This window comes from Aedes albopictus, chromosome 3 (genome assembly GCF_035046485.1).
Source record: "Aedes albopictus strain Foshan chromosome 3, AalbF5, whole genome shotgun sequence".
NCBI lineage: Eukaryota > Metazoa > Arthropoda > Insecta > Diptera > Culicidae > Aedes > Aedes albopictus.
The window spans coordinates 34,583,476-34,685,425 of NC_085138.1; the positions used below are offsets into that span (position 1 = coordinate 34,583,476).

At 40.5% G+C, this 101,950-nt stretch overlaps 1 protein-coding gene across 2 annotated transcripts; it reads left to right on the forward strand.

Moving 5' to 3' along the window:
* The first annotated feature begins 488 nt into the window (after positions 1-488).
* LOC109407473 (probable pseudouridine-5'-phosphatase) lies at positions 489-94,303 on the forward strand. Of its 2 annotated transcripts, none has more exons than XM_062856018.1 (5): positions 489-669; positions 73,627-73,750; positions 93,234-93,452; positions 93,588-93,820; positions 93,920-94,303. In XM_062856018.1, the coding sequence occupies exons 2-5, from the start codon at positions 73,639-73,641 to the stop codon at positions 94,094-94,096; spliced, it is 741 nt and encodes a 246-aa protein (XP_062712002.1). In that variant the 5' UTR covers positions 489-669; positions 73,627-73,638; the 3' UTR covers positions 94,097-94,303. The 2 variants fall into 2 exon arrangements, with proteins under 2 accessions (XP_062712002.1, XP_062712001.1); XM_062856017.1 differs by lacking the exon at positions 93,234-93,452 and adding an exon at positions 92,939-93,157 and having other exon boundaries at positions 492-669.
* Positions 94,304-101,950: the final 7,647 nt, after the last annotated feature.

Sequence of the window (101,950 nt, forward strand, 5' to 3'; positions counted from 1 at the left end):
GGAAAATCTAAAATGACGTTTCAAAATTTTATGACACTTGTTTGGTTTGAGTTTTGGATCGTTGTCTTATATTTTCTGAATATTGGATGTTATGCTAATATAAAATGTATCCATATTGAGTAGATTTAGCAAGCAGTTTTCATTTTGTATTTATGTCAATGTCATCAAAATGTCGCTCGAGTTTTGTTGAAAGGATATTTTAAAGCACGAGAAAGGCACCATCACCGCCAGGTGAATTAATTAGGGTTTTTTTTTCTCTCTCAATGCAGAACCACCCTGAAACACATAGAAAATTCAATGACATCATCTCCTGGAACGTCAGAGTTTTGACAATACTGTCAGCTATACAGTTGTTGCCTTTGCTGTTTCAATTTCCCTGTCATTTTGCCCGGCATTTCTCACACAAATGCCACCAGCACATGCTGAGATCGCCGAACACATTCAGCCTTCCGGCGTCTTAAATTCGAGCGTGTCTGAGTTTCCCTCCCATACACAAACACAATTTCGGTGGTTTCGAACGAGGTGTGGTGTGGTGTACCTAGCTAATAGGTACGACGATCTCCTGTGGTGTTATCAGCGTGCAGTGTGTTGCTTTACCAACCGATTCCGGTCTTATCGCAAAAATTAGCACTTTTGGCGCTATATTTGGGAAGAAATCACCGAAAAGAGGTAATTATCCGCGACGAGATGAGTGTGAAAATCTGCTCCTATCCCCAATGGCGCTCTCTGTGTGATAGGTACATATTATATAAGCATTCGCGTCTCGTGTTTGTTGCTGCGAATTCTTCCTTGTTTCGTAGATGCTGATGGTTCGTTGATTAATTGGATCGAGTATGGGTTGATGCGACTTTTATGAACCCAGCCGCGTATCTGGCTTTTGATGAAAGCGGAGGGCAAGGATGTTCTTTATTATCATGAAGTGCTGTGGTATGCAAAATTGTAAGCGAACAAAAACATCGTTTTTGTTATCTGTTTACAAGGTTCGTCTTTATACTGAGGGTTGTTGTCATTCCAATGCAAAATTCGCAATAATACCTCATTCAGTGCGCTATACCCAGAGGGTAAGGGTTGCCAGAATGAGGGTTTTTAGAAAAGATCAAAAATCTAGTTATCGGTATCATAGTTGTCTTCATAGATGCAAAAGAAGTTTTTCTTCTACGATGAAAGCAAATTTAATGTATTCAATTCTTAATCAAAAAGAAAGTGGATAGATGTTAATCGAAAAACACTTAATGTTGAACAAACATCTTGTTTGATTTTTTTTATGATGGCGATAAGTTCTAGAGAATGATTTTGAATGGATCACTAAAATAACTAAAACGACTGCTATGAAATGAACAGATGGCGCTACCGTAGCCTTGTGAGTTTGACATACACTCCCGATCAAAAGTTTGGGGTCACCCCCTCAAAAACATGTAATTTTTTTAAGCCAATATCAAGCATAATTTTTCAAATCGACGTATCTAACTTTTTCACTGTTCTGGGTAAATTCACGGTCAATGTTGACGACCATTTCATTAAAATAGTTTTTATATAAAAATACTTTTCATAAGTTTTTTCGTGCTTTACATCACCAGGGATATAGCATGCACTAGGTAAGAAACAAAACCTAATCATTCCATATCATTTTCTCAATGAATTTTGACAAAAAATCAGTAACAAATTTTGAAAACGACGTATAATCAATGCTACACCATTGATTATACGTCTGTTTTCAAAATTTGTTACTGAATTCACATACACCGGGTTGGTTACAGATACGTCATGCCAGATACGTCGCTTTTGTATGGTGCCAGTTTGGTGTATCTGTTACTGTGGATTTTGGCTAGATACGTCGTTTGCTTTTCTCATATATCAAAACGGTGTATCTATCAGCACAGTTGTAAACATCAAAAAAGTTAGATACGTCGTTTCGAAAAATATATTTAGTTAAACAAATTAAGAAATAAAAAATTAAAAATTGATGTGCATTCTTTAATTTGCCGGATTTGTTTATATTTGCGAGTTACGTCGGATTGAAAAGTTATGCTTGATATCTCCGCCAATTTGCGTCCGATTTCAAAACCCTAGATCTCATTCAAAAGATAATTAGTCAAAGAAACCTTGAACATGATTTAAATGAAACTTTTTCAAAAATGTTTGTATTGTATTTTTTACGAATAATCAGACTTTGGCGACGAAATTTAACTCGCCCTAATATTGCGATTTTTTTTTCGACTTAGACTTTGATGCGATAAATTTCGTCGTACTCATATTTCGCTTTCGATTTCGCTGTCAATCTCAGTCGCAGGGTTTTTGCAACTCGCCCGATAATGTGACAGTTTTTGCCGGCCGTCTCAATGTTTATCATTAAGGTCTTTTGTTCTCGGTCCACCAGCTGGTCATGTTTACACAACAAAACCAGCTGGTTCACCGATGTTTACATTCATCCTTATTGTTCTCGGCTACCAGCTATTTATGTTTTCATAACAAAATCAGCTGGTTTCGCCTGAATCGGGGAAAGAAGGCGAAAATGTGTCATAAATGCTAGGTTAGTACCATATTAGGGCGAGTTAAATTTCGTCGCCAAAGTCTGATTATTCGTAAAAAATACAATATGGTACTAACCTAGCATTTATGACACATTTTCGCCTTCTTTCCCCGATTCAGGCGAAACCAGCTGATTTTGTTATGAAAACATAAATAGCTGGTAGCCGAGAACAATAAGGATGAATGTAAACATCGGTGAACCAGCTGGTTTTGTTGTGTAAACATGACCAGCTGGTGGACCGAGAACAAAAGACCTTAATGATAAACATTGAGACGGCCGGCAAAAACTGTCACATTATCGGGCGAGTTGCAAAAACCCTGCGACTGAGATTGACAGCGAAATCGAAAGCGAAATATGAGTACGACGAAATTTATCGCATCAAAGTCTAAGTCGAAAAAAAAATCGCAATACAGATACACCTCGATTTAGTGGACCCGTGATTTTATGTACTTCGATTTTATGTACATTTTACCTGGATTTTATATACATTTTTTTCAATGGTAAAATTATTAATATCCAATCAGTTTAAAACTTGCAGTTTGTGTTATAATGCAGGGGCTTTCAGCCTTTTGACACGCGGAGCACTTCATATCAATAAATTGTTTTGTGGAGCACCCATAATAGTGCCAAGGCATACCCCATGACATACTTAGTTTTATATAAAAGCTCAACGAATATGTTTCGTAAAACCAGTTTTCGTAAATTGTAAGCAATTTGCGTATAATTTACGGTCCATTCGTACCACCATGCTGAAACAGTACAAATGGAGTTGTGACATGTACGAAATCACGAATCCGACAGACGGTGAACCTGCTCATTCGTAGATTTTAGCTCCTGCTTTGTGGAATGAAACAAAATAAACAACTGTCAAACGTATTTTACTAACCATGATTGATAGGATCGCAGAGAAAACAAAGCAACCTGTTTTCATGTGCATATGACGGTGCTTGTGCGAGAAGAGAAAAGGAAGTATGCTCTCAATTGAAAGTAATAGTTATTTATAAACAGAAACAGGGTGGAAAGCGTTCTGGTTGTTTCTGAATTCAACAAGCGCCTACAGATGGGTGACTATTACACATTACAAATCTTTTCTTTGCAGAAAACAACGAATGGCAAGTAAAAAGAAAATCGGTTCATCATCATCAACGAATGGCATTTGTAAACCGAACGAGCGATTTCGTACAATGAAACGATACATTTTCAGTGCATACTTCCCTTTCTGATTTCATTTTTCATAAATATCTCTCGCTTTGTCGATAATCACGATGAGCGGAGTATATGAGGTGATTCTCTGGCGATATTTTTATACTGATCCCTTAGCAATGACAACCATTTTGGCTGGTGCATGTAAACGGCCCTTTCGTCAGACTTTTCCTCAAAGCTTTCTATCACACTTCTTTCAAGATTTCTTATGACTTCCTCACCGAAAATTGTAATATACACTCGATATTTTCATTGGTGTAGCTAGGTTTTTTTTTCTGGAGGGGGCCCAGGAGGGGCCTGACTTGAGAGGTTTTCAAGCGGCATGGTCGCCCGATACGTGAATATGCAAATCTGGATTGCAGTTTTGAGGAATCAAAATGACTGGATTCCCCCAGAGATTCCTTCAAGAATGCATCTAGGGATTCCATCAGACATTTCTTTGGGGATTTGTCCTTTAGAGGGAATTTAGATATTTTTAGAAGTTCCTTCAGTCATTGTTCCAGTGCTGTTTTCGCGGTTTCCTTCGAGAATTTCACCAGAGATCCTTTAAGGTATTTCTGCAGTTATTCCTTCCAGAATTTCACTAAGAATTGCTCCAATTATTCCATCTGAAATACGAAGTATTTCTGCTGGAATGTCTTGCAGAATTTTTTTAGAATGTTTAGTAATAATAATAACTAGTAAGTTACTATTCAAAAAATAATCCAAAAATTGCTTACAAATTTTGTACAAAAAATCCTTTACGAGTCCATCCAATTGTTCCTTCAATAACACAAGTTTACAAAATAAAACGAAAGTCGTGAACTTTAGTCAACGAACAAAATTTTTGAAGCACAATTTAGTGCTGATTTCGAAACCGACCTTCAAAAAATTTAAAGTAGAACAGTTTTTGAGTTTTAGCTCAATATCGAGTTTTGTAACTTTTCAAAATATGTAATTTAATAAAATTCAAATATATTGCGTTTTGTTCAACCAATTTTAAATCTTTTTCCATAAATTAAAAGCTGAATACAATACCATTCGATTATCTGAATACAGGATTTGCGTCAGATTGATGAAATTCAAGATATTGGCGAGTTTTAGGGACGATCTTCTTAAATTTTAGCAAAATTCCCAAAATTTTTTGAAGAAATGTATTTTTTTCAATAAGTAAAAACCAACTGAAAAATTCTTTCTCGACGTTTATTTGACATATCATATGTGGGCGAGTTACAGTAAAAATTTCAGCTTAATCGGAGCATTGATTACGGAGAATGAGATGTTTGAAGTGAGCGACTTTGCTTAAAAATAGAACAAAAATCGATTTCAAATCATCAACCTTGTATGGAAAGTCGAAAAAATTTCCGCTCTACTGTATTTTTTTTCCTTCGCGTTTTCGAACTCAGGGCATGATTCTACACCAAAAATGATCATCAGCTTACCGAGTTCAAAAATGCTGTAAACTAGTGTAATTCGTCTAGAAATTATTGATTTCTTCAGATTTTTTATCCAGGGATTTCAACAGAAATTCTTCCAGATATTCGCTAAGAAAACTCTCCTGTGATTCCCTAAGGAATTTCTCATGGGGTTTCTTCAGAAATTCACCCGGGAATTCCTTCTGTGATTTTTTCAGGAACAACTTCCGGGATTATGTTAAAAATGCCTCCAAGCACTCTTCTTGGGATTCCTCCAGAAATTCCTTCAGGGATTCGTCTAAAAAATCCTACACGGATTCGTCCAGGAATACCTCTAAAAAGTCCTCAAGCAATTCCTCTAGAGATTCTACCAGGGATTCATTCAGGAACTCCTCCAGGATTTTTTTCAGGAATTTGTCCAAGAATTCTTCCAGGGATTCTTTCAGAAAGTTCTCCGGTGATTCCTCTAGGAATTCCTCTAGGAATTCCTCCAGGTATTTCTCTAGAGATACCTCAAGGATTTCCTGTAGAGATTACAGAGGAATTCCTCCAGGATTTATTTAAAGGATTCCTGCAGTTCTCCAGCGATTCTTCAAGAAAATCCTCTAGAAATTCCTCCAGGGATTTCTCTAGAGATTCCTCCAGGAGTTCCTTAGAAGATTTCTCAATGAATTTCTCTAGAGATTTCTCTAGAAATTCTCTCAGGTATGTCATCAGGCATTCCTTCAGTAGCTCCTCCTGGCATTCCTTCAGGAGTTCCTCTTGAAATTCCTCCACGAATTCTTCTAGGAATTTCTTCAGGAATTCCTCCAGGGATTTCTATAGGGATTCCTCCAGAGATTCGTCCAGGCATTCCTTCAGGATTTAATTCTGGGACTCCTCCAAGAATACCTTTAAGAATCCCACCAGGAATTACCCCAGGGAATTCCTGCAGAAATTAACTCAGGAATTCCTGCAGAAATTATCTCAGGAATTCCTGCAGGAATTCCTCAAGGAATTTAGCCAGGAATTCCTCCAGAAATTGAGCCATTACTATGGCCATTTCTCCAGGAATTTCTCTAGCAAATCATCCTCCCAGAGTTTATACAGGAATTATTCCAAGAAGTCCTCCAAAGATTCCTGCATAAATTCCTCTCGACATTCCGCTAGGAATTCCTTCAAGGATTTCTTCAAGAATTCTCCAGGAAATCTTCCAGGGACTCCTTCAGAAATTCCCCCAGGAATTATTCCAGGAATTCATCCAGGCATTTTCCCAGCATTTGCCACCATGAATACCTCCAGAAATTACCCCAAGAATTTCTCCAGGAATCGATCCAGAAATTCCTTTAGAAATTCCTTCAGAAATTCCTACAGCAATTCCTCTAGGAATTTCTCCAGTAAATTCTCCAGGAAATTCTCCTGGGATTCTTTTTTGAAATTCTTTCAAAAATTTCTTCAGTAATTCCTCCAGGAGTTTTTCCGAGGATTCCTGCGAGAATTCTTCTAGGGTTTCCTTGAGGAATTTTTCCAGAAATTTCTCATCCAGGTATTCCTCCGAGGATTCCTCCAGAAATTTCTCCAGGAATTGGCTCAAGGGATCCCTCCAGTAATCTCACCAGGAATTCCTACAGTAATTCCTTTAGGAATTGGTCCAGGATTTTACCAGAAATTCCTTCAGGGATTTCTCTTAAGATTCTTCCAGAGATTCCTCCAGGAATTCCTCTGATGATTCCTCCAATAATTCATCCAGATATTCCTCCAAGAATTTTTTTCTGGAATATCTCCTAAAATTCCTCTGGGAATTCCTAATGGAATTTATGCAGGGATTCCTCCAGGAGTTGTTCTGGAGATTTCTCAAGGATTCCTTTAGGAATTCCTCCAGGTATTTCTCAATAGATACCTCAAGAAATTCCTGTAGAAATTCCACCAGGGATTCCTCGAGGAATTCCTCCAGGAATTCTTTAAAGGATTTAAAGTTCTCCAGCGATTCTTCAAGAAAATCCTCCAGCAATTCCTCCAGGGATTTCTCTAGGGATTCCTCCAGGACTTCCTCTGAAGAATTCTCAAGGAATTTCGCTACAGATTCCTCCAGGAATTCTCACAGGCATGTCTCCAGACATTCCTTCAGGAGTTCCTCTAGGGATTGCTCTAGGAATTCCTCCAGGAATTCTTTTAGGAATACCTCCAGGCATTCCTCCAGGAGTTCCCCAGGTCCCCCTCTAGCTACGCCAATGAATATTTTAGGTAGATGCCTTATTCTGAAATCTTGGCGTGTATTCAGCTAATTAAATTCCAAAATTTGTTGTAAATTCCATAAAATGGTCATTGTAATGCTTCGGCAGATTGCTGATAAGATGTGTGATAAAGAACTTCCAGTGCTGTGACGGTAAAATCAGTGTTAGTCAAGGTTCCCCGATTTCAGCGTCCCTTCACTGGTACATTCCTATGGATGCATTCCTGGAGGAATCTCTGAAGGAACCACTTGACCAATTTCTGAAGGAACTGCTGGTACAACTTCCGAAAAAAAATCCGTGGAACAACTTTTGAAGACATCCCTGCTGAAATATCTGAAGTAGTTCTAGGAATATTGAAGAAGTCTCCAAGGATATTTCCGAAAGTAAGGTACCCCGGGGCAAGTGGGGCCTATAAAAGACTAAGGCTTTTTCGTTCTTGTTTTACAATAAAAAAAGGAATCATTTCTGTTTTACATTTAAATATGTTTGCCGTTTTAGGATGATGGAGAATTACAGGGTAACGTTACGACTTCAGCCACGGACTTAATAGGAACAGTTATTTCCATGAAACCTGCAGCAGAAAAGTGAGGAATTTTTAGTTACAAGGGTCATTAGATCAATAAGAGCCGAATACCTACCTTTCAGATCCAGAATCTCCTGATTTCGTGAGAATTCAGGGACAACTGGTGCACAAAAAAGATGTGGGGACAAGTCGGTTCTTACTAGTCGTAGTGTTTAAAGACAATTCCTCGTGGAAGGCCCCATAATTATGTTCGATGTGTTCCAAGACGTGTTCCCTACTTTTGTGAGCCATATTCCTTTTATTTAACTTTTTATTTTCGTGAATCTTTGCTAATTCTTCACACGCGCCATATTTACTACAACTGGCCCTACACTCAATTTGTGTACAATTGTGGCTTCTGCTACGCCCTAGCATTCACTTTACTCCACCGAAATGTCTCGGTCGTCATTCGTCGTATGTAAGATAGCCGAGATATTTTGCTGGACATGAACTGAGTGGTAGAGCGTAGTAGGAGTTCATATGCATTAACGCTTTCTGTGAACCTTCTCTAATGGATGTGATTTTTATGACCCTGAATCTCGGATTGGACAAACCCCAATCGAACCTGGCATAACCCACTCACCCAATAGCACATTAGTAATGTATGGTACAATTCGTAAAGTACATATATTCTTACATTCCAGGCGTTTTTATAAATGTGCAAATGTGTACATTCTTATGCCGTGCAGTTTTTATCTCTGACAAATATCCCAGTCATTAATAATGGAAAACCAGTGAAGAGAATTGTCAGACAAAAGAGGCACAAAACAAGCAACAAAGAAAGTGCGACGATTACTCTTTATCCCTATTGGTAACAGATAATGACATGATCTCGAAATTTTTTGTTGCAGACAAAACGGAAGCTGAATTTGTTGCGTACTTTTCAACTCGTGAATAATCAATTATTGCTAACCCAAAGTCGAAACTGTTTAATGATAGAGCTTCACCAGAGTTGCAGTGTTTATCGACTCGAGGTTACCGTTCGAAAATCGCAATGCAAGGCTTAAAAATCTCTAAACTCGTCGTGTACGATGTTAATCCCATTATTTTCAAGTTGGGACAAACTTATGTCGCATGGGTTTGTTTGTCGCAACAAATACAGGTTGCGACATTGTCATTATTGTTGCGCGATGGTTGAATTTTGATTCACTGTGGAAAACGGATAAAATCATGTATTTGCTTGCATCGGAACTTCCACAAAACACGTCGGATGGTTTAGTAATTCCCAGGCACCTAAAATAAAACAAAATGAAGTTAAATTTGATTAATACTAATATTATAAAATTAAATAGCAGAAAACGCAGGAAACCGCAGATGCAAACCGTTCGTTGAAATTTTTTAAAAGAACGGCTTACTAAGATGAACACATAAATTTTGGAAGCAAGAAAAGTCACAATCGAATCACCCCTCGTCGTTTTATGGCTAGCGTAAAAAGCTGGATTCATTGCACAGGTTGAGGAAAACTGACCATCATAATTTTATCTTTTTTAATTACAACGAACGGAGCGAAATTTCAATAAGATCTTTTGGATATTTGGCCACCCCATACCATCAATGTGCGATTTTCAGTTTGGTTTGCGGTGACAGTTTGTAACAGGTCGTCCTTGACATTAACCTTCCGTTACTCGCGTGGTTGTCCACCACCGTCAGCACCACGCTAATGCTGAGTACAAAAAGCAATATTTTTTCAACGTGTTGTACAAAATACAACAGCGCGAGCGCTCGTGGGTTAAGCAGCACGCTGTTCGAGCCCGTATGAAGTTGATCATCAATATAAACTTATTTTCTCGATCAGCCTAGATAGCTGTGTAGTGTCGGTAGTGACTAGTGATTGTCTCAATTGGCTAAGAATAACACTACGGCTTTATGCTTACCGTGCCTAGGAATGAATGGCTAGGGGGGTCTAATGAAAACCTAACCGCAAACGGAGCCTGTGGAGTACCAGGGCGCCCTCCACAGTATGTTGCCCTTACTACGCTAACCGGAGCAATGGTGCAGTGGACCATGTGTTTCTCCGAGACAATCGGCTGCCCTTCTTTAGTCTCACTTGAGGCTGAATAAAAGCGGGATTATGAAGATGTTGTTAATTAGATTAAATTTTCACCTATATGGTTTCGCATTATGCGATTTACACAGTGTATTCTGTGTATCCTCGCCTTTGGCGTTTTTCAATCGATACCGATCTGGTTTTGTTGCTGCTGTTCTTTGTTGTGCTGTTGTTGCGAAGAGTTTAATCTTGCCTAGTTTGGGTAGTGGCTACGGTTAGGATAGCTCAGATCAATCTTCAGCATAAAAGAACAGCAACAATCAATCTTTGCAGACTTATGCAAAATAGTTCAGCCCAAGTGGCCTTGGTCCAAGAACCTTACTCCCGTAAGGGGAATTTCTATCTAGGAAACCTTGTGAACCCAGTGTTTGCTACTTTCAGAAAACATGAAATGGCAAACTCGCGTGTCATGCCTCGAGCCTGTGTGCTTGTCAACAGCGCAATAGTTGCTACACTCATCTCTGAACTAACCACCAGAGATGTATGTGCTATCACAATTGATGTATCTGTTGGAAACCTCAACAGGAAATACGTCTATTGTTCGGTTTATTTACCGCATGATGAACCATCCCCTACGGATGCTTTCAAACAAGTCATCGCATACTGTACTTCAAAAGGCCTTCCGCTAATTGTTGGCAGTGATGCTAATGCTCACCATATCATCTGGGGCAGCTCAGACATTAACTTGAGAGGCTCCAGTTTTTTTTTTTATAGAATGAGGAAATCTGTTGGTTAGCAACACCGTAGAAAAACCTCATTCTGCACTACCTGACCTTGCTCCGCGGTACGCCCGTAAGGGATTACTTCGTAAAGGGGGGGCGTACTTTCGCCTTCTCACTATCAAACGTCAGCCATCACATACAGCCAGGGTTGAAAAAATCACATTCAATTGAATGACATTTTGCTGAACTGATTGCTTTAGGCATTCATTTTCAGTTCCGCTGTGAGATACTTGAAAGTGAACACAGAAAAAACTCAACTACTTTGTGGACGTAATGACTCCACCATCATCAACGCACGCTCTGCGCTGATGGATGTTTCATATCAACAACGGCCGCATGAATGCGACTGGCCCATAAGCAAGCGTGGTGAATTTTCTCTTTTGTTGTTATTGAATCTCGCCGTCGCCACGATGTGAGCGACGAGAGAATTTTTATTCTCTTCTCACCCGCCTCCGTGAAGGAAAGAGGCTTTAAGGAGAAACTTCAGAGAGTACAAGCATGGCTGCCACAAAGGCCGACTTGGTCCCCTACTCACGTTTTCAAGAGCACCGATCTTGAAAATTCGTAAACAAATGCTCTCGATTTTTAAAAGCTGCCTCTTTATGTAAGTGAGCAAAGCCAGGAAAAACAAGTGCGGCTTGGCTCGATGGTTTGTTCGTCAGATTTGTGCCTCTACAGTTTGTATGAAAAATTGCAATGGGATTTCTTGATGTTTCACCTTAACGTCAGAAGCGGTGCACAGTGGCCGGAAGCCGGACAAAACCTCAAAAATCGACTTCAATATTTTATTTTTCTAATATTTTTCTTCCACTATAGGTACTTCAACTAAGAAAACCCCAAATTTTCAAGTCATTTGGTCAAAAATTGAGTCTTGTAGATTTTTTCAAAGTTGAGGTTTTGTATGGTACTTTACTCGTGTTTATTGTCTTTATTTTATGAGCTTTTTTATGAGTTCGTTGTAAAACTTAGGAAGATTTGGATAATGTGACAATATTATTGGTGTTTTTGAGCATGAATAACCATGCCATTTCAGGGTTTGTTTGGAATCCGATCACAAAATTATCATATTTTTACAACATTCATAAATATTGTCTTTCATGAAATTTTGGAGAAAAACCTCATAGTAAAAAGATCCATTACTTGTTTAGGAAACATCAGAAAACAATGCCGTATCCCGGATCTGACGTGCAATTTTGTCTAGTTTCTGGCAATATAGGTCACTGTTTGCGCATTTTTGCGATAAGTGCGAAAAATTTGTTTTTTCTATCATGCCACAATGGAGCCACATGGTTGTGGATGTGGAGGAAGTTATATTGAAGTTTATATTTAATCTTAACATAATTTAAATCCACTTCAGAATACTAACAATTTAGTGTCCTTCACTAAGTCACATGGACATAACGGGGGGAGGGTGTTGATAACAATTCACACAATTCTAACATTTTTTTTAAATTTATTTTATTTATTTATTTTTATATTATTTTATTATTTGGCAGAAAAATACAAGAAGGTGGGTGCTCCAGTTAAAAAGAGTGAGCTGGAGAGGAGGGAAGTGAGGGGCCATCCATAGATCACGTAGTCATTTGGAGGGAAGGGAGGTTTCGGGCAAAGACCACGGTCCACACAAATTTAAAAAATTAAATATTTTGTATGAACGAAAGAATGATTAAGCCTTAATTTACTTAGACACTACCTACATACCGCATTATTAAAGACCACCAAATACAACTAACGTTTAGCCATAAAAATGAAATAAAGGCGAATAACAACCGTGAAAAACATGTAACAATAACTACAAATCATTGCTCATTGGCTTTCTTAAACTGATCGTGTTTTCGATTAATTTTAATCGTTAGAATTGCTCAAAAAGTTTGTAAGCAATCTCTTCACAAACTTTTATTGTAGTTTCAATGAAGTGTCACAAATTCGTCGACATCTGCGCGCTTCTTTTTTTAAACGCACATCGCTACAGTTCAAAGCAGCAGTCATCTTTAAAATATAAAAAGAATTCACTAAACGGCGTAAAACGCTACGTTAAATATTTTTCTGTGTAAACGTCGCGATCACCAAGGCAATTTTTGATTATTTCTGGAACTCGATTTGAATAGGTCGTATGTACATTTGTCGATATAAAATTCGACCAGTTTATTTTAGTTATTGTAGCAATATGGAAGATATTTTGGAGACTTTTAATGATGGAACGGAAAGCCTGTTTTGTGACGATTCTGCTGTATGTATCAACTTAGTTCAATTTCAACGGTTTTTGCTATAATAAGCGAATCCAACTGATCGAATTTTTAATCGACAAAAGCACATACGACCTTTTCAAATCGAGTTCCAGATTTTAATCGCAATTTTATGAAACGATCATTTTACGCTCTTTAGTGAAACCAATTATATTTTTTTTTCAAAAACTTGAAGTTTTATTGTATGTTATATGTGTTTTCTTAGAATACATTTCTACTGAACGACACACAGAGTGATATAAATTTTGAAAATATTTGCTGGAGCTCTACTGTTTATCAATATGATTACCGATCTCTGACGATCGTTTATCAACAACTCCCTTCAATACTGCGAAAATGTATTGCCAATTCTTTATATATAGGGTTATTTTGATTGCTTCGACAAGTGATAACAGAGATAAATGTACATTACAATCTAAGCTCGGACGAGCATATATGAAGCCGTTGAAACGAGATTGATAAAAAGCATTTCAAATTTTACGCAGTTCACTATATAAGACTATCTAAACCCCATTTTAAATAGTTAATTCACCTCCGTGTACCCCCTGTAAAACGTCACGTGGTCTATGGAGGGTCCCTAAGAATAAACCAGTCTTGTCAGCCAACATTGTGTGTATCTGAATTGATTCATTGAAAAAAAAACGTAGGTAATCGAATTTTTCTTATGATTTATGTAGTTTTAAAGATTTTAGACCACCCTAAAAACAACAAATACACAATTAAAGATGATTTCAACGCCAATACATGATATAAGAACCCTTAAATCAAAAGGTTATTCAAAATCTACGTTAAAAAACACATCGTGTTAGCTTATCATCGATAACTTTTTACATGCTTCTCCTAATCAGCAGATTTCATAATTTTGAACCATCCTAATACAGTAAAATCAAAATATATGAAAAGTTCCATATCAGAAATAGATTTAGGGCACTAAAACCATCATAACCTGTGAATTTTAACCATTTCGGTTAACATTTGAGGTTTTGTCCGACCTTTGTATGGAGGCCCGCCACTGTGCGGTGTGGTGAAAAGACAAAAACAAAAACTCAAGTTCGTTGCATGCTTTAATTTTTTTTGCAACCCTGCATACAGCTGTTCTCTAGGGGGCCAACTCGACTAAATCTGGAGCTCGGTTTGAATAGGTCGTATGTGCTTTTGTCGATTAAAAATTCGATCAGTTGGATTCGCTTATTATAGCGAAAACCGTTGAAATTAAGCAAAGCTGATACATACATCAGAATCCTCAAAAAACAGGCTTTCTGTTCCATCATTAAAAGTTTGCAAAATATCTACCATATTGATACAATGACTAAAATAAACTGATCGAATTTTTAATCGACAAAAGCACATACGACCTATTCAAATCGAGCTCCAGAAATGTTGGTCGGCCAGCCATTTCCTCTGGAGGTGAAGCACAATTGTGGATACCGTGGTCGACACGGCGTTCCACTCCGTCCACCCCCGTACACATCCTCTCTATTATGTTATCGGGAGTAAAGACTGGACTCGAAAAAAATGAGACACAAAGAATAATGTATAACTTTTGATTGCGTGTACAAAAATAGCTGATTTTTTGACCAGGAATAGTACATTATGTGTAGCTAATACCATAAAAATTTCATCAAAATCGGTTAAGTGTTGGCTGAGATATCGTCGAAACAAGAGACTTACCATTTGAGAATCTTGGGCCAAATAAACACTTTAAAAAATATCACATTTTTTACTTAAAACTGTAGAGCCAAAAATACTGAACCGATTTCAATGTATATTTTCCTGTACAAAAAGTATGTATGTAGATGTATTGTGTCAAAATTTCATTCAATTTGATTTGACCTTTAAAAAGTTATAGCCATATATGTAGCACTATGTCACAATAAGCAGATGTGGTTTTCAAAATGGCTGAAATTTTCACTGAGAACAGATTAACACAACGATATACGGCTGTTCGGGTCCGTATGAAGTTGATCATCAATATTAACTTCTTTTCCCGATCAGCCTAGATAGCTGTGTAGTGTCGGTAGCGGTTGTCTCAATTGGCTAAGAATAACACTACGGACCACCTGTTCCGGGGGTAAAAGTCCACTAAACAGGAAACTCCAATCCAAGGTGTCAGGCGACCCGTAGTATGGACACCGCTACTGACGCGAGCAGGTTTTGCTTACTCGAGACAACTACCGAACTGTTTGACATCAACCTAGATAATGCCGTAACCGCTACACTCGCCCTCTTACAAGCATACTCGAACTGACTACTGAAGCTTAACTTGTCGTCGACCATGACTCTAAGAAGCTTCAGTGAGCGACAAGACTCGATCGAGCACCCGCCCGTGGTAACCACTGCCTGTTGTGCAGACTTACGGTTGTGCACCACCACCACCTCCGTCTTGTGGTGTGCGAGTGTCAGTTGCCTCGACCTCATCCAGCCTTCCACTATGTCAATCGCATGCGCTGCCGTCAATTCCACCTCTTCGACCGACTCACCGTATACCACCAGGGTAATGTCATCAGCAAAGCTAACCAACTTTACTCCCGGTGGTAGTGCTAGCCTCAATACGCCGTCGTATGCCGCGTTCCACAGTACCGGGCCCAAGATGGATCCTCGCGGTACCCCCGCGGTGACATTGTACTGTTTTTGGCCTTCCTCGGTGTCGTAAATCAGCACCCTGTTCTGGAAGTAGCTTCCCAGAATACGCCTTAGGCTAGCCGGGACACCTAAGCGAGTTATGGCGCTCTCTATGGCGGCCCAGCTTACACTATTGAAGGCGTTTCTAACGTCTAGCGTGACGATCGCGCAGTACCGTACGCCTCTTCTCTTTTTCTGCAGCGCAACTTCGGCCAATCCAGTCACTGACCTAATGGCCCAGACAACCAGTAATCGTATAAGATGTGGCATAAGATGATAAAGTGGAGGCCATATACGTGCATGCCTCCATTTAGGCGCATGTAAAATGTACGCATATCGCCTCCACTTTAACATCTTATGCAACATCTTATACGATCACTGGTTGACTGGGGGCATCCACTGTCGATCTACCTTTGCGAAACCCAAACTGGCTGTCTGATAGCCCCGTGTTGTCCGTCCTCTCGGTATAGACCATTAACCTAGACAGAATGATCCGCTCTAGGAGTTTCCCGGCCGTGTCTAATAGGCAAATTGGTCTATATACCGACGGGTCGCCTGGTGGCTTCCCGTGCTTGGGCAATAGAACCAATTTTTGCCTTTTCCACCTATCCAGAAACTCGCCTCTATCCAGGCATCTCTGCATAGCCAATCTGACCATGTCAGGGCTAGTTTCGATGGCTGCTTTGATAGCCACCGTCGGAATGCCATCCGGGCCCGGGGCCTTGTTCAGCTTAAGTGATTTCGCAATTGCGACTAACTCGTCATTCGTCACTGGGGGAACCTCACTCGGACCGGGATGATCTTGCAGTGTGGGTGTCCATGGTCTTACCTCGTGGTGCGGGAACAACGTTTCCACAATCCCCTGCAGCATCGCGGGAGAGCGTTCCGGTGGTGCAGATGTGCCTTTCGTTTTGCACATGACTACCCGGTATGCATCTCCCCAGGGGGTTGTGTTGGCCGTCTGACAGAGATCATTGAAGCACGCCCGCTTACGCGCCTTGATCTCTTTTGTTCAGTGCCAACTTTGCCGCCCTGTATGCCACCTCTCGCTCCGCTCTCAACTCATCGGTCCGGGCTCTTTGCATCCTTCTCCTTGCCCTGTGGCAAGATGCGCGGAACTCCGCGATTTCTTGACACCACCAGTATACCGGTCTTCGTCCATTCCTGGGTATGGATCGTCTCGGCATTGCCGCATCACACGCTCGTCTCAGGGTACCAGCTAGACCGTCGCTAGACAGGTAGTCGGTGTTCTGCTCCATGAGCAGTCGCTCCTTAAATGCCGGCTTATCGAAACTCGAGGTTAGCCATCCTCGGTGAGTGTCGGTTATCCTCGACTGCTGCCGTCTACCGCCATGTTCGATATTGTATCGAATCGCCAGGTGATCACTATGCGTGTACCCGTTATCAACTCTCCAGTCTGAGCTAGGGTTAAGCCCTGGGCTCCAGAAGGTCACACCAATGATGGACTCCGCACCGTTTCTGCCTTATGTGCTTGCACTGCCGACATTCGCGATCTCAACTTTCAATCCCGCCATAGCTTCGAGTAGAGCCCAACCTCTCTCGTTCGTAGAGCAACTGCCCCACTCGACCGCCCACACATTAAAGTCCCCACCGATGACCAAGGGGCTCAGTCCTACTAGTGCGCTTGCCAGCGAGTCTTGCATGGACGAGAACTTCTGCATCTTCTGCAGAGTTTGCTCCTATCGGGACCTTTGCATGCCCACGACTTGTGGCCTCGCCCGAAGCACCTGAAGCACCTGAAGCACACTTCCGGCGGCTCACAGATACTAAGCGGACGCTTCGACCAGCCGACTTCAACCATGTCCTTAGCAGCCGCTTTCTTCGCTTCCCCGACTGGAAGCTTGATCGTTGCGATCTGCGTACCTGCTGGGCCCCGCCTGATGTGGATCGATGCGCTTGGCGCGACGGGCGCGACCACATTACACTGCTGTTTAAGGACAACAGAGAGCTCCTCCGCGGTGGTGATCTTGTGCTAGTGCCGTATAAGAGGAGCCCTTGTTGACGGCATCCTTCTTGAGCACTAGCATCATATGTCCTAGTGCGCCGGATGCTTTTAACATCCGCGCCTAGTTCCGAGAGACGATTCTCACTCCGCATAGCCCGCAGGTCCCTCTGTTTTGAGGACCAGTGCGTCGCGAAAGGTTTTACTCAAAACCTTCTCTTTCTCCCTACGCTTCTTCTTACCAACCGTAATCCAAGGGTTCTCCTTCCCTTGGACCGGTTGGTCGCCGCTACCGCTCTTAACAGCCTCACCTCGGGGTTTCGGTCCTTTGCCCCGAGCTCGTTTCGCGACCGGCTTGGGGTTACTCGCACTACGCGGGCATTTACCACTCACCGGCCGCTCCTCGTTGACTGATCTCGACCGTTTGGTTTGGGCCGAGATTTTCTCTCTTTCTGCAGCCCCACCTGGCTGCACCTTATTCGCGCTCTCTGTAGAGGAGCGGTTCGTTTGCGTGGACCTCTCTTCTCTACCCGCGCCAGTTGCGTTGCCCCGCTCGACCAGGAGATCATACTCCTTCTTGGCCTGGGCCACCGAATCGCGGAGCCTCAGCAGACCTTTTTTAAGGTCTTTGCTGATGTTGTTCCGCCCACTAGTGTATCCGATCAGCTCGTTGAGCTGTTCAGGGACCACCACCAGCTTCGGAAGCCCATCTCTATTGCGGGTCAGCGCACGCGTGAGTTCCGCTCCACTCATCTGCGTGTCCTCGATCGCTGACTCTGACACTTGAGGGGATTCCACCCTCGCCGCTTGCGTTGGTGATCTGACCAGTACGCTTCTCGCGAACGGGTTGACCACCTCACCCTCCGTATTATCGGTCTCCTTGATTAAATATGAATTCATCTCTGTTGTAAGGGTCCCCCTTAGAGCCGCTATCCCTCACTGCCACTGAAGTAGTCGTCCAAGGATCCCGGTGGTTATCTATGCAAGCAGGGAGGCCACCCACGGGTTGGCACAGGCCCTTATGGGACCTGAGCGCAGAGCCAGGATCAGCGCTAATCAGGATACTTCAACTGAACCTACCTCCACCCAGTTTGATTCCTAAGCTGGGTACAGATCGGGAACGTACTCTAAGGCCTTGCCAAGGTTTTATGGGATGGAAGGCAGCTCCGACATTAGCCCATCCGTCGTTTCAGGTCAGTGTCACCCGGCCCTACTAAGAGGATAGAATGCCGTCGCCACCAGCACACCTATATTCCTCGGTCATCTAAGAGTGTACCGTCTCATTGACCAGTATCATCGCGCGCGCCAGTATGCCGTAATCAGGAACTTACTGGCATTGCTCCTGATGTGCCCGAGGCACCCCTGACCAGGCTAGGGCACTTTGGAAGCGGTGCCGATTCGCTTGTACAGAGTTGATGCTTCCGGAAGTGTGGTATTTCTGAAGAAGCCCAGCAGAGCCCACTGCTGAACCCCCCCCACGCCTAGGCAAACTCCGCTTGACCACTTGAGTCCTCACTGGTGTCAGAACATGCTTCGCCTAAGAAGAGCCGTCTTAAGCTCCCACCGTCAGAGGCTCCAGTTTGATGGAGTACTTAAGTAGTACAGATCTTGCATTACTTAACATAGGCAACCGCCCAACCTTCATGGTATCTGCTAGAGAGGAAGTGTTAGACATAACGCTTTGCTCTAGTAGAATTAGTCACGAGCTGACCAATTGGCATGTGTCAGATGAAGAATCTTTATCTGACCATCGCTACATCTTTTTTGAACATTAAAGATGTTACTTCGCAAACATTGCGTTTCAGGAATCCCCGGTCAACAAACTGGGATCTTTTTACTGATTTGGTTGCAGCCAAATTTCATGGATATTCACCATCCATTGACACTCCAAGTGATTTAGATGATGCCGTTGATACTACAACGACCTTCATCATGGAAGCTTTTGAAGAAGCCTGTCCTCTACGGTCTGTGAAGATCACAAGAGGAACCCCTTGGTGGAACTCTGATCTGGCGAAACTCAGGAAACAATGTAGACAGAGTTGGAACAGACGACTTTCGGCTGGTTCGGAGGCTTTCAGGTCGACTCGCAAGGCCTACAGGAAAGCTCTCCGGTCTGCTGAACGATCCGGCTGTTTCCAGCTTGAGTGAAGTCAGTCGGTTAAACAAAATCCTTGCGAAATCTAAGGATTTCCGGGTGAACGAACTTCGTTTGCCAAATGGCGATCTGACTTCCTCTGATGAGGAAGTTCTGGAATGCTTATTCAGCATACACTTCCCTGGATGTGTTAATATCCACACACATCTTCGGATGAACCTGATGTCTTTTCTTGTAGTTATGATTCCCTGGCCTCGGCTCGGAGTATTGTAACTATAGAATCGATTGAGTGGGCACTTAATAGCTTTGCTCCTTTCAAATCTCCTGGGGCAGATGGGATTTATCCTATTTTGCTTCAGAAGGGATTTGATTATTTCAAACATATTTAAAAAAAATACTTGTTTGCAGTTTTGCTACAGGGTATATCCCTAAATCTTGGCGGGATATTACTGTGAAGTTCATTCCGAAACTGGGTCGTGCGTCGTATGAAGAAGCAAAGAGTTTCAGACCTATCAGTTTGACCTCTTTTCATCTGAAATGCTTAGAACGCATTGTGGATCATCACATACGTGATGTTCATCTGGCCAACGTGCCTCTTCATGTGAACCAACATGCCTACCAATCTGGTAATTCCACTGTGACTCTTTTACACAAGGTTGTTTACGATATCGAGAAAGCATTCACTCAAAAGCAATCCTGCTTGAAACACTAAGAAAACACTTAGATATCGAGGGTACCTTTGACAACGTGCCTTTCGATGCCATATTGGAAGCCGCACGGGGTCATGGTATATCTCCAATGATTTCCAATTGGATTCATCAAATGCTCAAAAACCGACATCTCTGCTCGACATTGCGTCAAGCGGTGATTAGGAAATTGAGTGTTTGTGGATGCCCCCAAGGAGGAGTCTTATCACCACTTTTGTGGAATCTCGAAGCAGATACGCTATTGAGGCAACTCAATAATAGCGGTTTTCCTACTTATGGTTTTGCCGACGACTATCTAACATTGTTAGTCGGTATGTTTTAGACCTGATGCAAAGCGCCCTTCAGGTAGTTGAGGGTTGGTGTCGCCAATATGGCCTTTCGGTTAATCCGAGTAAAACATCTATTGTTCTTTTTACGGAAAGGCGAAACCGTGATGGTGTTCGACCTTTGCGTCTCTTTGATTCTGAAATCGATGTGACTGAACAGGTAAAGTACGTTGGAGTTATTCTTGATTCCAAGCTTTCCTGGACACCTCACATTGAGTTCAGAATCAAGAAAGCTTGTATGGCCTTCGGGCAATGCAGGCGAACCTTCGGTACAACTTGGGGTCTAAAACCCAAGTATATCAAACGGATTTACACAACTGTGATTCGGCCAATATTGGCTTATGGATGTCTTGTGTGGTGGCAAAAGGGTGAAGTGAGAACGGTCCAATCAAAGTTAGGCCATCTCCAAAGGATGTGCTTAATGGCGATGTCTGGAGCGTTCTCTTCAACTCCCACGGCAGCGCTCGAAGTTCTCTTTGACGTTGCTCCACTACACATTCATCTCGAACAAGAAGCACTTCCTTGCACTTACCGTCTACGGGTAATCGGTCTACTAGAGGAAACTCCTTTGAACCGCACATCAACACACACCTCGTTGTTTCCACTTTTGGTGAATTGGGACAAAATTGTCCTTGCTCCAAGTGATCTTACAATTGCTTGTAATTTTCCATATAGGACATTTTCCACGAAATTCCCTTCCCGGGAAGAGTGGACGTCTGGTTATCTGGAAAGAAGTATTTCAGACGGCATCGTATGTTACACTGATGGCTCCCTTCTCGAAGGTCGAGCAGGTGCTGGTGTATATTCTCGTGAGCTAAGGCTGTATCAGTCTTACTCACTTGATGGACACTGCACCGTTTTTCAGGCCGAAATCTTAGCTCTTATGTGCGGAGTGCAATCAACACTTCAGCAGCACGTAATGGGCAAAGTAATATACTTCTGTTCAGATAGCCAGGCTGCTATTAAAGCACTTGCTTCGGCCAACTCCAGGTCGAAGGTAGTTATCGCTTGTCGAACTCAAATCGAGGAGTTGAATTCAGCAAACGCTGTTCACCTTGTATGGGTGCCTGGCCATTCTTCCATCGCTGGAAATGAATTGGCTGATGAGTTAGCTTGCACTGGAGCATTACATGACTTCATGGGCCCTGAGCCAGCTATTCCGATATCGAAGTGTTGGGTAAAGCTTCAAATTCACACCTGGGCTGCCACTCAGCACAGACAATACTGGAATAGTTTGGAGTCATGTCGTCAAACAAAATTGTATTGTACTGAGCTATCTCCAAGGGTGGCGAAGTATCTTACAAATCTGTCAAAGCAGAATTGCAGCATTCTGGTGAAAGCATTGACTGGCCACTGCCGACTCAACTATCACATGGCGAATGTTCAGCAAGCTGATTCATTTGCATGTGATAGCTGTGAATCCGATAATGGAACTTCGTATCATTTGATATGTAACTGTCCAGTTTTTGCGCAACTGCGATTCCGAGTATTCGGTCAACACTTATTAAGTGAAACTGACTTCAGAAACCTGAATCTTCAGGATATTCTGTTGTTCTTAACCCGCTGTGGTAAAGAGCTATAGGCTCTCTTTCGCTTTATGCGTTATTACAGCGCCCTTTTCAGGGCGCTGTTTGAACCCTTTGTGGTACGCTTATGCGTTAGTACCCTCTTCCAGGGTATTTTTTTCCCCTATTTCCCTACCTGTCCTTATCATCATCCTTATCCTTATTTCCTTCCTTTTCCCTCAGGTAGATGATGAAATAGGCTATTATTTTGGCGATGGCACAAATGTCCCAAATGGAGGATAACGTGCCTCTGGAGCCGGCCTTCTGATACCTGATACCCCATATTGCGCATTGCGCAGTTAAAAGTGCGACGAGGAAGTGCGGAATCTCAAATAAAAGTGCGATTTGGTGTCAGATCGTTTCGGTGTCTTCACCGCACTTATTCATTAGCTCATGATGAATAAGTGCGGTGAAGACACCGAAACGATTTGATGCAATATCGCACTTTTATTTAAGATTCCGCACTCTGTCGCAGTCCAGTTAGCAATGCAATAAACTATACCATCAATATGCGATTTTCAGTTCGGTTTGCGGTGACAGTTTGCAACAGGTCCTCCTTGACATTAAGTATTTAGCACGCAATCGAAGCCAGCTGTCTCCTCTCTCTCAAGTTTTCCCGTTTTCCCTACACGGAGAAATCAAACTACCTTATTTTTGGGTCGATTTTACTCAAAGCTGAGTATATCGAATAAACTAGTTACCCAAAATTAGGTTGTTTTCCCTCTTTCCCCCACCGATGTTGTCAAAAACAAACAGAGATGCGTCTACCCAATGGGGGTCCTTGAGCCCAATAAGCCAATTTTGAGTAAATGTAGGTATACTCAAATTTGGGTTGAATGAGGGGGGGGGGGTCTTGGGTTGAATTTACCTGCTCTTAAGTATATTTTTTTGCTGGAGGTAAAGGCAATTTACCTAGTGTGAGTTTAATCGATTTACTCAAATTTGGCTTATTGGGCGGAACTATGGGATTGCGTCAAAAGAACTCAATTTTGGGTAGTTTGGTGGTTCCGTGTATGCATAGTTTAATGTTGCCCTATACCCTAAAAATGTCAGGAAAATTTCCAAACTACCTCGATCATACGAGCCTGCAGTCTGTCTTTGTGTCAGAACTTCTACGCCACCTAGGTATCTATAGATAGAACATAATTTCGTAAATTAGCAGTTCGATTCAATGCGATCACAGCAAGCTGTGTGTGTACGCAGATGCTTGGCTTTGTTTTTTTTTCTGTCACGGTTTGCCTGTTGCTTCCGCGTGATTTTCCATTTGGTCGGTGACATCGGTTTATTAGCAATATTTCTGTTTCACTATCGTTCGATTTGCAGAGCCCGTGATTCCAGTTGATTTTTGGTAACAGTTTGATCAAGGTGGTAAATATTAATTTTCGCAATGTTCGTATTTACATCGTTGATGATCGCGTCGCAAAACTACTTGTCGCACTCACTGGTTTTCCAAATGGAAATTTGCGACAAGTGCTCATCATTTTGTCTCAACAGGCAACATTGCTGCATGAGGCGTGAAAAGTAGCACGTGTGCCTTGCGACAAAGTAGCCAGAGCCACGATTTGTATACACACAGATCGCGACTACTATGTTCTACTAGTAACGTTCGCTGAGCAGTTTAATTATTGTATGAGAAATTTTTTAGTTCTTAAAATAGTCAGTGACGGGATCATGGATGAGTTTGATTTGAGACTGTGGGGCCTCCGTTAGTTTGGATGGAGATCAGCAATGCAGGGCCGTAAGGTACCCTTGAAAAAAAAGTTATCCTCTACGTTAGGTGAGGCGTAATATCAAGATTTCGTTATTGTTGTTTTTCTTTCGTTTACATGCGAATAACAATAATAATGAAGTGGGGTTTTATCTAATTCCCGTCTAGCTAAGCACCAACCAGTAATGATCGAGTATATTCTTGCACCTCGCCTAATGTCTGATGGCCCATTTGGTATCAATTACTAATTACTAATAACTAATAAATTAGTTTCTATATAATGTAAAACAATATCGTGGATGAACTATAATTTCATTAAAATAATAAGATTGAATGATTGTCCTCCGATTTCTATTTCCGTCTATTCCACGTCTATTTCGGGCACAACCTGCATCCAATTCCCGGCACACCTTCTACGTGACAGTAGCAAGGGCGTAGCCAGCTTTTCGGTCAGGGGGTGGCAAGCACCCTTAGCAAATATGTATCTACTAGTAATCCTACATTATAGAGATGTGCGGAGTCGGCCATTGTGAGCCAATCGAGCAGAGAGAACTCAGGCCAAACATGTCTAAAGGTCCTATCTGCAGAAGAGAGGCTCTCTTTGGTTTCCCTCTCTTTCGTTAATATCTCAGTTGTGTATTTGTATTATGATTGTCTCCTTGCATTGAACGATGGTCAAAACAATCGTGTTTCGATTTGTACTGCAAAAATAGTTAAAAAGTGTATCATTACATTGCAATAATTGAAAGAGAAAGTGAACAAAGAGAGCCTCTCAAATGCAGATAGGACCTATTGAAATGTTTGGCCTGAACTGTCAAAGTGTGAGCCAAATGAACATGTTTATCGTTTGTAGGAAGGCGTTGTTTGAACGGTATTGCAATCGACAATAAAAATATTACAAATATTTATTTTTATAGGCCTTTTCATGTGACAGATCCGTGCATGCATTTGTTTACAAAGCTTGAACAACAGCTGCTAACAAGAACGTGTCATCTTCATAGAAGAACTGTCAAACGCCCGAACAATCAGCTGATTTAAGACGTCAAATGAAAAGGCCCATTATCGTGAATTTGATGGCATATGCAAATTTAGTAAGAAGATAATATTTAATTAATTCTGCTTTCAAAAGCTTATGCTCATGAAGAAACTTTTATCGCTGCTCTTCTCGAAAAAACTTTCATTGCTGCTGCTTGATTCACTACTGCCGATTTAATTCGCGCTATTCTTTGCAATGCATTTCAGATTTCTTCGATTGCGCTGTTATCTTTTTCAAAATTTGTGGAAAAAAGAATATAATTTGCAAACGTAAACAAAACAACTTTCACCACAACAAAGTCACGCAAAAAGTTTGAACATCTAGCTTTGTGGCAAGTGTTGGAAGCTGTTGTAGACAAAACAAACAGCGTTGCCGAATCGACACATGTAACTTCCGCTCATCTCTATGTAGAGGATTTCTAGTATCTACTAGCTTTTATAACTAAACGCAATACGATGAAATTGAATACAATAACATTATATTCTAAAAGCTTTATTTAACCCTTCAGCAGTCACAATGTTGTATTGTGTACAATACGTTAAAAAAAGCTCGCCTGATCTACACAAATCAACGTGGTGCTGATAGCGGTGACCAATTTCTGGAAGATTAAGGATTTTTATTAACTCGTGCATTATTTTGCTCTGATTTTTTTGTTAGTCTACAAAACATTTATATGAAATTAGAGCTGAACTCTTTTGAGAACTAACCTTCCTGTGAGAATTTCCCACGAAATGAGGATTTTGCATGATATCCTGTAAGGATTTCTCACGAAATCCTGTGAGGATTTCTCACGAAATCCTTTGAGGATTACTCACGAAATCCTGTGAGGATTTCTCACGAAATCCGGTGAGGATTTCTCACGAAATCCGGTGAGGATTTCTCACGAAATCCGGTGAGGATTTCTCACGAAATCCTGTGAGGATTTCTCACGAAATCCTGTGAGGATTTCTCACGAAATCCTGTGAGGATTTCTCACGAAATCCTGTGAGGATTTCTCACGAAATCCTGTGAGGATTTCTCACGAAATCCTGTGAGGATTTCTCACGAAATCCTGTGAGGATTTCTCACGAAATCCTGTGAGGATTTCTCACGAAATCCTGTGAGGATTTCTCACGAAATCCTGAGAGGATTTCTCACGAAATCCTGAGGATTTCTCACGAAATCCTGTGAGGATTTCTCACGAAATCCTGTGAGGATTTCTCACGAAATCCTGTGAGGATTTCTCACGAAATCCTGTGAGGATTTCTCACGAAATCCTGTGAGGATTTCTCACGAAATCCTGTGAGGATTTCTCACGAAATCCTGTGAGGATTTCTCACGAAATCCTGTGAGGATTTCTCACGAAATCCTGTGAGGATTTCTCACGAAATCCTGTGAGGATTTCTCACGAAATCCTGTGAGGATTTCTCACGAAATCCTGTGAGGATTTCTCACGAAATCCTGTGAGGATTTCTCACGAAATCCTGTGAGGATTTCTCACGAAATCCTGTGAGGATTTCTCACGAAATCCTGTGAGGATTTCTCACGAAATCCTGTGAGGATTTCTCACGAAATCCTGTGAGGATTTCTCACGAAATCCTGTGAGGATTTCTCACGAAATCCTGTGAGGATTTCTCACGAAATCCTGTGAGGATTTCTCACGAAATCCTGTGAGGATTTCTCACGAAATCCTGTGAGGATTTCTCACGAAATCCTGTGAGGATTTCTCACGAAATCCTGTGAGGATTTCTCACGAAATCCTGTGAGGATTTCTCACGAAATCCTGTGAGGATTTCTCACGAAATCCTGTGAGGATTTCTCACGAAATCCTGTGAGGATTTCTCACGAAATCCTGTGAGGATTTCTCACGAAATCCTGTGAGGATTTCTCACGAAATCCTGTGAGGATTTCTCACGAAATCCTGTGAGGATTTCTCACGAAATCCTGTGAGGATTTCTCACGAAATCCTGTGAGGATTTCTCACGAAATCCTGTGAGGATTTCTCACGAAATCCTGTGAGGATTTCTCACGAAATCCTGTGAGGATTTCTCACGAAATTCTGAGAGGATTTCTCACGAAATCCTGTGAGGATTGCTCACGAAATCCTGTGAGGATTTCTCACGAAATCCTGTGAGGATTTCTCACGAAATCCTGTGAGGATTTCTCACGAAATCCTGTGAGGATTTCTCACGAAATCCTGTGAGGATTTCTCACGAAATCCTGTGAGGATTTCTCACGAAATCCTGTGAGGATTTCTCACGAAATCCTGTGAGGATTTCTCACGAAATCCTGTGAAGATTTCTCACGAAATCCTGTGAGGATTTCTCACGAAATCCTGTGAGGATTTCTCACGAAATCCTGTGAGGATTTCTCACGAAATCCTGAGAGGATTTCTCACGAAATCCTGAGAGGATTTCTCACGAAATCCTGTGAGGATTTCTCACGAAATCCTGAGAGGATTTCTCACGAAATCCTGAGAGGATTTCTCACGAAATCCTGAGAGGATTTCTCACGAAATCCTGAGAGGATTTCTCACGAAATCCTGAGAGGATTTCTCACGAAATCCTGAGAGGATTTCTCACGAAATCCTGAGAGGATTTCTCACGAAATCCTGAGAGGATTTCTCACGAAATCCTGAGAGGATTTCTCACGAAATCCTGAGAGGATTTCTCACGAAATCCTGAGAGGATTTCTCACGAAATCCTGAGAGGATTTCTCACGAAATCCTGAGAGGATTTCTCACGAAATCCTGAGAGGATTTCTCACGAAATCCTGAGAGGATTTCTCACGAAATCCTGAGAGGATTTCTCACGAAATCCTGAGAGGATTTCTCACGAAATCCTGAGAGGATTTCTCACGAAATCCTGAGAGGATTTCTCACGAAATCCTGAGAGGATTTCTCACGAAATCCTGAGAGGATTTCTCACGAAATCCTGAGAGGATTTCTCACGAAATCCTGAGAGGATTTCTCACGAAATCCTGAGAGGATTTCTCACGAAATCCTGAGAGGATTTCTCACGAAATCCTGAGAGGATTTCTCACGAAATCCTGAGAGGATTTCTCACGAAATCCTGAGAGGATTTCTCACGAAATCCTGAGAGGATTTCTCACGAAATCCTGAGAGGATTTCTCACGAAATCCTGAGAGGATTTCTCACGAAATCCTGAGAGGATTTCTCACGAAATCCTGAGAGGATTTCTCACGAAATCCTGAGAGGATTTCTCACGAAATCCTGAAAGGATTTCTCACGAAATCCTGAGAGGATTTCTCACGAAATCCTGAGAGGATTTCTCACGAAATCCTGAGAGGATTTCTCACGAAATCCTGAGAGGATTTCTCACGAAATCCCGAGAGGATTTCTCACGAAATCCTGAGAGGATTTCTCACGAAATCCTGAGAGGATTTCTCGCGAAATCCTGAGAGGATTTCTCACGAAATCCTGAGAGGATTTCTCACGAAATCCTGAGAGGATTTCTCACGAAATCCTGAGAGGATTTCTCACGAAATCCTGAGAGGATTTCTCACGAAATCCTGAGAGGATTTCTCACGAACTTCCTGGTTCCTGTATGTGTCCTTTTTAAATTATCTTCCTATACTATTCACTGGAGGAATTCCTCCAGAAATGTTTGAAAAAAAAAAACAAAAAGTCATTAGGTTATCCTGCAGAAGTTCTTGGGTACATCCTTGAAAAGATGATTGAAGGATTTCTGAAATATCCGAAGGAACTCCTGAATGAACTTTTAAAGAGAACCTGAGAGGAATTTCTGAAGAAATCGCTTGAGGTGAGGTGAGGTGCAGCAATCCCTGGAAGACTTCTTGGATAAATCCCTGAAGAAACACCTGGATTAATCCCTGGAGCAATTCTTACAGGAATGCCTAGAGGAAGCCCCGTACAATCCCTGGAGGAATTCCTAAAGGAATCCCTGGAAGCATGTCAGAAAATAAACCTGTAGGAATTTCTGGATAAATTATAGGAGGAATACCTAGTGATATTTCTGAAGAGATCTCATGAGGAAATCCTAGAAGAAATCCTTGATAAATTTCTGGAAAATTCCTTGGAGGAAATTCTGGAGAAATTCCTGGAGAAATTCTGGGAGGAATCCCTAGAAAAATTTTATAAGAAATCTCTTGAGGAATTCCTAGAGGAAATCTTAGAGTAATTTCTAAAGGAATCCTTGGAGAAATCCCAGCAGGAATTCCTGGAGGAATCCATTAAGCTATTTCTGGGAAATTCTCTAAAGAGACTCCTGGAGGAATGCCTGTGGAAATTTCTGAGCAAATGCCTGGCGCAATTCCTGGAGGAATTCTTGGATTAAACCCAGCAGGACGAACTCCTGGAGAAATTTCTTGAGAAATTTTTTGGATGAATTCTTGGAGCAAGCCCTGGGAGAATTCCGGGAGGAATTCCTGGGAGGAATTGCTGGAGAAATTTCTGAAAAAATCCCTTAAGAAATTCCAGGAGGATTTCCTGAAAGAACCCTTGGATGAATTTCTGGAGGATTCCCTGCTGGAATCTCTGGGAATATCCCTGGAAAAGTTCGTGGAGAAATCCCTGGAGGAATTCCTGGAGGAATCTCTGGACGAATTTCTTGAGGAATGTCTGGAGGAATTCCTGAAATATTCCAGAATGTATTCCGGGAGAATTTTCTGGAAGAATCTTTGAAGAAATCCCTAGAGGATTTCCAGGAGGAATTCCTGGACGAATTGCTGGCATAATTTGTGAAGGATGCCAGGGGCAATTCCTGGAGAAATTCCTGTAGGAATTCCGGAAGAAATTCCTGGGGTATTTCCTGGAAGTATTCCTGGAGAAGTTCCTGGGGAAACTGCTGGATAAAATCCCGGAGGAATGAATGGAGAAGTTCCTAGTGGTATTCCTGTGGAAATAGCTGTTGAAAGAATTACTGGACGAATATCTAGAGGAATCTCCAGTGGAATTCTGAGAGATTTCTGTTTCTATTTCTGTTATTTTTCTATTTCTGAAAAAAACCCATGAGAAATTGCTGGAGGAATTTCCTGCGGAATTGCTGGAAATTTTCCAGGAAGAATGGCTAGGTGAATTCCTGGTGGAATTCTTCGAGGATACCCTGAAGTAATTCCTGGAGAAATCTTTGGAGGAATTCCTGTAGGAGTCTCTGGAAAAAATCCTTGGAGAAATCCCTTGAAGAATTTCTGGATAAATTTCTGCAGGAATTCTTGGAAGAATCCCGGAAGCAGTTACTGGAGGAATCTCTGGATGAGTGCCTGGAAGAAGTCCTAAAGGAATGCATTGAGAAAACCCTGGAGGATTTCTTGGAGGAATCGCTGAAAAAAATCTTGCAGGAATTCTTAGAGAAATCCCTGGAGGATATTCTAAAGAAATGCCTGTAAGAATTTGTAAAGGAATCTCCAGAAGAAGTCCTGGTGAAATCTCTAGAGGAATTGCTAGCGGAATTTTAGGAGGAATCTCTTAAGGAATTCGTAGAGGAGTACCAGAAATAATTCCTGAAGAATTCGCAGATGGAATTCTTGGACAAATTCGGGAGAATCCTTAGAAGAGTTTCTGAAGAAACTCAAGCAATTTCAAGAGGAATTACTAAGGGAATTGCTAAACAGTTCCTGGAGGAAGTACTGAATCAATTCCTGGAAGTGTTCCTTTAAAAATAAAAGGATGATTTCCTGCCCAAGCAACACATTATGTTATATAAATGTATAAAATACACGTTTCATACAAATACTCATGTTTGGTCAAGAATATGAAAAACTGAAATTCGTACACTTATAACACCGAAAAAGCGCAAAAAATGGCGGATTATACAACATCTTTGATGTTACAGAAGATGTTTTTCGATACATCGTCAGAACATGATATTAAGTATTTCAGAACTATACAACAACATCGACAGAACCTTCTTGTTGTGATCATGTTAGCAAGAAATAAATTATAACCAAATGCGAACAATTCGATAACATTTGACAGCTCTAATAAAAAACATTCTGCTTTCAGCTCCTTCCTTACGAATCGATGATGGCTAAACATTATTTTGCCGTTTCCTTATAACTTTGAGATATAAAATAATCATGTTGTCATTGTCCAGTAGCATGACCAGATCTATTGTGCGGACACAGATTTATGGTGAAATAAACGTTTTCATGGGCCATAAATTTATGCGCTTTAAATCTGATATTGAAAATGCAAATATTTAGTAAGCTTTCTGTACTCTGGGAATACTTTACAATCGAGTTTACTTGAAGGCAACATGGCGGCAATGCAATACAGTGACGTCAAAAAAAAATGTACTGTTTAAAATATTTTTAAAATGTTTATTTATTATGTTATAGTTTTTTATTATAAAGCATACCAATAATTACCAAAGTTTATCCTTCCAACAATAAAACAAAAAAACATCTTTATCATTTTCATCTAGAACAATGTGTGTGTTTTTAGTAGGCACTGTAATTTTATTTTGTATTGATCATAGCTTGCCTAATGGAAAGTGATATGTTTGTAAAGCGTACAAACTACATCTATCAAACATCTTTATAACATATTATTTTATTCGTCGTCAAATTACTTTGAAATAACATCAATGTGATGTATTTTGAACAACAAACCGAAGAAGTTTTAAAGTTGGAATTGTTTACTTATTTTCGACAATAATATAACAAGACAGGTGATAAAATCAAAACAAACATACCAATTAACACTCTTGGGAATTTAGTTTTTAGGGCATTTTCGCGTTTTTCGCTGGATCTGTGAGAAGAAACGAGCATATTTTCCAAGTAAGTACACGATTTCATTCAAATAAGCAGCCTCGAGTAATTAGGATGCTGATTATTATGCATTCAAAGAAGTTTGATTGATTTCCCGTCACCGATTATATACCACAATGTGCATAGGAACAACTTCCCTGGCCACACAATTCGTCTACGGTTATGCTTAATTTCCTCAGTAATCGCGTTCCAAAAATGATATAAATATATTATTAGCTGCCAATATTGGACTAGGAAAAGCGTATGGACATTAGGTGACAATAAATTTAAATTCCATTGAGATGAAATATTGATGATGTGTCATGAAACATCTCTATTCAAGAAATGCTAATACTAGTATCTTCAACGTACTTTCGACGTTAATCTAACATGTTCGAACTATCTACTAAAAGTTATGTTCTAATGATGTTTCACATAGCACGTCATTACAACTAAAAATTGTAAGTGTCTGAACTTGTATAGGTCAGGTATTTAAGACGTAGAACCAACTTCCAAAAACGTTGATGACATTATTTATCATCTTGTTACAGCAATACATAGTAAGAACTTGATTTCAACTAAAGATGTTGCAAATTCCACTTATAATCCATATATAATACATCTTTTTGAAATGCTATTTCAAAAGATGTTTTGTGTGTTACTTGGGTGGAGGAACCCTAAAAAGAGCTCCTGGGAGAATCTTTGGAGGATTTTTTTTAAAAATAAGTTGTTCCAGAAAGAATCGGAACTCCCGAGTTAAGCTCTGCAGAAATTCTTGGAGGAATCCCTGGAGGATATCCTAGAAGAATGCCCGTCGAGATTAACGGAGGAATCTCTAGAAATACTCCTGGAGGAATCTCTAGAAGAATTCTTGGAGGAATTTCTGGAGGAATCTCTAGAGGCATTTCTGAATTAATCTCTGGATGATTTTTTAGGGGAATCCCTGCAGCAACTCTCAGAGGAATCCCTGGAATAATTGCTGGAGGAATCTCTGAAGAAATTCCTGGAGGAATCCCAGGAAAAAATCCTGAAGAAATTGCAGATGGAATCCTTGGAGAAAACCTGATGGAATTTTAAGAAGAGTTCGTGGAGGAACTCCTTGAGGAATCTCTGTAGCAGTTCCTGAAAAAAAAAACCAGGAGGAATCCCGGAAGCAATTCCTAGGGGCATTCCTAAGAGAATCCCTAAACAGTCCCTGGAGGAAATAGTTACTGGATTAATTCCTGGAAGAATTTCAAGAGGAATTCCTGAAAGAATTCTACAAACTGTTCCTGGGGGAATCCTTGGAGGATTTTTTTAAATAATCCCTGGAGTTGTTCCTGAAAGAAACACAGAGAATATTCCCGGGTGAATTCATGGAGGAATTCTTGAAGGAAAACCTGGAGAAATCCCGGAAGCAATCCCATGAGGAATTCGTTAGAAAATCCCAGGAAAGCTTTCTTAACAAATTCCTGGAAGAATTTTTGTAGGAATAAAATATGAAAGGAAGGAAGCTATGGAAAAATTCTTGAAGGAATTCGTCGATGCATCCTTGCAGAAGTATCTGTAAAAAAATCTGTGGGAATCGTGGGAGGAATCTTGAAGCATGTCTTGGAACAAACCCTGTAAAAGTAAACTATCTGAACCATGCAAGATGCCCATGGAAGAATTCACGAAGGAGAAACTCCTGGACAGAGAAATTTCTAAAAGAATCCCTGGAGAAGTTCCTGAATATATGTATGCCTAAAGGAATTTCTGGAGGTGTCCTTGAAAGAATTCGTAAAGAAATCCCAGGTATTTTGCTCTTAGCATGACGTTTGTTTGAATTCAATACAAGTGAAAATTCGTGTAATAGTAGCACCGTAGCACATACCCGCACTCTATAGCAGCATATGGTTTTAAAAAGTCTTTCTTTTTCCCTACCGGAACCGGTTCCAGCATATCTTGGAAATTTGGCATGCTGGTTTCATATTCCATGAATAAACATAACAAAATTTAACCATTCAACCAAGCTTGTTATTTGGTAAAATTCTATGATAATATTGAAGTGGTTCTCTTGGAGAAATACTTGGCAAAATTTCCTGTGGTTCTCAAGAAAAAAAGGTTTACTAATTGTGGATAAAAACCTCAATTATTATAATAGTTTTTTTATTTTTTTTTCTGGAACATAAAATTATTGATAATCTTTGAGTTGGCTCGAATTAAAAAAATCTGCTGCCAGGGGGGGGGGGGGTTCACCAAGGGCGTAGCCAGCTTTTCGGCCAGGGGGGGGGGCGAGCACCCTTACACTGAAAACCACTTTGCAGTAACAAGGAGTTCAAATACTTCATCATTAAAAAAAAATAAAAGTGAAGTATGAAATATGGGTGATTAACAGGTATGGTTCAATGGATATTGCTTCAGGAATTTCTTAACAAATGCCATCATGAATTTGAATTTATCCAGCAGTTTCTCCAGAAATTTCTTTAATATTTGTCCAGGTTATTTTAATGTAGATATTCCAGCAGAAATTGCCTTCGGAAAACTTGCAGTAATTCCGTTGGGAATACCTTCAGAAATTTCTTCAATAATTCCTCCAGAAGTTTTATTACGAATTTCACCATGCATTCTTTTGAGAATTTCCCCAGTAATTCTTTACAAATATCATTCTTAATTCCACCAGAAATCCGTTTGAGAAGCTCCAGAAAATACTTTAAGAATTTCTCCTGGAATTCTTTCAAAAATTCCAATCAAACTAAGATTCCTTTCCTTGAGGAATACCCTAAGAAATTTTTTGAGAAATTTCTTCGAAAAATCCTTTAATGAATTCCTTCGCAATTACCGGAAAAAAATCTTTGAAAATTTCTAAAGGAATTCCTTCGGAAATTCCTGGAGGAATATCTTTGGAAGTTGCTAGAGGAATGCATTCGGAAATTTTTAAAGGAATCAATTAAAAAAATATTTCAGGAATTTATTTCGAAAATCCTTGAGGAATTCCACCGGAAATTCCTTGACAAATTCTTTAGAAATTTCTTGAGGAATTCCTTCATTTCAAAAGCTCCTTGAGAAATTCCATAAGACATTCTATGATTTCCTTTAGAAGATTCTTCGGGAATTCCTTGAGGAATTTCTTTGAAATAGATTTAGAATATTCCTTGAGGAACTCCTTCGGAGTTTTCTTGAGGAATTCTTCCAAAAATTCCTTGAGGAATACCTTCAAAAATTCTTGGAGGAATTCATCCGTAAATTTCTGTGAGAATTCCTTCCCAAATTCCTGAAGCAATTCTTTCGAAAATATTGAAAAAAAATCCACTAAAAGTCTCATGAGATATCCCTTCTGAAATTCCATAAGGAATTTATTTAAAAATCTTTCAAAACTTCCTTGAAAAAATATTTCAGAAATTCCTGAAGAAATGCTTTTTGTGATTTTTTTTATTTCCTAGAGGAACTCATTCGGAAATTCCTTGAAGAATTCCTTTAAAAATGCCTTGATAAGGAAAATTCGGAAATTGTTAAAGGAGTTCGTTTGGAATTTTTTTTGACATATGTCTGAAATGTCTCATGGAATACCTTCGGAAATTTCGTGAGAAATTGTTTGATAGGTTCGTTGAGGAGTTTTTTCGGTTCCTTGAGCGAAAGATCCTTGAGAAGTTTCTTCGGAAATTCCTCAAGAAATTCCTTCAAAAATGTATTGCGGAACTCCTACGAAAACTTGAGAAACTTCTTCAAGCATTCCTTCAGAAACACGTTTGGGGATTATGTGAGAAAATCCTAAGGAAATTTTTTGAGGACAACCGTCAAAAATTTTTGTAGGAATTCATTCGGAAATTTTTGGAGGTATTTCAAGGCAAATCCATAAGAAATTTCTTTGGAAATTCCGGGAGGGATTTCTTTGGAAATTTGTAGAGAGATTCCTTCGGAAATTTAGGAGAAAATCCTTTGAAAATTCCTGGAGGAATTCCTACGGAAATTCTTGGACAAACTTCTCCGGAAACTCATGGAGGAATTCTTCGGGAAAATCCTGGAGGAATTCCCTCGGAAATTCTTGGAGGAATTCCTTCGAGAATTCGTGGAGGATTTCCTTCGAGAATTCCTGGAGGAATTTCTTCGGAAATTCCTGGAGTAATTCCTTCGGGAATACCTGAAGAAATTCCTTCCTGAAATTTCTGGAGTAATTCCTTCGGAAATTCATAGAGGAATTTCTTCAGAAAATCCTTGAGCGATTCCTTCGCAAAAGTCCTGGAGGAATTCCTTCTGAAATTTATGGAGGAACTCCTTCGGAAATTCGTGAAGGAATTCCTGGAGAAATTCTTTCGAAAATTCCTGGTGGAATTCCTTCGGACATTCATGAAAGAATTCCTTCGGAAATTCCGGCAGGAAATCCTTTGGAAATTCCAGGTGAAATTCCTTTGAAAATCTCTGGAGGAATTCCACCGGAAATTACTGCAGGAATTCCCTCGGAAATTCCAGGAGGAATTCCTTCGGAAATTGCTGGAAGATTTCCTTCGGAAATTCCTGAAGGAATTCCTTCGGAAATTTATGAAGGAATTCCTTCGGAAATTCCAGAAGGAATTCCTTCGGAAATTACAGAAGGAATTTCTTTGAAAATTCCTGGAGGATCTCCTTCGGAAATTCCTGGAGGATTTCCTCCGGAAATTTCTGGAAAAATTCATCCGGGAATTCATGGAGGAATTTCTCAGGAAATTCCTGGAGGAATTCCTATGAAAATTCGTGGAGGAATTTCTTCAGAAATTCGTGAATGAATTCTTTCGGAAAATTTCTGGACCAATTCCCTTGGAAATTCATGTAGGAATTCCTTCGGAAAATTCTTTAGAAATTCCTTCGCAAAATTCCTGGAGGAATTCATTCGGAAATTCATGGAGGTATTCCTTCGGACAATCATGGCGGAATTCCTTCGGAAATTCCAGGAGGACATCCTTTAAAAATTTCAAGAGGAATTCCTTTGAAAATTCCTAAAAGATTTTTTTTCGGAAATTCTTGGAGGAATTCCTCCGGAAATTCCTCCAGGAATTTCTTCGGAAATTCGTAGAGGAATTCCGTCGGAAAATTCCTGGAGAAATTCCTTCGGAAATTCATGGAGGCATTCCTTCGAAATCCTTCAGGAATTTCCAAAAGAGTTTCTCCAGGAATTTCCGAAAGAATTTCCAAAGGAATTCCTCCAGGAATTTCCAATGGAATTCCTCCAGGAATTTTTAAAGAAATTTCTCCAAGAATGTCCGAAGGAATTCCTCCAGGAATTTCCGAAATAATTGCTCCACGAATTTCAGAAGGAATGCATCCAAGAGATTCCGGAGGGATTTCTCCAGGAATTTCCGAAGAAATTCCCCTAAGAATTTCCGAAAGAATTCCTGCAGGAATTTCCACGGGAATTCCTTCATGAATCTTCAAACGAATTCGTCCAGCAATTTCCGAAGGAATTCCTCCCGGAATTTCCGAAAGAATTCCTTCAGGAATTTTTGAAGGAATTCTTAACGGAATTTGTAAAAGAATTCCTCCATGAGTTTTCGAGGGAATTCCTCTTGGAATTTCCAAAAATAAAATCCAAAAAGACGTTCCGAAAAAAATTATCCAGGAATTTCTGAAGGAATTCCTCCCGGAATTTTCGAAAGAATACCTACAGGAATTTCCGAAGGAATTCTTCCAGTAATTTCCGAAGAAATTATTCCAGCAATCAGAAGGAATTCCTCTTGGAATTTCCAAAGGAATTCGTCCAGTAATTTCCGAATGAATTTCTTTAGGAATCATAAAAAGCATTCCTCTAAGAAGTATAGAATGATTTTTTCCAGGAATGTCCTAAGGAATTCATCCAAGGATTTTCTCAGGAATTTCTGTATAGATTTCTGAAAGAATTCCTCCAGAAGTTTCCGGAGGTATTCATCCAAGATTTTTCGAGAGAACTCCCCAAGAATTTCCGAAGGAATTCCTTCAGAAATTTCCGAACGAATTCCTTCAGGAATTTTTGAAGGAATTCCTTCAGGAATTTATGAAGGAATTCTTCCAGGAATTTGCGAAGGGATTCCTCCAAGAATTTTGGAAGGAATTCCTTCTGGAATTTTTTAAGGAATTCCTCCAGGTTTTTTTGAAGGAATTGCTTCAGGAATTTCCAAAGCAATTCCTTCCGGAATTTCCGAAAGAATTCCTCCAGGAATCTCCAAAGGAATTCGTCCAGCAATTTCCGAAGGAATTCCTCCCGGAATTTTTGAAAGAATTCCTCCAGAAATTTCCGAAAGTATTCATCCAAGATTTTTCGAAGGACCTCGCCAAGGAATTTTCGATGGAACTCCTCCAGTAATTTCCAAACGAAGTCCTTCAGGAATTTCCGATGGAATTTCTCCAGATATTTCCGAAGGAATTCTTCCAGGATTTTGCGAAGGGATTCCTCCAAGAATTTTGGAAGGAATTCCTCCAGGAATTTCCAATGGAATTCGTCCAGCAATTTCCGATGGAATTCCTTCAGAAATTTCCGAAATAATTCCCCCAGGAATTCCTAAAGGAATTTCTCCTGGAATTTCCGAATAAATTCCTCTGGGAATCTCCAAATGAATTCGTCCAGCAATTTCCGAAGGAATTCCTCTCGAAATTTCTGAAAGAATTCTTCTAGGAATTTTTTGAAGGAATTCCTAATGGAATTTCCGAAGGAATTCCTCCCGGAATTTCCGAAAGAATTCCTTCAGGATTTTCCGAAGGAATTCTGCTAGGAATTTCCGACGGTATTCCTCCAGGAATTTCCAAAAAAATCTAAAAAGAATTTCCGAAAAAAATCCTCCAGGAATTTCTGAAGGAATTCCTGCAAGAATTTCCGAAGGAATTCCTCCAGGAATTTCCAAAAGAATTCGTCCAGTAATTTCCGAAGAAATTCCTCCAGTAATTGCCGAAGAAATTATTGCAGGAATTTCCGAAGGAATTCCTCCTGGAATTTCCAAAGAAATTCGTCCAACAATTTCCGAAGGAATTCCTCCCGGAATTTCCGAAAGAATTCCTCCAGGAATTCCTAAAGAAATTCCTCCTGGAATTCCAAAGGAATTCGTCCAGCAATTTCCGAAGGAGTTCCTCCCGAAATTTCTGAAAGAATTCCTCCAGGAATTTCCGAAGGAATTTCTCCTGGAATTTCCGAAGGAATTCCTGCAAGAATTTCCAAAAAAAATCCTCCACGACTTTCCGAAGGAATTCCTCCAGGACTTTCTGATGGAATTCCTCCAGGAATTTTCAATGACATTCGTCCAGCAATTTCCGAAGGAATTCCTCCAGGAATTTCCGAAAGCATTCCTCCAGGAAGTTTGGAATTATTTTGTCCAGGAATTTCGTAAGGAATTCACCTAAGGATTTCCTCACGAATTTCTCTATGGATTTCTGAAAGAATTCCTCCAGGAATCTCCGAAGGTATTCATCCAAGATTTCCCAAGGAACTGCCCAAGGAATTTCCGAACAAATTGCTCCAGGAATTTCCGAAGGAATTTCTTCAGGAATTTCCGAAGGAATTCCTTCAGGAATTTCCGAAGGAATTCCTTCAGGAATTTCCTGAAGGAATTCCTGCAGGCATTTCCGAAGGAATACCCTCAGGAATTTTCGAAGATATTCCTCCAAGAATTTCCGAAAGAATTCCTGCATACATTAAAAAAAATACGAGGATGCAGGAGAATTTTATTTTTACTAGTCAAAAACAGCTCTGATCATCTAAGTTTTTCGGTTAAGTTAGAATATAGTTACTCGGTCAGGGGGGGCCACGGCCCCCCCCTGCCCCCCCCTGGCTACGCCCTTGGGGTTCACGCCCCCCTGCCCCTCTCTGGCTACGCCCTTGGACAGTAGGGTACATAGGATGGTCAAAAATATGATTTGACCGCAGATGTTTATTCGTAAAATCGGTCAAATTCTTTGCAATTCAAATCAAATCATATGTTCAAAGTACTTTTGAGCAGAAAGCTTTTAAATTGAGATAGATGCTCGGATAGACGTAGCCTTAAAATAATGACCAAAATATTTCATTTAATAATTTTGCCCACCAGATCATAATACGCCATCACAGTGCAACGAAGAAATTTTCCTCTGTGGTTGTGAAATATGCTATTTCGTATGCAGAAAATCCACGCACACATTTGCTTTCATTCTCCCTAGACGAAGACAACTTGTTGTTTACATTTTACCGACGGGAAAAAGAATAGTTACTTATCAAATTAATTGAACAGCTTTTGCTGCATTCTGCACCAGTGAAATCCAACTTTGAAGTGCCACAGAGCTTTTGTTTGTTTGGTTCAACAAGCGAATCTGGCGAAGTGGAAATTGAACGGTGATGAAGAACAATTCGGCTGCTGCTGCTGCCCTGGGTGCGGTTGCCTTCGTCGTACCCAAAACGAGAAAAATTGTCAACTCGTATGTGGAGTGAAATGGAAACGTAAAATTTTGCGTAATTATTGATTTTCAGTGTTATACTGGCTGGTTATCGATAGTCTACATATTTTTGCTTCCATCTGATTAGCCACTATTGGCAAAGGTAAGTTGAAATATTTGTAATTATTGGCTATTTCTCGTCTGATATGACGGGAATTAGCGCATATGACGAAGTAGATTTCTACCCTGTCTATGTTTCGAGGATATAACTTTTCTCATAGGCGTCGGATCGCTTTCCGGTCTTCGACAAAGTTGTTGGCCATACCTGCAAAAACACTAATAACACGGTCCGACAAAAAATCAACTTTTGTTCTGCCCAGCTCTAAATTTCACCTTTTCTGATTGCTCCCGACTAGAAACTCATAAATCCGAAGTTTTGACCTTCCCCCTCCTGGGAGAGGGGAGGGGCATTTATTTTAAATTTAAAAAATCGAAAAATTCCGAGGTTTTTCGATGGCCATTTCGGCTAAATGCACGATATCAAAAAAAGAAATGGTTGACCACGGAGCTTTAGGGGTTGTGGAACTACCAACAAAATTTCACGAAGATTCGTCAAGCCATTCTCGAGAAACGGTGTTTTTACGAAATGATGTTTCAAAGATGTCTTATATTGCACGCAAAGAATCCAACTACTATATGGCACAATTGCTGATTTAACCATGCCGTTTAGCATCATGGTGTCTTCGAGGAAGTTTTTCACTACAATAACGTGCTTCTTTTGGCACGGTAAAGGCTGGGTATGCTGCGCAATTCAGATCCCATTGTGATCCACTAGCCTCTGCCCAGCAACTCCTATCCCTACTGTGGTACCTTGTGGTATGCACATAATAAATTATTGTATTACTCTATTACGTTTAGCGTGTATGTTTACATTGAGTATCTGTTATATGTGGAGATGTTGTTATTGTTGTCTGGAGTGTGAATCATTGTATGTAATATTGAAGTATCGGTAATAAAGTGTATACAAATAATGAATACAGTTGTTGAATAATCATTACAGAGAAAGATTCTCACACCTACCTCCACGCGGTACCGGCCGGAAACTATGAGCAACCTTAGGGAAGATCGGGTAACCAACCCCGGTGGGAGCTTTGGTCATAGGCTGACAGGGAAGGGGGGGTTTGCTTCGGCAAACCTGAGCGTCTGTTCTCCAGGAGGAGCGGCTCAAAACAGCGTCTGATCCCCATGTTAGGGGCGGCTGATCTACGCCCGAGTGCCAGGGAAGGGCTCTAAGCTCAACTGTGCACTATGGTCCTCCGGAAAGTAGGGGGTTGGTGTCAGGCCCTACGAGCCAGCCGTAAAAAACCATTGTAACGGAAAATCAGCAACAGAATAATACGAACCGAGACCAACGGCAACGGCCCCAGCGAACAAAAAGGACTTGCGATTGGAAACTCGGTACGTGGAACTGCCGATCTCTCAACTTCATTGGGAGCACCCGCATACTCGCCGATCTACTGAAGGACCGCGGGTTCGGCATCGTAGCGCTGCAGGAGGTGTGTTGGACAGGATCCATGGTGCGAACGTTTAGAGGCAACCATACCATCTACCAGAGCTGCGGCAACACACGCGAGCTGGGATCAGCTTTCATCGTGATGGGTGATATGCAGAGGCGCGTGATCGGTTGGTGGCCGATCGACGAAAGAATGTGCAGGTTGAGGATCAAGGGCCGATTCTTCAACTTCAGCATAATAAACGTGCACAGCCCACACTCCGGAAGTACTGATGATGACAAGGACGCATTTTACGCGCAGCTCGAACGCGAGTACGACCGCTGCCCAAGCCACGACGTCAAGATCATCATAGGTGATTTGAACGCTCAGGTAGGCCAGGAGGAGGAATTCAGACCGACGATTGGTAAGTTCAGCGCCCACCAGCAGACGAACGAAAACGGCCTACGACTCATTGATTTCGCCGCCTCCAAAAATATGGCCATACGTAGCACCTTTTTCCAACACAGCCTCCCGTGTCGTTACACCTGGAGATCACCACAACAAATGGAATCACAAATCGACCACGTTCTGATTGATGGACGGCACTTCTCCGACATTATCGACGTCAGGACCTATCGTGGCGCTAATATCGACTCTGATTACTACCTGGTGATGGTCAAACCGGCCCAAAACTCTCCGTTATTAACAATGTACAGTACCGGCGGCCGCCCCGGTACGATCTAGAGCGACTGATGCAACCGGATGTCGCCACCGCATACGCGCAGAATCTCGAGGCAGCGTTGCCAGACGAGGGTGTGCTCGATGTGGCCCCTCTTTTTTTTTTCCTTCTAAACCATAGGGGGATAATCTGCTCAACAGACACCCTAACAGAAGGTTAGGGTAGTGTAGGTCTGACAGGCCGTCTTCTACAACAAAAGTAAAATCCAGGACTACTCTCTCCTCGTACCCACTAAACCATTCCTATGGTCGCCAAACCCTACGTCTCTCCGGAACCACCAAGAAGGTATTGCTTCAGAGAGGGGCTAGTGCACATCGCACCCACAAGGTTAGCTGCGTAGCCTGCAGCAACGAACATCGATGACTCGCTTTGGAGAGTCCATCACGGTAGCATGCTGGCGCTTAGCCAGTTTCCCGAGTGGTCCTCGCCACTCCCTTTGTCCTCGGAAGGCGGGCAGGGTCAACCCCGCCCGCGCCCTACTGCTGAGCGGACATCAAGAACTGATGCTCACATGCAACCCGATCTGACCTGCCCGCAAAGGAAGGGTATCACTACCCTTCAGGCCCTATCAGATGCATCCGTAGGTTGCTGACGGCAGGGTCTCCACCCAAGCAACACGACTTGTTGCTAATCCAGCAACAGCTACCTTAGTGCAATTTATTCACTGTCCGTATTACGGACGACAGAACACAATTGCTTCTTCTTTGAAACCCAAAAAGCGCAGATTCTTAATTCTTATGCAACATAAACGAGAAGGAATGATAAAAAAGTTGGGAAAATATTTTGTCCAGACTCGAACCAGACCTTACATACTACACCAAAAGCTCTGTGAGAGAATCGATGCTCAACACACCATAAAAGCTACTGAAGTTACTTGTTACTTTATTGCACCTTCTTTGTCACAAGTTAGAGAACTGTCAAAATGAAAAGACGCTCAAGTTTTCTGTAACGCATATGGAACCTAATCTGAACAAACAAACCAGAGTTAGATGTTTCAGGCATGTTACATAACACATTTAATGTAAGCTGACTGTATTATCACTTGCGAGCAATATGTAAGCTCCGCCTCCACAGATCGATGTCAAACACGTGGTAATTTGTGATTTCTATGAAACAAAGCCGCAACTTTACGGATTTCGGAGTTTAAATGCAACTCAACTGACAAGATGGAAGTTTCGTGTGCTTCTAGTGCAACTCATTTAGACCAAAGCATAGAAAGCCACAATCTGCATGATGTTGCAGGTGCTGCTTGGGCACCTGCCCCGACCCTTGCCGGGGACCCCTTTCCAACCGCGGGCTTGGATCCAACCCAGTAGACCGACGCCACGACAGCACCGCTACCGGGACTTCCTCTCCGCGGCCACTTAATCGCTGTAAGGGTCGATCTCGACCGCAGGGCACCGGTATGACCTACGAAGCCGACTCCGAACCCCTGGATCACCTCTTGTACTGCATCTGGACTAGCCATTCTCCGAGTCCACGCGCCACCTCCTCTGTAGCTCCCAGACGATGTGGGGTAATAGCCGTTGAAACGGCGTTCCAGCCAAACTCATCCCTACACATCCTCTGGACCAAGTTGTCCGGAGTTGTGTCCTCCCCGCATGTGGCAAGCATATCGGAAGATACTGTCGGAAGCAACCATGACCTATAAGGACCTGTGTCAGGTGGAATGTAACTTCCCCATGGCGCCTATTAATCCAACTATCTACCCTCGGTATCAACCTATGGGTCCACCTTCCTTTGGCGGAACTGTCCCACGCGCGCTGCCATTTGACCATAGAGGCCATCCTGGCAGTCCTGCGTATGCCTCTTGTGCCGCGCATTTCGAAGCACTCCATGTCCTCACTGATAAGAATGCTGATAGGCACCATACCAGTAATGACGCAGAGAGCGTCGTGTGACACGGTACGGTACGCGCTCGCAACCCTCAGGCACATAAGCCTGTAAGTACTTTCCAGCTTCCGTCGGTAGCATTTAGTACTTAGCGCGGTGCCCCACGCCGGGCCGCCATACCTAAGTATGGACGTAGCAACACTAGCCAGAAGCTGGCGCTTACTGGCGCACACCGCAGAGCTGTTGGACATCATCCGGGACAGTGCCGCAATAGCTGTGGAGGCTCTTTTACAGGCATAATCGACGTGGCTACCGAAGGTAAGCTTATCGTCGATCATCACGCCCAAGTGTTTGACGGAGCGCTTTGACAGGATAGTACACTCTCCTACACTGATCTCCGTCTGCTGCTCCGACTTCAGGTTGTTAACAACCGTCACCTCTGTCTTGTGGTGAGCCAGCTCCAGTTTCCTGGACCGCATCCACGCCTCCACAACCTTGATCGAGTGGTTGGTAGTCAACTTTACCTCCTCGATCGTTTCACCGTAGACTTCGAGCGTAATGTCGTCGGCAAATCCGACAATCACCACTCCCACTGGGTACTCTAACCTCAACACCTCGTCGTACATGACATTCCATAACACCGGACCCAGGATGGAACCTTGCGGGACTCCTGAGGTTATGTGAAAGCACTTCCGACCCACCTCCGTGTCGTAGACTAGTACACGATTCTGAAAGTAACTTCCGAGAATCTTGTACAGGTACTCCGGTATCCCCAGACGCAAGAGCGCATCGGCAATAGCAGACCAGCTGGCGCTATTAAACGCATTCCTTACATCCAGAGTCACTACCGCGCAAAAGCGAATTCCCCTCCTCTTAGGCTCGAGTGCTTTCTCGGCGGTTTTTGTAACCGACAAGATAGCGTCTACGGTGGACCTCCCCTTCCGGAAGCCGTACTGGTTACTCGAAAGACCATTTTCGCCCTCGGTGAACCGCAACATTCTATTGAGGATGATCTTTTCGAGCACCTTCCCCGCCGTGTCAATCAAGCATATTGGTCTATATGCCGACGGGTCTCCGGGTGGTTTCCCCGCCTTTGGCAATAGTACCAGGCTCTTGCTCTTCCAAGCTTCTGGGAAAACTCCCTCGTCCAGGCATTTCTGCATAGCAGACCTGAACATCTCGGGAGCCTCTGCAATAGCTACTTTTAAGGCCAGGTTCGGAACTCCGTCCGGACCTGGGGCCTTACCTACGCTAAGGGACTTAGGGGCTGTTCATAAACCACGTAGACCAAAATTTGGTCATCTCAGACCCCCTCTCCCCCCTCGTAGACTTTTGTTCATACAAAATTTTTGAAATTTGTATGGAGCGTAGACTTTGGCCAGACCCCCCCTCCCCCCAAAAAGTCTACGTGGTTTATGAACGGCCCCTTAGCTATCCCCGCAAGTTCCACATCGGTGACCCTCTCCTCATCGCCAGCCCCAGTCCCCGGCTGTCCTACGAAAGGAGGCCAAGGACTAGGATCATGACGCGGAAAAAGTCCTCCAATGATCCCCTCCAACATCTCTGGAGATTGCTCTGTAGGAGCCATCACCCCTCTCGTCTTGGCCATAACGATCCTGTAAGCGTCACCCCACGGGTTCGTATTGGCACTCTGACAGAGACCCTCGAAGCAGGCCTTTTTGCTTGCTCTTATCTAGGTCTTGAGCGCGGCTTTTGCAGCGGCGAACACCACCCGCCGTTCGTTTCGCTCTTCCTCTGATCGTGCTCGCTGCATCCGCCGCCTAGCCCGTAGGCAGGCGCGTCGCAGGTCCGCAATCGCGTCGGTCCACCAGTAAGCCGGTGGCCTCCCATTTCTAGGGTGGACTCGCCTAGGCTTGGTCGCATCACACGCACGTGAGAGCACCGCTACCAGCTCGTCTCCGTCTAAACCGATTAAGTTTCGCTCACGGCGGAGCGCTTCCCTAAATACCTCTTCGTCGAAGTATGATGTCTTCCACCTACGAGGGCTTGGCCTTGGCCTAGCCGCCTCTTCTTCTATCCGCTGTCTGCTGTTGTTGTAGTCGATACTGTAGCGAACCGCCAGGTGGTCGCTGTGAGTGTAGCCTAGGGCAGTTCAGACTTCAAAAATGTTAAAAACTCAAAGCTCCCATGTGCTCAATACAATCCTTGGTGCAAAACTAAAGTCCTGTCAAATTTTCAGCCATTTCGGTGGTGATTTAATGGTGGCCCAAGAGCAAAATAGGTTTGTATGGGAATTATTATGGAGAATTTTCAAAAAATGTTCTCCACGTTGTAGAGCATCCACACATGGATAAAGTCATAGGGTCACAGCCAAATTGAATTCTTCAGATCTCAATGATGAATGTTGCCGAAGACCGAAACTTATTTCGACTCACGAGTCAAAAGTTATTAATCAATATTCATCCATGCATGCTTGAACAGTAGACCAATCATAGTATGCGTGTTAGCTTCTTACACACCTTGCAGGACATCGTGTAAGAAGATGCGCATGCGAGTGAGAATTTGTTTAATATCTTTTTTGCCGATTGTCGAAATAAGTTCCGGTCTTCGGTAACATTCATCATTGAGATCTGAAGAATTCAATTTGGCTTTGACCCTATGACTTTATCCATGTGTGGATGCTCTACAACGTGGAGAACTTTTTTTGAAAATTCTCCATAGGAATTCCCATACAAACCTATTTTGCTCTTGGGCCACCATTAAATCACCACCGAAATGGCTGAAAATTTGACAGGACTCTAGTTTTGCACCAAGGATTGTAATGAACATATGGGAGCTTTGAATTTACAACATGTTTGAAATCTGAACTGCCCTAGTGTAGCCATCATCTACTCTCCAGTTCGAACTACTTGTTAGGCCAGGACTACAAAAGGTCACGTCAATAATTGACTCCGCTCCGTTTCGACTAAAGGTACTCTTGGTACCGACATTAGCCAAGTCGACATCTAAGATGGCCAGTGTTTCTAGCAGGATCTGACCCCGCTGGTTCGTGAAACGGCTTCCCCATTCCACGGCCCAGGCATTAAAGTCGCCCGCTATTACCACCGGCCTTCGCCCTGTTAGCACGGTCGTTAATCGGTCCAGCATTTGCGTGAACTGCTCGATCGGCCACCGCGGAGGCGCATAACAGCTGCAGAAGAAGACCCCGTTTACTTTGGCGACCACGAAGCCCTCATAGGTAGTAGACACCAACTCCTGAACGGGGTATTTACCCGTCGTCCATATCGCCGCCATTTTTCTGGTCCCATCCGCGACCCAGTTGCCGTTGCCGGCGGGTACTCGGTATGGGTCCGATATGATGGCGATATCCGTCTCCCACTCAGAAACCGCCTGACAAAGCAGTTGCTGAGCCGCATCACAGTGGTTCAGGTTCAGCTGCGTTACCTGCACTGTGATTTGTTGTTCATTGCGGCTTTCTTGAAGGCCGGGCACCTTGGACCACCCATCGGATGTCTGTTGTTCGAGGATTTCCCGGTACAGATCATGCAGATGGGCGGACTCGTGCAGCTTTGGGCCTTATGACCTTCAGCGCCGCATCGCCTGCACAGTTTGCGCCTGTCGGGGCCTTTGCAGTCCCACGACTTGTGTCCTGGTTCCAGACACCTAAAGCAAACCTCTGGTGGCTCGTGGAATGTCAGAGGACATACGCACCAGCCCACCTTTATCCGCCCTACTTTAACGGACTTTTTAACGTCCGCCACAGGTAGCTGAACCAGAGCTATCTGTGTCCCTGCTGGCCCCTTCCGCAGCCTGACGGCTGTGGCGGCCACCTGAACATCGCACTATTGCCGCAGTGCCGTGACGAGCTCTCCCGCTTCGGTGATCTCGTCTAGGTCTTTGACCTTCAGAGTCGCCTCATGCGTAAGAGCCCTCACCTCCACTCCATCACCAAGGACCTCTTCTGCCAGCCTCTTGTAGGCGGCGCCCTTGTGATCCTTCTCGCGCTTAAGCTCCAAGATCATTTCGCCCGTACGAGTACGTCTGATACTGCGTACGTCGGCTCCAAGACCCTCAAGCTTGGCGTCGCACCTCATCGCCTTCAAGACGTCCGAGTATTTCGACTGTTCAGTCTTGATGACGAGCGCGTCACCTTTCTCGCGCTTGGCACGTACCCTCCTGCGCCTTGGCTTGGCGTCCTGCTCTTCTACCGGCGGATTCTTCCTCTTCTTCTTCTTCCGCTCTACCTTTGTCCAAGGAGGGTCCTCTCCTTGGATCGCCCTGCTCTGTGGCTGCTGAGGGCCCACCAATGGTCGCAACCCCTTGTTCCCATCGTTCCGGGACGGGCCAGCCTTTTCAGGCCCACCCTTCCCAGCTTTCCGGGAACCCTGGCTGGGATCCGACTTTCCGGCATTATTACCGACTTTCGGGGTTATTATACGCCTGGCCTTACGGGCGCCGCCAGACAGCTCCTCACCTGACGGCTGCCTCGCCCGCTTCTGCGAATGCTTGTCACGTTTGTCACGAGCATTCGCTTCCACTCTCTTCGGACTACCTGCGAAGGAGAAGGCCTCCGTTTGGGTAAACTTCGGCACTTTCTCATTTGCAGGCTCCGCTGCTGCAGCAGTCAGCAACGCGAGTGCCGCGTGCTCCTGCTTGGCATCGTCGATCGACGCCCTAAGTCGAAGCAAGGCCGTTTTCAGGTCCTTGCTTATGTTCGACTTAGTGGACGCAAAGTCGATGATTTTGCCAAGCTGCTGCTCAGCCACCTCTATTGCGGACCGTCCTTTGGATTCTCGGTTGACGGCCCTCAACAACCACGCTCCGTCCATAACCTCCACCGGCTGGCTTGCTGGGAAGTGGACTGGAGCACCCACGCTTGAGCTGCGTACGCAACTCCCAGCGCCTATCTCCTCACTTCTCCTTGTCGGAGATCTCATCAACCCGCTTCTTGCCAAGGGGTTGATCCCACCACTACTTCCACCTCGATATTGATTTTGTTTATTTGACTTCATGATTAAATCCCACGAGTAGCACGGGAAAGAATGTCCACCACGCCAGAGCCCTGCATTAACGCGGTAAGGGACAGCTTACTGTGGGGGGTGCCCAGGTACCCCACAGGCTCCGTTAAAGATCGAGCATCTTTTTCGCCCCCTCGATCACTCATTCCTCAGCACGGGTCGCTTGACACCTTGAATTGGGGTTAGTAGTCCTATTCTTAGCCGGGGACTACGCGGCTGACTCGCAAGCGGGGGGGGGGGGGTGCGTCAGGCCCCAGAACTTTCGTCCCTGCTGCCCCAATGTGGCCCCTCTAGAGGACTGCTAGAGTACAGTCAAAGCAGCCATCAACAACGCAACCGAGAGCACTATCGGGTACGTAGAACAGAGTCGACGAAACGATTGGTTCGACGAGGAGTGCAGAGTGGTTCTGGAGGAGAAGGATGCAGCGCGGGCGGTAATGCTGCAGCATTGAACCCGACAGAATGTGGAGCGATACAGACAGAAGCGGAAGCAGCAGGCCCGTCTCTTCCGGGAGAAAAAGCGCCGCCTGGAGGAAGCGGAGTGCGAGGAAATAGAACTGCTGTGCCGTTCACAAGAAACACGTAAGTTCTACCAGAAGCTCAACGCATCCCGCAAAGGCTACGTGCCGCAAGCCGAAATCTGCAAGGATAAGGACGGGAGCCTCCTGACGGACAAACGTGAGGTGATCGAAAGGTGGAAGCAGCACTTCGACGAGCACCTGATTGGCGAAGAGAATGTAGGCACGGAGGACCAAGGCAGCGGAGGAAATGACTATGTTAGTGCAGCAGAGGACGGGAACGAACCAACTCCCACGCTGAGGGAAGTTAAGGACTCGGTTAAGGATGCCATCCACCAGCTCAAAAACAACAAAGCGGCTGGTAAGGACGGTATCGCAGCAGAACTCATCAAGATGGGCCCGGAAAAGTTGGCCACCTGTCTGCACCAGTTAGTAGTCAAGATCTGGGAAACCGAACAGCTACCGGAGGAGTGGAAGGAAGAGATAATCTGTCCCATCCACAAGAAAGGCGACAAGTTAATGTGTGAGAACTTTCGAGCGATCACCATTTTGAATGCTGCCTACAAAGTGCTATCCCAGATCATCTTCCGTCGTCTGTCACCTAAAACAAATGAGTTCGTGGGAAGTTATCAAGCCGGCTTCATCGACGGCCGGTCGACAACGGACCAGATCTTTACCGTACGGCAAATCCTCCAGAAATGCCGTGAATACCAGGTCCCAACGCACCACCTGTTCATCGACTTCAAAGCGGCATACGACAGTATCGACCGCACAGAGCTATAGAAAATTATGGACGAGAACAGCTTTCCCGGGAAGCTGACTAGACTGATAAGAGCAACGATGGACGGTGTGCAGAACAGCGTAAGGATTTCGGATGAACTATCCAGTTCGTTCGAATCTCGACGGGGACTACGACAAGGTGATGGACTTTCCTGCCTACTATTCAACATCGCCCTGGAAGGTGTTATGTGACGAGCCGGGCTCAACAGCCGGGGTACGATCTTTACGAAATCCGGCCAATTCGTCTGTTTTGCGGATGATATGGATATTATTGCTAGAACATTTGGAACGGTGGCAGAACTGAAGCGCGAAGCAGCAAAGGTTGGACTGGTGGTGAATGGGGCTAAGACAAAGTACATGCTGGTAGGTGGGACTGAGCGAGACAGGACAAGCCTTGGCAGCAATGTTACATTAGACGGGGATACTTTCGAGGTGGTAGAAGAATTCGTCTACCTCGGTTCCTTGCTAACGGCTGACAATAACGTGAGCCGTGAAATACGAAGGCGCATCATCAGTGGAAGTCGTGCCTACTATGGGCTCCAGAAGAAACTGCGGTCAAAAAAGATTCAAAATAAATAAATGAATAGCAACATGCTCAGCACACGAAAATGTGCGTTTTTCTGAGCTCTAAAAATTGTTCTTAGGCAACTTTGATGAAAAATTTGAAACAAAAGTGATAATGTGTTTAAACTGTTTTGACCAAATTTGGAGCATTTTCCCATAGTTTGCATAGGCTGACGCTAGAACAAATCGTTTTATTGCTTTATCTTTTTTGTTTCAAATTTCTCCTCAAAGTAGTCAAAGAACCACTTTTAGAGCTTCCAAAAACGCGCATTTTCGTGCGCTGAAAATGTTGCTACGTCATTCCGTTCAAAAGATATTGATGATTTTCTAGAAAAAAATAGGCACTTTTTAAGTATTTTCTACTTGAGTTACAAAAATAACACCCCTCTAATCTTTGATATGTTTTATAACAACATTTCTTCTTTTGAATGCCGGCAAAAGATATTTTTATGTTTGCCCCAACCCGTCATATCACCTTTTTAAAAATCTATGATTTTTTGAAGAAAAACACCTGTAACTATTGAACCAAAAGAGATAGCGACCATCTCAGCGCACGAAACGACGCGTCTTCAAATGCTCTACAAGTGTTTCTTGGGCGACTTTGATGAAAAATCGAAACTGAAAAAGTTAACGCCAGAAAGCCGGTTTTTCTTGAACCACCCTAAGCTAATTAAGAAGAATATCTCTAGATCGGTCAATTTTAACCCTTTATAAGGCCGAGAGAACCAGGCACGGAATCCACTCGTTCTTCATTGGAATATGAAGTACATGTGGTGTAATGAACAAAAACGTTTTTATTTTCAAAAAATTCGATGGTCGATTTAGTATTAAAAAAATGGTCTAAATTTTAGCTTTTTGTCAACAAAGTTTAAAATGTTGTTATTTTGTGATGCGTTTATCAATCATGCTGATTGTTTGACAGGTTATTGCCCTAATATTCATGAGTTACATGTGTGGATTTGAACTCAATTGGTCACTTATTTTCGACGATATGGCAATTTTAGTACATGCCCATTTATTATAGTACATTTTTTCAAAAGGCTGAGTTTCTAAAAGTAATGAAGCAATCAAGTTGAAATGTTCTCCACAAGTAAAAGAAACATAGGCCTTTCATTCCTCATCATTCGATTTTCAATTCGCTCACCACAGCAGAAGTTCGAGCTTATAAACCTTTATGCACTCAAAAATGGCAGTTTTTTGAGAGACATTTGTTCTAAAAAAGCCTATTCATATTTGTTATGGCTCAAACAAATCATGAGTGTTCACAAAGGCCTAATGTGTCCATCAGAAGTTGTAAAAATTTTCTAAACGAACAGAAAAAAATATGTGTATAAAGCTAAGTTTCCTGTTGCCAAGTAGAGCGCTCAAGTAAAATTTCACCTTTTTCCGTAAGTAATTTTGACATTTGTTTAACTGACAGCATTTTAACGAAACGATGCTGTAAGAAGGATGTGAAGAAAAGGGCACCAGGTTGTTTACGATTTGGACTTAGAGAAATTTCGTTCTTTTCCTCAGGAAATGTTATTGAAATTTAAATGTACTATTTCGCGCGCGTGTAGGGAAAATGATTCAATTTAAATCTTTTGAGTGGGCTTCTGGGGAAAATCCAGATAGTGAGATTCCAACGGAGTTGTGAAGCTTTCCAGGGAAAATACTGATTAGAGACATTGCGCTGGAATTCTGGGGGAACTTTTAATGGTATTACAGAGAGAACTAAGGTTAGATACTCATTAAAAATTCTGCAATTTAGGCGTTCGGACTACGATGGAAGGAATTCTGCTGGGACTCTGGCGGTTACTTTATGGAGTTGTTGAAGAAATACTGGGACAAAGCTTCACGGGAAATTTTATGAAGATTCACGAAGGATTCTTTGTGATGAATCTTCTGGCATTCCGTACGAAGGTTTTTCTCTGGGATTTCGCAGAGAAAATCCTTCCTTCAGCAACTTCTTCCGGGATTCCTCCAGAAGATTCTTCCGGAATTCCTCCGGAGGTCCAGGAATTCCTCCGAGGATTCCTCGGAAGAATCTCTGGGAGGAATTCCTGAAGGAATCTCCGAAGTAATTCCTGGAGGAACCTCCAGAATTGGGGGAATTCCGGGAGGAATCTCCGGAGAAATTCCAGGAAGAATCCCCGGAGGTATTCCTTGATGAGGAGTTCCTGGAAGAATCTCTGGAGGGATTCCTGGAGGAATCCCCGGAGGAATTTCCGGAGAAATTTCCGGATGAATCTCCGGAAGAATTCCCGAAGGAATCTCCAGAGGAATTCCCGGAAAAATCTCTGGAGGAATTCCCGGAGAAATGTCTGGAAGAATTTCCGGAGGAATCTCCGAAAGAATTTCCGAAGGAATCTCCGGAGGATTTTTTGAAGGAATCTCCGAAGGAATTATTGGAGAAATCTCAGAAGGAATTTCTGGAGATTTGCTCCAGAAGGTGCTCTGATGATTGCTCCATAAATTCCTTCGAGGATTCCTCCGGGAAATTCCTCCAGGAATCCCTCCCGGAAAGACCTGCAGGAATTCTGGAAGAATTTCACGGGAATTTCAGAGGAACTCCCGGAAAATTCCTGGTGGAATTATTGGTGAACTTCTGGTGAAATTCCCGAGGTAATTTTAGATGAGTTCGTGGGAAACTCCTGGAGGATGATGATTAACCTGGGCTTGTTAGGGGAATATCCTGGAGGAATTTCTTGGAAACTCATTGGGAAATACCAAGGGAATTTCTGCAGGATATCCCGGGGAACTCCTACAAGAATTCACGGGGAACTCCTGGATATATTCCTGGCAAACACCTGAAGGAATTAACGGGGAACTTCTGGAGACATTCTCGGGGAACTCCCGGAAGTTTTATTGGGGGTTTCCTGGAAGTGGAACCTGATAATTTCTGGATGATTTCCCGGGGGAATCCCTGGAGGAATTTCCGGGGAATTCCCACGAAAATCTCCGGGAAAATCCGGAAGAATTCCTGATAATCTCCTGGAGGAAGAATTGGAGGAGAACTTCTAGATGAATTTCCGTGAACTCCTGGGGGACATTCTAGAGCAGGGGTTCCCAACCTTTTTCAGGTGGCGACCCCCTTTCAGAATTGCCAAAACATCTGGGGCCCAATGAAAATTTTTAGAAAAAAAAATATGAACTAAATGAACGAATCCGAGTTTTTTTTTTGGTACAGTGACATAGCCAGAAATTTACTGTGGGAGGGATTTTCGACGATGAATTATAGTTTTTTTTTTATTCGACTCTCACATGAACAATAAATTTGATTCGTAGCTGAAAAATGGCGGCGCAGCCGAAATTTTTTTTCTTCTGAAGGCGTTTTATACTGAAAATTTGTTCCTCAAATTGTGGCTTTTGGGAGTGGTGGTATACAACATTAAAAGTTGGTATAATTTGCACAAAATAGTATAAAAATTGAACATTTTATTTTTTGGTTACATCGCGCCCCCCTGAACTGGCTTCACGGCCCCCTAGGGGGCCGCGGACCACCGGTTGGGAACCCGTGTTCTAGAGGAAATATCGGGAAACTCCTGAGAGAACTCCTTTAGGAATTTTCGAGAACTAGAAAACCTCAGATTTCTTTTGATAGAGCAAAGCAGAGCAAGAGCAAGGCTGCAGATTCTCACATAATTCCTTTCTTCCAGGAAACAAACATATTCACCGAGCTGGAGTTGTTCTGAAATTAACCGCAGGATATTATCCGTGCTCATTGTGTTTTGCCGGGCATACGCGCCAACTTGTGACGTAGTTGGGGGGCAAGGTCTTTCAAAACCAATCGAATGCGGAAAATATCGATGCAATTCATCTTATTCAGGCATTCCACGTGAAAACTAGTGCATTGGATTGAAAAAAGTTGAATTTGGTCCAATTTTGGAGAGCTTCGACCCCCCAACTATGTCACAAGTTGGCGCCTATGCCGCAGCGGCATTTTTTTTAGTACGTACCGCAGTGCTTCCGCATTCCATTGCCGAACCCATTGCGTTTTCCGCTTCAAACTGATGTTGTTTCTTGAGTTCTTTCCTTGTCATTTTTTTTTATTTATTTGACGTCAATCAAATAAATAAATAAAATATTTGACGCTGTGTACTACATGCCTAAGGCCCCTGTGTATTGACAGCTTAATGCACCCTGATGTCTTTGGTGCGAAAGAAGAAACAAAAACGAAAGAGAAATGCCACTTTAACTCACGGAATAATACATATAATCGACATATTATTCCGTACGGAAAATTTACAACTGACAGCATCGCATGACAGTGCCATCTGTTGGCAAATCTTTCTGGCTGCAAATTACTTATCAACTGCGAACGCTTAAGTAATTTTGATTGCAAAAGTTTTACGTGACCATTACTTGTCCTATCTTTTTACACAGTACTTACCAGGTGGAAACTAGCCATAAGGTGGCAACACAGACATGTCTGTGGTGGCAATATAGTTGCCACTGCCTTATAAAGGGTTAAAGCTACATAAAAACTGTCTTCAGCAAACTTGCTCAAAACTGAGAGATCGACAACTTTCCCGAAGAATGTATAAAGTTATTCGTGCAAATAAAAAAGTTTGGTTTCCAATTTCTTTGAAAATATGGAACCCTAATTTTCATGGTACATTGGAAAGAGGGCCTTATTTTTAGGAACAACTTTGTAGAAGACCATATTTGTCTAAAAAATCATTTGAAGCCGCTGAATGCATCTTTCCTCGTAAATCTGGTTCGTGGACCACTGTGCACTGTAGTTAAATTAAATTATGGTATTTATATCGAGAAGTTCACTTCGTTTCTCACTATTATTTACTGTATATGTAGTCAGTAGAGTGGGTCAACGTTGTATGGAGAAACTTTAAATTTGATTGCATCAACCCAGAACAAAGCTTTTTCAATCTGCAACAACTGTACAAAATTGGGTTGCGTCCCCGTATTCCGCATTGCGATTGAAATTTGTATGGAAGTTAGTATGGGAAAACGTACTTTTTTGCGATTTATTCATATGTTGAATTCTTTTGCCTACCCAAGCAACACACATGTTATAATAGAGTTACGACAGCGCAAGTTTTGGTTGTATAGAAGTTTATTTGACGTAATTTTAACATTGTGTTTAAATAACGTAAAATAAACTTCTATACAACCAAAACTTGCGCTGCCGTAACTTTAATATAACATGTGTGTTGCTTGGGTAACACCATGTAACTCATTACGTTAAAGTATAGCCTAGAATATGCCGAAAAACATTGCCGAAGACCGCAAAGTGGTCCGACGCTTGTGAAAAAAGTTATTGGCTTGGTAACTTAGGCCAAAAATTGAGATTTTATTATTGATGTTATTCCTTTACATGTTAAATGTTAAGCATCACCGGGCAATCTTTACGTTATAACTTTTTTCACAAGTGTCGGATCACTTTGCGGTCTTCGGCGAAGTTTTTCGGCGTATCCTAGGCTATACTTCAACGTCATTAGTTAGATCGGTTTAGACAAAAAAAAAAAACAATTTAAGAGAAATATGCAAAAAAGCATGTTTTTCCATACTAAATTCCATACAAATTTCAATCGCAATGCGGAATACGGAATCGACTTTGTTGACCCAGTCCAGTAGTCAGGTTCACAAATTTGTAAAATCACGCAAGGACAATAATTATTACAGTAGGTAAACACAAAACAAAGCAATCCGTTTTCCTGTCTTGTTGCGTTGTTCATTGACCAGATGTTGTTGTCCTCAATCAATTTCCATCTTTTCATTACGGCTAGCAGCATCACCTCGGTATTTGTTCTCTGTATCCTAAAGCAGATGCTGCTGTATGTAAATAAGTGTGCGCATCAATGGGGAAACCGACCGCGTGAACCAGCTCTGTCCACTCGTGCCACTCGTGCACTCTAGGCCCACACTCCTACCATGTGATAGGTGCCGGATCATCGCGCCGGCCGCTTTGTTGTTAGCAAGGAAGCGCACGCGCTTCCAACAAATTTGGTCGTGCGTTTCGAATCAGCTGGCGCACCGAATAGGGAAGAGTATCATAAAACGCTGCGACAAGCAATTCCGAAAATTGGAAAAGTGTTCAAGAAAGCACATATATGTATTAATTTAGACTTTTTAAGCCAAAACATAAATTCGTAGATGTGTTTTCCTTTTTAACAGTTTCAACCTGTTCTACAATCCCATTTCAAATAATTTTTCAATTATTTAACATTTATTTTTGATAAATTAAACAAAATAGAATAAAAATATGGCCTTGAAACGCTTAACTGAATGGGTTTTGATAAAATAGAACTAAATTTCAAAAAATCAGACGGCTAACCCCATACCGTCTACCCTCGTTGGTTTGACCGCATCTGATTTGAACACTTTTTAATTTGACCCCCGCTAATCTGCACATCGTTCAAACTAAAAATGGTTCAAATGGCATTCTGGTCATGGAACGGGGTGGAACGGAACGCAGAATCAAAACAAAACAGCAAAAAGGGTTACCATAAGTGTGTTTTTCGATGCCCACAAGGTTACTAGAAGTTCAAATTAAAAAATGAACCCCGTTGGTTTGCATGAGGTGTCGTTCAAACCAACGGGGGTAGACGGTAGACTGTAATACGCCTTAAAGTGTGCAATGACCCTGAACTTACGATTTATTCAATAGCTTTCATTCAGAAAAACGTTGATTTCTCAGAAGTACGCACTTTTACGCAGCAGGATTTTCTATTAAGCTCAAATAGGATGTGAAAGCTTGTGTTATAGGTAGTCTCGACCCAGCAATCGCCAGCAATCAAAAACTGCAGTGCAGATGTTTCTTTGTTTGTTTTCACCTGAGGGAGCCTCAAAGTATGAAACTATATAAAAAAATTGCAGACATGAATAGTAAGAAATCAAAGCTTGTTTTCTCAGAGATGGCGCCACCACATTAAAAGTAAAATCATTTTTCTTGTATGGACAAATCGCTGGCTTGCACTTGTTCCGTATCGCAGCGATTTGTGCCTTGGGGCAAAAAGTTGCAAATTAGAAACAAAATCATTATCCCTAAGCGTTTCTTCTGGATTCATTGCAGTAACAGAGAATTGATTACATCACCATACAAATTTCAAGTTGTTTACTTCTTTTTTCCTGACTGGCATTTTCCACCCGTGTTGCGCATGATGTTTCGAGTGGATAGGTGCCAGGCGGCGCAGCTGTATATGTGAAAAACACGTGGAACACGAGCGCCGTCTACGATCGCATAGACGAGTGCACCGATGAACTGAATTCATCGCGGTCCGAGAATTTTGACACTACAGCGGGGTCCACGCTGACTATAGCGCCACGCAGTGAGTGATTCTCGAACTAAATTGTTTTCTATGTGGAAGCTCTTAGTCTTCTGAGCAACTTTGCCGAAGACAGTATCCTTCTAGGTGGTCCAGAATGCGAGATATACGACGTTCAGACTGAACTGGAAGCTTATAGGAACGCTAGCGCCACGCAGTGAGTGATTCTCGAACTAAATTGTTTTCTATGTAAAAGCTTTTAGACCTCCGAGTAACTTTGTCGAAGACAGTATCCTTCTAAGTGGTCCAGATCACGAGATATACGACGTTCAGACTGAACTGTAAGCTTATAGGAACGCTAGCGCCACGCAGTGAGTGATTCTCGAACTAAATTGTTTTCTATGTGAAAGCTCTTAGTCTTCTGAGCAACTTTGCCGAAGACAGTATTCTTCTAGGTGGTCCAGAACGGCGACTTCTTTGATAATCTAATGAAAGGTGGCACGAAAATAGTCTCAGACCAAATCAGAACCGGTATTGTTCCGGAACCGGTTCCGGATGTCCCGCAGAAGAGGCCAAAAATATAAAAGTGATCCAAAATATGATGCTACGCATCAAATTGCGGCAATTTCGATAATCTTATGAACAGTTGACAAGAAAACAGTTTCCGACCATATCTGAACCGGTAGTGTTCCGGAACCGGTTCCGGATGTCACGCCGGAAGTGGTCAAATATAAAAGTGAACCAAAACTATGCATGCGACATATCAAACCGCGACATTTTTGATAACATAATGAAAAGTTGGCATAAAAAAGACTCAGGCCAAATCTGAACCGGTAGTGTTCCGGAACCGGTTCCGGATGTCCCACTAAAAGTGGCCAAATATAAAAGTGATCGAGCCTCATGCATGCGGCACATCAAACTGCGATATTGTCGATAACCTGATGAACAGTTAGTATGAAATTAGCCTCAGACCATATCTGAACAGGTAGTTTTTCGGAACCGGATCCGGATGTCCCGCTGGAAGTGGTAAAATATAAAAGTGATCCAAACCCATGCATGCGATACATCAAAATGCGGCAATTTCGATAACCTGATGAACAGTTAGCGAGAAAACAGTCTCAGACCATTTTAGAGTGTTCCGGAACCGGTTCCGGGTGTCCCGCTGGAAGTGGCCGTATGTAAAAATGAACAAAACTTATGCATGTGGCACATCAAATAACGGCTTTTCCGATAACTTGATGACCGGTTATCAAGAAAGTAGGCTAAGACCACATTAGAAACTGCCAGTAGTGTCGAAACTAGTTCCGGGTTTCCCTCCAAAAGCGGCTGACACATTCTACCGTGACGTTACAACGTTTTGACGCCTTTTTGGCCAGATTTTTCACTATAGCTCGTAAACTTGACCGTAAACCCTCATATATTTTTGCATATTTGGATTCCTTGTAAAATTTCCAATAAGTATGATCGGTTGAACAATTAGTTTTCATCGGAAAAGTAAGTTAAAAATGCGAATGAGTAGCGTGACGTTACAACGTTGTAACGTCACGCTACTAATTCCCATTTTAAACATACTTTTCCAATGAAAACTAACTGTTCAACAGATCATACTTATTGGGCATTTTACTAGGAATCCGAATATGCAAAAATATTTGAGGGCTTACGGTCAAATTTACGAATTATAGTGAAAAATCTGACAAAAAAGGCGTCAAAACGTTGTAACGTCACGGTAGAATGTGTCGGCTACATATAAAATTGAACCAACCCATACCTGCGACACAGCAAAGTGCGGCTTTTTTGATAACCTAATGAACGTTAGCAAGCAAATAGACTCAGACTATTTAAGAGACTACTGGCAGTGTTCCGCAACCGGTTCCGGGCCGGAAGTGAAACCAAACCCATGCATGCGATACCTCAAATCACGGCTTTTTAGGTATCATGATGAACAGTTGCAAGCAAATAGACGCAAGTCATATCAGTGTGTTACGGAACCGATTCCGGGTGTCCCGCCAGAAATGGTCAACTCTAGAAGAGAACCAATACATGCGATATATTAATGACTTATTCAGCAACTTGATAAACGGTTAGCCAGCAAATAAACTCAGACCATATTAGGGAGAACCGGTAGCGTTCCAGAACTAGGGACAAGACGAGTAACCAGCCGGACGTGGTAAAGTATAGCAAGGAACCACACCATAGCGGCGTTTTTGATAATCTGATAAACGGTCAACAAGAAAATAGTCTCAGGCAACATCTAGAACTTGTAATAGTATTTCGGAATCGGTTGCGGGTGTTCCATCGGAAGTGATTAAATAGAAGTGAACCAAAATCATGCATGCGACACATAAAATCGCGGCTTCTTCAAAAATTGCCGAACGGTTAGCAAGAATATAGCCTCAGATCACATTAGTTTTCGCCTTTTTGGGTAACCCGATGAACAGTTGACAAGAACATAGTCTCAGACCATATTTGAGACAACCGGAATCGGTTCCAGGGGTCCCGCCGGAAGTAGTCAAACGTAAAATTGATAAAAACCCATGCAAGCTGCATATCAAATAGCGGAATTATAAAAGTGAACAAAATAAACTTCAAAGCGATAAATCAAATCGTGGCTTTTATGATCGCCTGTAAACGTTTGGTAAGATTATAAGTGAAGGAATGGTCAAAGTCTTCATATATGCAAGAGAACAAAATCGTTACCAGAGCGATCTCATCAAATCACACCATTTCAGATTCCTGTGGTGTACATACATATATAGTAGGATGGATCAACGTTTTATGGAAAAAAATATAATTCAATCGCATCAACACCGAAAGTTTTTTCAATCTTCAATCTCCTGTTGCTTCTAAAATTACTACTCACAATTTGGGTGCGGCTTGTTGAGTCATCGCTCTTCTCATTGCGATTGAAAATTGAATGGAAAATTTCCATTCTCCGAATTTTTCTCTTAAGGAGGTCAAATTTTACATGAATCGTGTTACCAATGATAATGAATAATAGCCTAAAGTGTGCTGAAAAAAACTTTGTCGAAGATCACAAAGTGATCTGTGATTGTGAATAAAGTTAACCTTCTTCATGCATTAGCTGACGTTCACCCCGCTGCCGTAGCGTATGGAATGGGGGCATAATGACCCGAATGCACGACTAGGGTTAAGGTGATCAAGCAGTCAACTGAGAGGTCTGGTATTTTTCAGCTCTGTTTTGCTGTTGAACATAACAGCTCTGTTAAAATGGTTGCTTTTCTATATAAAGTGTTATCAGGATTCAGGAACATTTTGGCTAACGTCGACGGAAAGATCATTATTACATATTCGACGAGAAAGGCACTATCACCACTAGGTGGATTTATCTGTTTCTTTTTGCCTTTCTCGTACACTAAGTGTACTGGAATGGCTATATGTTCACTCCAAAAATGACTTTTTGATAGGAATCCCGGAGGGTCGAATCACATATACCAATCAACTCAGCTCGACGGTGAGTGTGTATGTGTGTGTATGTGTGTGTGCGTATGTGTGTATGTGTGTGTACAAAATAAACTCACATCACTTTGAGGCAGTAAACCTCAACCGATTTTAACGACCGATGGTTCATTCGACGCGGAATCTGGTCCCATTGTTTCCTATTGAAAATGGTTCGGATCGGTCCAGCGGTTCCCGAGTTATGGCCATTTAGGTGTTCCGGACCGGTACCCCAGGAAGGGGCCAGATATGAAAACGCTACAAACCCATTCATGTGACACATCAAACTATGGCATTTTCGTTAACTTGATGAACGGTAAGCAAAAAAATGGTCTCAGACCATATCCGAACCGGTAGTGTCCCGTAACCGGTTCCGAGTGTCCCGCCGGAAATGGTGAAACATAAAAGTGAACTAAACCCATGCATGCGACATATCAAACCGCGGCCTTTTCGATAACCTGATGAACGGTTGGCAGGAAAACATTCACAGACCATATCAGAACCGGTAGTGTTCCGGAACCGGTTCCGGGTGTTCCGCCGGAAGTGGCCAAATATGAAAGTGAACCAAACCCATCCATGCGACACATCAAACAGCGGCTTTTTCGATAACCTGATGAACAGTAGGCAGGAAAACATTCTCAGACCATATCGGAATCGGTAGTGGTCTGGAACCGGTTCCGGGTGTCACGGCGGAAGTGGCCAAGTATAAAAGTGAACTAAAACCATGCATGCGACATATCAAACCGCGTCTTTTTCGATAACCTGATGAACAATAAGCAGGAAAACATTCTCAGACCATATCAGAACCGGTAGTGTTCCGGAACCGGTTCCAGATGTCCCGCTGAAGGTGGCCAAGTCTAAAAGTTACCCAAACCTTTGCATGCGACATATCAAATAGTGGCTTTTTTATATCTTGATGAACAGTAAGCAGGAAAATATTCTCAGAACATATCTGAACCGGTAATGATCCGAAACCGGTTCCGGGTGTCCCACCGGAAATGGCCAAACATAATAGTGAACTAAACCCATGCATGCGACACATCAAATCGCGTATTTTTATGTACCTTGATTTGGCAAAAATAGTTTCCGGTCATATTTGGGACAATCGGTAGTGCTCCACAACCGATTACGGATGCCCCACCGAAAGTGGTCAAATATAAAGGAGAGCCATACCCATAAATGCGAGACATTAAATGACTTTTTAGGTAACCTGATGAACGGTTAACAAGAAAAAAATCGTAGACCATACTTTGGAAAGCCAATAGTATGCCGAAACCGGTTCCAGGTGCCCCGCCGGAAGTGGTCAAATGTAGAACGGAACTAAACGCATGCACGCAGCACATTAAATAACGGCTTCTACGATAATGCGAAGAATGGTCAGCAAGAAAATAGTCTCAGGCAACATTCAAGATTACCGGTAGTGTTCTGCAACCAGTTTTGATTGTCTCGCCGGAACTGGCGAAATGCACAAATGAACCACACCCATGCATGCGGTACGTCTATTCGCGACTTTTCAGGAAAACTGATCAACAATTTGCATGAAACTCGTCTCAGACCACATCAGGGACAATCAGTACGTGGTAAAATGTGAAATTGAACCAAACCCATGTGTGTGGTACCATAAAACCACGCTAATTCGACAATTATTGCAGTCAAATTACCTGTGTAAACTTTTAGTTCGATAAACTAACTCTATTTTAGTTTTTGTTTAGATTGTAGGATTTGCTTTTGAACACAGGAATCCTACAGGTACTGTGGTGGTACGAATGAATAGCTTGTTCATTTTACGATTGTTGGCTTCCGAAGTTCACTGCGGTTGATCACCAAACGGATCAGGTGTCGGAAAGCACCAAATTTGAACCTCCGGAAATAACAGCTGCACGAGGAGCCGCTGTGGGTGTGAGGAACAGCATAATATCGGATCATTCGTGTTTACAGAGTATTACACTGTGACATTTGATCATTTTTTAATTCGACAAATGCCGAATGAGCGGGGTACGAATTAAAATGTGTCGTATTTAAGAGTGATGAATACGCGGTGTTTGACAGTACATCAAATAGCAGCTTTGATCGATTCGTAAGAACATAGCTCCAGACCATATTTTAGACAACCGGTAGTGTCTCGAAACTGGTTCCGGGTGTCCCACTGGAAGTGATTAAATGTAAAAGTGATCTACTGGGGATACTCAAAATAACTGGGACAGGTAAATTTTCACTTTTCAAAAATATTTCAACTCGCTGTAACTTTCTGAAAAGGGCATCAAATATTCTCAAATTTTTACTGTAAGCTCATCAACTAGTTGTGTATCAGTGGACAAAATTTGGTAGAGATCGGGCCATTCTACACGAAGTTATGAAGATTCTAGAAAAAGGTGTAATTATCCGATGGCCAACTTTGAGCTGTTGTATCTCCGGATTCAATGAACCGAATTTAATGGAATTTTGATCATTTATGACTTATATAATGAACTTTGAAAAACAGTTTAATTAATTAGAAATTATTAATAAGAAAAAAAGTTATGGTGATTTCATTTATTCTGTTTTTTTTAGTAAATTTATATATTTTTCATATGCATCCCATTTCTTTTTTCAATTTAATGCCGGCTATTTGGTTACTTTCCTTTAAAACATAAATATATTCAAGTCAATTAGAAGGAATTATGATGAACTATAATTACTATCTCGAATTTTGAAACGATGATGAAGTTTTGAAATAATTGGCGTTATATTATAAAAATAATACAATCGTAATAATTTTCTTTCGTGTAAAGAATTTTAAGTTTTGTCAGAAGTTTTTAATAGCTCATTATATAAGTCATAAATGATCAAAATTTCATTGCATTCGGTTCATTGAATCCGGAGATATAACAGCTCAAAGTTGGCTATCGGATAATAAAACCTTTTTCTAGAACCTTCATAACTTCGTATCCCAAGTAACATTTTTGGTTTTATGATGTTCTACTAGTGGTTCTCCCGACCAATTTTATAAAACTGCTAATAAAGCCAACTATTCCATCATAACCTTCTGACAACCGCTATAAGATCGTCTTTCGACCAAGTGGACCACCTTTAAAGTGGCTTTCCAAGCAAGATTTAGAGTGACAATAAATCGACATTAAAACTAGCATGTTGTTCATTCGTGCTCGAAAAGTTTGACAGCCGGAGTTCATTTTTCATCAGAGGAAAAAATAAAATAACAATGTTTATATTAACAGCAGCATGGAGTGGTTTCTTATCACAAATTACCAGTGAAAATCTAATTAAACATGTGACTTTGTGGCGATACCTGATACATTGAGGTATGTGCGAAAGCAGATTTCCGGTGAAAGTTATTAAAATAGGCGTGAAAAATAAACGCGCCTCTCAAGAATTGTGATATTAACGAATAAACAGTTTTTATTTAAAAGTGCAGCGGATTATTTCTCAGTTATTTCGCAATAAAGCGCTTTTTCCCGAATGAGTTTATGTCCAAGCACGCAAAAATCATCATCTAATATTCAAGGTATGTACTATTTTGTTAAATTTTCAATTGAAAAAATCAAAGTGCTGAAGAAAATTTGCAATTGCAATATGGCAGCAGCAGCAGAAGGCATTCTCTTCGTCACAGCCCCCATATGTTAAATTTGTCGAGCTGTTACCATTTTAAGATTACTATAAAGCAAATTTTGATTTCCGCTATTCCATATGAGATGGCGCTCCTGTCGACAACGAATGACATTTCACTGTGGTCGTCCGCAAACGGCCAAAAATATTTTATCAGTTCAACTCGAGGATGTTATTGTGTAATGTAATGTAATGTCAAAGAATGTATTTCGAGGTAACAAATAATCATGCTCATTAGAATATGTCTAGAAAATAAAAAAAAAACAACGATTTATTGTAATTATTAATTGATGAATAAGGAATATTATTCAAAGCAAATATTTTTTCAGTTCTGGTCACCTAATGTATCACAGTGCACTCGCTGACAATTCATTCTGGTACATAATACTTTTGTGAGGTTAATTTTATAATGTTCTTTACAACCATCATAAAGCATATTATAAAACAAATAAGTAGTTGCATTGATTAGTTTCATCACAGTTATATGAAGGTTTTATAGAATGCTTCAAGTGCCTCATAAAATAACTTTTGACAGCATTATTTATTACCTGCATAAATTCATATTAAAACTTAAATAAATCTTATCAGTTCTGAAAATGTTACTTGGGATAGAATGGCTCGATCTTTTCCAAATTTTGTCCCGACTGATACACAACTAGTTGATGAACTTACAGTAAAAATTTGAGAATATTTGATGCCCTTTTCGAAAAGTTACAGCGAGTTGAACATTTTTCAAAAAGTGGAAATTTAACCTGTCCCAGTTATTTTGAGTATCCCCTGTATACCCATGCATGAGATAAATCAAATCGTAGCTTTTAGGTAACCATATGAACGTTAGCAATAAAATAGTCTCAGACTAATATATTTGAGAGATCTAGTAGTGCTCCGGAACCTGTTCCGGTACCGCATCGAAAGTAACCAAATATACCATGCGACACATCACATTTCGGCTTTTTTAATAACCTAAGGAATGGTTAACTAGAAAATAGGCTCATACCACATTAGAGACTACCGGTAGGGATGCACAACCAGCGTTTGTTGCTTCGCCAGAACTACGAAAGTGAATAAAATCAATGCAACCGATAAAAATGTGTAACAGAACAAAATCTTGACAAATTAAACCCTCATACAAACAGACGTCTCACTATACTCACTACCTATCGTTCTTGTTTTCAACTGTCATTAAAATATAGCCTAAAATGGGCAGAAAAAAACTTTGTCAAAGACCGCAAAGTGATCTGTGATTGTGTAAAAAGTTATACCTTAGCTTGTTAGTATCGTCTTGATACCCAGACAACCAGGAATCGCATAAGGATGCACGCTGTACATCGTATAAAGTACTATTTTAAGTCACTATCGCATATATGTACGGCTGAGGGACAATTTTCATCGCATATGATGTTATTTTTTGAACTTACTGCGATGTATCTGGTAAAATCATATAAGAGTGCAAATTAACTTTTATAATGCATGGCTACATCGTAGTAAACGTTATTCCGATGTTTTGTTTCGACGAACCTTGCTTATTCGCAAAAGCGTTCGAGCGAACTCGCAAAGTGTCAATTGAATTCGCATAATTGCGTACTGCGATGATTATACAACTTCGCTTGGTGATTTTCTAATAATGTCAGTTTAACTCGCATTGGTGTACAAACTAAATCGCATAAAAGTGAAAATAAACTCGTTCAAATGTACATACAAACTCGCAAAGGCTAGAATCGTTAAGGAGAAACTTCAGAGAATACAAACATGGCTGCCACAATGGTCGACTTGGTCCCCTACTCACGTTTTCAAGAGCACCAATCTTGAAAATTTGTAAACAAATGCTCTCGATTTGTAAAAGCTGCCTCTTTTTGGAAGTGAGCAAAGCCAGGAAAAACAAGTGCGGCTTGGTTCGATGCTTTGTTCGTCAGATTTGTGCCTCTAAAGTTTGTATGAAAAATTGCAATGGGATTTCTTGATGTTTCACCTTAACGTTGGCATATTGCGATGTGATATGTGATAACAATAAAAGAGGTGTTGGAGTGCAAAAACGCTAAAAGAAAGTGAAAGGTCATCATTATGGTTACAAAACAAGTTACAAAGTCATCATTGACGAATTTCGCACCAACTCGTCTTCGGGGTTGGCAGCACCCCCTCAGAATGTTATGAAATTTTGTAGGTTTTAAGACTTTACCTTTTCAAGCAACTTTGCGTATTTTGTTTTTTCAAAATTAACCTAGACTAACATTTAAAAAGAGTAAAAGTTCTTTAACCGTTTTTTTTTTCACAAAAAATAACTCGAATATGATAAGATGTACAAAAAAGTGATGTATGGGTGACATTTAGAGAATTGTCCAAGCTTTCATGAAAAAATATTTTAAAAGTGCTAAATACATTTTTACACGCTAAAAATTATATTTTTAAAATTAAAAGTCAATTTACAGAAAATGCCCACTTTTTTATGTTTTGAAATTTTTTTTCCAAGAAAGTCAATATTGTTGCCTAACTTTCCTCCATACATCACAAGATGGGCACTTTTAAGGAAAAAAGATTTTTCTAACAAAAACTTTTTCATGTTAGTTTTTTAGCGTGTTGCGCATTAGCCGTTTTTTCACAAAAAATATAACTCGAATATGATAAGTTGTACAAAAAAGTGATGTATGGGGGACTTTTAGGGAATTGTCCAAGCTTTCAAGAAAACATATTTAAAAAATATAAAAAAATGTTTTACACGCTAAAAAATATCTTTTCAAAATTAAAAGTCAATTTACAGAAAAAGCCCATTTTTTATGTTTTGAATTTTTTTTCCCAAGAAAGACAATATAGTTGCCTAACTTTCCTCCATACATCACAAGATAGGCACTTTTAAAGAAAAAAAAATTTTCTAAAAAAATTTTTTTTTATTTTTTTTTTTTTTGCGTGTTGTGCATTAACTCGTACAGTAATGTATCCAGAATCCTAATGACAATCCATTAAAACTTAATGGGCTCAACTACTTTTTTAATATCTTAACGTGCTTGACATTGAAAACGTGCTTGATATTGGAAAGGGCTCAAGACAAATTTGCTTTTAGGGTTTTATATCAATGAAAACGCTTGTGTATTGATGAAATATGTACATATGTATATGTGTATTCAATTATTTTCTTTTCTACAATATATACATCCTTCTTTTATACATTCTATTGTTACGTTTTTTGAATATTAGATCTTTAGTCTATCTGAAACAAAGTAAACTTTTTTGGATTATCTTTTGAATTCGAAAACTTCTTCGCTTCAATTTGATTTTCAGAAATTGGCACAAATGAATGAAATTTTTGTGTACCAGGTATTGTTTTTACGTGACTGTATATGTATAGTTCTTCAAGTTCATCCGTCATTTTTGCATATTGTTTATTTGAAATAAGGCAGAAATTCAATTTTGTTATATGTATATCTGACTGTTTAACTGCCCAGTCATACAGTTCTCGAGGAGTTGTGATTGTGTTTCCATAATCTCGAGCAAGACTTGCTCGTTTTGCCATTCGCTTGAGAGTACCTCCAACAGCGTCACATGGACCTTTGCCATGTGAAGTTGCGAAGAAGTGCTATTCTGCTTCCAATCCATAATTGGACCGAAAACTGCACAAACTGGCAAATGTTTTTTTGTTCTTATAATGAGCTGCTGCTCCATCTGACATGAAAGTAATTTTTGAGAAATCAATCGATTGTTTAATGAAATTCAGCAGTTTTGATATAAATAACTGAACTGCTGTTGTATCGTGTGTAAGTACTTCAGATATTATTATAAAGCTCAAGTTTTCCAACTTATTTTCTTTTCTGTAGTACACTTCAAAGGGGTGAATGGTAGCTTGAGAATTATTCCAATAGTAACCTTGAGCTGAATTTTGAATGATAAATGAATAATTTTCTGAAAAGTCACAAATTGTTAATACTTCACCCTGTTTAAGAGATTCTTTTTTATCCCGCAAAAATGAGGATTGTTCTTTATTAATGAAATCATGAGTTATAAGCTTATCAATTTTTTCTACAAAATACGGAACAAACTCGTCTATAGTCTTAGTAATAGCTTCCAAATTGCATCGATCAGTGGTTAGCCATTGTTGAAATAAAACCAATTCTTTATCATTCGCTTCTAATAATGATGTTAGTTCACTGGTTCTAGGCACACAATAATACAATTTCAGCAAACAGAATGCTGTTTTAAGCATTCAGATATCCAAAAAAGCTGAGAAACAGGTTCTATTCCAGTTGGGATGTAACGCCAAGAAAAAGAAGGCACCCAATCAAACAAAGTTGTAATGCCCATTGAGTGTTATTAAATGGGTATAAGGATTCTTGATACATCCTGTACGAGTTAATGCGCAACACGCTAAAAAAAATAACATGAAAAAGTTTTTGTTAGAAAAACTTTTTTTCCTTAAAAGTGCCCATCTTGTGATGTATGAAGGAAAGTTAGGCAACAATATTGACTTTCTTGGAAAAAAATTTCAAAACATAAAAAAGTGGGCATTTTCTGTAAATTGACTTTTAATTTTAAAAATATATTTTTTAGCGTGTAAAAATGTATTTAGAATTTTTAAAATATTTTTTCATGAAAGCTTGGACAATTCTCTAAAAGTCCCCCATACAACACTTTTCTATAGGTCTTGTCATTTTTGAGTTACATCGATTTTAAAAAATTCTTCGAAAAAAAGTTAGGCCCTCTTCAAATGTTACTCTTGAAAATTTTCGAAAATTTAAGTATGCAAAGTTGCTTATAAAAACCTAGTCTTTATGCCCACCAAGTTTCATTCGATTCTGAGAGGGTGTTGCCAACCACTGGTCGAGTTGGCGCGAAATTCGTCCATTTTTGTTTTTTTGACCTATAATTAACAATGGGTGGTGCTAGCAAGAGAGGAGTACTGGTAACTGTGCGGGAAATCATGTTACATCATTTTGATTTCCAAAGAGCCTGCCGAACACGTACAGCGCACCGAAACCAAGTGCATTCCAACAAGCACTGAGGTGAGTTAGAATGTCGTGACATTTAATCAGTGTGTTTCATAAGTAGTGTTTGGTGCTAAGTGTGAAGTGCGGCTCGATAATCCAAAGGTTATTAGTTCGATACTTAGGTGACAATATTTTTTTATTTCGAATATTTTAAGTCGCATAAGGTGCTATATTACGTCGCAATAGTGCATACCGTACATCGCTTAAGATATCGCTTCAAGTCATATAGCGTCATTATTTTCCGGTCAATGCACGTATAGCGCCTCCACTTTTGTACGCATAAGGCACTTTTACTGCATCTTATGCGATGTAACTTCGCCGCATAACAGTACGTATAACATGAACATAAACTTCATTATACGTGCACATTGGTTGTCTGGGTATTGATCAGTCTCCAGTGCTTGTGAAGGTGCTCAAGCAGTCAACTGAGAAGTCTGATATTATCCAGCTCTGCTTATACGCTGAACACAACGTCGGACTATGTGCCATCATAAGTTTACAATCAGTGAATCAAAATTCAACCATCGCGCAACAATAATGACAATGTCGCAACCTGTATTTGTTGCGACAAACAAACCCATGCGACATAAGTTTGTCCCAACTTGAAAATAATGGGATTAACATCGTACACCACGAGTTTAGAGATTTTTAAGCCTTGCATTGCGATTTTTGAACGGTAACTTCGAGCCGGTACACACTGCAACTCTGGTGAAGCTCTATCATCAAACAGTTTTGACTTTGGGTTAGCAATAATTGATTATTCACGAGTTATACCGCATTTAGTTCACTACTGGACTGCGAACTGCGACATTATAAGTGCGAAAACGTACACTGAAAAAACTGCAAACATTGTATGCATGTGTCGCACACATAAATTTTTGCAATGTGTCAAAAATATAATTAATATGTGTATCGACACATAGATAACCCTTTTTCATGTGTAGACACACATAGTTTATATAAGGTCCATCGATTTTATGTGTGATTCAACATGGAAAACGAGTATGTGTGCACAAATTAAATTTATAAATCAAATCCATGGATTTTTGCCAATAAAAATGTGTGGAATTTTTGCAGTGTAAATAAAAGTGCGCGATTGCATCAAATCGGGTTGATGTCTTCGGCGCACTATTTCTTCAATCTATGGAGAACAAGTGCTCTGAAGACACCGAGTTGATTTGATGCAATCGCGCACTTTTATTAGCGTTTTCGCACTCGTGAAAACTAGTGCGATAGTCCAGTGGTGAACTAAATGCGCTATAAAAAGTACGCAACAAATTCAGCTTCCGTTTTGTCTGCAACAAAAAATTTCGAGATCATGTCATTATCTGTTACCAGTAGGGATAAAGAGTAATCGTCGCACCTTCTTTGTTGCTTGTTTTGTGCCTTTTTTGTCTGACAATTGTCTTCACTGTTTACAATTCAATGATGGCTTTAATAAAATGCTTGCTTTTCTTAACAAATATCAGGATTCCGGAACACTTTGACTTAGGCCGACGGAAAGATTGTGAGAACATAGGGTATCGCGCCACTTGGGCGGTGCCTTCTATATTCGTCTGTTTTCCAGTGTAACTCAGTCAATTTTGAACCAATTGACTTGAAATGTTGTACACGGGTAGATACTATACCTATCTCACCGCATTCCAAAAATTGTGTCAATTGGTTCAAATTTGACTGAGTTATAGCGGAAAACAGACGAAAATAGAAGCCACCGCCCAAGTGGCGCGATACCCTATTCGACGAGAAAGGCACTATCACCACTAGGTGGATTAATTTGGGTTTCTTTTATAAAATTTTAGAGCACTGGAAGGTAAGGATAAAACAGAATGACATCGTTTAAAAAGCTTGAAATATTCTAAATACGCACTATAAAAATTTAGAAATTTGCATCACAACGAAACATTAAATGTAAATGAATGGAAACTGTATGCCTCGCAAACATGAAGTAGGGTAATTGATCCGATCATGGAGGAGTTAATCACTGGGTTCATCTTTAAACCACAATTGTATCGCCCCAAGCAAACTTTTTACATGGATTGAATTGAATATAATAAAATCCATTCTTGATCTACGGGAAAATAACGAAATATTGCCACTTTAATGTTGTTATGAGCATTTTATTCGTTTTTATCTGAAAGAACATTGTGCTCCTAATGTTGCGGTATTTGTTCCTATTGTTGCGGCATCCCATTGAAATCATATGGGATACCGCAACATTAGGAACACTACCGCAACAATAGGAACACAGCCGCAAACACATTAAGGAAAATATTTTTTTTAATAGGTTTTTGGGCAAATCTTAAGCAAACAAATAGTGCAATCTCATAATTTAAGTATCATACATCTATTAAAAATACCTGTTGGTAACATTTCAGTCGAAAAAGTGCTCAATTGCCATTACCGCAACATTAGGTACTACCACAACGATGGGAACAATTACCCTAATAAGGTATAAAATCCATTGTAGCCGAGCCAAGGTTTACTAGTTTGTTTACTTATCTTCAGTAACTGTTCGACATATCCATTTCTCCTCTACCTAGAAAAAGCGGAAACCGCCACTGTTCTGAATCGTAGGCGGCTTTGCGCCACAATCATACACGGTAAAAATTCTGCACGCTAGATGTAAGGGAAAAATCCCTTAACTATTCAATGTCGTAATCAACAATATGATCAGAAGTGCTTTTCCTTTGAGATCGCAATGCTGTCAGTGTTGATTTGAGGACCAAAACAAACCCACCAGAGAAATCAACAGAAAATCCCTTCGATTTGCACTACTGTAAAAAGCAATACGATCCAAAGTGAAAAGTTATTGATTTGGTAATGACTGTTTTGGGCATGAAAGTAAATATAGATGACAGGCGGTAGAAAGTGCTTCGCTTCGATTCGCACCTCTCTAACAGATGTGAAGCAGTGTAGTGGTAAAATAGTTGATCGTGACTCTAAAGGTCCTGGTATCGAATCTGGGTGCGGCTGCACACATTTTTTTTTAAATTTTAGTTTTGAAATCAAAACATTGTCAACAACGAATTGATGTGAAGTTACATTGAAATTGAAAAGGCATTGGATGTTCTTTGTCAAATGATATGCAATTGATAACAAACGGATTGAACAGTAGTGCGAATTGAAGTGCCAATCAGTTTATACCACAGTGCTGATTTTTTACCGTGTAATCCTTCGCGTCTCGCAGTAGCCGTGGTGGTAGCCACCAAAGTACACTAACCGCGTGGCCTACTAGTCGTGCGAATCAGCAAGCACACGCTGCAAATCAGTGACGTCGCGTCAACGTTTACCAAACAAAAATGACGAATACGCTGCAAATCCATTCGCGATCGGGTGGAATCCCATTTCTAGTATATAGAATTAGTGCTGGTACCACTTGATACTAACTTTGGTTTACTCTTTCTCTCCCTGTCATTCCCATGACAAACCTTGTCGGTGTATATTTCCATGTGCGCGTGTATGGTGCCGTTGGCCGTCGTCATCAACGGTGTCGTTGTCTCTGGCGTCGTGGCCGTGTTGTCATCATCAGCTCCTAGCGAAAATGAGTCGACTCTTCAGTACTGGTTCGGTTCTCGGCGCGGGTGGCAGCAAAATGGCCAGCAACTTCCGGAAGGTAACGCACTGCATCTTCGATATGGATGGGCTGCTGCTCGGTAAGTTGTTTGTTTTTTTTTTTTGGTAGATCCTTTCGCAATCGGCTAAAAGCATCTATTTTTGAACTGTTTCTATAAATTTGGCCTACTTAGTGTGGACAGTTCGGACAGTTCGAAACTATTGCTGGTCAAAAATTAATGCTTGTTTAGCCTATATCCACAGCACTATGTATCTAGAATTGGCTTTCAGTATTGCATTTTCCCGTTTGCACCTGGTGATTGATTGTACGGTATAGAAGATCCTTCGTCAGAAAAAAAGTCCCGCACGCATACCATTTTCATTCATTCCTTTAAACTTCATCATCTTCAATTAGACTTTCATTCACTAAATATCAGCCAAAATTTTGCAAAACTTTGTTAACTTTTTACAGAATTTTCATAAAGTGTATTACTAAGTGTTTAACGATTGAGAAGAGAAAAATAAGTTCAAAATTGCTAAAGTTTACTGTGTAATAAATAAAAGTGAAGGTACAAAATGCTTACTAACATGCATCGGTGTATCAATCTGTAGCGAACCGCATCGTGTTCAACTATTGATCCAACAGCTGACTTTTCCGTCTGCGATTGCTCCCCCAACAAGTGATGGAATGCATCGGCAGAAGAGCAGTGCACAGAAAAAAAAATGAGTGAAGTGAAATTAAGTTCGTCTAAATCTACTGGGATGTTGTGTAAACTTATGTACAACGTGAAAGTATCAATCAAAGCTGAAAAAATTCAACGAAATGTCATGTAAAAATGTCATGACATTTCTCCGTTCCACCATTTCCTGTGTAAATTTCCGTCCGTGAACGTAAACCTTCCATAATTCTGATTAAATATGGAAAAATTATAGTCGTCGATAAACATTTCTTACTAAAGGCAGTGAAACTGGCAACCAAATGACTTATTTTTTTACATTTTCCAACCCTGGCATCGCGCGGAGCTAGTCATGGATTACACTATGCAACATGCTGATTAGTAAATTCGTCGTGTAATTTATATGATTCGTGTAAAGCTTTTTTTTTTCTCTATTGACGATTTTATCAAATTCTCATCTGTGTTCAAAAGGAAAATTTTCCACAGAACGGGAATAGTGTATATGCTGCGGATGCACCCACTTTTGCAACGAGTGGGGTTGACCTTGGACCGGATCGCGTGAAGAAACGCGTTGCATCCCAGTCGTCTTTATATGTCCCAATCCCAACCCCAACGCAATGGGAGTAAAGCCCCGTGTAAACAAACTCATCCTAACGATGATTGCTTTGATGGTGTATGGGGAACGACGTGGTTCGTTTTCTTCGTTTTCCTGACCGTGGCCTACCTAGATGACGTTGGTAAACAGCAAAAGTGTATCGATAAGAAATACACGTTATTTATTGTCGAGGGGTGCAAACAGATGGGCTGTTATGATGCAAATTATTGCACCGGTACTCGCGATGTTGTAATGAAGGATGGTGATTGCAATAATTATAATATTTAATTGATGGAAGAGGAATGATATAAAAGAAGTGTTATACAGTGTGGAAAGGGGAATGTGTATTGTTAAATTTCTGTTTTGAAGCAGTGGCGTAGCTAGGAATTTGGGGGCCCGGTGCGGAACCAAATTTGTGGCCCCCATGAAAATTAAAGATGTGAATATTTTGCAATGATAAATCTATACATTTAACTCTCGAATAATCGCGTTGTTATATTAGAAATCTTCAAAAAAAAATCTCGACTTAAGTACTCTGCATTAATGTGATGCTGGCAGTGGAAACCAACTGACTGACGGAAGGTCAAAAAACATTTATGAATTTCTTTGGGGATTTATGCAACGATGCATCCCGGAGTTCCATCAATGAGTATAAGATTTTTTTCTAAGAATTATTTAGAAATTGCACCAAGCAATCCTTTACGAATTCCTTCAAAGATTGCTTTACCGTTTTCTTAAAAAAATCTTTCCTGAAGAATAAGGCTGATACAAATTTAATTTTGACTTTTTGTCTCCCCCCCCTTCAAAAATTTTTGGCTCCAAATGGCATTTTGAGGGGGCAGATAAAAAAAATATTTATCAAAATATCGAGTCTTGCTAAAAATTCTTTAACAAATCCGATGAGTTTTTAATATTTTTCTGATTAAATGCTTTATTATTTTTATCCCCCCCCTCGACCAGCCAAAGAGTGGTGGGACAAAAAGTGAAATAAATATTTGTAACGGCCTAATATGTCTTCAAGAATCTTTTAAGTGGTAAATGCAAGTATGTCATTCAGTATTTTTCTAAGCACTTCCCTCAGAATTTCTTACAGTGTTGTCTCCGAGGATGTTTGCAAAACTACTTTAGAAAACTTCGAAATATTCCTGCAAAGGCTTCATCAAGTATTTCTCGAAACATTTGTTCAGGAAGTGCACCAAGGATTCTATTAATAATATCTCTGACGATTCATCTATATTATTCTAGTATTCTCGAGAAATTCCAGAGAAAATAACTACGAAAAAAATTCAATAATTATTTAAACAAATTACATCGGAATTCCGCCAGATGAAGAGAAGTCCTTCAAAAATTCTTCAAATATTCCTCCATGGTTTGTTTCAGGAGATCATCCAAATATTTCATTGATGATTTTTCCACAGAAGCTAACTATTTCTCCACAATTTTTCAAGGATTTCTCAATTATTTCCTCACATAACTCTTTCAGAGATTTCTCCAAGAGTTTATCTTAGAATTTCCTCTAGCATTCATCACTCATCTTGGTATTCTTTTGAAAAATTCTTATGATTTTTTTTTCAAAGATTCCTTCAGAAATTCCTCCAAGGATTCCTTCAAAAATTACTGCAACGCTTTTTTTCGAAAAAAATCTGTGAGGACTCTTCAAGGAGTTTCTCTAAGGTTTCACTAAGAGATTCATTCCAGAAATTCTCCAAGAAATTTCCAAAGATCCCATTGGATAATAATTTTAAAAAATCCAAGGATAAATACAGAAGTTCCTCTAAGAAATTTCTGTAGGAATCCTTTCAAAAATCATTCTGGAATTTCTCCAACGATTTTTTTTAATACTCATCAACTCTGGGAGTTTTCCCAAGGATTACTTCAGGAATTTTTGCCACCCAGTCCTCTGGAAACTCTTCTTAAAATTTATATTGCGATTTTTGTTAAAACTCCTTCAAAATTCTTTCGAGAAACCTTTTGAAAAATCATTCTAAGTTTCCATCAAGCACCCTAGTCAAGAATTTCACCAGGATTTATTTAGAAATTCCTCCAAAAAATCGGTGTTTTGAGTACGATGAAAATTGGAGCGTGTATGCATAAATGGTAAAGGAACAGACACCCTATCGCATCAAATCAAACATTTTTTTCAGAAGGTGCTCCAAGGATTCATTCTAAGACTGTTTTGTTCAGAAAGAGCCTAGAAGAATCCTTTAAGTGCTTAATGTCAGGCTAAGATTTCATAGAGGATATTCATCGAGAATTATTCAGGAATTGTTTCTAGAATTCTTACGGCAATTTTTCTAAGGAGTTCTTAAGTATTTTCTCAAAAAATCTTTTGAAAATTATCAAAAGATTATTTCAGAATTCCTTCAAGGATCTTGTTTGAAACTTCTGCAACGGATTCATCAATTGGATATAGCTTTCTTTGTTTAGTTAATTTAATAATTTCTCCAAGGAATCTACCGAGGATTACTTTTGGGAATTTTCCAGGGATCATTTTAGGAATTCTTACAAGGTTTTATTCAAAAAAGGAATCCTTTCAAAGAGGCCTCTAGAAATGCCTCCTTTACTTTCTTTGGGATTTTTGCCAAAGATTTTTTTATTAGTTCAAGATTCATTCGGAATCTATTTAGGTATTCTCTGAAAATTTCCTAAACTTATTTCATTCATTCAAACTTAAATGGATTCTCCCAGGTATTTTTCAAATCATTTTGTATAACAAATCCTTCGGGAGTTCTTGCATGCAACGATTTTATCATGTATTTATATAATAACTCCTGCAAGATTTTTTCGAAAATTTTGACATAAATTTCTCCAAGAAATTCTACAGGAATTCCTCCCGAGGATGCTTAGATCTCGAGTGTTTTTGCTAGAAATGCTTAAGAAGTACCTCTGATAAGCCTGATAAGGATTCAGAAACTCCTTCTTTAGAAATTCAAATAAAAATATAAGAATTCTTTCAAGAATTCTCACAGAAATTCCTCCAAGAAATTCTATTGAAGTTTCTTATAACATTTTTCGGAATTAATTTGTGATTTTTTTTTATGAAATTGTTTGTGAACTTCTTTCGTAATCAGCTTATTTTTTTGGCAATTCCTTAGGTAATCCTTTCGGAATTTTTCTCTACGATTTCGTTGTAAATTCATAGATTTTTTTTTAATTCGCAAGAGTGTGTCTCATAGAACTTTAAAAGTAATAACAGGCGGAATTCTGTAATTAATTATCAATCGAAATTTCCAGAGCAATTGCCAAAGGAATTTTCTGAGGAATTACCGAAGAAGTTACAAACGAAGTGACTAAGGAATTTCAAAGCACACACGTCGAATGAATTATTAAAGGAACTATTGAAAGAATTGCAAAAGTAATTGTCAGGTGTATAAGCAAAGGATCTGCCAGTGAAACTTTCAATGGAATTGCTGAAATCCCGTAGGAGTTATCTGATAAAATTCCAAAGCATTTGCCCAAATAATTTTGAAAACTAATGCTGTGAATATTGAAAAAAATTACCTAAACCAATTTCGAATATTATTTCCGAGCAATTTCCATAAGAGTTGCCGAATCAAATGTCAAAGGAATTGCCGAAATAGTTTTCAAACAAAATTCCAAGGAAACCTCAAAAATAATCTTATAGAAATTTTCGGATTAAACTCAATTAAAATTGCTAAAAGCTTTCCAAAGAATTTACCGAAAAAACTCCACAAAAGGTAATTCGAAATTCGCCGAATGAATTCCCAAAGCAAATACCAAACAAATTAACCATTCAAATTTCTAAGGAATTGGAAAAGAAGTTTCATGAAGAGTGTTGAAGTTATTCACAAAGTAATTACCAGAGGATTTTTCAAACTCATTGTAAAAAAAATAGAAAACCAGCAAAAAGTTGCAGACGATTTTTTTCAAACAAATTTCCGTAGAAATTAAATTCTGAAGAAGTTCGCGAAGCCATTGCTGAATCATTACCGAGAATTGATTGAAGATGTTTCTAAAGAAATTGACTAATAATTTCTCAAAAGAATTGCCACAGATATTTTTAATGACTTTTCTAACGAAGATCCTAAAAAAACTTGATTTCTTATTTATCAGAGGAATAGCGAACTCAATTTAAGACACAATGAGACAGCTTCCAAAAAGATTGCCAAAGAAATTTTCTAAAAATAATGCAGATAGAATTCAGAAGAATATTGCTTAAGGAATTCCCAAAGAAATTTGGGACCATCTGGATAACAGTGAAATCATTTTCAATGACGGTTTTGTGTTTTAGAGTAAAAAATATCTTTTGAATTGATGATTGCTGATGACTGAATGATGGTTAATTGAGCCTTAATAAAGCTAATAATTAAGAAAAGAAATTGTCGTGACATTCTTTAAAAATTCTTAATAAAAAATGTAAAAAATTATTCAAGAATTCTCACAGAAATTCATCCAAGAAATTTTACTGGGATTCTTTCAATTCATCCCTTAAGTATTCTTTCAAGGCTTCTATCAGGATTTTTTCTATTGTATCCTTTGAATATTTTTTAGCTATAACACCCGTTACGTCTGGATCCCCTCCTAAAACTTCTAAAAATGTTTCTTACGCTTTCAACAAGTGAGGAGCACTAAGAACTCTTTCTTGGATACCTTTTGCAATTTATCTTGGAATTACTTCAAGGAAATCTTCACAAATTTCTCCAAGATTTCCTTCGAAAGTTGCTCCGGGAATTCCTTCAAGCGTTTCTGAAGGAATTTCTTCGGCAATATATATTCCCAAGAATTCCATATAAAATTCTAAAAGATTTCCTCAAACGGTTTCTTTGCGGCTACCCCAAATAATAACTTGAGAAATTTTCCAGAGGAGTCCTTTGGATTATTATGTGGTTTTATTGGCAATTATCGGTGAAAGTCCTTTGGACATTCCTTCAAGATTTTTTTTCAAGAATTCCAATGCTTAAAACAGTTTTTCTTAAAGTACTTTCAATGATTTCTTACGAATTTGATCAAGCATTTCTTTAGTTATTCCTTCAGGGATTTCTTCAGAAATGCTTCCAATAATTATTGTAGGAAATTGTCCAAAAATTCCTTAGGCGATTTTCTCAAGTCCCCTTTCTTAATTCTTTCGAGAATCATTTAAGAAAGTCTAGTAAAGGTTCAATATTTTTCTCCAAGGTTTTTTTCTTTGTCACGTAGCAAGGATTCGTTCATGGAATTTTCAAAGGATTCTTGCAGAAATTTTCTAAGGGGGTCCTACAGAAATTCCCCCAAGACCTCCTGCAGAATATTCTCCAAGAAAATAAATAGGATTATTTTTTTTAAGTTTATATGTTGATTTGAGAATTTGAGAGGGTTATTTTTAAGGTTTCCGCCATTGATTTCGTTGGGAAATAATCTACACACCAAATTTTTAGTGCTGGAAATCAGCAAAATTTTGCTGATTTTTTTGTGCTATACTTCCAGCAATGAATCCAGCAAAAATTATTTTGCTGAATTTACAGCAATCCGTTTTGACAGTTGCTTTGCTGGATTTTCAGCAACATGCAACGTCTCACTTTCGGGTTCATATTGCTGAAAACCAGCAAAACTTTCGCAATCATTTTAGGTTCGGTTTTCGAAATAAACTAATAAAACACGAGAAAATACCGAGAAACAATCCTTTATTTCCTCACTGTTCATGCAGATTGCTATTATTGCAACACTTTATTTGTTCATTTAATTCCTGCTGTCTCCTCTCCCAGTACCCAAAAGCAATCCATTGAAGAGATCGTTTCGATGCATCTGGAAACAAGGATTTGGATCAAAACTTAGTTTCTTGTACCTACTAGAACACATTAATGATCATTTAACTTACCTTAATAGTGCAGATGGTTCAAAACTTTCGCAAAATATGTCGGAAAATCCCGACGAATTGTGAAGCACTTGTTCTCTTTTTTCGGCTTGCCGTCAAGTGTTAAGTGTTTGACAGATGCCCTGCTGGTTGAATCAGTAATTATAATGACTTGCTGAATCATCAGCAAACCGAATTGAGGTTGCTGATTATTCAGTGAAATTTCATTTGCTGGAGTCGTATCAGCAATTTATTTTGCTGGAAGGCGAAACGAATTTTTAGTGTGTAGGCATTTCATCATTAGTTCTACCAAAAGTTTCTTTAGGAATCCTTTACGCGAATCCTCAAAGTATTCCTAGTACTTCCAGTTCTACTTCATAGTACTGTAGTAACCCTTCAAGAATACCATCGAAGATACCTCCATAATCAACCCAATAATTCTTTCTGAATACATCTTGGAATTCAGCTTCATTCTTCAAAGATTCCTTTAGAAATTCCTCCAAAAATTTCCTGCAAGCATTTCTACAAGGATTCCGTCGGAAATTCCTGCAGTATTCCTTTAGAAAATCTTTTAGAAAAAAGGATCCGTTCTGGTATGGCTTTAAGCATGATCTCAGAAATTCATGAAATATATTTTTGATGAGGAACTCATGGAAGATTCCTTTTTGGATAAATCTCTAAAGGAATTCTTGGAGAAATTCCATAATGTTCATCTGAAGGATTCCTTGAATGACTCCATAAAATAATCTGAAAAGGTATTCCTTAACGAATGCTTGAAGAAATTCCTAAAAAAAATCCTTGAAGGATTTTTCCAAAAGTTCCTGAAGAAATGCTTGGAGGAGTTCCTGAAGGAATCATCATTGTAAGTATTCCTAAATCAAAATTTAAAAAAAAATTCTGAAACAATCTCTGAAAAAGTTCTAAAGTTATTTTTTTGTAGAGGTCTTTGAAGTAACTGCTAGTTAAATCATAGAAGATATCCCCGAAGACAAGGTAATTATTTACCTCGCCCGAAGGAATTCCCGCAGAATCCTTTCAAGGAATATAATGAAAAAATACTTTGAAAAAAATACTTGATGAACTAGTTGGAATACGTTAATTGCCCTTATTTTTTTACATGAGAGCAAAAAAAAGGACAAACTATTATTATGTTCAGATTTTAATTTTCATAACTGGGGCCTCTTAATTTCAGCCGCTACCTTAAGCTAAGTCAAACGCTACATATGTTTGGTCCTGTGGTAAGGATATCAGGGACGTTTTCATAATGCTTATGAATTTTACTTCCATACCAGTACTGAATTTCGTAAAATTTAATTTTGATTTCTAGCACATTTTTTCTTGAATTTTGGGGCCCATGTACACACTTAAATTAAATCGCCGACCTCAGCAAACGGATTGCCGAGAATCCGGTAATAATTTTCACTGAATCTCGGTAAAAGTTTTACCGAGATATCGTTAAAACTTTGCCGAGAGATCGGTAATCCAACTTTTTACCGAGATCTCGGCGAAGTTCACCGAGATCGGTAATGGTTTACCGAAATCTCGGTAAAATTTTTACCGAGAATCAGTAAATATTTTACCGAGATATCAGCTGTTGGATTCTCGGTAAACCGTTTACCGAGATCAATTTCTGAATTTAAGTGTGTAGAAAGAGTAATCATCAAACTTCAAGTTTTGCCATCTGTGTGCCCATTCCAAAATCCCTTGATAATCACGAAGGGGCCCCTACAAACCTATCAGCAGATCTGCTAGTATCGCTATTTGACCCTAGTTGGGGTCATTATGACCCATATAGGCACGTTGATCGTATACCACGTCAGCGTAGAGAGCGTCTGCTATTGCACGAAGATGGTTGAAGAACTTTATTCAAACTAGTGTTAGAGACCTTCTCTGATTAGGAGGCCCCCTGAATTAGGGGGCCCGGTGCGGACTGCACCCTCCGCACCCCCCTTGCTACGCTACTGTTTTGAAGTGAATAAAGCTACACTGAAAATTTAATGTTGAGCAAAATATTAAAAAAAAAAAAATTGACATTCCAAACTTTTTTGTCTCAATTTGTCGCAGACTAAAGTTCGTTTTAAATAATGCTCTTAATATGCTAAAAAATCGTAAATAGTTTGCCTTTCATTTCCGCACTTCAGCTTTTATTATGGTGATTAAATCGTTAATCATAAATGTGGCTCAAATGCTCATTTTTGTTTGTCAAAGATCTCAATAATTCTTGAAAGGGAAAGATGTCGAATGAGACTTGTTACCAGTTCAGTGGTCGAATAACGAATGAATAGATTTGTTAGCTCTTCCTGTATTTATATTACACTAATGTCAGCTCTGGGATACTTAATCGCCTACTTGATGGAACATATCCAGAGTCGCCTACTTGATTAATCTTCTACAATAATTGACAAGGCCGTAGTCAGAGGGGAGCAGGGGGGGGGGGCGTGGCCCCCCTCTGGCCGACAGATTTTTTTTAATTCGAGCCGACTCAAAGATTATCAATAATTCAAGAGTTCCAGAAAAAAATATTTAAAAAAATCTATTCTCTAGACTATTCTAATAATTGAGGTTTTTATCCACAATTATCAAACCTTTTTTTCTTGAGAATCACAGGAAATTTCGCCAAGTATTTCTCCAACAGATCTAGTTCAATCTTATCATAGAATTGAACCAAATAACAAGCTTGGTTGAATGGTTAAATTTTGTGATGTTAATTCATGGAATACAAAAAACAGCATGCCAAGTTTCCGGTACGCCGGGGCCCGTGGCGTAGTGGCTACACGTTTGCTTCATAAGCAGATGGTCATGGGTTCGATCCCAGCCCCGGCACTTTCGTCAGTTGCTCTTTCCCCCTGAGAGCAGCTGACACTGACCCTCTTCTGGAAACAGGAACACCCTCGTGCTCTTCATTCTACCATGATAGGGTAGAAAGTGAAAGGAGCGCAACGGCAATAAGTTCGATGTAGTACAATTAGAATAGAATACATTTAGGCGCTGTACAAAGTGTATGTACAGTTTCCAATTGGAATCGCTCACGCAGTGCCCTAGTGGTCAATAGAGCTGTAAATTAGGTTAAGTGATTGAAGAATAAAAAAAAAGTTTCCGGTAGGGAAAAAGAAGGACTTTGTAGAATTATATGCTGCTAAAGAGTGCAGTTATGTGCTACTGCTACACGAATTTTCACTTGTATTCAATTCAAACAAACGTCATGCTAAGAGAATAATACCTGGGATTTCTTTACAAATTCTTTCAAGGATTCTCAGGAAATTCCTTTAGGCATTTATTCAGGAACTTCTCCAAGGATTCTTTCAGAAATTCCTCAAGGGACATGTCCAGGAGTTGCTCTTTCGTGAATTCTTCCATGGACATCTTGCAGGGTTCAGATAGTTTTTTTTTCAGGGTTTGTTCCAAGAAATGCTTCAAGAATTCCTCCCACGGTTCTTTCAGTTCTTTTACAGATACTTCTGCAAGGATACATCACATCGATGAATTCCTTCAGGAATCTTCCATAGCTTCCTTTAGTGATTCTAGCATCGATTGCTCCAGAGAGTTTTTCAAGAATTCCTGTATGGGTTTCACCAGACATTCCTCCGGGAATTTCTCCTGGGATATCTTTAGAAGATCCTCCAGTGATTGTTCCAGTGCTTTTTTCGATGATTCCTCCAGGAATTTCCAGGAGTTCCTTAAATCATTGTACAAACCATTCTTTTGGGAGTCCATCCAAAGATTCCAACAATAATTCGTCCAAAAATTATTGCAGACATGGATGCCTTCATATTTTTTCCCACAGAAATTCTTCCAGGAATTTGCTAAGAAAGTTTTCCTGGGATTTCCTAAGGAATTCATCATGGGAGTGCTTCCGGGATTCCTCCAGGCTTTCCTTCAAGCATTCCTCCAAGGATTCACCCGGAAATATCTTCTGTGTTTCTTTCAGAAACAACTCCAGGAATTATTAAAAAAAAATCCTCCAAGGGTTCCCCCAGGAACACTTTTTAGAATTCCTTCAGGAGTTCTTCTTGGAATTCTTTCAGGAACTCCTCCAAAAAATAATCCAATACTTCCTCCAGGAACTGTTTAGGAATTCCCCAGGATTTCTCCTGGGGTTTCTTCAGGAACTGCTACAGGGATCCCCCAAGGAGATCTTCCACGAACTCTTCTTAGAATTCCTTCAGGATTTCTCCAAGGATTCCATCTGCAACTTCTTCAGAAATTTTTACTGGGATTTCTCCATGAATTTCTTCAGAGATTCCTCTAAGAATTATTCCAGGGATCCTCTGAAAATTGTTGCAGTGATTCCCCTAAAAATTCATCCAAGGATTAATTCAGAAATGCGTATAGGGATTTCTCCAGAAATTCCTCCAGGGATTCTTCTAGAGATTCCTCCAGGAGTATTTCTAGAGATTCCTCCGTTAATCTCTATGGGTATTCTTCTAGGATATCCTCCAGGGATTCCTCCAAGAATTTCAGCAGGGCTTAGCTCGGGACTTCCTTCTGTGATTCTTTCTGGAACAACTTTTTTTAAACATTCTCCAAAGATTCTCACACGAACTCTTTTTAGGGTTCCTCCAGCAATTCCTCTTTGTGTTTTTAAGGAACTTTTCTAGGAATTGATTCAGTACTTCCTTCAGGAACTGCTTAGGGATTCCCTTAGTAATTCCTCTGGAAATTTCTTCCGGGTTTCCTTCTGGAGCTTCTTCAGAAACTCTTCTAAGGATTCCTCCCGAATTTGTTCGAGAACTCCATCTGCGATTTGTTAAGGAATTATTTCTGGTATTCCTATACGAATTCCCTAAGAGATTCATCCACGAATTTCTTCAGGAATTCCTCTAGGAATTACTCCAGGAAATCCTTCAGGGATTCCTTCAGAAATTATTCCAGGATTTTTTCTAGGAATACCTTCTGGAATTTTTCCAGAAATTCTGCCAAAAAATCTTCCAGTATTCCCTCCAGAAATTGCTACAGGCATTCCTCCAGGACTTGCACTAAAAAGTCCTTTTGGAACTTTTTTAGTGATTTTTCCAGGGATTTCTTCAGAAATTCGTTCGAGGATTTCTCCAGGAATTCCTCGAGAGATTTCTCTAGAAATCGCTCTGGGAATTTCTCAGGCGATTTTTTCAAAAATTTCTCCCAGAGCTCCACTAGAGATTCCCCCAGAAATTCATCCATAAATTGTTGAAGGAATTGCTACAGAGATTCCTCCTAGAATTCCTTCAAGGATTTTGCCAGCAATTCCCAAAGGAGAACCTCCAGCAATTCCTCCAGGCATTTATTTAGGAATTTCTCCAAGAACTATTCCAGGAAATTCTCCAGGAATTACCCCCTGAATTTCTTCAGTTATTCCTCCAGCAATTTCTCTAGGAATTGATCCAGGAATTGCTCTTGGACATCCTTCAGAAATTATGTCAACAATTTCTCCAGGATTTTTTCCAGAAATTCTTCTGGAGATTTTTTCCAGAAATTCTTCTGGAGATTCCAGGAATACCCTCAGGAATTTTTCAGGGATTTCTCCAAGAAATCCTCCGAAGATTCCTCCAGGAAATCCCCCAAAAGATCATCTAAAGATTCTTCCTGGAAATCCTCTAGGGATTTCGTCATAAATTCTTCCAGGAAATTCCTGGAGGAATACCATCAGTATTTTTTCTGGGATTCCCCTAGGGACTTCTTTACAAACTTCTTCTAGGATTCCCCCAAGGATTCAGGAATTCCTTCGAGGATTTATCCAAGAATTCCTCCAGAAATTCCGATAGAAATTCCTCCAGGATTTTCTGAAGGGATTTTTTTCAGAAATAAAAATGTAATAGAATAGAAATAGAAATTGCCCAGAATCCCTCTAGAAATTGATCCAGTAATTCTTCCAGGAATTCTTCTAGAGATTCGTCCAGAAATTCCCAAAGGAATACCTCTAGGAATTTCTCCAGGCATTCCTCCAGGATTTTATCCAGGAACTTCTCTATGAATTCCCCCAGCAATTTCTGCCGGAATTTCTCTAGGAATTGCTCCTGGACATCTTGCAGAAATTATGTCAGCAATTCCTTTAGGTATTTCTCCAGAAATTTCTCCCAAGATTCCATCAGGAATTGCTTAAGGGGTTCCTCCAGAGATTTCTCCATGGAATATCTTTAGGAAATTCGTTGAAGATTCCTCCAGGAAATCCTCCAGAAGTTTCTCCAAGGATTCTTCCAGGAAATCCCCCAGGGGTTTTTTCAGAAATTCATCTAGAATATTCTTAGGAATTTTTCAGGGATTCCTCCAGGAATTACACCAGGAATTAATCAAGGAACTCCATCATAAATTATGTCAGCAATTCATCCAAGAGTTACTCCAGGAAATCCTTCAGGGATTGCTTCAGAAATTCTTCCAGGATTTTTTTCTAGGAATACCTTCTGGAATTTTTCCAGAAATTCCACCAAGAAATCTTCCAGTTTTCCCTACAGGAATCGCTACAGATATTTCTCTAGAAATTCCGCTAAAAACTCGTCCAGGAACTTTTTCAGGGATTTTTCCAGGGATTTCTCCAGGAATTCCTCCAGAGATTTCTCTTGAAATCCCTCCGTGAATTCTCAGGCGATTTTTTTTTTCAGAAATGTCTCCCAGAGCTCCTCTATAGATTCCCCCAGAAATTCATGCAGAAGTTGTTGAAGGAATTCCTACAGAGATTCCTTCAAGGATTTCGCCAGCAATTCCCAAAGGAGAACCTCCAGCAATTCCTCCAGGCATTCCTCCAGGATTTTATCCAGGAATATCTCCACGAACTATTCCAGGAAATTCTTCAGGAATTACCCCAAGAATTTCTATAGGAATTCCTCCAGCAATTTGTCTAGGAATTGATCCAGGAATAGCTCCTGGACATCCTTCAGAAATTATGTCAACAATTTCTCCAGGAGTTTATCCAGAAATTCTTCTGGAGATTTTTTCAGAAATTCTTCCAGAAAATTCTCCAGGAATACCCTCAGGAATTTTTGAGGGATTCCCCCAGGGACTTCTTAACAAACTTCTTCAAGGATTCCCCCAGAGATTCCTTCAAGCATTCCTTCGAGGATTTATCCAAGAATTCCTCCAGAAATTCCGCTAGAAATTACTCCAGGATTTTCTCTAGGGATTTTTTTCAGAAATAGAAAAATAATAGAATAGAAATAGAAATCTCCCAGAATTTCTCTAGAAATTCATCCAGTAATTCTTCCGAGAATTTCTCTTAGAGATTCCTCCTGAAATTCCCAAAGAAATACCTCTAGTAATTCCTCCAGGTACTCCTCCAGGATTTTATCCAGGAATTTCTCCAGGAATAACCCCAGTAATTTCATCAGGAACTCCCCCAGGAATTTCTCTAGGAATTGCTTCTGGACATTTTTCAGAGATTATGTCAGCAATTCCTCTAGGTATTTCTGCAGGAATTTCTCCCGTGATTCCATCAGGAATTGCTTAAGGGATTCCTCCAGAGATTTCTCCATATAGGAAATCCTCCAGAAGTTTCTCCAAAGATTCTTCCAGGAAATCCTCTAGGGATTTCTTCAGAAATTCTTCAAGAATATTCTCCAGGAATTCCTTCAGGATTTGTCAGGAATTCCTCCAGGTATTCCACCAGGGGTTCCTCTAGAGATTCCTCCAGGGATTTCTTCACAAATTTCTTCAAGGATACCCCCAGGGATTCCTTCAAGAATTCCTTCGAGAACTTCTCCAGGAACTCCACCAGCAATTCCGCTAGACATTACTCCAGGAATCTCTCAGGGGATTCTTTAAGAAATAGAAAAATAACAAGAATCTCTCAGAATTCTTCTGGAAATTCCTCTAGATATTCATCCAGTAATTCTTTCAAGAACTCCTCTAGAGATCACTCCAGAAATTTCCACAGGAATACCACTAGGAACTCCTCCATTTAGTCCTCCGGGATGTTATCTAAGAATTTTCTCAGGAACTTCTTCAGTAATACCTCCAGAAATTTCTACCGGAATACTCCTGGCATCCTTCATGAAATATGCCAACAATTCGTCCAGGAATTTCTCCTGGAAATCCTCTTGGGAGAGATTCTTTCAGGAAATTCTCCAGGAAAACTTTGAGGAAATTTTCAGGGATTCCTCCACACATTCCTCCAGAGATTCCTCCTCGAATTTTTCGAGGGATATTCCCAGAGATTGCACCAGGGAATCCTCCAGAAATTCCTCCAAGGGTCCTTTCAGGAAATCCTCCTGGAATTTTTCAAGGGATTTTTTTCAAAAATTTCTCCAACAATTCCTCCCAGAATTCCTCTGGAGATTTCTCCGGAATTCTCCTAGGGATTGCTCCCAGAATCACCCAAAAAATTGCTCAAGGAAATTCTCCAGGAATTACTAGAAAATTTATCTAGGATTTCCTCATGAGATCTCTTCATTCCTCCCATAATTTATCCAGGAATTCGTACAGGTTTATTTTCTGAAATTCTTACAGGAATTCCTTTTGGAATTCAAAAATTTCTGGAGGAATTTCTCCAGCAAATTGTATTGGAAGATAAATGGACGCATACAGGAACCAGGAAATGCTAGGTTAATCCTCAAAAGAGTTCGTAATTTCCAAAAGAGTTCAGCTATGATTTCTGATGAATGTTTTGTAGACATTGACAAAAAATCAGAGCAAAATAATGCACGAGTAAATAAAAATCCTGAATCTTCCAGAAATTGGTTACCGCTACCAGCACCACGTTGATTTGTGTAGATCAGGCGAGCTTTTTTTAACGTATTGTACAAAATACAACAGGGTTAAGAGTTAAATAAAGCTTTTAGAATATAATGTTATTATATTCAATTTCATCGTGTTGCGTTTATTTATAAAAGCTAGGTAGTAGGTACATATTTACTAAGGGTGCTTACCTTACCGATCAGGCTAAGGCCGGGGAGGCCTGTGCTGTACATTGTAGCCGTCTCCATTCCACTCGGTCCATGGCTTTTTGTCTCCAGTTCCGCACTCTGCGTAAAGTCCGTAGATCATCCTCCACTTGGTCGACCCACCTAGCTCGCTGCGCACCACGTCTTCTTGTACCGGTCGGATGACTCTCGAGAACCATTTTAGTCGGGTTGCTATCCGACATCCTGATGACGTGACCCGTCCACCGTAGCCTCCCGGTTTTCCCGGTATGGACGATGGTTGGTTCTCTCAGCAGCTGATGCAGCTCTTGGTTCATTCGCCTTCTCCAAGTCCCGTCTTCCATCTCCACTCCGCCGTAGATGGTACGCAACACCTTTCGTTCGAAAACTCCAAGGGCGCGTTGGTCCTCTGCACGTAGGGTCCATGTTTCGTGCCCATAGAGGCCGACCGGTCTAATCAGCGTTTTGTAGATGGTTAACTTCGTGTTACGGCGAACTTTATTCGATCGTAGAGTTCTGCGGAGTCCAAAGTAAGAACGATTTCCTGCCACAATGCGCCTCTGAATTTCTCTGCTGGTGACGTTGTCGGCGGTCACCAGTGAGCGCAAGTACACGAATTCTTCAACCGCCTCGATTTCATCACCGTCGATATGAATTCGGGGTGGCGGGCGCGGTGATTCCTCCCTGGAGCCTTTTGTCATCATGTACTTTGTCTTCGTTTCCGCCATCGTCTCAAATTTACGAGCAATAATATCAATATCATCGGAGAAACCAAGCAGCTGAACGGACTTCGTGAAAATCGTCCCACTCGTGTTTATCCCCGCTCTCCTTATTACACCTTCTAAAGCAATGTTGAACAGCAAGCACGAAAGACCATCACCTTGCCGTAGCCCTCTGCGAGATTCGAAGGGACTCGAGAGTGTCCCTGATACTCGAACTACGCACATCACTCGATCCATCGTCGCCTTGATCAACCGTATCAGTTTATCCGGGAATCCGTATTCGTGCATAATCTACCATAGCTGTTCTCGATCGATTGTATCATACGCCGATTTGAAATCGATGAACAAGTGATGTGTGGGCACGTTGTATTCGCGGCATTTCTGCAACACCTGGTGGATGGCGAACATCTGGTCCGTTGTAGCGCGTTCACCCATAAATCCAGCCTGATATTGCCCCACGAGCTCTCTTGCAATCGGTGATAGACGGCGGCATAAAATTTGAGAGAGTATCTTGTAGGCAGCGCTCAGTAGTGTGATCGCGCGGTAGTTCCCGCAATCCAACTTGTCGCCCTTTTTGTAGATGGGACACACGATACCGTCCATCCATTCCTCCGGTAATACTTCCTCCTCCCAAATCTTGGTAATGACCCAGTGTAGTGCTCTCACCAGTGTTTTGTCCACCGTATTTTAGAAGCTCGCTTGGTAGTTGATCTGCTCCAGCGGCTTTGTTGTTTTTCAACCGGCCAACCTCCTCCTCAATCTCTTGGAGGTCAGGGGCCGGAAGTCTTTCGTCCTGTGCACATACTCCTAGATCTGTTACCACGCCACCTTCGGTACTTGCAACGTCGCCATTGAGGTGCTCATCGTAATGCTGCCGCCACCTCTCGACCACCTCACGCTCGCTCGTGAGAATATTCCCGTGATTATCTCGGCACATGTCGGCTTGTGGCACAAAGCCTCTGCGCGAGCGGTTCAGCTTCTCGTAGAACTTTCGTGTGTCCTTAGCGCGGTACAGCTCTTCCATCGCTTCGCGATCTCGTTCTTCCTGCTGGCGCTTCTTCATCCGGAAGACTGAGTTCTGCCTGTTCCGCGCCTGTCTGTAACGTGCCTCATTCGCTCTCGTACGGTGTTGCAACATTCTCGCCCATGCTGCATTCTTCTCGTTTTTCAACTGTTCACATTCGCCGTCGTACTAGTCGTTTCTGTGATTCGGAGTCGCGAAGCCTAGTGCTGTAGCCGAGGTACTACCTATGGCGGATCGGATGTCCCTCCAGCCATCTTCAAGAGTAGCTGCGCCAAGCTGCTCTTCCGTTGGTAGGGCCACTGCTAGCTGCTGCGCGTAGTCTTGAGTCACTTCTACGTTACGAAGTTGCTCGTACAGGGGCGTCGGATGCATAACAGGTAAACAAAATAAGTTTGATTAATGTGAAATGTCGCTGAGACATCAAGAAATCCCATTGCAAGTTTGCATACAAACTTTAGCGGCACAAATCTGACGAACGAAGCATCGAACCAAGCCGCACTTGTTTATCCTGGCTTTGCTCACTTGCAAAAAGAGGCAGCTTTTCCAAATCGAGAGCATTTGTTTACGAATTTTCAAGAATTTGGTGCTCTTGAAAACGTGAGTAGGGGACCAAGTCGGCCATTGTGGCAGCCATGTTTGCATTCTCTGAAGTTTCTCCTTAAAGTTCCTATAAAATACTAACATTATTGTTGAATAAAAACCATGAAATTGTAAATAAAAATTTAAATGTTCGGCTTCGTCATGTCAGATGGCACATAGGCCTCTTAATAAAAGATTAAACAGAATCAAAATTATGAAGCAGCATTCAGCATATAGATCGCCATTCACACTACATAACAAAGCACTACATAAGGTGACTTCTATGTTTTCGGCAGTTTTATTCTCTTCGTCATTAGGGCCAAATATTCTGAAACTTGAGCGACCTTTTAATTCAGATTGATTGGTAGGGAAAGTTTTGTGACCAATTTTGAGTTAGGCATGGTACACAAATTACGTAACGCTAAAATTGGCGATTTCAGACTCCCCCCCTCCCCCTTGTAACGCTTTTTGTATGAAAACCAAAAATATTTTGTATGGCTCGTAACGCTAAGCCAGACCCCCCCCTCCCCCTATAGCGTTACGTAATTTGTGTACGATGCCTTACCTGTTGAAAATACTCTATGGCGAAGAGAACATAGCTGCCGAAGATAACGTTAGTTCCTCTTTTGGAGGAGGTATACGACTGGGAGGAAATGTTGAACTGTTGTGGCTTTCTCAGTCTAAGAGCATTGAAACGTCGGGCTATGCCAAATTAGCCGTTTCAATGCTCTTAGACTGAGAAAGCCACAACAGTTCAACAAAGTTAGTTCCTCTATTCAGGCCTAGTGAGTAAATATGGCGGTTTTGTAAGACTCATATATCTTTTCATGCTACCATTTTCCCCCATTAATCTACTATAGACCGAACCTCATCAATCACAGCACTTTCCCAATCCCATCGTAGTTGCACGTTATCAACAGCACGTTCAACATGCTTGAGCTTTAGGCTTCAACCCTTTCGAATAATAGAATATTCGCATTCCCACTTCATCAATCATCCGTTTCCGTATTACTACTGCTGGTATCGACATTTTCCCCACTCGCATTATCGCGTCACTCCTCGCCCTCCGACAGACACCGAAAAGCTCTACACGGAAGTGACGCAGAGCATCGCCGACCCGTACGGGAAGATCTACACCTGGGAAATCAAGCAGAGCATCATGGGGCTGCAGCGGGAAGCGGCCGCCGTGGCCATCATCGAAGCCCTCGGCCTGCCAATGACCCCGGAAGAGTACATCGTAGTTTCCACCGAGAAAATCAACCAGCTGATGGGAAACTGCAAAATGATGCCAGGTACGACACGGCCACCGAACCGACCGAGCTAATCGGGGGTTTCCCTCTTTCTTTTCTTGTTTTTTCCTTTCCACAGATACAGAGAAAATCTACGAGAAGATTTTACGAGATCTGATCAAATCGTACAACACGACCTACCCGTGGGCCACCCGCATGAAGGTCATGGGTACGACCGAGCAGAGAACCGTATCGATCATAGTCAATGACCTGAAGCTGTCCTGTACAGTGGATGAGTTCTTAAAAAAGTTCCGTGAGAAACAGCTAGTGGATCTCGCTGGCGCTCCTCTCATGAGAGGTACTCTCATTTCACGAGTATTGTGAATAATTGATTTTCTCTGTGTTTATTTAATTTGCTAGAACGTTGATATTTAGTGCGATTCTGATGTCTGTAACGTGGCGAGAGTTAATCAATGGTCATTCCTCATTCTAGGCGCCGAACGGTTAGTCAGACACCTGCACGAGAACAACATTCCCATCGCGTTGGCCACCAGTTCCGGGACGGATTCAGTTGAGGTGAAAACGAAAAACCACCAGGAGTTGTTCAATCTATTCCACCACAAAGTTATGGGTTCGTCCGATGCCGAGGTCAAAGAGGGCAAACCCGCGCCAGATATCTTCCTGGTAGCCGCCTCGCGGTTCCCCGACAAACCCAGTCCAGATCAGGTAGGTTTTGCTGATTTTCTAAGCTATGGCATGGAAAAATATCTAACGGTTTTTCAATGTGACTTATTTATCAAACACTATCTCTATTCCCCATCGCAGTGCCTTGTGTTCGAGGATGCCCCGAACGGTGTGACGGCGGGAGTGTCCGCCGGGATGCAGGTCGTCATGGTACCGGACCCGAACGTGAAAGAAGACCAACGGAAGCACGCCACACTGGTGCTGGACACCCTAGAAGACTTTAAACCCGAACTGTTTGGACTACCGGCGTTCAAATAGGAAGTGGAGTTGAGCTACAAATACGTTAACTAAGATTTTAGCTGATTTAAGAGACGTAGGTACTAACTAGATACACAAGAGCGAGCGATTTGGAACCGGTCACTTTGTGCGAGTGTACGGTGCGAATATCTTCTTGACTCAGATGATCTGTCGCTTTATTTTCACAAAGAAAGGATATATTTGATATTTTCGATCATGTGAAGTAACGATGCGTGGTATGAAGTGTTTCATTCGAAAGAAAGCCATAAGCCTTAGCCCGTCTATAACGGATATGACAATGTTTTGGTTTTCTTGAACACCAAGGTGTTCAGAATCGACTCAGCTCGACGTATTAAGGTGATCTCTGCGTGTGATCAAAATTTGTAGTAAATAGGGTATTGCGCCACTTGGGCGGTGGCTTCTATATTCGTCTATTTTCCACTGTAACTCAGTCAATTTTGAACCAATTGACTTGAAATGTTGTACACTAGACCTGTTTACTTTTTTTGACCTACCCGTGTCACATCAAATTATCAATCCACATGCAAAAACAAGTCTTCAGTCCAAAACTGAGCCAAATTGATAAAGGTTTAGAGGTGTATCAAATCGATTTTGTGTTTTTTCGAGCATTTTCACGAGTATGTACTCCAATATCCAGAAAATTGCATCGAAAAGGTACCGAAAACACCGTTTAAATATAGTTGGATCAATGCTCTACATTTTTGCCGAAGACCGTGTTTAACCCTAAAAGGGATACCTTCATGGCCTCAGTTTCGTCACCTCGCTGAGTGTGTTCCATCAAAGACGAGCTCTGGAAGGCGCCTGGGGTCAAAGTTATTCAACAATTTTCGTTAAACAATCGCGAAAAAATACAATATTTTTACGGTTTTTCATGTAAATTTACATTGTTTTAAGTGACTAATTTAATGAGCTATTTCTCCTATGTGTTACGAATATTTCGTCCATACATCATTTTAGTGTAGGAATTCGTTTTCATTGACTAATTATCAAAAGTATGTCACGTTGATACTAAAAATCGCATAGAGTTGCCAGCACAAAATTAAACAAAGTTACCCATGATTAAAACGTCATTACATTTCTTTGACGCATCTGCATCAGTTTCAATTTGGTGTAGATGGTTGAGCATGAGACTGCCGATTCAAAGATTCAAGGTTCGAGCCCTGGAATAGGATTTTTTGCGTCTCGATCCAGCTATAAGTTAATGAGACTACACTCTGCATCTCATTGGAATTTGGCATCATAGCCTTGTTTCGAAACCGTAGAGTGCATAGTAAGAATGAAGTTCCCTTTATCGTGTAATTGTGTTGCTTGTGGCTAGATATGTAGATGCAAGTAATCTCCACAGTTGTATGATAAATTTTGCATCCTGAAGCAGTTCCATCATCGTATTGAATTGTTTTAGCCAAATTAATCGGTATCAAACAGATGTCCAATATACTTCGTCCAGCTGATCTAGTCGAGACGATTTCTTGTCTACAAAGAAACTAAATATCTAGCAAGCCCTGGAATGGGCTTAATTGGCAGGTCCCGATCATTATTATTTGGGAGATTGCGTGTAAGTCATGACAGATTCATCATCCTAACTGCTACAAAGAAAGAAAAAAAAAGTTTATTATGTATTTGAGCTTGAACCTGGGACCTTCTGATCCGCAGGCTCGAGCCTTATCATCTGCGCCATTTCTAATACTTAAATCGAAAGACATTAGAGGAATTCCACGGAGTCATGTCAGTCGATCCTGAGCGACCATTTCAAAAATATCTGAAACATTGCACAGTTTTTCAATTTCATCTAAATCGCCATTTTTCGATATCAAACCTTCATATTCACTCACGACTAACTTTTCAAAAGGGTGTATGCGAAAACAGTTCAAAAATATTCTAAAAGCTGTACAGCAAAAACGGATTGTTCGATTGTTATGAATTTTTCAGCAAAGTTAGATAACTAAATGATGATGCCTTAGAAAATATACACTGTAAAAAAATTCTTTTTTTACTTTAAAAAAATATGATCTTTGTCACAAAAACTCAAATATCTTAAAACCCTATCTTTTTACCAACGTCAATTTTTAGGGGAAATGGCCCTTCATATCAGCTATCTACCATAAAATTTTGGTGATGGTAAACTGATAAACAAAAAAGTTATAACATTTCAAACATTTCACAATTTTTACATTTAGTAACAAAAACATTTTTTTTTTCTGTGTAAATTATTTTGAGAATTATTTTTTGATGCTGATTTTATTGTTAATGCTACCGCCTGAATTAAACAAGTTGTTTTCATTATATTTTTGTTTGATTATTCATAATTTCTATAGTTTCTATTTGAAACTTAGACGCGATCCAGTGTTTTGATCAAAAATATTGAGAGTGTCATACTTTTTATTGTACGTGACTGGTGAAAAAATCCCTTGATAGTGTTGAAAAGCTGTTGATTATAAGAAAAACGGAATTAAACTTATTTTTAAGACAAAAGCTGTATAATAAAAGTTGTATATACGCGTATACGTCTAGTTTATCTGCAAAAAAAATACCTCTTAAAGAACAGACTTTATGATCGGAAGAATGCGAGTAACTTCAACAACAACAAATGCATGAGAGGTACATACCACATACAAACAGACGAAACGCCTAGAACAATTTTCGTGAAAATCCATCGCCCAGTTCACACTACCACCACCTGGTAGAAATGTTTCACGAAACACTGCGTTGTGCAATATCTTCATCAGAAGGCGCTAGTGTGAAACGTCAAACGCAAAGAAAAACGATGGGCACTCTTCTGGTTATGAAAGCCACAACCAAGATTCAAAATGATCGTTAAAGGCGTGGTCAATGAAAATTTCGTCAGTGTTACGTTTGTTTGTCTGTATACATACCATGACAATGCTCACGAAAAAGCAAAAAAATACTACCGCTATGGATATTAAATAGTAATTTTTTTCTTCAGCCAAGCAAACAACACCAAACTAGTCAGTTAAAACTAATAAGTGATTTTGTTTATTATAATCTAACGAACAACATGAACAGTCGCTTTCTCAAAGGTTTTCAACTCAACGCTCTCTTGTAGACCGTTTGATGAAAAAAAATGTTCAAAGGAGTTACGAAATCTCACCGAAAGCACCATAGATAAACTGAAAGAGACTGGTTATGCCCAAATTGAATACAAATTTTCGCATTTGCACGTCCTGCCGTCTAGACTTTGACAAACGAGCCATCTGTATATCATCGGTAAATCAGGGCGCAGGAAGTTCGAAAACGACAACAACTGAGAAATTGCCAGAAGTGCTAAGTGCAGAGAGTCATGCCACCGTACCATCAGCGACATCAGTTTAAACAATTTAATCACGCCCCTTTTCAAAAATGCTTTGATATATACTTCAACATCTATACCCATTTCAATATTTTTAACGTTGCAAAACATGCTTTCAACATTCATCTTGAAGAAGAGGGAAAACACTTGTCCTCAATTGTAACAGCAAATAAATGAATAAACGACTAATGCGCGGAGGGCGTGATAAAATCGGAACATTACTGTACATATAATATACATAATACATAATAAAAACAGCTTGTTTTACTCACGCAAGGCTATTAACAATAAAATCAGCATCAAACTGCGATTTCCGGCCGAAATAAGGCAGGAACAAATCTCATTTTCTTCTTTTGTCACAACGCTCGTTGACTCATCAAGGGGGAGGATGATAAATAATAAATGTATTCGATGGAAAAATATCCGAACAATTAGGCAACATCGATAAACTCATCGGATTTATTAAGAAAGTTTATGTGGAACTCGAATTACACCTAAAATTTGTGCCCCCTCAAAATGTTGAATTCCGACCAACATTTTACGAGGGGGCGGTGACATAAGAGAAAATTGAAATTTGTATTAGCCTAATTTACACTAAAAAAAAATATTACTAAATGTGAAAATTGTGAAATGTTTGAATTGCCATAACTTTCTTGTTTATTAGTTTATCATCACCAAATTTTTATGGTAGATTGCTAATACAATGGACCGTTTTCCCTAAAAAATAACGTTGGTAAAAAGATAGGGTTTTGAGATATTTGAGTTTTTGTGACAAAAATGATATTTTTAATGTTAAAAAGATTTTTTTCACAGTGTATATTTTCTTAGGAATCACCATTTAGTTATCTAACTTTGCTGAACAATAAAATCAGCATCAAACTGCGATTTCTGACCGAAATAATTTACACAGAAAAAAATATTTACCAAATGTGAAAACTGTGAAATGTTTGAAATGTTATAACTTTTTTGTTTATTAGTTTACCATCACCAAATTTTTATGGTAGATTGCTAATACAATGGACCGTCTTCCCTAAAAAAATTACGTTGGTAAAAAGATAGGGTTTTGAGATATTTGAGTTTTTGTGACAAAAATGATATTTTTTAATGTTAAAAAAGATGTTTTTTCACAGTGTATATTTTCTTAGGAATCGCCATTTAGTTATCTAACTTTGCTGAAAAATTCATAGTAATCGAACGAACCATTTTGGCTGTGCAGATTTTTGAATATTTTTGAACCATTTTCACATACACCCTTTTGAAAAGTTAGTCGTGATTCAAAATAAAAATTTGATATCGAAAAATGGCGATTTAGATGGAACTGAACAACTGTGCAAAGTTTCAGTTCAATAGAAAATCATGAATTAAAAAATTTCCTTAATTTTGATGCTGTTACTTGGAATCGCTCATTAGAATACGATGGCATGACGTCTTAATCATGGGTAACTTTGTTTTAATTCGTGCTGGCAACTCTACGCGATTTTTAGTATCCACGTGACATACTTTTGATAATTAGTCATTGAAAACGAATTCCTACACAAAAACGATGTATGGACGAAATGTTCGTTACACAAAGGAGAAATAGCTAATTAATTTAGTCACGTAAAATAATGTAAAATTACATGACTTTTATATGTAAAATTGTAAAAATATCGTGTTTTTTCGTGATTTTTTAACTAAAACTATTGAATAGCTTCGAAATAAGCAATTTAAACACCGTAGTATCTTCAGCAAAGTTGTAGAGTATTGTACTAACTATATACTAACGGTATTTTCGGCAGCCTTTCGGAACAATTTTCTGGATTTATGAGTAAATTTCTGTGAAAACGGTTAAAAAAACACAATATCGATTTAATACACCCTTAAATCTTTATCAATTTGGCTTAATTTTGGACTGAAGACTTGTTTTTGCATGTGGATTGATAATTTGATGTGTCACGGAGAATCGGAGAAAAAAGTTTCAAAGTGAACAGGTCTATTGTACACGGGTAGATACTATACCTATCTCACCGCATTCCAAACATTGTGTCAATTGGTTCAAATTTGACCTATAGCGGAAAACAGACGAAAATAGAAGCCACCGCCCAAGTGGCGCGATTCCCTATCACTTTTTAGGCGCTACATATTAACCGATTTCAATAATTGCTTTCTTTGAAAATGGTCCATATTGGCCTAGGTTGGCTATGGGAAGATTCAAATATTACGTCCATCGTTTTTCGGGATTTCTAGACCCCCCCTCCCCCCTCTGTCACGCACTTTTCCTATACCCAATACACGTACTGTCACACTTTTCTAGAACACCCCCCCCCCCCCCCCTCCCCCAAATCATGGACGTAATTTTTGAACGTTCCCTATGCCAATGTTCCTGTCCACCATCGGCGGAAGTGGTCAAACATGGAACTAAACTAAACCTTAACAAATTAATCACTACCACAGAACTAACTGCACTAGGCCTGCCTGTGTCTGTACCTACAACATCATGCACCGTAAAATGGGGCATTAGAGACTCATGGGCATTAGAGGGGGCCCAAGGGGGGACTTTAAGCGGCATGGGCATTGGCGTAAATAGGATTTTTTCCTGGAGGGAAAACAAGAACTCTTGTTGGGATTCCTTCAGAAACTCATCCAGGAATTAATCCAGGATTTCAGGGTTTCCTCATGAATTTTAGCGGTTTCTTCAGTATTTCCTCTAAGAATTCATCAGAAACTCCTCCTGGAATTCTCTCAGAAATCGAACTTTGTATTTCATCATAAATCTTGAGATTCCTCCAGAAACTCCTCAAGGGATTCCTTCGGAAATTCCACCCGGATTTTTTTTTTCAAGGACTATTCCAGGTATTCCTCCTGCCAATCCTCTAGGATTTTATTCAGGCATTTCTCCAGGGACTTGTGCAAGAGTCGGACTGTTGCCCATCGGTCGGACATCGTCCTGTCGATGGGCAACAACGAGCCTGAAATCGGTCGACTCAAAAAGGTAATTATATCTCCTTTTAAACGTTTTGTAAGAATAATAAGTGTTGTATCTGTCTCGCGTCGCGTGTTATAAGTGTCTTCTGCAAGAGTTCTACCAAGAATTCCTACGGGAATTACCTCAGGTATTTCCTCCGGGAATTTATTCTAGAATGGATCCAGGAATTCTTCCAGGTTTTTCTCCAAGAATTAATCTAGGAATTTGTTCTCTAGGGTTTCTTCTACACATTCCTCCAGGAATTATTTCATGGATCCCTCCAGAAATTCCACCGATGATTCCTGCAGTAATTCCTACTGAAAATCCTTCTGGAATTCCTCCTGGAATTCCTCCAGAAATTCCTCTGGAAATTCCTCCTGGCGCTCCATTAGAAATTTCTTTCAGAATTCCTCTAAAAATTTCTCCAGGAATTCCTTCAGAAATTTCTCCATGGATTTCTACCAGAATTCTTCTAGAGATTCTTAAAGGAATTCATTTAGGGATTCCTTAAGGTATTCGTTTAGGGATTCCTCCTGGAGTTCTTCCATTAATAGTTCTACGGAATTTCCCCTTTAAGGATGTCTCCAGGAATTCCTCAAGAGATTTCTTAAGAATTGCCCCAAGAATCTCTTCAGAAAGTCCTCCAGAAATTGATCCAGGAACTCCCATAGGAATCCATTCATAAACTACTACCGCAATTCCTCCAGGAATTCCTCCTGGAATTCATCCAAAATCGCTCTGGGAATTACTCTACAAATTTCTATTGGAATTTATTCAGAAATTTCTATTGGAATTTATTCAGAAATTTCTCTTGGAATTTCTTTAGAAATTTATCTTGGAATTTCTTCAGAAATTTATCTTGGAATTTCTTCTGAAATTCTTCCAGTAATTGCTTCCAGAATTTCTCTCGAGATTCTTCCAGGAATTCATTCCAGGAATAGTTCCTCGGAATTTCCCCGAAAATTCCTTTTCAAATTTATCCAGGAATTCGTCCTGGGATTCCGCAAAAAAATTGTCCAGAACTTCCTGCAGGAATTTGTCCAGAACTTCCTGCAGGAATTTGTCCAGAACTTTTCAGGCATTACTCTTGAGGTTCCTCCAGAAATTGCTTCAGGGATTCCTCCAGGGATTTTTCCAAGAATTTTCCCAGGAATCTTCCAAGAATTTCTCTAGAAATTTCTCTAAGGATTCCTCTAGGAATTTTTCAAGAGGTTTCTTTAGAAATTTCTCCTGGGAGTTTCTCCATGGACTCATCCCAGGATTTCTCTAGGAATTCATCTAGAGATTGCTCCGGGAGTTCTTCTAGAGGTCCCTCCCAGAATTCTTCTAAAAACTCCACCAGGAATTCATCTAGGAATTTAGAGATTGCTCCAGGCATTAGTCCAGGAATTTCTTCAGGGATTCTTGAAGGAAATTCTCCAGGGTTTCCTCAAAGGATTTCTTAATGAATTTCTCGAGATACTCCTCCAGCAATAGGAAGTAATCAGCTGCGTTTTTGCTAGAGTGCCGGTAGAGGCGCTTTTCTGATAAATGCGGTAAACGTGATAACAGTGTAAACAAGCAGATAAGTTTGCGCTACGGAATCATAGATGGCGCTCGTGTT

What these genes read in the sequence shown, in the direction of transcription:
- LOC109407473 (XM_062856018.1), top strand. Translation starts at nt 73,639, where the DNA reads ATGAGTCGACTCTTCAGTACTGGTTCGGTTCTCGGCGCGGGTGGCAGC. An exon ending in TATGGATGGGCTGCTGCTCG is followed by an intron (nt 73,751 to 93,233) that starts GTAAGTTGTTTG and finishes TCCTTTCCACAG; the next exon opens with ATACAGAGAAAATCTACGAG. An exon ending in TGGCGCTCCTCTCATGAGAG is followed by an intron (nt 93,453 to 93,587) that starts GTACTCTCATTT and finishes TCCTCATTCTAG; the next exon opens with GCGCCGAACGGTTAGTCAGA.